This window comes from Triturus cristatus, chromosome 11 (assembly GCF_964204655.1).
Source record: "Triturus cristatus chromosome 11, aTriCri1.1, whole genome shotgun sequence".
Classification (NCBI taxonomy): Eukaryota; Metazoa; Chordata; class Amphibia; order Caudata; family Salamandridae; genus Triturus; species Triturus cristatus.
This window is the reverse complement of record NC_140594.1, coordinates 396,729,691-396,836,355: the sequence shown is the minus strand read 5'-3', so window position 1 is coordinate 396,836,355 and position 106,665 is coordinate 396,729,691. Positions and strand designations below refer to the sequence as shown.

General features: G+C 42.9%; 2 protein-coding genes across 2 annotated transcripts; both read right to left on the bottom strand.

Moving 5' to 3' along the window:
- Nucleotides 1–750: 750 nt before the first annotated feature.
- Nucleotides 751–79,873, bottom strand: LOC146784281 (pulmonary surfactant-associated protein B-like). The gene is made up of 11 exons (XM_085635304.1): nt 79,636–79,873; nt 67,374–67,519; nt 60,737–60,919; nt 59,336–59,504; nt 19,054–19,199; nt 13,745–13,996; nt 11,914–12,100; nt 7,724–7,881; nt 6,062–6,142; nt 1,570–1,621; nt 751–946 (listed from the first exon to the last, which is right to left on the bottom strand). Exons 1-11 carry the CDS (start codon nt 79,691–79,693, stop codon nt 879–881), a joined length of 1,500 nt encoding a protein of 499 aa, XP_085491430.1. The 5' UTR covers nt 79,694–79,873; the 3' UTR covers nt 751–878.
- A 3,032-nt stretch (nt 79,874–82,905) lies between these two features.
- LOC146784280 (uncharacterized) lies at nt 82,906–105,767 on the bottom strand. Its single transcript, XM_085632921.1, has 4 exons — nt 105,456–105,767; nt 102,427–102,600; nt 83,822–83,983; nt 82,906–83,145 (listed from the first exon to the last, which is right to left on the bottom strand). Exons 1-4 carry the CDS (start codon nt 105,765–105,767, stop codon nt 82,906–82,908), a joined length of 888 nt encoding a protein of 295 aa, XP_085489047.1.
- Nucleotides 105,768–106,665: the final 898 nt, after the last annotated feature.

Genomic DNA, 106,665 nt, shown 5'->3' with positions numbered 1-106,665 from the left:
TTTGTTTTCATAAAATTCCAAATCATACATTTTTGTAATTCTGTATGGAACATTAAGGGCAATTTACAATTTGCTGTGATCTTTAATTTTGAACTGTGTTCAGTACGATTTGCTTTGGGGTGAATTGAATTCTCCTACCCACATGTCAGGGATACATTTTGTCATCTTTATTTAATTAAGAACACAAGAGGATAATTTCTGTGGTTTTCAGCATGTTGTAATTAATTTACACTTCAGCACTATGTCAAATATTTTATGTGTAAATGGTAGGATAAAGGGGGATATTTAGCGCTTTCTCTAAATATCGATAGCATGTTGGTAATGATTTTAAAATGCAAAGACATGGCCATTTATATAGATATTTCAGTAAAATGTGGCTAACTAATTAGCATTTCAGGAGGATGTGGGTAACTCTATTACATTTCTAGAGATTTTTGAGTCAATGTCTAAATGTTTATGGAAAAAATAGTGTAATTTATTTACCCCTTAGATGTGACTATTTGTGTTTCATTTTTGCAGTATGGGGTGATTTCTGAGTAATTGAAGAGCATACTGGATCATTTTTTACCACTGTGAGAAATCTGTGGTCAATATCAACATTCGAGAAGTGTTCAAGGAGACCTGGCTATTGTATCATTTAAAGAGCTGTCAAAATAGAACTTCTTAGTCCCATTAACTGATGTGCATGATGTGCACCACCGGTACCCTCCTCACACGGACTACATCGAATAACAGGAACCACAATACAGGTGGTCAAGAAGAAACTTTATTCCTCTCCATTGTAAAAGCATCAGCAGCATTGCAGGTGAAAACATGTGAGGCCCCTTGCGAAGCTTGAGCGCAGCCATTCATGAAGCTCATGGCAGAGCCTGTAGACCTCAGGCATTGACCATTACTAGCTGAGTGGAAGGCGTATCTTCCAGGTCTTTACGCCGTGAGGCAGCACCTATTGACGCATGGAAAAAAGATAGTCATCAGTAAGGGTCAGGTTTGCTATATCAAGGCCTATAATGTAACATGTCATCAGGGCATTTAGTTCCATATCAAGTTTCCTATCTTTATCTCACTGTAACTGAGAACTCTGGTTCAGTTGAGGTGAAATTAGACTACAATTTTGAAAGTCAAACCCATGCAAACTAGGGCTGCCTAATCTCCTCTAGCTTTTCTATTAACACCACCAAACATCTGCATGAACTTCACATATTCACTTTTCCCCAATAATGATCATACATAACACCTATTACTTTAATCTACTATAAAGGAACTGGAGCGAGTGCATGGAATGGTTTGCTTGAGTGCAGAAGAATTATCCCAATATCCAAGAACCCCTGGATTAACTACTAAACCTTGGGTTCTGGAGCAGTATGCTGCCGACCTGGCATTAAGTGCTTAACACCTCATCAGGGGTAGAGATGTATGAATGCAGATACAATACAATACAATTAAGAATCCCACCTTTTACTTCATCATTTATATACCGCGGTAGCCTAGAAGGAGTGCTGTTTGCTAGCTTCGAATAAGCAATAAATTGAAGAGTGTATGTACATGTTTACGGCTTGTATTACTTACGTTTCACACCAAACTTTGGCATCGGGATTCCAGCCTCACATGCACGAACCTCCTGTAAAAGCAAAAATTAGGCCATCAGCTTGGCAAGTGCACTCCCTCACTAGAAGCCAATGAGGGCAATAGAGCCTTGGTGGATGGGGGAGTCAGACGAGAGGGTGCCTCAATTCAGATTTTGTTCACAGCCTTTCAAATATGAAATGGAGAACTAGTAGAATGACATATTGTGGTACTCAAGGGAAAGAACACCCCTGGCTGCAATCCATCAAAGACCATAACCTCTTTACCCCAACAATATATTTGTATTAAATGTGATTTGCCCATATAGAATGGTCACTACTATCATATATAAGGTAGCTTCTGCCCATTTTACTTTAAGTTGCTTTTTACAAAGTAATTGCTCTCATTATTTTGCAACTTTGGTGCAATGCATCTAAAGGGTTGTGCTATGGTATAATTTAATAGCTTGTAAAGCAATCCTGACGCTGCCTCCAAGTCCAAGGAGAATTGTGGCTGTCGCTTGAATGGGAGTGAGGTGGGCTGGACAGGATGGACACAGGCAAGGTAATGATCAGGAGAGCAGGAGAGCAGGAGTGAGAGCTGAACCATGTTAACAGAATGATCTTCAACAAAGCGTTCACACCTCGCCCGCCACATAATTGCCAACCCTACCACTAAAGGTGGTAGGTTACCTATCTCAATTCGAGATATCTTGTGAGAACAATTCAATGAAAGCTTTGTAGGAGAAAGACTCTGCAAAGTGAGACTAGTTGTATGTTGATAGCCTTCATCCAGGCATTGAGTTGAGGGCTGAATGTAAGTTTTAAGCCAAATATCATCTCCATGATTTTAGCTTTGAGTAGTGGAGGGAGCAGGTCCTAGATCAGTGATGGAGAACAACACCTAGGCCTCTGTGAGTCTGGGGTAGATTACCCTGTAGTTCCTATCGGATCTACACATTATGCCAGCGCTGCCCCCTACCTTGCAACCTTCTATTAAGAAATGCCTATTTAATGCGCGTGTCCCCCTGCTGTGGACAGCATCTCCATGTCTATATGGGAGGCATGCAGATGACAGGTGAGCTCTGCTGAAGGAAGATTGTGCAATTGGGTCAAACATAGAGGAGTGCTACACTCAAATGATGGAACCATTCATGAATAAGCACCTTTTTACTATGGATCTTACGCTGCATATATACATTCCTCAAATAAAGCACATTTAAAGGGGAGTTAAGTTCAGCTGATTGGTCAATAGTGGCTACTCCTCAAAAAAGTAAAAAGGGAGGTAATTTAAATATTAAGGCATGTCCTCACTCTCAGCTTTCATCATGGATGTAGCCACTAAACCTTAACTCCCACCCATATTGTCTTGTGCTTAAAACATTCAATTAGATCTTGAACATAAAATGTGCCCATTGCCAATTTGTACATTATTGCTATTAATGACAACAACAACAAATTGCATTGAGAGTATGTTTGAAAAAGTTGCATTCCAGAGGTACAATAAATTATCTATTAAATTATCTGTGATGAAATAAAAACCAATCATTCCAATACAGCAACCCCCCCCCCCAAAAAACCACAGAGAAATAACATCAAAATTCCTAATTCACTGCATCTTCAGGTAATGTTTGGGGTTACGTTTACTTCCAAATTTTAGTTGACGATCTTTATTACACCCAGCCCAAACTCAAGTGCAACAACAGAGGCTACCCGTTTTGCTACCAAGAGCCTTATCAAAACAGTGGACCCCACAGAGTTCTTAATAGCAGAGTGGGCGTATCTTTTCAATGGCGGGCGATAACAATCCTAGCCATATTCCTCTCCTAGCCACAAAGATCAAAGGATTCATTTCTCCTTTAATCCCCAACATAATCGTGATCTTGTCTAGTTATAGATTCTTCTCTATACTATTGCAGTGTTGGGATAGGCTTAGGGGAGGGGAGGGAGGCTGCCTGCGACCGCTTCCTGCAAGATTGACGCGACGCTGGACCGGAACGCCGAAGGTAAGTTGTTTATTAATTTATGTAAAATTAACCCACACCCCACGTGTGACCCCCCGCACTCCTCACCCGCGAGTCATGCCGACTGTGACTGCTTTGGAATGTTCCTATAAATTTGCCTGTCTTTGTTGGGCAAGGGTAATCATAATGCCTCTTGTTTATAGAAACGTTTATGTTTCTGTTTGTTGTTGTCATACCATTATGTCTTATAAAGCTTGCTAGACTTACATAGTGGACCAAAAAATGATCTACAATAGGGGCGTGACCAGCAGCCTCTTGGAGCCATCAACCAGTCAACCCGAAGAGCCATAGATGTCAGTTGCTGGGCAATCAGGAGCAGGGCCGGATCAAGCATGCAATCATCTCCTCTTCCCATGCCACCCTTCTACCCATCCAACTTAAACTGCACACCACCCTGTGGTGATTAGGTGGTGTTGGGAATAGGTTGTGATTAGAATGTTTCCGGATGTCCTAGAGAAATAAGCATTTAGAATGCTTTTTTTTACAAGGGGGCTTATTTACAAGCCCCTTACGCTGCCGTTGTGTCACTTTTAATATGGTAAAAAGGGGAAACAACCTTTACAACGCAATCATTGCATCCCACTACCTTTACAACACAGTCTTTACAACGCAACATCCTTTACATCGCATGCCAGTACAACGCAGCCATTACATTGCATGTCACTACAATGCATGTCATTACAACGCATGTTACTACAACACATGCCCTTACAACGCAATATAAGGAAGGTAATGGGAAATAGTAATTTTTGTCCCTACACTATCCAACACTTACCCTACTATTACACTCACTGGAGTGGGAATAATAATTTTTACCCCTATACTATCCAACACTTACCCTACTGTTGCCCTAAAAGTAATATGCGTTGTTATGGTATGCGTTGTAGTGGAATGCGTTGTAATGGAATGCGTTGTAAATGTAGTTACTAAAAATGCGTTGTGATGGCATGCAATGTGAAATCATGTGTTGTAATGGATGTTGCGATGTAAAAACTGTGTTGTAAAGGCATGCGGTGTAAATGTTTGCGTTGTAACATCATACATTTGGTAAAAAGTGACTTACTGGTGGCGCAGAGGGCTTGCAAATAAGCCCCTAAGTCTGCTCTCTCAATAAGAGGGATTTGATTCTGGTAGCTCAGGCAATTGACCAGTGGAGGAAGAACATTGGTGTGATAATGTTCGTTTAAGGAACTGTACAAGCACAAAACACAGAGCGAGAAGAATCATAGGAGGTTCTCCAAAGGTAAGCATAGTGAAATGGGTGAAGCACCAGAGAAACAAGCGGTGGATGCTATAGCTATGGCGGCTGCTGCCCCTAAAACTTGGTAGGGCAGTGCGGGGTGACAATCAAACAAATAAGAACGTACCTGCCGCTCCTGAGCACCGCCTCAGTGCTTCTGGTGCTCCTCTGCTCCCCTTTCCTCCCCACCCAATCCAGACACTGCTCTCATGCTATTACTAAGCATGAGAGACGCGCAGATATTGGTCTGAGTGGGCTGAAATGTCGCTCAGTTAGGGACAAGAAGCATGCACCTCTTCTTCCACCTGGCTATGCAAGACAGCTAGGTTGGAGAAATGTAAGTGTGCATGTCGGTTTGGTCATCCTAAGACGGCTGGCAAACCGACATGCACACATACAGTGGACCTACCACTCCTCCTCCACGGGCCAGGCTGCTGCTGACGAAGAGCATGGCCCCGCTGCTCCCCAGACTCGGCGGACTTGGCCAAGTAAGTGAAAGATAAAATGATAATAAAACAGTTTTATAATCATTTCTTTTTTTCATTTGTTGTACTGACTTTGGGAGTAGGAGCAGGAAGTCCACATTTTCACCCGAAGATGAGAGATTCTCTGACATTATTCTTAACACCCTTCCCAACATGAGCAAACGTCAATAGGATGGTTGTTACCACAGTAGGTTTCGTAAATATGAGAATGACTTTGCGGTCATCGAGTTAGAAAAGTGCAAGCTGGAACTAACACTAGATCTGGAACACTTCAGCTCTCAGTTACACATGGACCAGAATATGGTCTTTATTCCATAATGATCAGAGTACAGTTTCTGCTGGTAAACCTATTTCATAGGGTGCAGTCTCTGGTCAGTTAATTGACAGATTCGGGGCTGCATATGTTATGCCATAAGTAAGCAACCTTTTATTTCAACCTCCGGGTACAGTACATTCCAGGCCAATGATCCCCAAAGTCACTAAGGTATGATGTCTTGATCCAAACAGCCTGGGAAATGCAAACAGCACTGAAATGGTGGCTGGACCCTTAGTAACAGATGAATGATGCATTGCTTGGGAGGTGGGACCACCCTGGCAGCCTCCATAACAGGCCATGTTTCTGAGGCTGGCTTCATCAATTATGAGAAGCTCACTGTCCATTTCCTTGTGCTGTTTGTCTCTGGGGTTCCAGGAGTCTAAAGCATACCCCAGTGCCCTGCTGCCCCCTTTCTGGACCCTACCACTCACCTGGCAGGTGGTGACTTCATCCCAGGGCTTTAGAAGGACATGCTTCACCATTGGGCCATAGGTTGACAGGAAGTTGTTGCACTGTTAGGGAAATATAAAGCGGTATAATTAAACTTTAGTATCTAGACGAATGGAGGAGCCTATATACAAAAGAAGCACAAGAGATGTGTAACATACAGAGCAAAACATGGAGGGGCTCAGCGAATGTGTCTAACTGCACACTACAGACTCAGTGAATCTCAGTTGAACAGCACTTCATAAGTCTCCTGACCTGGAATCCTTGCTGTAGCATGCACCCATTCTGAGCTCCTCAGCCTGGTCAGAAATCCCAGTCTCAGAGTCACATATTCTGACCTGCACACCCATCTAAGAGCCACTTAACCTGCCCACAGACCTGCATCTCTGAACTCCTTATTCTGACCCACAGATACCCATCCATGAGCACTTCAACTTGACCACACAATCAGTATCATAAACTCTTATTCTGGCACCTATACACCCTTCTCAATGCCCGCCAACCTGTACATACACCCCAGGCTCAGAGAACCTTATTCGGACCACAGTCTAACCATTTTCAAAATCTCCTTAACCTGGCCCACTTTGCCCATCTTTGGCCTGCTTCTTCTAAGGACTCCCCAAGAGGCGCCTATTCAAACTACACTCCCTGGTCTCAGGGAGCCTAATCCTGACCAGGTCCCCAGTAAATTAGCACAAGTCTCCATAATCATTATCTTTGCTCAGTGGTTTTATTCCGCACTCTCAGGTTCTTCTAGGCAGAAAAAGATTGTGGTATCCAAAGACTACAGCGGGCACTAACTGTGGACGTGTTTTCCTCAAGTACCAAAATATCTAACTTTGGCATTTTCACAAGACTCCTATCTGATCTACATGCAAATTACTTAATTTTCTTCATTGTTCTGATGAAGGCTTTGCTAATGCTAACACAAGAGCCAAAACCCATTGACATTATTATACACGTTTTTGGATGTTGTAGTCTGACTACCAGATTAAATGGAAGTACACTGTCTATGATGTTCTAACAGTGTTCCGTAGAGTTGTCAGACCCACCACCAGAACACTTCCAGATAAATCTGTAATCTAGCTTTCATATTTCCTCCTTATTTCTTCCTGCACCTATATTGTTCAGACTTCTTTAGTCAGTTACAGATTTTCAAATTCATGTCTGTGGATATCTCTTTTTGTTTTACATTTGTGTATTATGTACATCTATATATTTATATTTTTGTAGAGCATATCACTTCTATTCATGAAATGTTTTAAAAGTAAATGTATCAGATTTGATTCAGAAATAGCTTGTTTTTGAAAGTTATTAAGAAGGAATATGTTTTGAATGTACCTATCACACACCATAATTCTTCTGTGTAACGTTTTTAGTTGGCTAATGAAATTACACCATTCTCAATGGGAAAATTGAACATTGATGTGTACTACCTGGACTGGGGTTTACAGGATTCCACTTACTCTTCGAATACTTCCCACAAGAGGTGAAATCTCAAGTCAAACAGGCAAATGGACAACATGACTGGCATTCTGTATGTATGAGGAATTACTCCCAAATTGAGTCGCCAAGCCATCACTTACCACCAACAAGCCAATTTCTCTTGAAATACTGAAAGGGAAGACATTTGCAAGAACACTTACGGTAGTTGAATTGCCAAAGTGTTCCATGCAGAAATCTGCCAGCACCTGCCCAATGTCTTTCTTGTGCAAGTTGTCTGTAAGCAGAGGTTTCACAAAGCTGATGAATGCCTGGCAAAAGATGCATGTCGTACCAACAATTGGAGCAGGAACTGGAGCACCTGGGACAGGAGACATAAGGACCATTCCAAGTGAAAATCCTGTAAAAAACAGAAACTGCCCACAAGGCAGGTCTCCTCCTTGCAAGTGGCCCCATGAGGATTTACATTGAATTGTTTTTTTCCCACATATCCATGTCTATCTATCTGTCTGTCTGTCTGTCTGTCTATCTATCCTTGTATATAGCTATATAGATGAAGTATGTGTGTGTGTGTGTGTTTATGCATGTATTTCTATAGATAGCTACCTAGCAATATATATGTAGATATCTACATAGCTATATACCAAAACATTATAGGTAACTATAGACTGATGGAAAGATAGATATGTACTTAGCTAGTAGGATAGATGGATGGATGGATGGATGGATGGATGGATGGATAGATGGATGGATGAATTTAAATTTCTAAAAGCGCGCAAATACCTGAGGGTGTCTTTGCGCTAGAATCAAAAGATCAACTTACCAAGGAGTTTTGGAGGTTAAAGAGATAAGGAAAACAGCCATGATTTCAACTGTTTACAAAAACTGAAAAGGTTTGACTGGCTTTTGAAATGTAATGGGAGTTTATTCTATAGCTGGCAAGTGGTGTGTACAAAGCTGCGGCAGCCCCATGAAGCTTTCTTAATCCTGGGGACCAAAACTGAAGCAGCAGATCTCAAACTTCTGTTTGGTTGTTACCACCTGAGTTTGCTTGCAAGATAGACAAGTCCTGTGCCATATAAGGCCGTACGAGCCACACCGAGTGCCTTAAATGAGACCCTTCTTTCCAGGAAGCCAGTGAAGTTCCAGCAAGGTGTTTGACACTGACTCGTGTTTGGGAGGTTTTGTTAGAAGGTGAGCAGCTGTGTTCTGCAACATCTGAAGCTTTTTGAGTGCCAATTGTTTGATGCCCATTTGGAGGGTATTACAATGATCAATCGTGGAGAGGACAAGAGCAATGACCACTGATTTTTTAAGCTGGAAGGGAATGAAAGGCAGCACCTTTCTCAAAGACCTCAGCATCAAGAAGCATAAAGATGTCAGTTTGTTAATTTGTTCTCTAACGGACAATTCCGCATTAAAAAATGATTCCAAGATTCCTTACCCTGGAGGCTGGGTCTGGAAGAGGGCAGAGGGCCTGAGGCCACCATGAAAGATTCAAGAAGCCAGTATCCTTCCCAAAAATGAAAATCTATATTCTGTCTAAGTTTAACTTCAGACAGTTAGTGGACATCCAGTTAACAATGGCATTGACATTTTTGTTGAATCTGTCAGCAACCTCCTCCATGTTGCTCGAAACTGATACCACCATCTGCGTATCGTCTGCATAAGCTACTATGGCGCCAATAGGAGTGAATCAACTTAGCCAGCGTTACCATGTAAATATTAAAAGCGGGCTAAGCGATCATCCCTGAGGGACCTCACAGGGGAGGGAGAAGGGCCTTGAATTAAACTCCCCAAGTCACGATCTGCTCCCTATACCTCAGGAAAGATGCCAGAAGATCAAAGTGATTCCGATCTTTGTCAGGCTGTCTAACAGAACTACATGACTGACCGTATCGAAAGTGGCAGAGGAGTCCAAGAGGACCACCGCAGCTCTCCCTACGTTGTCCTTAATGGATCTGATTTCTTCAGAAACATCTATCAAAGCTGTCTCTGTACTGTGGCCTGATATGAAGCCATACTGTGCAATGTCCAGATTGTTATTTTCCAAGTAGCTAGATAAGCCAGTGTTAATGTGTTTTTCCAGACGCTTAGCGGAATAGGGTAATCGTGAAAATGGACAGAGATTGTTTTTCTTCTTAGGATTCAGAGTTTGTTTTTTTAGCAAAGGCAAGATCGAAGCCTTTTTCCACTCTGATGAAAAAGTGTCTGCCAAAATTATTATGTTCAAAAAAGTTCTTAAAACTAGGGCAAGACTATTGGCGACGTCATGCATTAACTTAAATAGGCAGGGATGGGAAGAAGCTCCTGACTTAACATGGCCTATAAGCTCAATCACTTGGTCGGGGTCAAGAGTAGAAAGTTATGCAGATAGACAGAGAAAAACTAATCTAGAGGTCACCCAGAATCCAAAGTTTGTTGGCTAATGTAGCCAGTTCTAACTAAAGGTGACTATCTCAAGGGTAAGGTTAGCAGTTATGTGAACCTTAATAAAATAAATATGAATATCGACAATCACAGGTCTTTCTGGTGCCACTGAGTTAATCTCCACTCAGAGTGGTGGTCCCAGTAACAAAAACACTCTAATTTACAAGTAGGGCAGATGCATTGAGTACTTGAACCTCTTCCCTATAATGCCTCCCTAATCTTATAAAGAATATGCACCAAAATCTTTTGATGTCTTCAAGGCTTGGAATTTCGGCATGTCGTTGGCAAACAAGTATTTTGGACGATAGTAACAAATCTCCATTTCTTCAAAATGAGTGCTATGTTTTTTATTTGAAAAATAGGTAGGGGTATTTTAAACAGAAAGACTTCTTGAAACACTGTGTGTAAACACTAGTGAGGAGAAAGAAACTGAATAGTTTAGCCTTTTAGAGAGAACTGAAGACACTGGAGGTAAGAGTCACAGATTTGATGATCTGAGAGGGCAAAGAAACGTTCTTTGTTTCAAGGATAAGTAGGATCCTTTTAGAGCACGTAATGGTGGTGAAGCTTAAAGTGCAGAGCATACAAGGTAAAAGAGAGGCAATTAAAGGTACAAGCAAAATGTTTCTGATAGTTGTGATCTTATTGTGGAAATATATGGCAAAGTAGTCAGCCAAGATGTTAAGATGTTGGATGAGGTTATGGTGGTCTGTGGAGGAGGATTTGCGGGGCGGGAAAAGAATGTTTTGACTGTGTGGGACAAATGCTTCACTAGGATCTAAAGAGATATAATTAAGTGTTAATAGCACCTTGGCATCATAAAGGGCAGCACTGATGGTGTTAAGGGCAGATTTGTACACTTCGGGATGAACACAGGTGATTGAATTTCTCCACTTGCAAAAGCAGGTGCACATCATTGTACTTAGAAGGAAAATATAGGGGACATCAATGGTTAAGGATGAGGTGGATCAGTTGAAAACTGGTAGTGGCTTTGGACATTGAGGGGGGAGAGCAGAGTGATTTCTGAATTTTGTTTAGTGTTTTGAACCATCTACAAACAAAGACTTTTCAGCCAGCGTCTAGAAGAACATAAATGTCCAGGCTACTAGTTCAGTATACATTCATAGGTTCCAACTTGCTGAGGAGTCACTGGAGACCAGAAAATAATGAGGTCAAGCAGATGTTAGAGAACCTGCCTTGCAAGAACAAGGACCATCTGCACAAGAGGCTACTAGTTCTTTACATCAAGAAAACATCTTTTTCCCAGAGCAGGCACTGGGCTCCACCACCTATCACATCCAACTGGAGGCCCAAGAGAAGAACACACATCTAGGGGCAAAGATTACAGACCAAGGTGGTAGTCCTAGATCCTTATCAGATCATCTATTCCCAGAAGAAGGGATCCGAGGTTAAGCTACCAATCAAAGAGCTTTATTAAAGTACTCTCACGCAGAATCAGAGATGAGACATCATCTGGGAAGCCCCAGGTTCATGTGAAAAGCATCCTTCAATCTCCAAGAGAAGGTTAGGGGACTATGGGGGCAGTAGTAATGTTGATGCAAGTACCTACACCCTAAACCGCAGGGAAAACATTTTAGGCTAGCTGTCCTGGATTCATATGAGCCTCTTCCCCAGGTGAAGAGAGCAGAGGACAGGCTGACAGTCCTAAATCTAAGAGAGCGATACCCTCCAGAACAGACGTCGAAGTACAGGCTGGCAGTGAAAACCCCATAAGAGCGCCCATCCTCAGGGACAGGAAGCAGATGCCAACGTGATAGCTAAACGTCCATGAGAATGAACTCGCTCCGTAGTAAATGGCCTATCTCTGGAGACCAGGCTCCATAGGTGAAATGCACGATGATGTGAGACTGATGTGAAACCAATGGTTCTGACTTATTACTTTGAGGTCTAGGTTTGACTTAGCACCCCGAAATGCTGGAGGCAGCCCACCTCATGGCCTTACCCTCACTGTCTTCCAACTCTTGTCCCTCACACATCTGAATCTGTGTGCAGATGTCTTTGGGGCTATCCTCATTCTTCACAGCTGCTATAATGTCGTCCCTGTTGTTCTCCTTCATGGTTGTGCATATTTCAGCGATAGTGTCATCCACCTCATCGCACATGGAATCAACAGCTCCGTTGATGGTATCCTATCAAAACAAAGGATGGGGTAAGAAACCCACAAATGAAAAGAAACGTGGAGTGTATAAAAGACTTTCCACAAGTTGAAAGAGTGAACGAGGGAAAACAGACAAAGAGTAATCAGAACCCATCAATAGCACATAACCTATCATTCTGTCACTGATTCCCCCCACCGTTGGCTATTTCTTGCAGATTTACAACTCATGCATGTGTATTGAACAGCTAATTCTTTTGATTCTTCTCAAATATGACTTGACTGAAATTCACCACATTTCAAAAATGTATTGAATGAGGATCAGTTCTTTGTACTTTCAATTTTAGTAGATTTTCGTTCAGTGGTTTCTTGAGAAATCTCCTTATGGGACTTCTCATTGTGACCTTAAAAATATTTTTTTAGACCCTGCTGATAGCTTTGCAAAGTTTGATACTTATATTAGGCTGCATTACTTTGGACATTTTATAAGTACTGTGTTGTTTTCAACAGAGAAGGGAAAAGGCATAGACATAGGTAATGGGCTATCTGATATAAATACCTATCATAAACTTAGGGGCATATTTACGAAACAAATGTCGGAGTGCGGAGCTGCACCAAAATCAGCAATGCGGCGCTCTGACATTTTTAAACGCGGGGATGCGACGTATTCACAAGAATATGGTGCACCTCTGTGTTTCCCCTAGCGCTGGTGCAAAATAAGCTGCCTAGCGCCAGTGCAGGCACCCTGCCGCCATGTTGTAATGGTGCCTGTATTGCAGGGGCTATTGTTTATGTGCAGGGAGGAACACCTTCCCGCGCATAAAGAATCATTCATGACGATTTGCTCTTTCAGAGCAAAAAACAAGGAGAAATTAATGATATCTCCTTGCATCGCCATTCTAATGCCTGGTAATCTATGGCATTAGAATGGCGCTCTTTTTGGCACTGCCTCGCCCTTGTAAATCTCGGACAGTGTCAAAAAGCAATGGGTGTTGCCGTGAAACACCCACAGCAGCACCCATTGTATGCCCCTTTGCAGCAGAAGACTGAGGCGGAAAGGGGCATATATTTACAAGGTGGTGTTAAGCCACGTTAAGTAGCTTAGTGCCACCATGTAAATATGGGAAATGGTGCTACGCCACAGGAGCATCAGAAAAAGTGATGCTCTGGTGGCGATTGGGGCTTGTAAATATGCCCCTTAGGTTGGACTATGACAACATATTTACCTTACTGAATTATTGTGATTGATGGCCAAAGTTAAGGTATGATTTCTAGTGATCCAGGGCATTAGTCTTTAAAGAATAAAGGATTTCTCTTGTGTTCCAGGAATCAGCTATTCATCCATTTGACCATAAAATTCTGTAAACCAAACTTCAACTTTATACATGGCTCATAGACCATCTATGAATTCTCGAACAACTTTAATTCTGCTTTCCTCTCCACCTCACCCACCTGAAGCTCTGTGTAGTTACTCGGTCTCGAGTAGAATGGAGTAGAAATGGGGTGCCCTTGGTCTCTGGCTATAGAAAAAAGGGTAGTAAAGGCGGATTGGTGTACTTGGTGAGGGTGGCTTCCAAACACCAAGAACAGAGTGTTAGAAGTGGAACTATATGCTTTTGTCTACTTTAGTCTAGACCTCATGCCCAGATCTGTCTGACATCAAGGTAAGAGCACTCACGTCATCAAGGTTTTCACCAACGCAACTCTGCAAGTTTGTCACAATCTGGGTGCAGCCTGAGCATTTAATGTCAGTTTTGTCTTTTCTCTTCTTGTTTTTCTTCCCTTTCTTCCCTTTCTTTCCTTTCTTGTCTTTCTTCTTTTTCTTGTCCTTCTTCCTTTTCTTGTTCTTGTTCTTGTTCTTGTTCTTCTTCCTTTTCTCCTCCTCCTCCTCGGTAGCATCTTCAGGAGCGCCATGTGAAGAGGCCTCGAGCTGGGGAAGTGATGGAAAGAAGAGTTCAAATCACTGAGACATGGACCTCGATCTAGTAAGTGCTGTGGAAGGAACTTGAACTAGGCTGCGCAGCAACTTGCGCTGTGTTGCAGAATTTTGCGCGGTGCTACAGGCATTTTTAATTGTAAGTAGCCCTAATGGTTGGCATCACTTTTCATTGCTTCCTGCCACTTGTTCTACACGCAAAACATTAGGAAAAAAAACCCTTACAGAAGTCAGTGGGCGGGCTTAAAATGAGAAACTGAGGTGAAGGGCAATTATGCAGTACAGGACCCTGTCATGCATTTGTTTGAAAACTTGTACAATTTGTACTTGATGAACTGGATATGTCACATGCACACAGTCTTCAACCTTTCCAGCCCGATTGAACTTGCATTAGGGTCTTCCATACCAGGGTCCTGCCCCTTACAGTCTGGCCAAGTTGCAACGAATGACGTAGCCATGTCATATTTTTTTCTCACCGGAATGGTCTCATCCAGTCCACCCTGAGGGCCTTATTATGGGTTTTGGTGCCCCGCTCCTGCACCGCCAAACCCATGTAGGAACTGACATAGGCACTGCAATGGAAACGTCAAAGGCAGTACCTGCATGACATAGACTGCTACTGTCCATACCGTGCTAGGTCTGGTGTGCGTGATGATCCCCTCCTGTGTGCATCCACATGGCGTGAGGCACCACCTTTGTTTCCTTTGTTCCTCACCGCCACACTTTCATGACAGTCGCACCTCCATGAAAAGTGTGGCAGTGAGGAAACTCGCAATATGCTTGGAGGGGCCATAGCGGCCCCGCCAAACATATTGTAGCCTCAGGACCGCCGCGCAACCACCAGCACAACTGCCAGGTAATGGCCGTTCTGTGTCGGTTGCAACGGCTGCGGTGGTCTCAGGGTGGCCCGACCGCCCTAGTCGTAATAGGGTGGTCAGGAGACCACCACCATGAGTCAAGCGGTCTGTGGACTGCCAGACTCATAATAAGGTCCTAAGATATCTTCAGTACTCACTGGCCTTCTCTCTCTCTGATCCCCTTCATGTTTAGGCAGTGGTGGTGAGCACACTCCTCTCTGAAGAGATTCACCCAGATCAATTGTACACAATGGGCCCAATTTGCCAAGTAATTTTTGGTCATGAACATATGAGTCTGAAAATGGCTGAATGTATGCCTGCTAGGGTAACACTATGGAGGTGTAAATCTTTTTACTCTTTTGTAGGTAACAATAACCAATACCACTTGAATAGCCACTAACCTTGGGTCTGGAGCAGTGTGCTGCCCAGTGTGAAGTGCTTCAATGCCTCGTCAGGAGAGTATGAGCTATATAAATACACTATCATTTCATGCAATAACACTTTAATAGCTAGTCTGTGAGGGGTGGAAAGCGAATATCACAAGGCGCGGTTCAACTTTGTGGACGCCCAATACTCAAAGTTTGAAAGCATTCAAAAGGTCTTCTCAAGCCCTTTCTCACCCACAAAATGGTCAAAGACTACTTATGTCCCTTTTCAGGGTAGGAAGGGGGCTGAGCAGGAAACATCCATTGCAACACAGCCATTATAATGACTACCTTTACAACGCGATTGCCTTTACATCGCATGCCATTACAACACATGCCATTACAACGCATGTCACTACAACACATGCCATTACAACGTATACCATTAGAACGCATGACATTACAATGCATCATAAGGCAAGTAATTGAGATTTTTTAGTTTTAGGGTGGGTATGGGTTTTGGGGTACATGGAAATAGTAATTTTTACCCCTACACTATCCAACACTTTCCCTACTGTTGCACTCACTGGGGTGGGAATAATAATTTTTACCCCTATACTATCCAACACTTACCCTACTGTTGCACTCACTGGAGTGGGAATAGTAATTTTTACCCTTACACTATCCAACACTTACCCAGCTGTTGCCCGAAAAGTATTATGCGTTGTAATGGTATGCATTGTAATGGTATGCATTGTAATGGAATGCGTTGTAATGGTAGCTTTAAAAATATGCGTTGTAAAATCATGCGATGTAATGGTAGTTGAGCTGTAAATACTGCATTGTAAAAGCATGCGTTGTAATTGTTTGCGTTGTAACATCGTATATTCGGGCCGAGCACCCTCAAGCTTCATGGTGATGTAGAAAAGGGGTTTCTACACTAGGAATAATTGTTTCCATCTAAGATAAAAACAATACAAGAAATTAATGTACAATTTCACATAGGTGCTGGTAACCTTTGGGAATATGAAACCTAAAAATGCCATATTACTATCAAAGTACTATACTTGTGAAGCTTTAACTGGTACAGCTTTCCAGATCTGCATCTGGGAACTTGTGTAAATTCCCATAAGTTATACATCTGTACCCGTGAGCAGGAGTACATTTAGGGATGCAGATGTACAACTTCTTTTTTTTCTTTCTAAATCGGGCCCTAAGTGTTAGGGGGTGGTTGGAGCTGTTCGAGCTGTGTGAGCAGTTGTGCCTGTGTCTGCATCTTGTGTGCATGTGGACAAAGTGATATATTCCATAGCTCTCCATAGCTGCCCTTGTGTTGCTAGGAATGTGCCTTTATAGTCTCCACCTCTCTCGACAAGATGTTATGCAACAGCATCCTTTGACATTAGATCCCCCACCGGGTAAGGCAATGGGTAAGCAACGGATGCCGGCATCGCTAATCACATTTTTTGCACATGTCACTTCCTTTGTAAGGCACAAAGCCCTAAACACGCTCATCACACGTGTTTCTTTTCCTTCAGACCTGCCATTGCCTAATGTGACCCTGGGACATTTTTAAATGTAATCTCTATGAGACTTGCTGCCTGGGGAGACTCATTGTATCATCATCACGGTGAGTAATCTCTCTGGAGCTGTTACATCTTACTTTGGTTGATGACTGACTTCCAAGTTTATGGGCTTTATCAGTTTGGGGACTTGGCTCTCTCCTGACCTCAGAGCAATGCTCTGGGGCCGTAGGCGGAAACCACATGCGGTATGGCACCAGCAATGTTATTCCCCATTCTGGGTTCAGCAATTTGTGAAGGACGATAACTGGAGTTGGTTTGTCGTCTGGAATTGATAATTCTCCTAGTTTAGTTACTGGCCATCTCAGAACGAGGCACCCTATGCGCTTCCACCTAAGTGATTTTACAGAGTTATTTTTTACCCCAGATTCCAATAGATAAAACACCATAAAAACATAGGTGTTTGGATCTAAGAGGGAAATATGACAGCACCAGCCTGTATTCTAACAAGGATCTAAGTATCTAAGATATATATGCACACTGGTCCCCATGGACTGACTCTAAATGAATGAATGCTCTATCAGATATGTACTTCTTTCTTCAAGAATTGTACTACCGGGTGTATGTCGTGTTACTTGATTGAGACGACTGTTGTCTAGGGACATGTTTTTCCTATTAAATGCTGTACATATGACTTTTTTGGGTGCTGCATATCATTTAGAGAATCCATTCTAGCTGAGTTTATCAAAGATGTGCACTATATTACAAATTCTAAGAAACATATTGAAAAACAACCTTTGACAAAGGCAAAATGTCTGATTTTGGCCTTGGCTGTCAGCCTAATGGCTTAGTCAGTGCTAGTTTTGTTTTGTCATGGTCTTTACAAAACTTTATTGTTGGATACACTGCTGGGCACTTGTCAATCTAAACCAAAATAAAAACATTGGTTAACAGCAAAAATACTTTTGGTCTCAAAAAGAACTTATTGCCGTAGCAGGCACTGGCATTTATGGGAACTACTTTGTGTTGGTTTGGAAGTGCTCTTTGTAAAAAGGCAGAATTCTGTCACTCACACTATTAGACAATAGATCCAGTGGGCTGACCCACTGCCCCATGCTGTACTGGGCAGAAGGAAACTGTGAATGACACACCAGCAAACCAATCTATGAAGAAGGCTGTTTGAAAGTCCCTATAAGTAAGTATATTATACATATAATATTGGTAAAATCCAAAAGTCGCAGCTAGCACGAGACCTAAAGAATTTCCTTGGCCAGTGTATCAGCTATGCTCATTAGAAAGTTTTAATGCATCATATGACATATAAATGGCTTCATGAAAATAAACAGAAAGCAGTTCCGTTGAATATTGCCTGTGGTGTACATCAGCGTGCAGCTTGTGATGACAGTGGCTTTCAAAAGTATATGGTTGTTGCATGCCAAAATCAAACAGTGCTTGTTTTGTGCCTATGAAAAAAATTGTAGCATGCTTTGTTATTTGCTTACTGTGCCATTATTGTCAATATAAGAATTACATATTTTAAAATATTGTCTGATCATTTGATACCTTAGTAAGGCCAAACAAAAGCACTTCTACAGGACACACTGTGTACCTCTGACGTGTTTCCCTACATCTAACCACCGTTTGAAGTTTTGGTCGCCATCTTGAAATATTCCCACCTTGACAAATAATGGTGACAGGAGTACTTTTTCATGCCTCTGAGACCATTTCCTTTGTGATACTGCATTTCATTCACAAGCAGCACAGAGTAGGCAACACGTCAGAATCTTTAATTGACCCCCCATCTTTAAATCAGACCGCATGAAAAATAGACAACGTCACTATAACAAATTGTGAATGACCATATAAAATATCAGAAAACAACCCAGTTATACAGCTGTGCCAGTGGTTAATTTGTTTGAAAAAAAAACAAAGTGCTGGGGGCTTTCGTCAGGTGGCAGCTTGCACCAGCCCATTTCTCCTGTTAGCGGCGCCATAAACAGAACCAACTACTAACCATGAAAGTTGGGAGGATTTGTGGCATAATGGCCCGAGCTGCTGACTTGGTGTTGGCTCAACATCCTGTGATTCTGGGAAAATTACTTACTCCTCCCTACTTACCATAAATGTGTCCTTAACTGCTCATGAAAAGCACCAGTGCGATGATTAAGTGCTGGTGCTGAGTACCGGATACCAGTGGCTCAAATTAAGCACTGGTCTGTGCAAAACATTTAAGTCAGCCTCTGTGCCAAAGGAAAAAATAACGAAGCAGAACTTTTCAAGGTGAGAATTATTTTGTGAACACTTACCTCTGCAGGGACGTTCTGCCAGAGACCCATGCAGTAATCTTCTTTCATGCATAGTGAGGCCGTCTCTTCACTCTGGCACCAGTATTCGGAGCCTTGCAGGCACAGCTTTGGGTCCCCCTGATAGGACAGTTCCACATCAGTTTCCTCTGCACCAAACCAGAAAGGAACACGCATAAGCGATCCACAAATGAGGACGCAGAAATAAACAGCATTATTATCAGACAAATTAATTTAATATTTATTTAACAAAGCAAGACCTGGATCAGAAATGTTTGTCTAGCAGCAATAACGATATATAGATTGGTGAGGTGGGATGGTTAGCATAGTTTTAAGACTAAGGGCCTGATTTAGAGTTCGCCGGATGGGACATTCCATCAGAAGTCTGACGGATATCCCGTCCGCCGAATTACACATGAATTATATACAATGACACTGGTAATTCGGCAGATGGGATATCTGTCACGTTTGTGATGAAGAACCCATCCACCGATCCCCAAGTCAGGTCCTAAGTCTCAAGGTACGGAATGCTTACAGCATTATTATATATAATATGAATATAGTTGGCAAAGATAAACATAAGTAAGCTAATACATTTCACCAACTAATTGAACATAACTGTATTAAAATATGCTTATAGATACATAGATAGATAGATAGATAGATAGATAGATAGATAGATAGATAGATAGATAGATAGATAGATAGATAGATAGATGTACATACATACTGTTTCTCTCAATCTTTTCCAAAGAAAGACCTGCACTCCAGAAGTGGTTCAGCAAATTCATCATTTTATTCAGGTCAAGGGGTACACACATTGAAGCATTTCAGCTAAACTAGCCTTGTTCACAATGAGTGACACCATTTTCCAGTGGTGTATATCCAGCTTTATTGCAACATCAACCATAAAAAAAGGGGCTCATGGCTGAAAACATTGAACGGAAATAATATATTTCTTCTTTGCCCTATTGGGTGGGATTGAGAGCTAAAGAAGAAATTTGGAGGCGCACCATTTAAATGCATGATGTAGAAGTTCAATGTACAATGAGATATTTTGAGCTATTGTAATTTATAAAGCTTTACATTATTTTTGTTCAATGTTTTGAGACATGAGCCACTTTTTAAAAAAATGGTCAGTATGATGTGTACGGAGCATGATTTGAATTAATTGGCCCAGTGATATAGGAGTTAGTGGGAGCACTTGAATCCAAGTTACCCTTATGTGTGATTCTGGCCTGGGAGGATTACCCTGCAAATGAGTGAGTGATCATAAATTTGACAACCTCAAGACAATTATGATTGACTTTATAAATAAAATTTAGAAAGGTATATATTGGAGGATGAATTATCTTTATATTTATCAGAGCAGGAAGCATGTCTTTTATGTCTATGAAATTAAATGAAAAAGAGATTTATAAAACGCAAACCAATTACCGGAAGGTGTCAAGGCGCTAGTCTCAACAGATCAAACGAAAGTCACAAGATCTTGGCTAAAGTTGGTTAAGCAGCCAAGTCTTTAGTACCTTCCTGAAAGCCAACAGGTGATTGTCGTCTTTGAACCTTTGGGGAAGAGAATTCCAGAGTTTAGTTGTCCCAACCAACAAACGTCTACCACCCCAAGCACGTTTCTTGTACCTGGGGATCACCAGATTATGAGATTGAGCTGAACGTAGCTGATGTGTAGGGACAGACAAGGTGATGGATGTTGCACTAAAGTTGTATATACACCAAGGAAAAATGGCGTCACTTATTGTGACCAAGGCTAGTTGCGTCCGAAACACATCAATGTTTGTACTTTGGCCTGAATAAAGGAATTTGTCTCTATGGGAAATTTCAAGAGTCTCAGGATATTTGGTGGCATTGGTGCAGTCTCGCAATTCACCAAGCACCAATTGTGTTTTGGAGCCCACAGACAACTGCCATTCACCTTTGGCTATATATGTACGCACATATATATATATATATTCAATATTCTAAATTAATGTGCAAACTTAAAGAGGCTGACAATATCATCATTAATAATGCAGACAAAGGTGGAAATATAGTATTATGGCCGAGACAAATGTATATGCAGGAAGCGGAACGCCACCTTACTGATACTGCAGGTTATAAAAAGGTTACACAACAAGTCTTGAAAAACACAAAAGAACTGTTCTTTGGACACTTAGCACAATGGAAATGTGAAGGTTTGCTCAGCAAGAACAAGTACAACTTTTTGAAAAATGACCATCCAATCACTCCTGTTGTTTACCTAATCCCGAAGGTTCACAAAAATGTAACCCCGTGCCAGGCCGCCCGATTATTTCCGCCCAGAAAGGTTTGCTCGAAGCTACTTCTAAATATGTAGATTACTATTTGCAAGACTTCGTAGAGAACTTACCTTCTTTAGTTAAAGATACTGGGCATTTTCTCACTAAACTAAGGAAGGTAACCTGGAAGAATGAATATCTACTGATTGTGATGGACATTTGTTCTTTATATGCAAGCATCAGACACAGCGATGGACTGAGAGCTGTTAAATAATATCTAGACTGTAGAAACATCCAATGTCATCAACACAATGCAATGATACTGCAAATAATTGAACTGTGTTTACTAAACAACTTTTTCCTATTTAATAAGGAAGTGTATCACCAGTTGCGTGGGGTGGCCATGGGGGCATGTTTCTCTCCCAGCTACACATGCTTGCATGTCGGCTGGTGAGAGGAGCATGTCCTCAGGCATACCCATAAACAGCTGTATGATGCACACGTTATTAAATGGTGGCACTTCATTGACGACATCTGTGTAATTTGGCATGGAACTATGGAATCAGCTGAGAGCTTTGTCAATAACATCAATGATAATAATTTAAATTTACAGTTCACAGCACAAATCAGCAGTCATAGTGTTCAGTTCCTAGACGTTGAGATCTATATCAATGATGATGGAATACAGACCAACTTGCACAGGAAGGTCACAGCTGGAAATTCCACATTACACGCCCTCAGCGCCCACCCCAGACACCTCATCAGGAGTATACCCTACGGAGAATTTTTAAGGATAAAAAGAATCTGTAGTACTGAAACTGATCTTAGACAATGCCAAGCTGACGCGGTACAAAGATTTTTGAAAAGAGGTTACAACAACAAAGATTTAGATACTGCGCTACTAAAGGCTAACAGTAACGGGGTTTTATCTGCAACAATCAGTGAATCCAATTCAGTCACCACTCAACCTACAAACTCAGCCAGTACTAACACTATGAGACTTATAACCACTTATAGTGACCAAGAAACACAAGTAAGAAAGATTATACAAAACAATTGGCATATCGTAAAAACAGATTTGACTCTCTCTCTTATATTGCCAGATTTGCCCTCCATTACCTTCAGAAGGGCACCCTCTATGAGGGACACTTTAGTTAGAACTAGCCCTGAGGTTACTGCTCCACCTACCACTTGGCTGTCCAATAGAACAAGTTTTATAAATGCAATACCTGTCGAGCCTGTAAATTTGGGGTTAACAGACAGGAATACACAGATGCATTTGACCCAACACCCATAAAAATCAAGGGTATGTACACATGTCGTACCGATTTTGCGGTTTATGTATTAGAATGTACCTGTCACCTCAAATATGTGGGAAGCACGAAGTTGCAGGTATTTAACCGCATCCTGCAACACTTGCGTGCTATTGTCAACACAGACCCCAACTACCCTGTTGCTCGGCATTTCAACCTCGTGCACAACAACAATCTGAAAGATTTAAATTATTTTGTTATTGATGCAGTTCCGAGGTCATCCAGAGGAGGCAATAGGGAAAAGAGGCTTCGCCAATTGGAAACACAATACATTCTCACACTTGACACCAAGATGCCAAATGGGCTAAACACGGGGGAGGACACGCACAATTTTTTATAAATGTTAGGTTAATCTACATTTCTGTGTATGGCCCCTGAGTTCTGGTTGAATATGTATCTATTAATGTAATGGTGACAACAGCGGAGTATTTTTTACCTATGGTGTTCTTTTATCCGATTAGTGTGACCTTGTTATTAACCCCCGTTTTTATCTGGTTTTACCTGATCATTCTGGTCTTACTTGGTTTTATGGGGCTTTTTACTTGGTTTTAGTCAGTTTTATGGGAACTCCACATGTATTATCCCTGTTTTATCACACAGTGTTGGCGTTGTCATATTGTACTGTATCTGCTTATTTGCACAAACCTCAGTTAAGGCTCTGTTACTACACCACACATTGGCACTAACAGTCTTGTCTATATCTCAAAACATCCGGTTTATGAAAACACTCTTGGCACTACTATTCATGCTCCATGTTGTACATATTGTTTTCCCCACTAGATACATACCATCATACCAACTATGTATAATTACACATTTGGGACTTTTTCTGCTGTAACCTGCATTGATTCAAAATTTTAGCTATGATGATTTTAAATAGCTACATTTTAATGTGTGACGAGATGCACTTTAATTAGCACTTGCACTTTAATTTTAGTATCCACACCTTCCTACGGCAGCTTTGCAGTCTAAACAGGATTCTGGAATAGCAGGGATTTAATGAATTTTTTATGAACTGTTATTACATTTTCTTTCAAGAGTCTTTAGCCACTTGGCATTATATTATGGAGTCAAACTGCATTCATTACTTTAGTCATCCCACAGAAACAATGTATATTTTTTTGTATGTAATTTTAGAAATTACGAATTCTAATACTGATGTGGCTGCTAGAAGTATGTTGTTTAGTTTGACTGCTGCAGGGGGAGTGGTTTAGCTTATAGCACGTCACTATTTAAGAGGTAGAACTACGAAGGCACGTCATGTGATCAAGACCGGGGCAACCCGGTCGAAACGCGTCATGCAGTGGAACTTTTTTGCACAATAAAGCACAGATTTCAAAATTAAGCTACAAGTGGTCCGTACCTGATCTTCCGACTGAGTGGAGAGGAATCTTGATCAGGATCTTGCATGCATATATATATATATATATATATATATATATATATATATATATATATATATATATATATATATATATTCACTTAAAAAACCAAAGGTTTCACACATGTTATAGTTAGCTGGGCATTTCACTCGTGAAAAACCAATGAAATTCCCCCGTTATAGTTAGGTCAGATAACTATAACTCGCGCGACCGCCACTCTATCACAAGGATGATGTCATCGGTGATGTCATGAGTAATGCCACTGACCATGTCATGAGTGATGTAATATGTGACGTCATGAGCACTGGATTGCGGGCGCGCGAGTTATAGTTATCTGACCTAACTATAACGGGGGAATTTCATTGGTTTTTCACGAGTGAAATGCCCAGCTAACTATAACATGTGTGAAACCTATGGTTTTTTAAGTGAATTTGCAAGGTTTTTTAAATGCTAATTCCTAACTATAACGTGTGTGAAACCTATGTTTTTTTCAGTGAATTTGTACGGTTTTTTAAATGCTGATTTATTTATTTATTTATTTAAAGTTTTTTCACTGTGCGCGTACCGTGCGCGCGCTGTGGGCGCGTGGTGCGCTTCGCGCACCGCGCGCCCACGTTACGTAGTTCGCGGAATTTTTCCGTTTCTACCGTGCGCGTACGCTACGCGCATTCGGCGATTTTTCTTAAAAAACATTAAAATACATTTTTGCCCTTGGGGGTCCTTCTGAGACCCCTTGACCAAGGCTAGGGGGTCAGGAACTGTCCAGCCTTCCCCCTTTTCACTTTATCCACCTTTGTTTTTCACCCCCTCAGACTGCGAGAGACAAAATGGCGGCCGACACTTCCTGGTTTCGACCGATTAGAATGTTTACTAAGATCTAACAACCAATCAGAATCGCGCTCGCGCACGGCAGCGTGCGCGTACGGTAAGCTTACGGTACGCGCTCGGAGCGCGCCCATAGATATATATATTGATTTAAATGCTATTTTCTCAGAAAATACTGAACAGATTTACACCAGACCTGCAAAAGGCACATCCCTGACCTGAGGACTACCTCTCTGCCAAATTTCAAGTAATTCTGTTCAGCCGTTCGGGCTGCAGCTTGGACTAAAGGTCCTATGGAAAAATGCATGGGGAAAACGCGTTTTGGGACCCCCCTTTTACTCTGCCCCCGCTTGACGAATCCCCCCGAGACTTTCAGTGAAGGAGCGGAGCGGAGCGCCCCACCTATTTTGAAAATTTCGCGAGGATTCGGCAATCGGCGCCAAAGTTATTCAAAATAGAATGTTGCGGATTTCCTATGGAAACACGGTCCTAACTATAACTATCTATATATATATTAGAGAGAGAGAGAGTGCATAATGGATACATGTGCAATGTGGTAATATGGATCAATCTTGCCATAGAGGGGTTCTGATGGCATGATAATAACCCACAAGGTAAAAGGACTACTTGTTTGTAAATATCACCATAAACCCTACATGGGAATATAGGACCTTAGTATACATGGTACCTGTTATATATTCATTAACCGTTTTTTTAGGGGGTGGTTAGATTTAAAAAGCAATTTTTTTCAAAGTACAGCTAACAACGATCACTTATTGGGATTAGAATATTCAGGCTTTGTTTACTTTTATTGAATTAATTTCTAATCAATCAGTGGATGTAGGTGATTCTGTGGCTGCAGCTTTTTACTGTATAATTATGAATTCAGTATGTTTGCCACTTAATTAGCCACATTTGGAGAGTTCACCAAAATTGTTCATCTATCTCAAATGGGTAAAATAATACTCACAGAAAATGTACCACATAATTTTCATGTTTTGCTCCATAATTTTGCTAAACCTGCTGTAAAGTTTGGTCCTCCATACAGTATAATCCTACTATCTCTGGCAATGTTAAAGCTCTTCAGAGTGGTCTTGGATCCATATTTCACAGACAATAGATAAATATTTACCATAATTTTCAGATCCCTGTGAAATATGGGTTCAAATACCATATGCAGATGAGTAGAGTGTAAAATGCTGTTCATTACCATTGTTGAGTGTGGGGAGGAGCCAGTCTTTGTGAGAGGTGAAAACTCTACACATCTACATCCATGGTTTATTCCTTGAAATTATTTAATGTGTGCCAATTCTATCAATCTACATTTTAAAATCATTCATTATTAATTTATAAAATTTTAAACAGTAAAAAAATAAACATTTCATTTAAAAGTTGCAATAACTTATTAATTTTAGCCCTATTTCCTATGGTATTAAATTTCAAGTCCCTGGCTCAATTAGTTTCTATGGGAGTGTGTTGCAGCACCTGTGAGCAGCCATGTGTGATGCTAGACCTAACTCAATGCTAGGCTTCAGCATATTTGCACCGTGTTTTAAGGCTGTAGTAACTTTAGAAGTGTAGTTTGTGAATTGCAAAGACCTTACTCTTTTATGGCTGTGTGTTTTTCTTTACATCTCCCTCACTAAACTTTGATTCATGCTTCCCTAAAGTCCTATATTTTGAGTAATTATTTCCCATTTTTCTATCACTCCCCCTGGTCACGCACGCATTTACACGTAAATTAAAACCTTACGTGTGCGGAGATCTTCGCCGCCTTGAAGGAGATCTCTGCATATGTTACTAGCATTTTGAAGTACGTGAGTAGTACTACTTCACATACTTCAAAATGCAGTTTGTGAATATCACCTTAGTAGTATCTCTCCCTAAAGCCTATTGATGTGTCTTTTTGGGCATTCAGCATTTCACCCCTGGGTTATGCCCTTTCACAGAGCAGCACATTGATCCATTCAAACACAGCAGTTCTGGAATTATAAAATTAATTTAACCAAAAACCTATAAGAATTATAAGAGCAAAAGGTAAACATAGTAGCTGCATTGGCACAGCTTCTCATCCGATGTTCAGACCAAATATTCGACCTTGCAGACTCCCACTTCGAGAATTGGCACCAGGTAGATTGTGCATATATGTGCAAACTTAGGTGGCGATCACGATCCGGTAAAAAAATTCCCCGTACGACTCGTATCCGGTCTTTTTACCGTACGAATCGTACAAGTGCCGTACAAACTTCAATTACGATTCGCATGGGAAAAGGACCATACGAATCGCATTGGGAAGAATTCCCCACACGTCCTCGGGTCGGAAAATGTGTCCGACACGTCCCCGGACGATTTACCGTACAAATGTGAAAAGTGAAGTCCGACCGAGGAATCACGATCCATCCCGTGCGTCTGATGTTACAACCGTATGGAAAAAACACTGTCCGCACCGAACACCCATAGCAACCATGGAGACATGTGCCCGCATACGCGCCCAACACCCCCCCAGCCTCCGTACGTTCAAGTCGTACCCCCACCCGTGTATGTACACCCCTGTACGTGTCGAACCCCCGTGTATGTACACCCCTGTACGTGTCGAACCCCCCGTGTATGTACACCCCTGTACGTGTCGAACCCCCTGTGTATGTACACCCCTGTACGTGTCATACTCCCCGTGTATGTACACCCCTGTACGTGTCGAACCCCCCGTGTATGTACACCCCTGTACGTGTCGAACCCCCCGTGTATGTACACCCCTGTACGTGTCGAACCCCCCCGTGTATGTACACCCCTGTACGTGTCGTACTCCCCGTGTATGTACACCCCTGTACGTTCGAGTCGTACCCCCACCCGTGTATGTACACCCCTGTACGTGTCGAACCCCCGTGTATGTACACCCCTGTACGTGTCGAACCCCCCGTGTATGTACACCCCTGTACGTGTCGAACCCCCGTGTATGTACACCCCTGTACGTGTCGTACTCCCCGTGTATGTACACCCCTGTACGTTCGAGTCGTACCCCCACCCGTGTATATACGGTGCGTACCCCCAGCGCGTAGGGAGTGTACATACACGGGGAGTACGACACGTACAGGGGTGTACATACACGGGGGGGTTCGACATGTACAGGGGTGTACATACACGGGTGGGGGTACGACTCGAACGTACAGGGGTGTACATACACGGGGGTTCGGCGCGTACTCACGGGGGCTGGGAGGGGTACCGCGCGTACTCACGGGGGCTGGGGGGTACGACTCGAACGTACGGGGGCTGGGGGGGTACGACTCGAACGTACGGGGGCTGGGGGGGTACGACTCGAACGTACGGGGGCTGGGGGGGTACGACTCAAACGTACGGGGGCTGGGGGGTACGACTCGAACGTACGGGGGCTGGGGGGGGGTACGGCGCGTACTGCGCCACCTACTCTGGTCGTTTCGCGCCGTACTTCGCTTTTCCGGCACTTTTTGGGTGTCGTAAAAATATTGCCGTCCTGACTGCTGTCGGTCCGAATCGTACTTCCTGGGTCGTGAAACGCTGCCTGACAGCGTCCTGACGTCACGTCGCAGCATTCCCGGATCACATTCGTATGTATATTTTCGTCGGTCGGTGTTTTTTACGGTTCGTACGGAAATGGTGTTTCCGTGCGAATCGTAATTCCATGTTTGTAAAGTTTTTACAGGATCGTAATATATATATATATATATCCAAGAAAGAAGTGACTAAAACAGATAGATTCACCAAAGAACAAAAATATATTTCCACTACAACGTTTCAGCTTCCGCCTTCCTCAGGTAGTACAAGATGGTTTGCTCTGTGGCTGCACATTTAAAACTGGTGCACAACAATAACCTCAATGACCTTGTGGATCATTCAGTATCAGATTTGAAGATTTTCCCCGTGGAACATGTTTCAAAGGAAGAACTACTGGACTACAGGGAAAACTTCTGGATGTACCGTTTAAAATCACTGCATCCAGATGGACTGAACATTACTGACAACACAACCTGATTACTGCATATCTCAAGAGCTCTCAGGACTGCATTGATTCCACATTCCAAAGGGAACCTTCACTCATGATGCTTTTTGAAAATTCAGCTGTCATCTGTGCAGCCACAGAGCAAACCATCTTGTACTACCTGAGGAAGGCGGAAGCTGAAACGTTGTAGTGGAAATATATTTTTGTTCTTTGGTGAATCTATCTGTTTGAGTCACTTCTTTCTTGGATATATATATATATATATATATATATATATATTGTACAATCCAATTCAAGCGGTACTGAAGAGGCGCTGACACCGTGGGAGATTCATCAAGAAAAGTATTTATTCTTCACACCAAAGCCAAACGCGTTTCGACGGATTTGCCGCCTTGGTCACTGAACACAGGTAAAACATTTTTACAGTGCTTATATACACCTTTGGCTTGTTAACCTATGGCGGTTATTCATGAACATAGAAAGAGTCACTTATTCTCTAACGAGTAAATCAAACAAGTGTATATACAAAATAATAATGATTGCATGAACGTTCAACTTTACATTTGTCAAACATATACTATGGACATTATAAACATGCGCTTAAATGTAATTACATTAACTCGCTAACCAAGCGATAAAACCCAAGTGGGTAGTGACTTCCTGTGACTCCAAAATGAGACTACATGCCGCCTAAAGGAAAAACAAGCTACTATTCATCTTGGCTTGTGCCAAAGGTTTAAACCTGTGTTGTAGAAGAGTGAGCAAAAAACACAAAAAGAAGTCTTTAAAAATAAACAGATATACACACAGTATGGTATAGCCTCAATGCTGTATGTACTGTGTTGCATTAATTTAACTCTAATGTTGCAGATGTACACTTAGGGCTTCATCCGCGTTAAGTCCATTCGGAATCTTGCTATTCAGTAGTAGAATATATTTGGATTCGAGTTTACGCAGAGATAATAATCTGTTTCCTCCCCGAATGTTTTTAGGAACACTATCTATCACAAAATATGTGAGATCCTCACTTCTACCACTATGTGTAGTGTTTATATGGCGTGCCACTGGGTAGGATGGATCATCAGTATTTATTGCACGTAGGTGTTGCAGAATTCGTACGTGTACCTGATGGATGGTGCTACCCACGTACAATTTATTACAGGTACACTTGAGAACATACACTGCAAATTCTGTTTTGCAAGTGAAATTGCTGCGGATTTCGAAGGGAGTATGTTTAAAAGGCAAACTTAGGCTGCGGGTATTAACCCCAAACTTGCACGCCTTGCATTTCGCACATTTGTAAAATCCATTTCTTGCTTTGAGCCAATCTGTTTTGGTGTCTAGCCTAGGTGAGTTGCAAACTAGCTCCTGCCTCATTGATTTTGCTCGTCTGAATGTAATCTGTGGTGGTTTGCTACATATCTCTCCTATTATTGGATCACTTCTTACCGCTTGCCAATGTTTCATCAGTATTCTGCGTATGTTTGTGTGATAGATGTTATAGCCAGTGATAAGTCTAGGTGGTGTGCTAGCTGGAGGATCACCTGGTGGAATGGAAGCAGCTATGTCTCTCTTAAGTAGTTTCGATCTTTCCACTGTGGCACATTTGTTTTCTGCTTTGTAGAGGATCTCTGGTTTGTATCCCCTGTTGTTTAGCCTATCAAAGAGTTCTTCTTTAGCTTGATTGAAACTGTTCAAAGAACTGCAGTTTCTTTTCATCCGCAGACACTCCCCATAGGGAATACTTTCAATTAATTTGCTGGGATGGAAACTGCTGGCATGTAGGATAGAATTCCCTGAGGTGCTCTTTCTATAAGATCTTGTTTCTATATTGCCTTCTTGTATGAACAGTTCTAAATCTAAAAAATGAATTGACTCTTTGCTGGCAGTACAAGTAAATTTTAAATTTAACTGATTGTTGTTGAGATCTTCAGAAAACTTTAAGGCAGTTTGTTCTGTGCCTTCCCACAGGATAAAGATGTCATCTATATACCTAGTGTACAATTTCACATTCTCCTGCATTTGTAATGGGTACCCGACCATGAGTACCCTCTCCTCCCACCAGCCCATATGCAAATTAGCATAGCTGGGGGCGAAGCAAGTACCCATGGCCGTACCTTGAGTTTGTTGATAGTGTAGCCTGTCATACAAAAAAACGTTATTGTTTAGACACCATTTCGCCATGTCTAATATCATGGCTGTGTGTTGGTACAACTCTAATGGCCTTTTGTTAAGGAAAAATTTCATAGCATTCAGACCGTCATTGTGTCTAATACTTGTATACAGACTCTGTACATCAAGTGTCAAGAATATACAATTATCATTCCACTGCTGGTTTTCTATTTTTGTTAAAAAGTCCCCAGTATCTCCAATGTAGGAAGGTAAGTTACGAACGAAAGGTTGGAGAAAATAATCAATATATCTGCTAGTATTCTCGAAGAGACTCCCTATGGCCGAAATAATAGGTCTTCCTGGGGGACACATATATATATATATTCAAAAGAAGATGCCCGCAGTTGAGGTGCCACACACAAGCATGTTATCAACCTTTCTTTATTGGTAAGTTGCAGGGAAAACCGGCTTTGTCTCCATAGCGAAAGTTCACCAAACATGTTTCGGGCTATCTCGCCCTTGATCTCTGGCATCCGAAAGAGACTCAGCTGCAAAAGTCTTACGCCGCACTTGCAGCGATTAAATACTGTCCCGCCCAGTGGGAGTGCCTCACAGCTGCATTATGGTTACTATAGTTCGGTGCAGCAAAGTCTCACCATCATTCAAAACTATAGTAGTTTGCATGTAGAAAACAAGACTGGGTCCCTGCATATATCTCTCACCAACATGGTTCACGCTGTTCCTTGGGCGCTTTAAAATTCACTGCGTCCTGGAGCTGCTCTTCCGCAGCGGGGCACCTGATCAAAAGAAGATGCCCGCAGTTGAGGTGCCACACACAAGCATGTTATCAACCTTTCTTTATTGGTAAGTTGCAGGGCAAACCGGCTTTGTCTCCACAGCGAAAGTTCACCAAACATGTTTCGGGCTATCTCACCCTTGATCTCTGGCATCCGAAAGAGACTCAGCTGCAAAAGTCTTACGCCGCACTTGCAGCGATTAAGTACTGTCCCGCCCAGTGGGCGTGCCTCACAGCTGCATTATGGTTACTATAGTTCGTGCAGCAAAGTCTCACCATCATTCAAAACTATAGTAGTTTGCATGTAGAAAACAAGACTGGGTCCCTGCATATCTCTCTCACCAACATGGTTCACGCTGTTCCTTGGGCGCTTTAAAATTCACTGCGTCCTGGAGCTGCTCTTCCGCAGCGGGGCACCTCGCGACCCGGACGGAGCCGCTACAATATTCAAAAGAAGATGCCCGCAGTTGAGGTGCCACACACAAGCATGTTATCAACCTTTCTTTATTGGTAAGTTGCAGGGCAAACCGGCTTTGTCTCCACAGCGAAAGTTCACCAAACATGTTTCGGGCTATCTCGCCCTTGATCTCTGGCATCCGAAAGAGACTCAGCTGCAAAAGTCTTACGCCGCACTTGCAGCGATTAAATACTGTCCCGCCCAGTGGGCGTGCCTCACTGCTGCATTATGGTTACTATAGTTCGGTGCAGCAAAGTCTCACCATCATTCAAAACTATAGTAGTTTGCATGTAGAAAACAAGACTGGGTCCCTGCATATATCTCTCACCAACATGGTTCACGCTGTTCCTTGGGCGCTGTAAAATTCACTGCGTCCTGGAGCTGCTCTTCCGCAGCGAGGCACCTCGCAACCCGGACGGAGCCACTACAATATTCAAAAGAAGATGCCCGCAGTTGAGGTGCCACACACAAGCATGTTATCAACCTTTCTTTATTGGTAAGTTGCAGGGCAAACCGGCTTTGTCTCCACAGCGAAAGTTCACCAAACATGTTTCGGGCTATCTCGCCCTTGATCTCTGGCATCCGAAAGAGACTCATCTGCAAAAGTCTTACGCCGCACTTGCAGCGATTAAATACTGTCCCGCCCAGTGGGCGTGCCTCACAGCTGCATTATGGTTACTATAGTTCGGTGCAGCAAAGTCTCACCATCATTCAAAACTATAGTAGTTTGCATGTAGAAAACAAGACTGGGTCTTTTTCTACATGCAAACTACTATAGTTTTTAAACCTATGGTTTTTTCAGTGAATTTGTACGGTTTTTTAAATGCTAATTTAGTTATGGTTTTTCACCGTGCGCGCACGGTGCGCGCACCCCCGCGATTTAAATTTTTTTTTATTTTTTTTTAAATGTTCTGCCTTCAGGGACCCCCTGACAAAGGCTAGGGGGTCAGGAACTCTCTACCCTGCCCCCTTTTCACGTTCACCACCTTCCTTTTTCACTCTCGCACTGAAAACAAACAAAATGGCGGCCGACACTTCCTGATTTCGATCAATTCGAATGTTGACTGACATCTAACAACCAATCAGAATTTCGCTCGCGCACGGCACCGTGCGCGCACGGTGCGCGTGTATAGATATTTATATGCGTTTAAATGCTATTTTCTCAGGAAATACTGAACAGATTGACACCAGACCTGAAAATGGCACTTCCCTGACCTGAGGACTACCTCTCTGCCAAATTTCAAGTAATTCTGTTCAGCCGTTCGGGCTGTACCTTCAACTAAAGGTACAATGGAAAAATGCATGGGGAAAACGCGTTTTGGGACCCCCCTTTTTTCTTGGCCCCCGCTTGACGAATCACCCCGAGACTTTCAGGGTAGGAGCTGAGCGGAGCGCTTCATTAGTTTTGAAAATTTCGCGAAGATTCGTCAACCGGCGCCAAAGTTATTCAAAATAGAATTTTGAGATTTCCTATGGAAACACGGTCCTAACTATAACTATCTACTGGCGACCGCCAGTAGATAATATATTACCTACTGGCGTTCGCCAGTAGGTAGTTATAGTTAGGACCTATTTTCCATAGGAAATCCGCAACATTCTATTCCCAGTCACTTTGGCGACGGTTGACGAATCTTCGCAAAATTTTCAAAACTTTCGGCCAGCTCCGGTCTGCTCCTATCCTGAAAGTCTCGGGGTGATTCGTCAAGGAGGGGCTGAGAAAAAAGGGGGTCCCAAAACGTGTTTTCCCCATGCAATTTTCCATAGGAACCTTTAGTCGCAGCTACAGCCCGAACTGCTGAACGGAATTACACCAAATTTGGCAAAAAGGTAGCCCTTGGTTCAGAGTCGAGCCTTTTGGTTAAATCGTATAAATCCATTCAGTAGTTCCTGAGAAAATCAAAAGTAAAATCACATATATATCTGGGCGGAGCCTAACCACACATCTCATCGTGAGATCTGATTGGCTGTCAGCACTTCATCCAAGAAGCGTTGGCAGCCATCTTGGGACAAATATACATGATAGCACCTCATTAAAAAGCATTGCAGATAATAGAAGGTTTTAAGACTTTAGTTACATTATAAATCATTTGTTGATGGTACCATACTCATTTTAGGAATTGTGGTGTGCTCTAAGGTGATTTTACCATGTGAAAAAGCCTTCTGCTGGGATATCATGAATCATGTTTGAGAGAAAACTATTTTCTCATGCTTTTCCCACAGAGGTTTGGAAGGTGATCTATAAGCTAAACTGAGAGCATATTTTCTGTAAATTCACATTATCTTTCTCAGTCATGTGAGAATGAAGTCTGACATTCTCAGTAAAACATGTACATCCAACAAGGGCAGAGACTGTCAGTTGATTCCTTTGTGCTCTACTGCACCTTCCAGAGTGTTCTAAAGAACACCTACAGCGCTAACAGTCCTACTTGACACATCTGAATGCCTTCTTGATGGAATCAAAGTAAAAAACTGAAAGTATTTCCTACTGAGGAGACTGTAGTAAATGAGGAAATTAGGAAACTTCATAACAAATTAGTCTCCCAAGATGGCCACCAGAGACAAAAGAGCCCAAATGTAGCACAAATATCACCCAGATGTAGCCCAAGCATAGCCCAATGACAGAATGTCCCAGAGTGTTCTTAAGAACAACTAGAGCGCTTACTGTCTTACTTATGACAAAAGTATGGCACTCCTTGATGTAGCCCATATGTAGCCCAATGACAGAAGTGTGCAAAACACTTTTTAGTTTTTGTGTTTTTGCAGTTTTATATAGTGCAGACTTGTCAGGTATTAGAGTGCTTTACATGAGCATTGGTTACATCACACAAGAACAAATTCATTTTGGTTGTAGACATGGGGAGATTAAGTGATTTGGCCAGAATCACAGAATGTCGAGCTGAAGCAGAAACTCCAACCTGGTTCCCCAGTTGCAAAGTCTGCAGCTCTGGAAGTAACACCACATCCTCTCCCCTAAGTGCAACATTTAATCAAGTGGTCAACTGGATAAAAAAACATAAAGATAACAAATAATTTAAAAGTGCTTTGTCGCTATTTGAAAACTCAGAAAATATGTCCTCATTTTAGTTTTTTAGAGCACTAACCATAATTTTGATGCAAATAAGACCCTCTCATATATGTAATTTCTAAAGGAAATGCTCTAGGTATTACAGTTTTGATTACATCAAGATGACGTCAGGCGTTCCACACTTTTGTAATAAATATAGAAAGTTAGCAATCTAGTTGTTCATGAGGATACTGTTGAGAGGCAGAGGCCAGGGGCACGGACTCTGAAAATTGAAGGCAGGTAGGAGGGTGCAGAGGCAACAATTTGACCACACTGGGCAGGCAGGAAGGGCAGTGGCAGCACAACAGACTATGGAGGGCAGTGGAAAGGGGGGCAGGGGCAGCAAACCAACAATACAGGACTGGCAAGAGAGATTGTGGCAATATAATAGACCATTGTGGGCAGAAGGAAGAGGCAGTGGTAGTACAACCATACATGCCAACAGACCCGATGCAGCCAGGAAACGTCCAATGTTTTTAAGCTCAAATGGGCTTTATTTGATCTATCTCCTGTTTACAATCTCCTCTTTTTCAATGTAACTCAAAGCGGAAAATCAATACCCCAGTTATTTTTCAAAATCTCCCTCTTACCAAGTTCAAAATGTTAGCAAGTATGGTACATTGGATCATGGAAGGCAGGAGGAATTGGTGTAGGGACATGGACTCGGATAACAGAGGACAGGAGGGACATGGAGAGGTACACCAAACTGACCCTACAGGGCAGGAATCAGGGTTTGCAGCAGCACAATACACCACACAGGGCATGCGGGACGGGAGTGCAGCACAAAAATCCATAGAAAGCAATAGGGAGGGGACAGGACCATGCACATGGACAACAGAGAACAGAGGGGAAAGAGGCAATGGTAGCTAGCTGACCATAATGGATAGACAGGAGAGAAAGCTGCAGCATTACAGACCATAAAGTGCTGGAGGGACGGATCAGGGGCATTACAATGGAACAGACAAGACAGGAGGGAGGTAATAGGGGTCTGCACATGGAAACAGAGGGCTGGGGGCAAGGGGGCAAGGCAGGAGCAGCAAGATGACCATGGAGGTCAGGCAGGATGGGCACTAGAAGCAAGACACACCATGGAGAGCAATAGTGAGACTATGATGGCATACACACAGACTATGGAGGGAAGGTGGGAGGGGGTCAGGGGCAGCTAGCTGACCACACAGGGAAGGTGGGAGGGGCCGTGGCAGCACAGAAGACCATGCATGGCAAGAGGGAGGGTTAGTGGCAGCACAATGGCTATGATGGGCAAGAAGGAGGGTGCAGGGGCATGCACAAAGGACCATGGAGGATAGAAGGGAGGGTCAGGACCTGGGCACAGACAAGAGAGTTAAGGGGAAGGGGCCTCACAACAGACCACGCGGGGCAGGCAGGAGAAGCAGTTGCAGCACAACAGACCAGGGAGGGCAGAAGGGTGTGGCAGTAAAATGGACCATGAAGGACAGGAGGAAGTGGATAGGGGCATGGAATGTGGACAGGCAGGGTGGAGGTGGCAGGGACAGGTTACAGTCATCTGACAATGCTAGGCAGGTGGGAGGGGAGTGGCAGCTCAACAGAACACTCAGAGTAGATAGAAGTGGCAGGTCCATGGAACATGGTGGGCAAAAGGATGGAGCAGGGGCATGCACAAAGACATTGGAGGGCAAGGGGAAGGAGAATAGGGGCAGCAAGCTAAGCACAGAGGCTAAGCAGGAGGTCAATGATGGGGCATAGAATTGGGCAACGGAGGGCAGGAGAAGTGGACTGGTACATCATGCTAAATGGAGGGCAGTGGCAGCACATCAGACCATGCATGGCAGGAGGGAGGAGGCTAGTCCATTGATTCAGACAACAGAGGATAGGGAGGAGGTGGATAGGGCAGCAAGCTAACTGTTCAGAGAAGGTGGGAAGGCCAGTGGCAGAACAACGGCCACACAGGGCTGTAATAAGGGAGCAGGGACATGGACTTGAACAATGGATGGCTAGGAGGAGGGAAGGCAGGAGCAGCAAGCTTGGGTGGGGGCAGCACTATGCCAGGCCCTGCTTCCAACCCCCCACCATCCATTGTGATATGCATCTTAACGTTAAAAAAAAATAGCAATTTGCTGAAAAAAACAAAGATTACAGGGACGGTATAGTTAGACTCAGATTTCACTCATACACAACCAGTGAAATTCAGCAGTTATAGTTACCTGAGCTAACTATAACTTATACCCCCGCAATGTACTGCTAATGACCTCAGACATTACATCATTCATGACATGGTCAGTTACATCACTCATGACATCACTCATGACATCTCAAATGAGCTGTGAATGGAATGGAACTATAATCCCTAGAACTTTATTTAGGGATAGTGGGCCTTATGTAGGTGGGCTGGCATTTACCACTTCATAAATACCGAATCATACCGATTCGGTATTTATGAAGTGGTAAATGCAATGTAGGTAATGAGTCGGTAAATATTACCGATTCGGAAAAATTCGGTAATTACCGAATCGGTATTTACCGATTCGGTAATGAGGCATACCTTCCCATTGATGGGAAGGTATGCCTCATTACCGATTCGGTAAATACCGATTCGGTAATGGGGGAGCACATGCAAGGGTGGCAGGGTGTCACATTGACACCCTGTTGCTCCCCTGATTCGGCCATGTGTGCACATGTGGCGCACATACATGCCCTAAGGGCATGTATGTCTGCCACATTGCACACTTAAACGTGCACAAAAATGCTTTTTTACACATATTCGTCATTTACCACCAACCTTTAGTTGGTGGTAAATAACGAATCCCCACACCCACCACACACTCCCCCTACATCTCATTTCATGATTCGGTATTTACCGGATCGGTAATATTACCGAATCGGTAATTTTACCGATTCGGTAATTTTACCGATTCGGTAAATACCGAATCATGAAATTCTCCCCCTACATCTCAAAAGCCAAAATACCGGTCGGTAACGGTATAATTACCGAAAATCGGCCGTTACCGACCGGTATTTGGCTTCCTACATGAGGCCCAGTGTGTGTATATTAAACCCCTTTTTTTCCTTTTCTTTCGTGTAAGAACCATTATAATACGCAACGTGCCCAGATTAATATGGCTGATAGCCTTTCACTTTAAAGTAATGTGTAGTCCATTGTTTATGTTTGAAATTCTAAGTATGTTTATTATGAATAAGTCACGTTGACGAACATACAGGTATGGCGGTCACGGGGCAAGATATGCTGAAATTACATTGTGTGCATATTAACACTTGTTTTCTTTTCTTTATTGTATCAATTCCTGAATTTTCACATTGTGACCAGGCCAATATGGCCATCAGCTTTTTGGATTAAAGTAATGCACTGCTGATGACGTGACATTTTACATCACTCATGACATGGACAGTGACATCACTGATGACATCACTGATGACATCTCAAATGACATCACCGATGACATCACTGATTACATCATCTACGTGATCATCTGATGCACCTCCTCACACCCTAAAATACAGACTACCATTCTCGAAACCATAGACACACCAATGCTAGTACAGCTACAATATTCTGTGCACTATGCATGCAGACCTCTAATCAGCTACATAGCTTTGATACAGTCTTTTAAATACTCAGTTCGTACCTATGTAGTCTAGGAATCCTTCTGTCTGTCCCATGCACTTCTCTATTCAACCATCCAGCACTATCTACGTATCCTATCACTCTGCCAATACCTACGCACTAATACATTTAGCATGCACTCTTTTTGCAGCACTGAAATTACTCCAGTTATTAGTCATATACTTAGGGAATGGCCTAGCCACTAACACAAGTGCAGGTACAATATTTTGTACACTATGCATGCAGACCTCTAACCAGCTACATACTATTGATACGCTCTTCTAAATACCCAGTTAGTACCTATGCAGTCTAGGAATCCATCTGTCTGTCCCATGCACTTCTCCATTCACCCATCCAGCACTATCTACGTATCCTATCACTCCACCAATACCTAAGCACTTATAAATTCAGCACGCACTTTCTTTGCAACACTGAAATTACTCCCGTTATTAGTCGTATACTTAAGGAATTGTGTAGTCAAAAACACAAGTGCAATATTTTGTACACTATGTATGCACACCTCTAACCAGCTACAAACTATTATTTCGCTCTTCTAAATACCCAGTTAGTACCTATGTAGTGTAGGAATCCTCCTGTCTGTCCCATGCATTTCTCCAATCACCTATCCAGCACTATCTACTTATCCTATTACTCCACCAATACCTAAGCACTTATAAATTCACTATACACTCTGTTTGTAATACTGTAATTATTCTAGTTACTAGTCATGAACTTATGGAATGGCCTAGCTACTAACATAAGGACATCTATAATATTTTGTGCACTATCCAAGCAGACCTTTAACTAGCTACATACTATTGATACACTCTTCTAAATACCCAGTTAGTACTCATGCAGTGTAGAAATCGTCCAGTCTGTCCCATGCACTTCTTTAATCACTTATCTACCACTATTTACTTATCCTATCACTCCACCAATACGTAAGCACTTATAAATTAAGTGTTCACTCTGTTTGCAGCACTGTCATCATTCCAGTTACTAGTGGTATTCTTATAAAATGACCTAGGCACCAACACAAGTAAACATAAAATATTCTGTGAATAATCCCTACAAATCTCTAAGCAGATACATACTATTGGTCCACTCCATTAAATACTGAAGTAGTACCCATGCAGCGTAGGATACCTCCTGTCAGTCTCATGCAATTCTTCAATCACTCATCCAGCACTATGTTCTTATTGTATCAGTCTGCCAATACCTAAGCACTTATAGGGCAGATTTAGAAGCACCCTGTGCCACCAGTACGTCACTTTTTGTAACATAGTGATGGCACCAGGCACTTCTTCATATTTACAAGAAGAGGAAAAGCCACCCTGCGTGGTTTTTCCTCTCCTTGTAAATACGACCCCTTCATACAGAACTTTGCGTTGAAGGGGCGTCCCATAGGTGCTGCTGTGGGTGTTCCCACACAACACCCATAGAACAAGACACATCTCCAGATTTATGAGAAATCGTAAATCTGGAGATGTGTGTGAATGCTGCGCCATCCTAGAGTTGGTGTAGCAAGGAGCAACGAGGAGAATTGTTTTCATTTCTCCTCATTTTTTCCTCTATCAATGCATGCTGCACTCCACAGCATACATTGAAAGAGGAAAATGCCTTTACTGATTGTTTTTGTGCAGGAAGGTGTCCCTTCCTGCACAAAAACAATCTCATCTCCACATGACACAGACATCCTTGCACCATGGTGCAAGGGTGCCTGTTTCACTGCATGGCTGCAGTTTGTGCAGCAGTGCAGAGGGAAGCACAGAGTTGCAACATATTCATGTACATATGTCACATCCCTGTGCTTCGGAAGTGCCACAGTGCAGTGCAGCTAAAGAGCTTGCAGTGTCACGCTGCAGTACTTCCTCATAAATCTTCACCTATAAATTCACCATACACTACTAATACATTCTTTCAGTCAATCATGCTGTATACATATATTCAACCAAGCTTTCACACATTACCTTGCAATTATAGTTCTTTCTTTAACCAGATAAGGAAGTTCTGAGAAGAACTATTTTTTTCTTCTTTTTTCTTTTGTATTTTTTTGTATTTTTTTTTAACAATTTTGTATATTTTTTTTTTCAAAAAATGAACACAAAAAAATGAACGAATAAAACACGAAACATTTGGAATTACTTATCATTCCAAAAACAAAAAAACAAAAAAATTAACAACGATGGTTGCGTTGCGCAGCACAAACTGCATCCACCGACTGCTCACCGAAGCAATAAGTTGCTTACACATCACGCAGTGCTGCTCAAGAAAGGCGAATTCTAGCCTAATGTCCATTGCAGGTGTTCCTGAGGATGCTCCGGATGTACTTACCACAGCAGGTGAGGGGTTCAAAGCAGCTCGCCTCATTTCCTCACAAGCAAGATTGAGAGGATGTGTGGTCCGGAGATGCTAGTACATAGAAGCAGTGCCACAAGAGTATTTTTTTTCACTGCCTCTTGACAGGACTCGGTCACAAATTTTGCACGTCACCTTTCTCGCATTTACTTTCTTCTCTCCAGGTGGAAAAGTGAAGAATTTCCACACAACAGATTCCGGCCTCTGTGGACGTGGTGCCTCCTGCAAGAATTCTTCTTCAGAAGATACTTCCTCCTGCTACTGTCCAGATGCCATTTTGTTTGATATTTTTTGAAAAACACAAAAAAAACAAGCAAAAGGGGTTCTTGTAGGAAAAGAGATGTCTCTCTAAAGATGCTCCAACTAGAATGATTAAAATGGGTGAGGTCCTTCAATAGTTACAGTGGGAAATGTTATGAACCAAAGAAATCTTTTTTTTTGAGGTCACATGGGATCCGCGCACTATGCGCTCACGAAGCACGCACCCAACGCGACTATTATAAGTACAAATATATTATTTTTATGAATATCTTAGATAGTCTCTTGCCCTAATATGTATATTAAACACACATACATATAAATTTAGAACATAAAACTTTTTTGCGGGAGTCGCATACCCAGCGCGCCCCAGCACGTATATGACGTCACGCGGGACCCGCCACCGTGCAAGCATTGCGTACTGTAATGCACATGTGTCGCGAATGTGCGGGAGCAGGAGTCACGGACTGGTCGCATACCAATCACACACATCACGTAATATTTAATGTATATGATGTAACTGAAAAACACGCAGCCGTTGCACACCATACGCGGATCCTTCACGATGTTTCTAAAATGGCGGCTAGAATCCGCGCACCCAACGTGATGTGTACACTTTGGGTGTGCAACTCCGAAAAAAAAATTAACTTTTTTTTTAAAGAAAATAATATCAATATATCAAAATAAAAAAATAAAACAAAAAATTAAACAATATTTCAGTTTTAATTTTTTTTTGTGTGTGCAATTTTCAGAAAAATATATAATGTTATTTAATGAATACAATATTTCTAAATAAACAATTAAAAAACTGTAGAAAATCAGTACAAAAAAATATGTAGAACTACTATTACACTTAAAAAGTAGCATTTAAAAAACCTTTGAAATTCACAGAAAAAACCATAGGTTTCAGAGACGTTATAGTTAGAAATTAGCATTTAAAAAAGCTTTGAAATCCACTGAAAAAACCATAGATTTCAGAGACGTTATTGTTAGAAATTAGCATTTCAAAAACCTTAGAAATTCACAGAAAAAAACATAGGTTTCAGAGACGTTATAGTTAGAAATTAGCATTTAAAAAAGCTTTGAAATTCACTGAAAAAAACATAGATTTCAGAGACGTTATAGTTAGAAATTAGCATTTAAAAAACCTTAGAAATTCACAGAAAAAAACATAGGTTTCAGGGATGTTATAGTTAGCTGGACATTTCACTCGTACAAAACCATAGAAATTCCTCCATTATACTTAGTTCTGCTAACTATAACTCGTGCGCCCGCAATACACTGCTGATGATGTCACATATTACATCATTCATGATATGGTCAGTGACATCACTGATGACATCTCAAATGACATCACTGATGACATCATCCACGTGACAATCTGATACACCTCATCACACACTAGTATAACCTTTCATCACTTACTGTAAAATACAGAGTACCATATTTGAAACCATTGACACACCAATACCAGTTACTACGTACCCACTCACTGATTCCTAAGTCTACACACACCACTACCCATTCAACAACAGAACCACTTATACATGCAGTCACTAATTAATAAAACACTATCAAATGCACTTATACACATATATAGACATTGACACATCAGCAGTCATCTTAGTCGGTTATGCAGTCATCCTACTCACTCATGAAAAAAATTAATCACACTTACTAACTTACACAATTATACACACAACACCTCATTTATTCAAACACCTAGTAACTCATAGTTAATATGTTAACAAATCACCATTACAATTATACACTCATTCATATAGTTACTCTCACAATCACTGACTCTTATATATACTTATTCATATACACCAACTCACACATACAATGCCTTTTATTTTTTTACTTTGTTGAAGATGTACAACTAAAACATATATTCGCTCACCAGCACACAAATAAATACACTCAGTCACAAAAACAACTGTTTCCACATGCACTCTTAAACCTATACACCTAGTCAATCAACCATTCACACATCTATGCTTAGAGTTACACACATCCCATCCAACCACACACAAACTCAGTGTCCCATACAAATACTCACCCAAGTAATCAATAACTAATATACACACTCATGTAGTTAGTGACCAACTGATGCAGCATGTTATACAACAACAGAGACAGTGAAGCACACATTCACATAGTTTAGTTACTAATCCATGTATTAACCCCTTCAGTGCCCATGACGAGCTGGACTCGTCATGGGCTGCGGTGGCGCTGTGCCCATGACGAGTCCAGCTCGTCATGAACTCCGCCCGCTAATGCAAAGCGCGGCACTGGGCGGGGAAAGGGGCGGGCATGCAAGGGGTTAAGTGAGACACTTTTAATTACTTACTTAAACAGACAGTCAGACAGCTATTAAATCCTCCATCCAGACAGTTATATATCCACTCAATCGTCAATACAGATTGGTATATATATAATACATATTTAAATTTCAAACTAAACCACATTCACTGGATGATGTTATCAGTGATGTAATTTGAGATGTCATCAGTGATGTCACTGACCATGTCATGAATGATGTAATATGTGACATCATGAGCAGTGCATTGTGGGCGCGCAAGTTATAGTTAGCAGAACTAATTATAACAGAGGAATTTCTATAGTTTTGTACGAGTGTTTGCATGAGTGAGTAGGATGACTGCATAACTGACTAAGATGAGTGCTGGAGTGTCAATGTTGATATTGGTGTATGAGTGCATTTGATAGTGTTCTATTGATCAGTGACAGCATGTATGATTGATTCTATGGGTGAGTGAGTAGTTGTGTGTATAGACCTATGAATCAGTGAGTGGGTATGTAGAAAGTGGTATTGGTGTGTCAATGGTTTCAAAAATAGTACTCTGTATTTTAGAGTGAGTGATCAAAGGTTATACTAGTGTGTGATGAGGTGTATCAGATGATGTCATCATTGATGTTATCAGTGATGTCATTTGAGATGGCATCAGTGATGTCACTGACCATGTCATTAATGATGTAATATGTGACATCAGCAGTTCATTGCGGGCGCGCGAGTTATAGTTAGCAGAACTAACTATAACAGAGGAATTTCTATGGTTTTGTACGAGTGAAATGTCCAGCTACCTATAACAACCCTGAAACCTATGTTTTTCTCAGTGAATATATATATATATATATATATATATATATTCACTGAAAAAACCATAGGTTTCACACATGTTATAGTTAGCGGAAATTTTACTGATAAAAAACCAATGAAATTCCCCCGTTATAGTTAGTGCAGGCAACTATAACTCACGCGACCGCAATCCTCTGCTGATGCTAATACTGTATTTAGACACTTATTTGCCCATGTCTTCTTCCATACATTTTAAGCTATACATATATTACAAATATTTTTTTTTCATAAAGACACATATGTCATCAGCAGAAGATTGCGGTCGCGTGAGTTATAGTTGCCTGCACTAACTATAACGGGGGAATTTCATTGGTTTTTTATCAGTAAAATTTCCGCTAACTATAACATGTGTGAAACCTATGGTTTTTTCAGTGAATTTGCAAGGTTTTTTAAATGCTAATTCCTAACTATAACGTGTGTGAAACCTATGGTTTTTTCCGTGAATTTGTAAGTTTTTTTAAATGCTAAGTTACTTTACGCCATTTGTGGCGTGCGCGCCCACTTAACGCAGTTCGTTCCGTGCGCGCACGGTGCGCTTCGCGCACCGTGCGCGCACAGTAAGCACGCGGTGCGCTTCGCGCACCGCGCGCCCACTTTACGCAGTTAGTGCCGTGCACGCACGGTGGGCACGCGGTGCGCTACGCGCACCGCATGCCCACGTTGCTCTAGATGGGCCATGTACGCACGATGCGCTTCGCGCACCGTGCGCACATGGAGGACATATGATGCACTTCGTTTTGAAAGGTAATATTTTAATTTTTCGTAATTTTTATAAGCCATGCACAAATGGTGCCCTTCGGGCACCATTTGCACACGGGGTGGACAGAGTGTGGATAATTTTTTTTTAATTTATTTATTTTAAATATTATAGTTTATCTCATCTGTTATAAGCCGTGCACAATTGGTGGCCTTCGGCCAGCAATTGCACACGGGGTGGGGAGAGTGTGGATAATTTTTTTTTTTATATCATTTTTTACCGTACGCGTACGGTAAGCGTAATCGGCGAAATTAGCGAAAAAAAAAAAATTCCGTTTTTGGCCTTGGGGGATCTTTGGGGACTCCCTCAACATGGCTATGTGTGTGGGAGCTGTCTAAACAGCCCCTTTACATGTTTTTGTGCTTTGTATTTTCATCATCACTCTCAGTGCGAGAGAGAAAATGGCGGCCGCCGCTTCCTGGTTTCGGCCGATTCGAATGTTTACTAAGATCTAAGAGCCAATCAGAATCGCGCTCGCGCACGCCACCGTACGCGTACGGTAAGCGTACCGTAAGCGCACCGTAAGCTGGCTCAGATATATATATTGATTTAAAGGCTATTTTCTCAGAATCTACTGAACAGATTTACACCAAACCTACAAAAGGCACTTCCTTGACCTGAGGACTACCTCTCTGCCAAATTTCAAGTAATTCTGTTCAGCCGTTCGGGCTGTAGCCCTGTCTAAAGGTCCTATGGAAAAATGCATGGGAAAAACGCGTTTTGGGACCCCCCTTTTATCTCAGCCCCCGCTTGACGAATCCCCCCGAGACTTTCAGGGTAGGAGCGGAGCGTAGCGCCCCACCTATTTTGAAAAATTTGCGAGGATTCGTCGACCGGCGCCAAAGTTATTCAACATAGAATGTTGCGGATTTCCTATGGAAACGTGGTCCTAACTATAACTACCTACTGGCGACCGCCAGTAGGTAACATATATATATATATATATATATATATATATATATATATATTCACTGAAAACACCATAGGTTTCACACACGTTATAGTTAGGAATTAGCATTTAAAAAACCTTGCAAATTCACTTAAAAAACCATAGGTTTCCCACATGTTATAGTTAGGTGGATATTTCACTCGTAAAAAAACAATGAAATTCCCCCGTTATACTTAGTTCAGTTAACCATAACTCGCGCGCCCGCAATCCACTGCTCATGACGTCACATATTACATCACTCATGACATGGTCAGTGGCATCACTCATGACATCACTGATGACATCATCCTTGTGATAGAGTGGCGGTCGCGCGAGTTATAGTTATCTGAGCTAACTATAACGGGGGAATTTCATTGGTTTTTTACGAGTGAAATATCCACCTAACTATAACATGTGTGAAACCTATGATTTTTTAAGTGAATTTGCAAGGTTTTTTAAATGCTAATTCCTAACTATAACGTGTGTGAAACCTATGGTTTTTTCAGTGAATTTGTACGGTTTTTTAAATGCTAATTTAGTTATTGTTTTTCACCGTGCACGCACGGTGCGCGCACCCCCGCGATTTAAAAATATATATATTTTTTTTAAAATGTTCTGCCTTCAGGGTCCTTCAGGGACCCCCTGACAAAGGCTAGGGGGTCAGGAACTCTCTACCCTGCCCCCTTTTCACGTTCACCACCTTCCTTTTTCACTCTCGCACTGAAAACAAACAAAATGGCAGCCGACACTTCCTGATTTCGACCGATTCGAACGTTGACTAACATGTAACCACCAATCAGAATTACGCTCGCGCACGTTAGGGTGCTCGCACGGTGCGCGCACGGTGCGCGCTTATAGATATTTATATGCTTTTAAATGCTATTTTCTCAGGAACTACTGAACAGATTGACACCAGACCTGCAAAAGGCACTTTCCTGACCTGAGGACTACCTCTCTGCCAAATTTCAAGTAATTCTGTTCAGCCGTTCGGGATGTACCTTCGACTAAAGGTCCTATGGAAAAATGCATGGGGAAAATGCGTTTTAGGACCCCCTTTTTTCTCGGCCCCCGCTTGACGAATCACCCGAGACTTTCAGGGTAGGAGCTGAACGGAGCGCCCCATTAGTTTTGAAAATTTCGCGAGGATTCGTCAACCGGCGCCAAAGTTATTCAAAATAGAATTTTCAGATTTTCTATGGAAACTCGGTCCTAACTATAACTATCTACTGGCGACCGCCAGTAGATAATATATATATATATATATATATGAATGCTCCCTTGCCTTGTCCCAAAGATTGAGCTGCACTCCAACACAAGACCAAAGGTGGCAAGCCTTTATTTCAGAGTACAAGCGGCATACTGAAAACGATTACAATGTAGCAGCCATAGACGCGACCAGCCTGACGCGTTTCGAGGGTGTGTGTCCCTCTTCCTCAGAGGCAATCGCGCTTAGGAGGTGCTCCGGTTCCAGTCCCAGAAGGCTGTTTTACGCCCCCAGATGGGCGGGTCAACTGTCCCAAGCGTCCTGGGACTTGTAGTTCCGGTGAATAAAACCATAAATGGTGCACAAATATTCTGCCCTTTTCAAGCCCACAGATGGGCCATCGCTTTTCAGGTCCGCTTTAATCCCTGGTCCGTGCTTCCACAAAGACGGCTGGCATTATCCAGCCGAGTGGCCCCCTCTCATCCCGGGGTGGTGCTGCTCGACGGCTGGACCGCCGCCAAAAATGAATGCTCCCTTGCCTTGTCCCAAAGATTGAGCTGCACTCCAACACAAGACCAAAGGTGGCAAGCCTTTATTTCAGAGTACAAGCGGCATACTGAAAACGATTACAATGTAGCAGCCATAGACGCGAAGGGAGCATTCATATTTGGCGGCGGTCCAGCCGTCGAGCAGCACCACCCCGGGATGAGAGGGGGCCACTCGGCTGGATAATGCCAGCCGTCTTTGTGGAAGCACGGACCAGGGATTAAAGCGGACCTGAAAAGCGATGGCCCATCTGTGGGCTTGAAAAGGGCAGAATATTTGTGCACCATTTATGGTTTTATTCACCGGAACTACAAGTCCCAGGACGCTTGGGACAGTTGACCCGCCCATCTGGGGGCGTAAAGCAGCCTTCTGGGACTGGAACCAGAGCACCTCCTAAGCGCGATTGCCTCTGAGGAAGAGGGACACACACCCTCGAAACGCGTCAGGCTGGTCGCGTCTATGGCTGCTACATTGTAATCGTTTTCAGTATGCCGCTTGTACTCTGAAATAAAGGCTTGCCACCTTTGGTCTTGTGTTGGAGTGCAGCTCAATCTTTGGGACAAGGCAAGGGAGCATTCATATATATATATATATTTATATACATATCCTACTGGCGGTTGCCAGTAGGTAGTTATAGTTAGGAACTAGTAACTATAGGAAAATGGCAACATTCTATTCGCAATAACTTTGGCGCCAATTGATGAATCTTCGTAAAAGATTTATTTTCAAAACTAATTCTTTGTTGAGATCAGCTCCTATGTTGAAAGTTTGGGGGTGATTCGTCCAGGAGGGGCCGAGACAAAGGGGGGTCCCAAAACGTTGTTTTTCAATGTTAATTTCCATAGGAAACTTTAGACAAGACTACAGGTTGAACGGGTGAACAGAATTACCCCAAATTTGGCAGGGAGAAGGGTCTTGGTCTAGAAACCACGCTTTTGTTTATTTGGTGTAAATCCGTTCGTAGTTTTTGAGAAATATCGAAATTTACAGTTACGAGCACAAGTTGCTGCTGATTGGCTGCGAGCATTTGCAACTAGGAAGTGTTGGCCGCCATTTTGTGATTCCGTTGAAGCGAGTAAGGGGGAAAAAGGGAAAAAAATGTGGGAAAGAGGAGGGTAGAAGCAGTGTAATATTTGTGGGGTGTTTAGGGTGTGCTATAGAGGGGGTGCGAAGTGAACTAATCATACCTACCGGTGTGAAAGTTGTAGGCTACGAAAATTAAGTGAGGTATTGGCTAGTGTGTGATGTTTCTAAGGTGAGCTTGTGCGCGACTCGAGGATTAATACGTGAGCCCACACTGTGTGTCTTATGCTGTGAAGTCATGTGCCCTGGCCGCTGCAGTACAGTTGTGGAAGTAGTGTCAGCATGTGTTTATACCTACTAGGATGAACTACTGACCCGTAGGGGTGTGAAAGTCCTGGGGTACGGAATATATGTGAGTTATTGTCTAGAGTCTCATGGAAGGAGGAAGTATTGGCCGCCATTTTGTGATTCCGTTGAAGCGAGTAAGGGGGAAAAGGGTGCAAAAAGTGGGAAATAGGAGGGTAGGAGCACTGTAACCTCTGTGGGGTGTTTAGGGTGTGCTATAGAAGGGGTGCAAAGTGAACTAATCATACCTACCGGTGTGAAAGTGCTAGGCTACGAAAATTAAGTGAGGAATTGCCTAGAGTGTGATGCTGCTAAGGTGAGGTGGTGCAGGACTCGGGGATTACAGAGTGAGTCTAAATTGTGTGTCTTATGCTGTGAAGTCATATGCCGTGGCCGCTGCAGTACAGCTCTGGAAGCAGTGTCAGCATGTGTTTATAACTACTAGGACGAACTACTGACCCGTACTGGTCTGAAAGTTCTGGGGTATGGAAAATATGTGAGGTAGTGTGTAGAGTCTCATGCTGCTAAGCTGAGATGCTGCCGGACTCGGGGATGAAAGCATGAGCCCAAACTGTGTGTCATATGCTGTGCAGTCATGTGCTCTGGCCTCTGTGCCACATCTGTGCAAGTAGTGTCAGCATGTAGTTATAGCTACTTGGAGGAACTTTTGTTTCGAACATTGTAACTTGTGTATGGTGCTTAGGGGGTGTTATCTAGGGAGTGCAAAGGTAAATTTGTGTGTATGAAAGGAATTTGGTATTTAAAAGTGGAAAGCACTGACTCCTATGGGTCTGATAGCGCTGGGGGCGTAAGGTGAGGTGCTGCTGGAGTTGGGAATAAAGCTGATGAACTACTGACCCCTAGTGTGAACTTTTAACGTGCACGTGTCGTTAAATGTTCGATAAAATGTTGCAAAGTATATTGTTAGGTTACAAAAAAATGATGAACTTTTAACCTGCAGGTGTCGTAGAAGGTTCCAGAAAGTGTGGTGATAAAATAGGTTGAACTTGTGACCTGTATGTGGCGCAGAATAATAAGTAGCTTTTCGGAAGGAAAATTCAAAATTAACCAACGGAGGTAAGTTTTGGAATGTCGTTGAAGGAATTAAGTATTCTGATTTGTTCTTTACATGTATTTATGTGTGGAGCCACAGAGAAATTGTGCCATTCCTGGTTTCATTCTTGATGAAGTCAGAGCTTTACATGTACTATGTGAGAAAGTGAGAATTGTATGTGTGTGTCATTTGAAATCTGGATAACAACTACAAAGGTGAGTTAGAAATGAACAAGGTGTGTTCTGTGTTTTATAGTATTGATTAAGTATTTGAGGTGATGTTTTTAATTTCGAAAGTATTTTTTATTTGAAAGTAATATAGTGTTAGTAAAGTGTGGTGTTTCATATTGGTCATAAAATATGCATAAAATTTGAGCTCTTGTTATATAAGTATTTTTTTATATATGTTTAGGAATTTTTCACAGAGAAGAAGTGTAGTTTGTCATCTTTATAGGACTGTATTGTTTTGAAAATGAGGTACAGCGTTAATTTGACTTTGTAATGTATTTGGGGAGATAAAGAAAATGTCGCACTTTTTGAACTGATACTTTTTGTGGAAATAGTGGGGTGGGGGTGGTGGTAGGAGACGTATGTGTTATTCAGTTAAAAGCGATAAAACGAAATGCAGGTTGTGGTCTTATTTTTGACACTGAGAGGTAGGTTTGAATGTAACTCAGGGTAGGTTGTTGTACAGTGGGGCCGTGTACAGTGTTTGGAGATTACATGGAGAGGAGATGGAGATAGGAAAAGTGATACGTTCCTTTTATATGTATGCATAGTATGAATCATGTGATACTAAGTTGAGATATAATAAGAATATGGTTTCTGGTTTGCATTTGGGTATAGTTAATCGTTTTTTTGTTTCTGACTAGTGAATAATAAAAAGGTAGATATACTAAAATATATGGTAGTAAACATATTAATTATTGTCTGTTGGGGACTGCTTCTTTAGAAGAGATGCTTTATAAATGTGTGAGATAAAAAAAAATGTAAATGTGCGGTATATTTTCTGTATGAATTTGTTGACATTAGAGAACTACATGTGATTATAAGTGACACTATTTGTCAGGCTGTGTCGCTGTTGCGGATATATGTAGGTGTTGAAGTGTTTTACTGATGGTGAGCTTCACTATCACTTTTGAGACACTCGTCAATTTATTCATTCCATTTAATATCTTTAATATAGATAAAGTAAAGGGACTTTATATGAAAAGTTTGGGAATTAGAACTTTGTTTACGCTCCCCATACCCTGCTATACACTCTAACTTTAAACAACTTTCGTAACATATAGATGTCTAGCTAGTAAAGGTGGTGTAGTTCGACGGGGCCCATTTATAAACAGTGCTATGGGATGGTTTATGTTTTACCCGCCAACTTGCATGTTTGAATAGTTTTTGCTGATAAGTGTTCCGGCAGACACCTGTTAAAATTAATTTTGTATATCGGTATAGTGGCGCTACTAGGAATGGGGGGTTTCTGTTTGATTTCGTACTGTTAAGCAAGGGCGGGGGTGGGTGTGGGGGAGGTAGTTATGTTGCTGCTTGAAACACAGAATATAGTAACGTGGAGATGTGGAGGTACTAAAGGTGATGTAGTACCACTGGCAGCACTTATAAAGTGCCATATGGCATGGTATATGTTTTACCCGCAAATTTGCATGTTTCAATACGTTTTGCTGATGACCTTTTCGGGAGAAATTAAGCCTCTGTATGGCTGTAGTGGAGCTTCTACGTTTGTGGGGCTCTTTCTTTTATTGCGTAAACTTAAGCAAGGGCGGGTGTTGAGGTGGTGTAGTGGTACTGTGACTATTTATAAAGCGTCTTATGGTATGGTGTATGTGTGATTTGCAAAATTGCAGGTTTTAATAGCTTTTGCTGATGAGCGTTCCAGCAGACACCTGTTGACATTAAGTCTATGTATGGCTATAGTGGCGGTAACGGGAGTGCTGGAGCTCGTTGTTTGATTTCGTAAGGTTAAGCAAGGGATGGGTGTGGGTGGGGATGGGGGAGGTACTTATGTTGCTGATTATAAGACAGATATTTGTAACATGGGCATGTGTAGTTACTAAAGGAAATGTAGTTTCACTGGGCCCATTTATAAACAGTGCTATGGAATGGTTTATTTTCTACCCGCGAATTTGCATGTTTGAATAGTTTTTGCTGATAAGTGTTCCGGTAGACACATCTTAAAATTAAGCCTGTGTATGGGCATAGTGGCGCTACTAGGAATGGGGGGTTTCTGTTTGATTTCGTACTGTTAACCAAGGGCGGGGTGGGTGTGGGGGAGGTAGTTATGTTGCTGTTTGAAATACAGAATATAGTAACGTGGAGATGTGGAGTTACTAAAGGTGATGTAGTACCACTGGGAGCACTTATAAAGCGCCCTATGGCATGGTATGTGTTTTACCCGCATATTTGCATGTTTTAATATGGTTTGCTGGTGAGCTTTCCAGGAGACATCTGTTGAAGTTAAGGCTGTGTATGGCTTTAGTGGCGCTTCTACGTTTGCTTGGGCTCTTTCTTTTATTGTGTAAAGTTAAGCAAGGGCGGGTGTTGAGGTGGTGTACTGGTACTGGTGGAGAAGTGTGGCTCAATGATTAGAGCGGCAGACCCTGATGCAGAAGTCTAGCCCGGGACCAGGGTTCAATTCCCCACCTCGGCGGGTCTTGGGCTCAAAAATTCCACGGACCTGATAATTCTCGCCTCGGTGCCATTCCAATCATGGAGTCCCACTCTGCAACTCTGGGCAATAGCTTGCTTAATTCCCACAACGCTAAGGATGCCTGGCCTCCACCTTGGGGGTGCCCAGGAGTGGACGCCTCACAGGGAAAGCCAGGATGGGTTCCACAGCGGTATTCGTACAAGCGCCTTAAGACCCTTGCGGGTGAGTAGTGCGCTATACAAGTATCAATTTACAATTTCAATTTACATTTACTGTGACTATTTATAAACCGTCTTATGGTATGGTGTAGGTTTGAGTTGCAAAATCGTAAGTTTTAATAGCTTTTGCTGATGAGCGTTCCGGCAGACACCTGTTGACATTAACTCTATCTATGACTATAGTGGCGGTAACGGGAGTGCAGGGGCTCGTTTTTTGATTTCGTAAGGTTAAGCATGGTATGGGTGGGGGTGGGGGATGTGCATATGTTGCTGATTATAAGACGGACATTTGTAACTTGGGTATGTGTTGTTAGTAAAGGTAATGTAGTTTCACTGGGCCAATTTATTAACCGTGCGATGGTATTGTTTATGTTTTTCCCGCAAATTTGCATGTTTTAATACTTTTTGTTGATAAGTATTCCAGCACACACCTGTTAAAATTAAACCTGTGTATGGGCATAGTGGCGCTACTAGGAATGGTTAAGGTAGGGCGTGGTGGTTGTGGGTGTGGGGGAGGTGGGTATGTTTCTGATTAAAACACCGAATATAGTAATGTGCAGATGTTGAGCTAATAAAGGTGCTGTAGTACCACTGGGAGCACTAATAAAATGCCCTATGGTATGGTATGTCTTTACCTTGATGTAAGAATTATGTTATTGCCACGGGTGAGTGCCTGACAGGGGTAAACAAAGCAAGCCCACCCCCTGGGGAGAAGTGCAGCCTAGAGGGCATCAGCCGAGATAAGTGAGGTGGCAGGGAAGGACAGCAGAAATAGCTTGGGCTGTCCTGACGCTCAGGCCGCGCCTGATATTGAATTTCTCAAGGACATGGTCGCCCTGCATAGCTCTCAGCGGCGTAATCAGTAAGAGACCCAGCTGCTCCCAACGGGAGGGCTATTGCGGCCATAGAGGCCCAACGACCAAGAAGCAAGCTGGAAGTCCACTGGAGAGCCGAGGCACTTATCTGGGGGGAAAAGGATGGGACATTAACGTTGCACGGTGAGGGCCCCCCTTGAGGCCGTGCTACCCCGTCAGCGGGATGAGGACACTAGAGTGGTCACAAAAGACCCAGAGATCACTGCAAGCAGATTGCCAGGCCTAGCTCCACACCACAGCTTCAGAGAACGCAGGGCTTGGTCGCTTGCACCACGAAACTATAATGATTCTCGATCCCATAGATGGCGCCCCCTTCCCTGATCTGGAGGATCTGCTGAGCATGGAAATAGAAATGGGCCTGCTCCTTTCCCAGGTTTTGATGATCTGCTGAGCATTGAAACAGAAATGGGCCTGCTCCCTTCACAAACTACAGTGGCCATCTTGGAGTGGTCATTCACTTTACCTATACTCACACTCCTGGTCCCCAGTATGTTTGCCCAATATCACATACTGGGTGATGTCCCTATATTCAAAATGGCGCCGGTCAGGCGATTTCAGCTCTACGCCCTGTGTGGTCCGCAAAGGTGAGCAGAGGGGCCGACTGGACATGAAACATTGTTTTCTTCCTCATCTTGGTTTTTCTATGTTTATTGAATGCACTAGCAATGGATCTAATTGTAATGTAACTGCAATTGATTTAACGCTGTAACACACCTTAATCCTCATGTAAAGCGCTCTGATACCTCTGGGTCTAGCCTGGACTTCCTTGTCTCCTCGCTGTGTCTCCTACCCCCTCCCCCACCTCTTCCGTCCTTCATTCTTTGCTTGCCTCCCCTATTCCTTTCCTTTCTCCCCTGAATCTCTTTCCCCCTACCTGCTTTGTTTATCCTCGTGCCTATGCTCGGCTCAAACTTCCTCCCCGTCGCCCTTTTACGTTATCCCCTTACCCTTCTACACGCCTTGAACAAATGGATTTAACTCGAAATTGACGTACCTTCTGTAATAATGTTTAATTTGTAACCTATGTAACCCTGCCAGCCTGACTCCCTATTATGGCCCCCTCTAGTATGCCCTTGTCCAAAGCACTCCTACTCCCCTTGTTGGGGATGGATCCAGCATTTTTGCCCTGGAGTCACAGAGACCCTTCTGAGAGAGTCCACAGTGACTAGGGAGTCTCACTTAGTGGAGTTCTGGGATTGATCCCCTTACCACTGGAAACTGTCTCCTACCCTGCCGGAAGTCGGACACTGTGTTCACGCTGGGTTTCCTACCCCCTCCTCCTCCCTCTTTCATTCTTCTAAATGTGCCCATGATCAAAGCACTCCTCTCCCCTTGTTGGGGGGAATCCAGCATCTATGCCCTGGAGTCTCAGCGACCCCACTGAGAGAGTCCACAGCGACAAGGGAATCACTCAAAATGGAAGACTGGGAATGATCCCTTTACCGCGGGGAGCCGTCTCCCACCCAGCCGGACATCAGACACAGTTACTTCCTCGTCTCCTTGCTGTGTCTCCTACCCCCCACCCCTTCCCTCCTTCAATCTTTGCTTGCCTCGCCCATTCCTTTCCTCTCTCCCCTGAATCTCTCTCCCCCTACTTGTTCTGTTTTTCCTTGTGCCAATTCTCCGCTTAATCTCCCTCCCTGGCGCCCTTTTATATTACCCCTTACCCTCTACACGCCTTGAACCAACGAATGTAACTTGTAATTGAGGTACCTTCTGTAACAATGTGTAACTTGTAACCTATATAACGCTCCTCATGTAAAGCGCTCTGATACCTCCAGGGTCTAGCCAGCGCTATATAAAACTCAAGTAAATAAATAAATAAAGCTGTAATGTGAAGTGCAACTTAAGGGCTCTTTGTGTAGATTGAGGAAACGTGGGTGTCGATGTAGTGATTAGTGAATTAAAAAAGGTTAGGTAAGTCTCAAATAAAATTTTAATCCATGAGTATGTCTGACTTATTAAAAACGTGATGCCATCAGTGGGGGCAATGATCCCTGGTGACTTATAAGGTCAAAATGTTTCATGCCGTCAATTGGTCAAGAAATGATCTAGGGCAATTCTTTAGGACCATAAAATTTAATAACTAATCTACACAGTGTCTGGGACCAAGGATGCAACAAGTAGTGTCCAAACACTAAGTACCCTCTAAGTGTACCTGCAGAATGTAAAATCACTGACCTGTGGGAGGAAGATATGAAAAGAAATCACAAAATAGCGCCATACAGAGCAGTCTTGTATAGTACTTGTAGAGGCATGCAATACTAGCATGCGTGAATTCGTGATTAGTAACAAGTACTGATAGAAACCAAGTTAGACAAGAAACGTAACACACACATAAAATCATATAGGTGGTGGTTTCATACACTGTGGTCAAAAGAGGAAAACACTCCCTCAATGAGGGTGATGTCATCACCTCATCAAGAGAAACACTGAGATAAACGCAAAAAAATTTAACGTGCTGTTGGGATGTAAAACTTAAATTTAAATATTGTAAGCGAGCCCAGGGGGAGAAATAATAACCTCCGATCACATGGTGGACAGCAACAGATCCAGTACTCAAGTCATCCATTGGAGAACTTCACCAATGCCCTACTCCTTCTCATGTGCCTCGGCAGTGTGGACTTGGAGGTGGTCGTTTGGTACATAAACACTCCATCCGGCCCTAATTGGTGACAGGTGGTCCATATGAAGTGGTTAATTGCTGATCAAAGGTCAGCAGTGATGGCCTGGAGATCGTGGGCGCCATCATGTAATGGGTTAGGAGCATATATAACACATGGATTGTTGCTAGTAATTGATGTAACAGGGTTGAGAATCTTTGGAGCGCTCCCATTGAATGTGGGCGTGTAAGCACCTATGTGGGAATCCCATTGTGGAAAGGCAGGCGGCACGGCATGATTAATTGCTGATCAAAGGTCAGCAGTGATGAGCTGGGGATCGTGGGCACCATCTTGTAGTGGGTTAGGAGCTCATGTATCACATGGATTGTTGCTAGCAATTAACGTGCCAGGGTTAAAAATCATTGGAGAGTTCCCATTGAATGTGGGTGTGTATGCGCCTATGTGGGAATTCCATTGTGGAAAGGCAGGTAGCGAGACAGCCCGAGTCGGGATTAATCACCAGGATCGGTGGGCAGTGCCCCGGCAGCCCCGACCCAGTGGCATGCCATGCCGACTGGAGGGGAGGTGCTTGTCTGAATTTTAACGCGCCCCCGTCACTGCAACCAACAGGGGTCTGCGGTGGCAGTGAGAGGGACGGGCCCAAACCCGTGTTGCCCAAGTATCGGAGTGAAAATTCTATCCGAAGTATGCCAGCTGTATTGTGTGCCGGCCACAATGTGGTGTGCGGTCTCCTGTACTTACCCTGTAGTAAATAGGAGAGTCAATGTAAAAAATTCAATTTTCCAGGATAGCAGTCACTCACTAATATTCCTTGGAGAGCGCGCAACCTATCATAGGAATCGATGCAATGAAAGAGGCTAGTGAAACCTAAGAAATAATTTCTCACAAGTTAAGGGTCAAAGGATCCTAAGGTGGTCCTAAGAGTTTGTGTGAATTATGTTAACAGCAAATCAAATGCAGTAGAGAATTGACAGGGACAAATAGAGCTAACTCTAACTGAAGGAGGTAGTCAAATATTAACCATGTGGTGTCTTTACAGAGTCTAATAACCCACTGGGTTCTCGCCAGTAGCCAGAGGTAGAACGCTTGTGTCAGGGTTACTTCCATTGCAGAGGTGGAAAGTGTTGCTAGTAAGGAGAACACACATAATGTGTGAAATAGCATATTACCAGATAGAGATCATCAAATGTTTAGTGAAGGCTACCTGTTGATTTCTCCCCATGGTATATCTTCATTCAATACCTGAATATGTGTGAACAGACAGAAAATCCAATGTTGTTCCCTTCCCTACCAGACTGGTTAAGACCCGAGTTGCCTCCGACCAACACCGTTTCGGTGGAGGAACCACCTGACCATAATTCGCCGGTTACGCACACAGGATTACGACCGCACAAAGGGCCTCATTACGCTGCAGTTTGAACCACAACTGACAGTTTCCGCCCGCTGCACAACTCCCATTGAGAAATGGGAGTTTCCGACCGTGCATCGTAATTCAATGTGCGGAACCGCCGACCTATGGTCTGGTGCTTCCTCCACCGAAACGGCCTCTGATCGCCATCGAATGAGGCCCTAATGCGGTTAGAAACTTCCATTTCTCAATGGGAGCTTGTGCGGTGGGTGGAAACAGCTGGCATAGGGACTGACCATCACTTTCCGACGGGCTCAAGGAGCCCTTCGGACCGTTGAACGGACCATAATCCCTACAATAGTGGCAGTGCCTGCTCAGGCACTGCCATAGGGATTACTATGTCCCTTTCCCTCTTCCTTTCTATGGCAGCCCGACCGCCATAGAAAGGCAGATGGAAGAGGACTTTAGGGGCCCCTATTAGGGCCCCTGAACCTCATGGGACTCCGATATGGACCCTGGAGGGCACCAGTAGTGCCCATGAAACATCCGTGCATTGTGTGGGAGGCACCGCATGGTTTCTGCCACACAGCGCATGGATGTTTCAACCGTGTATTTTTTCTATTGTGGCTTGTGCTGTGGCCTGCATCACAAGTCGCAATAGGAAAGATACACTTGCATCATAATTTGGGAAGTGGGACCTCCGACTCCTTGTCAAGCGGTCCCGTTTCAGAAAAGATGCTGGTCGGATGCTCGTTAGACCGGCATCGTAATGAGGCCCTTAGTGCACATGTTTAAGCAATGCTCCTAATTATATAGGCCACGCCCTTTATATAGACTCCCCATTGTTTTATCCCACTTAAAGCCTTACATAATCCACATGGGCAAAGGTTGAGCGGTTTGTGAATGTCATCAGAACCCAGAGGTTTTGCAGTGTTTAAGACAAGTGAGTAGATACTTGTGCACACTGCACCTACTTCTGTCATTATTCTTAAGTGGTTGTTAACATGCCTAGAAATTGAGCGAATGAACACAGGCACCTGTTGCTTCAGAGAAATCAGCTTCTGGCTCTACCCATCTGGTCAATGTTTTGTGTAACCCACCTGTGACTCCTGAAGGAGAATCACTTCCAAGGCCCCCCGAATGATCCTCACCTGCTTTTCTGCACAGCTTCAACTTGCCACAGAATGTTGCTGAATCCTCTTCATCCTCGAAAGCCTGTATAATCGCATCCCTGTATTTCCTTGTCAACATTTTGCAGGGATTCCTAAGAAGAAATACTACCTTGTTGCACACATTGTCCAGTGCGCTTCTGATCTCTTCCTGCAGCAGGTGAAAGAGAATCGGGGGGACAGGCAGACAATGAACAAAAGATAGGTTTAATCACATGCATGTGTTTATTTGTAAAATATTAATTGTATTGCTTTCACTCTGAAAGGGAGGGGGGCTGATATTAAGTTAAGGGAGGCAAAACCTGGGTTGGATGGCTCAAGTGACAGGCGTTGGGATGCACAGCCACCTCTAGAACTGGACTGCTCCTGGGGTTGATATAGGTCAACAGAGCTTGCTTTCTTAGACTGTATGAACACAAGGTCTTGGGGTACAGAACCATGTCCTATATCCTATAGGGCTGTATGTAGTGGCGGCCGCCACATACAAAAAGTGGTAGGGTGGGTGGAGGGAACACGAGGGGAGCGCAGGAGGGAGAGCATGGGGGAGGGGGAAGTTTGATAATAATTTTCATTAAAAGACTTATCTGAAACGGACGGCCACCTCCCACGTCATGCCTCGTGTTCTTCCTGGGACAACATCACAGACTCCCTGTGCCATCCCCATGCTGCTCTCATGCTATGAGATCTGCGCTGTAATTGTATTGATCGAGTTCATTTGACACTCGGCTCAGATTAGGAAATCTGTGCTGTTTTTACAACCCGGCTGCACAATACCGCTGTCTTGGAGAAACCCAAGTGGACATATGTGTTTGGCTGGCTTGAGACGGCCGGCCAAACATATGTGCACACTTAAAAGTGCACAATCAGTCTACCTCCCACTCCCATGGCCCTGGCCCTGTCCTCCTACACACGCTGCATGACCCAACGGCTGAAAAATAAAACGATGATAGAATATCGTTTTATTTTTCAGCTGCTGGCTCTGAGCCAGTAGGGTGACGCTCCTGGCTGTAGAGCTGATAGGGTCAGAACACGGATATTGAGCCAGTCAACTCGAGAGCTGGACGCACACATGGAACTAGTATTGTTTTAACAATTTATGGAGCCCTGGGCACGATATATTTTGGGGCTCTCTGTTCGAAATTTTACTGCTAATCGAAGCCCTCATAATGTCAAACAAACTTTCAGAGAGGGGTTCACACAAAAAACTTTGAAATGTGTCTTTCCAAACCCCACAAAAATCCATGCACCATGGCCGCAGGAATACAGAACCAGTCACGCCCAGGCCTGCGTGACTCAGGGATGGGATACATTCAGCCGCTCCTAAGGCGGGGTCTTTGAGAGGGCTTGGGTACTTCACGCACAGTCTCACGCTTGAATACTCACATCGCTCTGGTCATCAGAGACCTTTTCTTTCAAAAACGTGAATACGTATTTGCAGGCAGTGCACTTGAGTTGCAAGCCACCACGCAGCTGGTTTGTTCCATCTTTCCTCCTCCATTCCTTGTTCTCCCCGAAGGGAGCCTTTAGACTTCCAGCAGACTCTCCCGCACCCGAGCCAATCAGCGTCTGGGGCAAAATAAAATAGAAATGAAAGTAAATAATAGTTCGTTCTACAGACCCAGGACTGGGGGTGGGGCGCTGCTTTCACGTTCCACTAGGCCGACCAGTTTCCAGGAAAACTGGGAGATTACCCCACAGGATGCTGCTACTGAAAGCCCTTTAGGCCTGGGGTAGAGTCAGTCACTTGACACTAGGGTGCCTCTCAAAGGCTGTGCAAGCAGGAGATTTCAGGTATATGTTGTTCCAGGGGCTCAGAAATTCTGGGTTTTTGGGACAGTCTCAGTTCTGTCAGGTTGGTGTCAATCAGAGGCCTCCAGGACTGGGAACAAATCAGCTGTATGTCATGCGAGGGGCTTTAATAGGCTGGTAGGAGAGGTAAGAGTCCGTGGCATCCTAGGACTGTTTTTTGGAGACTAAATGGGCAGCGATAGTCAGTCACAAGTCAGATTGGTAATTCTGGAAAGCTGATAAAGGATGTATGTCGTTACAACGCACACTTTTACAACGCATGCACTTACAACGCATTTTTTACAACGCATAATCCATTACAACGCATGACATTACAACGCATGACACTACAATGCATTTTTAAAAACTACCTTTACAACGCATTTCCATTACAACGCATACTACCTTTACAACGCATACCATTACAACGCATAATATTAAATTGCATTTAAGGTAAGTATTAGATAGTATAGGGGTAAAAGTTACTTTTCTAACTCCAGGGGGTGCAACAGTAGGGTAAGTGTTGGATAGTATAGGGGTAAACATTACTATTCTAACTCCAGGGGGTGCAACAGTAGGGTAAGTGTTGGATAGTATAGGGGTAAAAATTACTATTCTAACTCCAGGGGGTGTAACAGTAGGGTAAGTGTTGGATAGTATAGGGGTTAAAATTACTATTCTAACTCCAGGGGGTGCAACAGTAGGGTAAGTGTTGGATAGTATAGGGGTAAAAATTACTATTCTAACTCCAGGGGGTACAACAGTAGGGTAAGTGTTGGATAGTATAGGGGTAAAAATTACTATTCTAACTCCAGGGGGTGCAACAGTAGGGTAAGTGTTGGATAGTATAGGGGTAAAAATTACTATTCTAACTCCAGGGGGTGCAACAGTAGGGTAAGTGTTGGATAGTATAGGGGTAAAAATTACTATTCTAACTCCAGGGGGTGCAACAGTAGGGTAAGTGTTGGATAGTATAGGGGTAAAAATTACTATTCTAACTCCAGGGGGTGCAACAGTAGGGTAAGTGTTGGATAGTATAGGGGTAAAAATTACTATTCTAACTCCAGGGGGTGCAACAGTAGGGTAAGTGTTGGATAGTATAGGGGTAAAAATTACTATTCTAACTCCAGGGGGTGCAACAGTAGGGTAAGTGTTGGATAGTATAGGGGTAAAAATTACTATTCTAACTCCAGGGGGTGCAACAGTAGGGTAAGTGTTGGATAGTGTAGTGTAATATTATGCGTTGTAATGGTATGCGTTGTAATGGTAGTATGCGTTGTAATGGAATGCGTTGTAAAGGTAGTTTTTAAAAATGCGTTGTAGTGTCATGCGTTGTAATGTCATGCGTTGTAATGGATTATGCGTTGTAAAAAATGCGTTGTAAAGGTAGTGCGTTGTAAAGGTTGCGTTGTAAAGGTTGTTCCCCGCTGATAAAGCCTTGGAAAAGCCAATTGAAGCCGATGCCAGACATCGACTTCTATATGGCTAGTAGAGTTGGAGAAAAGAGGGAAATATTGTGATGGAAATATCTAAAAAAACACTTCAAAATAGTGTTTTCACTATCCCAAAATGCATCTGGAGATGTTTTCTTCCAGAGTGTATGTGGCCTAGCAGCTTCGCAGCAGGGCTGACTTGTCTGCGTAAGGTTGGTCTCTTTTATAAATGGCGTAAGTAAAATAAAAGGGAATAGAAATGCTGTCATGAGGTTGGTTGTCGCTATAAGCAGTGTTACTTCACAGGACTACCTCAAACTGATGAAACTCTGAAATGGAAAATACCACTCCAACGACTCCTGGCTAGTTACATTCCATTTGGAGTGATGTCTACGCGTGGAAAACCATGCCCACAAAATACCAATGTGCAAGAGCATGCCCCTTTTTGCGCGGTCACCCCCATGTTTTGAGGGCTGATGATCCTGTTTTTTTTAACTCGCACAATCTTAGCTCTGTGTACTAAGGCACTGCTGCTCACTTTCGAGTGTATGTGCTCTGACACCTAAAACATGGCATAATTGGCCAAATTAGAAGGTAAAAACTTTGACCGGGTCGACCCGATTGGCTCCATCACAATAAGCCTGAAACTGCACCTAGGTCCGAGTCAACAAGGGACAGTAATTTCTGATGGACACTTTACTATTTTTTGGTGTTTTTTGTTTTAAAATATTTTAAAATTCATATCTCTTGCCCCCAAAGCAGGATTTTAGTGGCTTTGGTTTATTTTTTCTCATTATTGTTTTTTTATAATCCTTAGGAAGTGTTTGTGAGCTATTTATTGTATTGTGTTTAGACTTTTTGACTCTATTTGTGTTGCAAAATGCTTGCACAATTTTCAAAATTAAGCATGTTTATTCTGTGCCATAGGTACAATGGTTGGGGACAGTTTTAAAGTGTTGAATCTGTGTGTTTGACCTGACAGGATTTGGGGGCTTTTTACTTAGGAACGACTCACATTCTCCTCAAATAATAACCAATTTTCTTATTAAATGATTTCTATAGACAAACCATTTTCATGAAAAATAAATAAGTACAGAGAAAAAATGAAACAGGACATGTGGTGAAATACTAGATTAGGTATAGCCCAAAAATATGACAAAACATATTATAATTAATAGAATAATAAGTATTGTAACAACAATGAGACAAAAATAAACAAAAGACAGGGCTCCTATGTAAGGTATTCACCATTGCTGTAGTGTGTTTTCTGTGTCAACTACTTTGGAGCCCAGACAGGGGCGATTCAGTGAAAAGGTAAGTAAATACAAACAATTAAACAGATGAAGGAGGTGCAAAGTGAAGGTGAAAGGAGCAACACCAAACTCCACGAGTAGGAATCCCCCACAATACAACAAGAAACAAGCAGCTCAGAAACCATGGGTAAAGGAAATATTGAAGATGGACAGGGAACAGTAAAAAGGGTTTTGTTTAGCTCCACTTTAATTTGTAATCAATAGCTTACTGCAATCCTAATAATGTCTAGGGCTCCCGGATTTATGGTATTTTTTTTTTTTTACATTTCCATCTGTATTTATCCATATTTTTTTTTTGCTAATCTTATCTGTATTTATCCATATTTATTTTGGGGTCTGTGAACAATTAAACTGAAATTAGTATATTTCCACATTTATTTAACCGATAAATCTCCACTCATGCTTAAATGCCTGTCAGGTTTCAATGCTATGAACACCGCAGAAGATAAATCAATGCACTTACATGAAAATATGCTAATTTCACTATCAACCTTGTGAATATCTACTGCTGGTTAAGCCTATTTTCTAAAGTTCCTTTCTTTTTCAACCCCCTTATCTATCAATCCACACAGATATTGGCCTGACAGTCAAGGCAGACAATATTAAGAATAACTAAAAACGCAACCCAAGTTCTGTATTTATCCATTTTCAAAAATAAATACAGACATGAATATGAATGTTTTCCTGTCTGTATTTATCTGTAAAAATCAATAAAATGGAAATCAGGGAGCCCTAATAATTACATGTAGAATTATAGCTGGGTAACAGTGAATAACCCAGGGTCCTGAGTGATATCAAATAGAAAACGAGAGCGATGGTAATTGTTTTTTTTGCTTGATAACTCTAATCTCTTTTTAGTTTTACAAATTTTTAATTTGAAAATATATTTTTCATTCTAGTCAAAATTAAGTATAATTTAATGATCAATTGTTATTAACATTTACTGAAAGAAGTTGTAACCAATATAGCAATGTTAATGAACTTTATCAAAGCAGCTTGTGGGTGAGGGCAGTCGGGAAGTACCCATTCCGTACCTTCACCAACAAGAAGCCTGCCACAAGGTTTAACTCCTTCACCGCGGCGCAAATTCTGCCGCGGCGCTGGGGGGGGTGTGGGGTGAGCGCGGCGCCGCCATGCTCTTGACGGAACCACGCCGTCATGAGTCACGGGCGAGCTGTGCTCATGACGGCGTGGTTCCGTCACGACTCCGCCCACTCATTATTTCGCCCGCACAGGCAGGGAATCAGTGCCGCATGGGCGGAGCGGCCACAGCATGACGGAACCACGCCGTCATGAGCACACGCCGCCCGTGGCTCATGACGGCGTGGTTCTGTTATGCGCATGGAAGGGGTTAAAGGCTTATTTCAGGCTCCTCTGAAATTTGATATATTTGTCCACCCTAAGACCAACTGGCAGTAAACAGGCCATGTCGCAAATTCCAAAGTTGTACTTAAATGTGGGAGATACCCTTCCACTTGCTAGACGAACGACAGACATAAAATCCCCAGATTCCAGGATATTGAGTAACAATAACAACTTGTTGACGTTTCCGGGTGGACAAGAAGGGCAGAGCTAGACTGAGGAAGACAAAAGTGTGCTTGCACTATAAATTAAGTATGTTGGGTCATTCTATGGACACTACAAAGGATAAATTGCCTAATAGTTTGTCTTGTTACGATATTAGGATGTTCCAATATTCTATTTCAATAAAACAATAATAATAATAAAGTGAGTTTTGACAGTGGGTACCATTTTCAGCTAAACAGTGGCTTTACAGTGTGTCACTCAGCCATTTGTTTTTGTGAGTGATTGCACAGTCCAAGAGTCAAAAGGGCAGGGGCCTAAGAGGGTTCATAGGAAGCTGTTTCTCTTTTTTTAAACAAAGTTGAGTTTAACAGAAAATGATGCTTCTCAGATTACATTAAACCTTGTATGGCCATTGGATGTTCTGCAGTTAGGCCACCTGACATTTTGGAAGTAATGCAGAGAAAACATAGGATAAACCATCAAGTTAAACAGTCATGCTCCTGAGTAGGACCATAGTGTGGGCAATGGGCAACAGAGGAAAATGCTGCTCTGCAGCACGCACTAAAATGCTATGTAATGTTACATTGATTGTAATGTGTACAGGGATTTCCTGGTAATACATACATGTTACATACAAGTCAGGCCTGATTGTATGCCAGCATGACAGCATTAACTCTTTTCCTTGTGCGTGTTTGTGTGTGTCAGGCTTAATTCCTAGAAAATTATTTTTGGGAATGGTAATGTTAACAGTGTGTGCAAGGTCACCATATTTATTTTTCGATTTATCTTCATAGCTGATGCCGAAGCACTGCTATCTGGCTGAAAACCCAACAGCTTTCTGAGGTATGCGGGGATACTTGAGTGGCTTGTTATAGTAAAAGTTATGGAATTCTAATAACCATTCAGCCAATGCAATAGCCACAAACCCTTTTAATATATATATACATATATATATATATATATATATATATATATATATATATATATTAGGTAGGGACTAGACTGATCTAATAAAGATAGCAGGAGTGTTCAATGTTCGAAGTAGTTCTCGTCTTCACCTTGCTGCGTATCATGACTGCTGAGATTATTGTGACAATTACCGCCATTCTGGTACATAAACGTTTTGTAGAAATTGTGCATAATAAATAACCTTTTTATGTGAAATCTCACCAACTGTGCGTTTCTACTGTCTCCAGGTGCCAGAATGGGGATCCATACCTATATACAATGCTTCCCTGTAGATAAGAGTTACTCTCAGGGCTGTCTCACTCCTAACATTTCATATCTATATGAGAGTAACTTGTTGTGGTGAAACACGAGGGACACCTATCCATTCTCCTATTCTCTGAAGAGCATATGCTGTGTCTCATTCCTCCACCTGGGTCTGCCCCCGAGAAGTGGGGTTCGCAACAGATTTGCTTGTATAGTTGTCCATTTTCATCCTCATACACTTGCAGCACTGTAGGAGTTCAAGAACATTCACACCAAAGTGTTGAGGATTCTGTCTCATTGAGCTGTGTGGATGTGGTTAATGTGTTGATTTTAAGCATATAGTTTTGTTATATGTGTTGTAATCGTCTATGTTTAGTATGGTTCGCTGCCACCAGTTCCCAGACTGCTACCAAGAGGAGTGTGTTGCACTTTTGATTGTCATAGTGCTGTCTAAACCGGATGAAGTTTGCTCTGCCAGTGTCAGAGTCCAGATGCTCGAAGCCTCAGCCACTGTGACCTTGGTTTCCTACAGCGCTGTGAGGTAAGCCAGCATGATGGGAGGATTACTAGTGTGTATCACTATTTTGTATTAATTAAAATAATCTGACATACAGCTAAAGCCTTCTCCAGGCCGGACCTAAAGATCAGAAAAGAAGATCCCTGTTCCATTTTTCTGCATCCTTTTCAAGTTAACCAAAGTACCAACAAAAACAATTCAAGGAGATAATCTTTTTTTGAAACACTTACCTCGGCAGCAGCATTCTGCCAGAGCTCCTCGCAGAAATCTTCTTTCATGCATAATGAGGCTGTCTCGCCACTCTGGCACCAGTATTGAGGGCCTTGTTGACATAGTTTAGGGATCTCCAGATGACGAAGCTCCACACCAGTCCCCGCTGCACCAAAGCACAGACAAGAAGGGTACTAAGTGAACCACAAATGTGGTTTGGAAATAAACAGGTAAGTATTGCAATCAAACTAAATTTTCATTGGTTCCAGAAAAGAAAGCTCAGGAAGCCCTGTCAGGGTTCTAACCAAACTGTTGCCTTAATAGATATCATTACATATTAAATTTGATCTGTGAGGCTACACCAAGAGACCTAATAGTTGGGCCTCATCTACATAGTTCTCGACAAATTTTCCATACCCATTTCCGTTATTTGGTGCATGTTCAAAAAGGGACCAATCTTTAATGAGTTCCAAAAATGGAGTTTCTTAGTTAGAACGTTTTGGCTCACAATTTGTAGAAAAAATGCCAACCTTAAGCTTACCAAATTTGCCATCTGGCCAGTTTACTCTGAACATGACTACCTTTCTAAAGAGGTGGTTTTAGTTTTTTATGACATACACACTGTAGGGATGAAAGTCTCCAATTACCTGTGCCTCTGTGCTATCCTTGCATTAAGGGCCAGATGTACGACGTGCAAAATAGCGCCTCGCAAATTGCGACTCGCAATTTGCGAGGCACTATTTGGCAAGTAAAACAGTGTGTTTAACACTGTTTGCGATTCCCAATGGGGTCGCAAATTGCCAGGCTCATGAATATTAATGAGCCTCTCGCAATTTGCAAGCCCATTGGGAAAGACAGGCCCTCCCAGGGATGGTGGCCTACTGGGCTCAGCAGACAACCATGTCTGGGACTGCTTTTAAGTAAAGCAGTTTTTTTTAAAATGCAGCCCATTTTCCTTAAAGAAAAACAGGATTCATTTAAAAAAAAAAAAAACAGTTTTGTTTCCTTTTTCAAGGGCATGTAGTGGTCCCTGGGACCACTGCCTGCCCTTTAAATGTTTTTTTTAAGAGAAAGTCACAAAGTGCAAGGGGTGCCCCTTCCAAATTGTGACTGTATTACCATCTTCTTGAAGAGGGTGGTAATTTGCAAGTGTTTTGCAACCGCAATTGTGGTTGCAAAACATTCATACATGGGGTTGCGATCGCTCTTAGGAAGGGAACGCCCCTTTCTAATAGCGACTCGCAATTCCTAAATAGCGACTCACAAATAAATTGCAACTGGCTGTTTAGGAATTTTACATAGCCCTTTCACATTATGCATGCGCAAACGGGTCGCAAACCCATTTGCGCATGCAAAATAGGGTTGTACATCTGACCCTTAGTCTTTTGTCCATGAAGGTTCCAATGTTTTTCTTGCTTTTTTTTTGTAAACAGGTTTTAGTGATTTTCGTCATCATTACAATAGAGTTCTTGCACCAGCCAGATCAGGGTTACATATTTTCAATGTACTCGTATACAGAGCTCGTTCTGCAATATTGCAATCCCAATGTCTGTTTACAACACAAAATTTGAACTGATCCCTCCCTGCCCCCTGCGAGTCAACTTTGTGGAAAATGTGTGGATTGTGTGCATATTGAGTGTCATGTGCATGGAATGGGCTGGGGCATTACTAGATCAATCAATAACTTACTAGGGGTAGTTCGAGAAGGTCCGGATGGCAGGACTGATTTGTAAAGGGGCGCATGTTCTAGAAAGCGCTCATTAAGGTCTCTATGTGTTCCTTCAGGGGTCTCTTGGTCAGGGTGGGTTGAAATCCTTCAGGAGGGCCTACCTCTATCTGGCCACCTCCATATTCCCCAACCCTATCTTAGGTTCTCTGTGCAGTATTCGTCCCTCACATCCCGCCCACTTCAGCAGTTCACTTTTTCAGGTAGCCAGCCTAGGGCCCCCTGATGATTTCCAGTTTCTGGCCATTTCAAGTTTGGCAAGGACGAACGCTAGATCTTGAAATTTGCTGGCCACTTAGGTCTTGGATATGTGGGGGAATCATCCCAATAGACAGTGGGCTGGAGTGTGCGGGAGCTCTTTGTCAATTGTCTTTTCTCCCAAAACTCGTGCAGTCCTGGGCAAGCCCAGAACATATGGAGAATATGTACCCTTTCTTCTCTGCAGCGAGGACAAGCAACCTCTTCTACTAGGAAATATCTGCTTATGCAGTCCGGAGTCAAGTAGGATCTGTGCAAGAAATAATAATGAATAAGTGTAAAGCGAGCATTTCTAGATACTCTGGTTACCCCAGCTAGTATGTTGTCCCAGTGCTTCATTAGCTAGATCTGTTTCTCACTTGATTTGTAGTTTTTCCAACGGGCGCTGCTTATCTGCGTGCAGTGCTCTGTACAGACAGGACACTGCCTTATATTGCCAGACTACAAGGCCATATAATAACTGCTCCATTGTGGTGGGGGCTCAGAAGGGTCCGCCTGACAGTGCTTGAGGATCACTGTTGTGAGGGCATTATGCAACAGAAGTGCCCATGGGGTAGACAGAACTCTGTGCGGAACTCCTCAAAGGGGAGCAGCTCCGCCTCCCTATTAAGATCTCCCATCTTTGTCGCCCCGGCTTCCACTCAAACCTCCAAATCCTGCCAGTTGCCCCCATGTGGGAGTGCCCTCAGTGTATCTAGCGGTATATCAGGGGAATATGGGACCCTGACCTTCATTTTCTGCAGACCTCGATGCCAGCATTTGGTTTGTACTTTAAGTTCATGGGAATCTCCACAGTCGGTCTGCCCACTCTGAGGAGCACCCGCAAGAGACCAGGCAGTGGTGACGCAGCTGCCCATGGAGCCCCAATCGGTTTCCATCTCTGTGCTATGTCCCAAATCAGCCTTTGCAGCTGAGCTGCTATGTAATAATTCTCAAAGTCGGCGACCACTAGCCCACCCGCATTTACCGGTCGTTGTATTGCTGTCAGAGCTACCCTGCATCATCCTGCCCGCCATACAAAAGTCCGGATCAGTGAGTCCAGCTCTTTGAAAAATGTTATAGGAATCCAGAGTGGGAGTGTATTTTAATATGTCCCATGCTGAGTCCCCTGTATAATTGCCCCGTTTAATCGCAAGTGGTTCCATGGCAAGCGAAAATAATAGGGGGGAAAGTGGGAATCCCTGTCTTGTGCCTTGCTCTACTGACCAACTCTGCGATATGATTCTTCCTGTGCGCACTCTGTTTGTAGGCCTGGTGTATAACAGTAGGGTCCATTTGATAAAGCCCTCTCCCAATCCCATGTATGTCATTACTTCATATAAATAACTCCACCCCAGGCTGTCAAATGCTTTTTCTATGTCTACAGCGAAGATTGCTGTGTTTCCTCGGTCCTCCTTGTCCATCTCCATGATATTGAACAGTTGCCTAATGTCCCCTGCTGTGCTACGGGTCGGGATAAACCCGGCTTGTTCCTCGTGTATCAGTGCAGGTATGAAAGGCAATAATCGGGTGGCCAGAATCAGACTTAGGACTTTGTAGTTGATGTAAAGCATCGATTATGGCCAGTATGTCGATCTGTCATGTGCCACATTGTTTGGTTTTAAAATGGGGACTATTACCGCTTCTCTCGGGGTGTCCGGGAGGGAGCCAGTGTCTTTAGCCGTCTCATAGAGCTTTGCGAGTTGAGGTGTCAGCTCAGCGGAGTACGCAGCATGGAACTCTACTGGGAGCCCATCCGTACCGGGAGTTTTGTTGTGCATCACATGGTCTTTTGACAACAGTCCCTGAAGCAGTGGGACTCCCTGTAATGCAATTAGAATTCCTAAAGAACACACCTTTTGTTCCCTTTGAGCCGGGAGACTCTTCATTGGTATCCTTGTCTTGTAGTCTCCAGGACGTAGCCTTACTTTGACCCAGTCTATGCAAGACCTGGCTAGAGGCTTAGAAGGTCCCTTATGTTTACTGTTCTTGTGTGTGTGAGATGATCACAAAGATTAAGAGTACATGTCTTGCAATACTAAGTGTGATCATCTCAACGTGTGTGCATGGCCCATGCTTTGCAAATGCTATCATTCCACTCATCACTCAGGTTACCTGTATCTATTCGTAAACAGGAATTTTTCCTAGAATAATGGTTGCAAGATAGAGGATCCACATAGCCCACAGAGGACAAACTCATCCCCTACATCTTTCAACTATGGTTCTTTTTTTTCCATGGCTTTGTGGAGGGAATACTAAAGCATTAGTTCAGCCTGAAGGAGTGTAGGGGGTAGGATGCCTAATGAATAAAGAATATACCTGCTTCAGATCAGCAGCCTCTGCACAGCTTTCCAGCATGCTGCATAGATTGGGTGACCAGATTTTCATCACAAACACAGGGGTTTGTATAAACATACACACCACCTGGAGAGGCTCATTCAGCCCTCATTAAATCCTTTTGTGCTGCATGACTGAGGCCAGGCAGCTCTGTTGGAAACAGAGGGCTGGTGTGAATGTGGCCCTGCACAGCACCTGGATAAATGTGAATGCTCACCTGACCCACTCTTAAAACAGGGACATGTATTTTTTTTTGCAGAAAGTGTTTGGGTGCTGGGATAGTTCTCGAAAAGGCTAATCCATGATGTCTGGTCACCCTAACGCCGCATTGAAGAGACTTGCTCTACAGAGACTCATGCGTGAAAAAAGACCCATTTCAGGCGGGAGATTTTCAATTTATTAAGTCATAATTGGCTTAATTGTATGTGTTTCCCAGCTGATGTCTCCTCTGTTTCAATTTAAGTCAATGGGGAAAATCAATTCCCCCATTTCTTTTTTGAAAGCTTCTCCTTACCAGTTTTAAAATGTTGGCATGTATGGAGAATGCCAAGACTAGCACTCACTAACCCTCCTGCCCAGCTCCACCAAGTTGGTGACATAGAGTGAACTGTGGGACTGTGGAGGGATCAATGATGCCATCATGGTGAACTACTAATCAAGAGTGTGTGAATGTGATCTGCAGTGCAATGCGGACCATGTGTGTGAGAAACCCTGGGGCTCTCCATTTACAGCCACTACACCATTTCTGCCTTGTATGATTCAAGACGGTATGTTTGAGACCACCTCTTGTACAAGAATCACAACCAAGAAAGCCGGTGTCTTGCAGTACTGAACAAGCAGCTAAAATACCCCCTCATTACTGGAACAAGCGTCAGAGATGCCATGAGGTACAGACGGTGCTCGGCAAGCCCGGCACTCAATTTCAACTCACAAGCTCAACTATGAGCCTCTACAAGGCTGAGTGAACTCAAGCCTGCAAGGGGGAGCGATGCAGACCTTGGGGTCTGCATCACTCAATGCCCTGTGGCCCATTATGACCTTAAAATGGAAAGGATGCTGGGTGGAATGACTTGGTCTGTCAATTTCTGGAAAACGCTCCCACTCTCCATGATGGGATGAACCTCTATAGCTATAATGGTGTTCTTGCCACGCTGGCTATACGTACTACAGAACGTAATGTGCCAGGCCCTACCTTCCACATTAACGCAGTCGGATAAGATGCTGGGGACACTGGTGTGGGCGAGCAGACAGAGCCGGGTAAAACTGGACACACTGAAGCTTCCTTGGAGGGAGGGTGCCTTGGGCTACTCCATCTCTTCTTATACTATGAGGCCAGGCAACTGCAGTATGTGGTGCAATGGCTTGATCAAGACCTGACTTAGGAAAAAACTCTGCTGGCGGGCACACATGACCCCCATACCCTACTAGACATACTCATGATGGGAAAATTGGTTCGGAACTCCCTCTCATACTTACTGCAACAGGCAGCTGTGTGTGGCATAGGGTGATGGCTATGATCCTGAGAAGTGAACCCTACGCAGAAGACATGCCCCTATGGGCCCTGAGGCTGTTCGCAACCTTCCTATAAGATATGTCCTTTGTGAGATGGTGGGAGAGAGGCTGCAGGAACGCAGTACATCTCTGTCTTAACAAGCGGATCTTCTCCTGTGAGCAGGGTCAAGAGGGGCTTGGGGAGGGCTCGGGACAATTCCTGCATCTATTAGGATGGCTCATACGGAGAAGGCTCTGGACCTCATTACTGAAAGAGCCAAAGGATCATGCCCTGATGACACAGCTGGTGGGTTTGGCAGGCTTTCGGCAACTAATTACACACCTCTAGGAGGGGGAGACAACGTGTGCCAAGGATAGGTGACATGCAGAGTGCCTGGACGAGCTGCCGGATGCAGCCTGGCTGAGGTTATGCGTGCAAGTCCGTCTGGTATCACCCAACGGCCATTTCAAGTTTATTCTGGAAAATAGTTGGGTACAGGTGCTTTCTGTTAGGTATAGTGAGATGTCAGTCGGGATTCATCAGGGATGTTTACATACACAGATAAAACACACACACAGACTTTCTCCCTCCCTGTTTTAAAAGTCCTCAAAATAGTGGTTATTTTACAAAATATGGTATTTTCTCTCTCAGTACTCCTATCAATCCGCATTCCTCTCCCTTTCTACTGCCCCTTAATCCCCTCTCATGCGCCCTGCTTGTCATATAATGTATTGAAACATTATATGCCAGTCTGATTGTCAGAAAAACTGAAGCTCCCCTCTCTCCCCCTAGCCCCTCCGCCCCCATTCTTAAGGACCAAGCTACGCCCCTGGTCTTTGGAAGACTTTTTGCATATGACATGCTCCTGCACCCGGGTCGTGGACATTTGGAGAGAAGTTTTCCTTATACTGTCTCATGTAGTTGAGGTTACCTGGATGAGAACGGTGAAACTTTGCATGCTGGGAGCGCTCCTGCGGAGTTGCGTACCGCAAATGCCAACCCGGATGCTGATGCTTGGGGTGTTCTGGCGCAATGGTGAATTGCCATCTGACGGAAGGTGCCAGGCGCCGCAGATCCAAGCTTGGAAGGGCAATTTACTTGAATGGGTAGCATAGCAGATGAGTAGCACATCAAACTTACCCGCAGAGATGACAAGGTTGTTGAGGATTTAGGGATCTGGGAGAGAATCTTGAAAAGTTAATGGACCCACTGAATCGCAGACCTATGTAGATGCTGCAGCAGGAATGTACACTGGCTGTAGATGAACCAATGGGCAGCTGTATGGTTGGTTGGATTGCGGGTGGTGATGTGTTTTGGGCAAACATGACTACAACGATTTGTAGAGATACATCCTGTAACATGGTTACGCTTGTGACACGGATTTGTGCTTTAAAAAAAAATGTTGATAAACATATCTTTAACAAAAAAAACAAAAAAAAAAGCCTGCAAACCTGAAATGCTACCCTTCCAATAGGAACAAGCATTGGTAATGCATCGGTTTCCCTATGTAATGAATAAAGAGCTGTTTTCATCAATCATCATCCGGGAGAAGGAAAGAGTCCTTGACAGATAACACGGGTGTGGAGAGGATGTGGCACAGTGGCCAGAGCTGCTGACTCAAGAGCTGGGGATCCTGGTTTGAGTCTCGGTGGCGCTGCGCAAAATCCTGTGATGCTATGCAAATCACTTAATCTCTCCAGGTGATAAATTGATATATAAATATGCTGCAAGAGTGAAAGGCAAAACTTTATGAAAATATAGTTCCACCAAAGCGAATATTAACAGTATTTTGGCGGCAGGAAACTGATAAGAGAAGCAGACAAGGAACAAGCATTGGTAAATGCAGGAAAAGATGTTTCAGTGAAATGGCGGAAAGGTATGTGGCAAGCACAGGAACCAATGAGAAGCCAAAAGGAGAATAGTAAGTCTCTTTTAAGTTTATATTAAAAACAATAGATTTCTCAAGCACAGCGCAAGGGATGTGCAGGCGAAACCTAAAAATACAGTTGTTTTAGGCCTTTCCTTGTTATTTGGCACCACCTATTGGTGGCACCTTGAGTCTGCTACCTTACCATGCCTCACACAAATCTCAGCACTAAAGGAAAGTCAAAGTAATGGGAACAAGCACATCTCCAATACTGCCCTTCTACAACCCCATTGACTGCCAATACTTCATATCACCAATGCTTTACCGGGGACATCACATGGAGCACAATGTTACTCTAATGTCCAATCAGGGCTGGACTGGCTGTTGCGGTCACCGGGTGTTTTCCCGGAGGGCTGCAAGGGTGGGGGCCGGTTTTGGACTGGTGGGGTCCATTTTTTGCACAGGCGCCCGATTTTGCAGCAGTGCTGCAATATCGGCCACCTGTACCAAAAGCCAGAAGCAGCCGGCACCAAAAAGCCAGAACCCGCCGGCACCTCGTCCACCCCGTTGCACCGCCCCCTTCCTGCGACCAGGCAGACTTAATTGCCAGGGCCGGTTTGCGTTCCCAGTCCGGCCCTGTGTCCAATGTCCGAGGACTGGAGTTACAATAGTAAATCTGTCCTGTTTCTGCAATGTTAAGGGGAAGTAAAGGCCAAAGACCATGTAGTGGCTATGGAGGAAATGGCAGGCAGCTGACGTAATTGTCAGCTGAGTTGATGGCTTTTATCCCAGGGCAAGAGAGTCTGAATAATCTGGAACCCTGAACAGGTAGGCGCCTCGGTCACACTACGAGCCATTTCAAGGATCAGAAATATTAGGAAATTATTAAAAAATAAAGCCAAACTTTTCTAAAATATTTACAGGTGCACAAAACTCCACAGTCCGCCTAAAACTGGTGTTCAATAATTCAAACCTCTGCCCTCTTTTCTTCCTTGGTCTTTGTAAGAGCCCTGCATCATTCTTAGATACAAGTTAGTTTCTAATGGATAGGAAATAAATTAAACAGGCTCAGTTAGTTTAGCTCCGACAGTCAGAGCTCTATCTTGTACAGTGGCCAAACAAGAAGGAAGGGGGGCTGCTAGGACAAAGTGCAAGCTGCAACGTAACAGGAGCACACGTCTGAGACAAAGGCTAAAGGTTGAAGGTGGAATCACATTTAATCAGCGGCGGCTCCTCCGCTATGGCGGAGGAGCGTCGCCCCACTGCTACTACCCAGCAGAGTCAACAGTGAAAAAGAAAATGATAATAAAATTATTTAAATATATTATTTTTTTTACCGGTGCCTCGGCTGGTTAGGAGGAGTTGTGGGCACTGCTATGTGCACATGATGGTTTGGCAGGCCATTTTAGGTCGCCCAAACCGACATGCGCACTTAGCATTTCTCCACCTGGCTGTGTTGTACAGCCAGGTGGAGAAAAGCCACAGGCTCCCTGGCACTTTGTGAGAGGAGAAGCAGACTGCTCAGACCAATCCCAGTGCTGCTGTCATGCTGGCAATAGTACTCCCGTCATGAAAGCAGTGCTGGGATTGGCAGCGTCAGGTAAATTGAAATGTATTTATTTATTTCTCGTATTTTTTTTTATGTATTTATGTCCCCCTACCCCCGAATTGCCACCCTACCTCTTTGTATCATGGTCAGCCGCCACGGCATTTAATAGACATGAAAAAGGAAGGAGGCATCGAGAGAAAATGAAGGAAAGATTTTTGTGAACCTAAGAACAACCAGGGAGTATAAAAAAGCCATCTGCTAAAGCCACAATCGGGATTGCCAATCTGTTGCCTTTGCCATGGCATTTGTAAATGAGGACATTTTAGAAGTATGGCTGAATTCCACAAACATACACCAATGGGTCAGGCGTTTTCTGAGAGTAAATAAAGTAGTTTGCGATTATTCGTATATCTATTCCAACCAGTTTTCCACCTTAGAAGCACATGTAAATGTACTCCTGTTAATGACAGGGATTAAGCATGTTTCCAGGCTAAGAATAGGCAAAGAACTGCCCTATCCTTAAAGAGAGTGTGCTTTTTCTCCTTTACGGATACAGTTGTTTCACTATGACTGATGGTGTTATAATGGGAAAAGGTTTATTCATGAGGAAAGGCATTTTCCCTGTGAAGAAACAAAAATAAAGCTGGATGTGCAAATGCACATTCGCATCATATGTTTGCAGGCAGAATTTTCCATCTGGTAGAATTATGCATGTATTCATTTAAACATGTCTACTCCTGAAAAATTACAACTAGGGCCGTTTTTCAGTACTAGCAGAATTTGCACCAAAAACAGCGGTAGTCCAAATAGTGCAAATAAATCCATGCATACGATCAATTAGCTCATGAAAAATTAGAACACATACAATCAGACTCAAATAAGCGAGTTGTAAACAAAGGCAGTTTATGCATAATAGGGTGGCCAAGTGTCCCTTTTCCTGCAGGTTACCCCTCCTTTTGCATGGTTAGTCCTGCTCTCCGCCCCAAGCTGCTACAGGGCGCCAAATGTCCCACTTTTTGCACTTTCAGGGCAAGGGAGAGAAAAGCTCGCCGGAATGATCTGAGCTGCACAACAGCACACCTCGAGTGACCTGGTTGAATGTCCCACTATCAGCATTTCAGCTGCTAAAGAGGTACCTATTGGTAGCTAGCATGTGTTCACTGCATGACTGGAGGGAGGGGGAGCTGCCCGCAGGTAGAGTCCTGCACAACTCAGCTTCAGGAACATGTTCCCCTTTAGAGATGCTGATACAGAATGGGGCATCTGCTGTTACAGGGCCCTGAGAGTGTGATTGTAAATCATTAAGACTGTTTCAAAGCCTTGAAGTCTTATCAGATTAGAGGCAGAGAGCATGAGATTTGCCCAAGATCAAATGGTTTGAAAAAGTTCAAGATCTGAGACAGCCACGCAGTACTGCTTGCTCCAAAGACTATAAATTTAGCATCATATTACATTTTGGCTCATAGACCATAAGACTGGAGGCTGCCTACTCCAAGGTAATATATAGTGACATTTCTTTTTTACTCACTGCTTTTAGAATGGATATAAAATATCTCAAGCTTAACAAAATAAAAAATCTGGCAATAAGAACAGTTAAGGTTTACTCAAAGGGCACGGTCATCACACACAATACTAACGGTGGGTGGCGAACTCCCCTCCGCTAGCAGTGTTTACAGAGTTATGCCAACTCCGCGCTCCACTGGGAACGCAGAGTTCAGCAAAAAACTCAGACTCCGCGGCATAGCGGAGTTTGCCCTGCCACCCACCCCGAGTCCGCCACAGGCTTTCCTGGTCACGGTACTTCCGTGCCCTGCCCGGGCTGTCCTCCTCCTCCTGGCTGTCTCCTCTCCTCTCCAGGCTCGTCCCAAGGCAAAACGAAACCCCTATGCTCTAAGTCACTCTTGAGACAACTGCGCATGCACACACGCGCACATGCGCAGTCCTCCCAAGACGTAGAAAATAGGAGTTTCTTTTTGCCTGGGGACGAGCCTGGAGTGGAAAGGAGACAGCCAAGAGGAGTAGGAGGACAGCCTGAGCACGGCGCGGAGAAGCACCATGACCAGGTAAGCCTGCGGCAGCCTCAGGTTGGATGGCAAGGGGAGGAGCCGAATTCCACTGAGATTTCAGCCAACTCCTTGGAATTCCGCAAAGTGGCACTCGGCCTACCCTTACTCAATACCCAAAATATCCTGCTGAATTATATCATATAAAAGAGCCCGAATTAGTTCAATAAGATTATGGAATGAAACCCAAAAAATGTGCTCCCTGATTCATAGGCCCTTTGCTCCTCAACAGATGCCTTCTCATGCCTCCATGCAGGCAAAGTGTTTCCACATGTGCAAAGAGTCCCCATACGCAATGCGCTATCCAAAGTGATAACAGAAAGTTCTCCACTCTATGGACCAGGCAATGAGTCACTAGTCAAAGCAGCCTAACAAAGGTGTGCACTCACCACTGAAGGTGCCATACTATCAACATACTCATAGAGATCTGCATGTGACTACAACCTCTGACGCAGTTCTACCCAAAGCTAGGAGTATGCAAAATTCCAAGATAATGACTTGTAATTAAGTGAATTGCAAATCCATCATTAAGTGCTACTTTTTTGCACGAAAGTTTTCTCAACATGAGGATGCATTTTGCACTAAAAATGTAGGATGCACAACAGAACTGACCCCAACTTCAGCCACTAAAGTTCTGGTGTTTGGGTTGTACCCGCGCGCCACAGTAAAACTTCTGCTGCAAAACAGAGGCATCAATATGTAACTGCCTTCTGGTGTAACTTTTGGAATTTCTTCTAATAAGCGTAACATGAAATTCTCAAAATGACATGAATTACGCTGGCGTAATTTAAGTTTCAGCCATAAACAAAGATATACATCTTCTTAAACAAGCATTCCCCTGATATGAATATCTCCCCACAGCTAAAGCCTGCCTCACAATGGTAGTAACTCATGACATGAGAACATTCAACTTACAGGAATGTGTCCCCATATTCAGGAACACGTATTTCTTTTAAGCCCCACCTTCCCCACAGTCCGTCTGAACAAGCAGTGATGCTTCCCTTCTTTTACCTGTGGCTGTGTGTAGCATCAGCGGCAAGATGAGGAGAGCTGCCATTGGTCCAGCCATTCTCTTCTCTTCTGACCCACAGGACAGGGTTCTTCTCTGGCTATCTGAGTCGATCTGACAGTGGTGGTTTTGGATACCGAGGCTCAAGCCTCTTCACTCCATATTCTCTTTGAATTATTTAGTCACAGTTCTGTTTTCTTGTTGATCTGTCACACATTGTCAGATGCAGAAGTGCAGATGCTCAGCCTCTTATAGCGCAGCTCTAAGAGGGGCAGATCTACCTTTCACCAATCGGTTCCTCTTCACACATTCTCAGGCCTTTAGTGCAGGAAACCTCAAACCACTGTTCTCGCCTTGCTAAGTTCTTCCACCACCATCTCTCTCCATTGCTCAATCTGTCAGCAGTACAGCTCAAGAGATGAATGTACTTGCAGCAGAGAGACAAGTGATATCTGCCTGATGCAGAGCACAGCCCTTGTGATAACACCTGAGCCTATAGTTTGTTTAACCATCCTATCGCAGGATAAATAACAATAAGAAATCTCAAGGAGATAATGCACCTGCTTTAGCTAGCCGTGAGTAATGTCCATGTCAAATGATCACAGGTTAAGTGGAATCACATGATGAATACACCTGTCCGAAGTGGAATGGGTATGTGTGTGTGTGTGAATGCTTGTGAGAGTGCAATGTTGGTTGAGTGCTGCTGAGGTCATTGTGCTATCTGTAGGACACCTGCTTTGATCCCATAGAACTAGGTCAGTGTTTTAATAAGGCCCAGGCGTAACATTTTGTTCCAATCGCAAAACTGGTGGAATTTGGCAACTCCACGTTACTCTTGTAAAGCAGAGTTTTGGACAAATTCTACTAATTGTTACATGGCCAAATTTTTTCTTGCGCAAGGCTCTACTGGCAAGTCAAGTGAGAATTGGCATTCCGTAGCATGATTTTCGGCCAGTAGGAGAAGTTCCCATGATTTTCTAACGTGGCTGGTTGCAAGCCGTCGTGGTCAGAGAGCTGCTTTTTCAGTAGATTTTCTACTTGGGCAGCATAAAAATCAACTCAAATGGCTGCACGTTCTTGCACACTGGGTGGTGCCCTTCGCACTGATTACAGAGTGAGCGACATGATGTGCCTATTTCGAAGGTTTAAAAGGCTGTTTTTTCAAAGGGCAGCTAGCAATGATCACTTATTGGAATTATAATAGTCAGGCTTTGTTTACCTTTCTTGAATAAAACTGTTAATAAATCAGTGGGTAACTGTAAGGGTCAGTGGACATAGGTGATTCTTAGGCTAAATGTATTGAATGTTTAATTATGAATTCTGTGCATTTGCACCATAATTTGGCAAATTTGGAGAATTCACCAACATTTTGAATCTACCTCAAATGAGTAAAATAATACTGGCTGAGAATGTAGCATTTAATTTCCCTGTTTTGCTACATCATTTTGATAACCTTGCTGTAGAATTTGATCCTCCATGCTGTATAATCCTACTAGCTCTGGCAATGTTGTTAAATAAGCACACATGCAGAGTGGTCTGGAATCCATATTTCACAAGTAATGGTGAAATATTTCCCATAATTTGCAGTTACCTGTAAAATATGGGTTGAAATACCATATGCAGATGAGTGAAGTGTAATATGCTTATTACCATTGTTGAGTGTGGGGAGGAGTCAGGATTTATGGGAGAGGAAGCCTCTACACATCTGCATTTATGTTTTATTCCATGATATTATTTCATGTGTGCTTATTTTAACAATTTACATTTTAGAACATTTCATCATAAATGTATACCATACTTGTTACATTTAAAAGTCGAAATAACTTATTTATTGCAACATTATTTCCCATGGTGTTATATTTCAAGCCCCTGAATGCATTAGTTTCTATGGGAGTGTGTTGCAGTACCTGCAAGTGGCCATCTGTGGTGCTAGACCTACCTCAATGCTAGGCTGCAGTATATTCACACCTTGTTTTAAGACTGTAGTAACTTTGGAAGTGTAGTCTGTAATAGCAATAGCCTTACTTTGTTATGGGTGTGTGTTTTTATTTACATGTCCCTCCATCAACTTTGCTCTATGCGTCCCTAAACTTCTCCTATTTTTGAGTAATTATTTCCCATTTTTCTACAACTCCCCTGGTCAAGCCTGCATTTACACGCAAATTAAAACCTTACATGTGCGGAGATCTTCGCCGCCTTGAAGGAGATCTCTGTATATGTTTCTAGCATTTTGGAGTACGTGAGTAGCACTACTTCCCATACTTCAAAATGCAATTTGTGATTAGGATCCTTAGTAGTTTGAACAAACCACTGCAGAATGCTGCCCTTAAGCCTCTACATGTGTTTTTTGGGGGCTCAGCATTTCACCCCTGGGTTATGCCCTTTAACAGAGCAGCACATTTACCCATTGAAACACAGCGATTTTGGAATTATAACATTAATTTAACCAAAAACCTATATTATTTATAAGAGCAAAAGTTAGACATAGTAGCTGCACTGGCACAGCTTCTCAACCAGTGTTTGGGCAAAATTTGGTTGAAAAATATTGGGACACAGAAATATCATAAATTAAATATCGTGACACAGTAATATCATGATGCACAAATATCGTTGACAAGAATGTCGTTTTTTGAGGTAAGTAATATAGTTGTAAATAATATTGATGCTTTTCATATAGTTTTCACTAATATAGTGGTTACAAATATCGTATTTTAATATGTTTTCATTGATATAAAAATGTTATGTGTTACTATTGTTAGGCCTTAATAATGTTTAATTCACAGTCTCACGATTACAGAATTGAAATATTTTCAATATCAATTACTTGTTTAATTTCAACAGCTACCAACCATTGACAAAGCCAATAACCCTGGCTGATTTTAGGTGTATATAGTTGTTGTGATATATATCTGGAAGCAATAACAGAAAGCTCAGAGAGGAACCAAAATACTGTTGGGGAGCACACAGAAAATTAGTTCACATGCTTAACCCATGATCAGAAATTATATAGGCCATGCCCCATATATTGACACCCTACTTTTTTCATCCCACTTAAAGCCCTTCATAAGCCACATGGCCAAAAGTCAAGCGGTTTGAGAATGTCATCAGAACCCAGAGGTTTTGCATTGCTTAACAAAACGGAGTAGATACTTGCGCACACTGCACCTACCTCTGTCATCATCCTTAAGTCGTTGTTAGCATGCCTAGAAATTGAGCGAAAGAACAGGCACCTGTTGCCTCAGAGACATCGGCTTAGGGCACTATCCACCTGGTCAATGTTTTGTATAACCCACCTGTGACTCCTGGAGGAGAATCACATCTAAGGCCCCTGAATGATCCTCACCTGCTCTGCTGCACAGCTGCATGTTGGCACAGAATGTTGCTGAATCTTGGTGGGCCTCGAAAGCCTTCATAATTGCTGTCTTGAATCTCCTGATCCCCATTTTGCAGGGCGTCCTTATTAAAGAAAATACTGTGTTGCACAAACCGTCCAGTGCCCTACTGATCTCTTCCTGCAGCAGGTGAGGGGGAGTCGGGGGTACAAGGAGACAGAAAACAAAAGGTGGGTTTAATCAAATGCATGTGTTTATTTGTGAAATATGAATTTTATTTATTGCACCCTGAAAGGGATGGGGCTAAGATTGAGAGAAGGGAGGCAGACCCTGGGCTGAATTGCTGAAGTGACTGGCGCTGGGTTACAACGCCACCTCTAGAACAAGGCTGCTTCTGGGTTGATATAGGTGAACAGAGCCTGCCTTCTTAGACTGTATGAGCCCAAGGTCCAGGGGTACTGAATCTAAGCCCTATATCCTATAGGGCTGTATGGCTGACAGGGTCGGAGCACAGCTATTGAGCTAGTCACTGCGAAAGCTGGACACACACATGGAACTAGTATTGTTTTAACAATTTTTGGGGCCCTGGGAAGGACATATTTGGGGCTCTCTGTTCGAAAGTCTACTACTAATCAAAGCCCTCATGATGTCAAAAAAACACTCTTTTTCAGAAAGGGGTTCACACAAAAAACTTTGAAATGTGTCTTTCCAAACCCCACAAAAATCCTTGTGCTGGGTCCACAAGGAATACAGGGCCAGTCACCCCGAGGCCTGCGTGACTCAGGGATGGGATACATTCAGGGGCTTTTGAGGGGACTTGGGGACTTCACGCACAGCCTCATGCTTTAAAACTCACATCACTCTGATCATTAGCCACATTTTTCTTCAAAAAGCTGAATACGTATTTGCAGGCAGTGCACTGGAATCCCCAGTCACCACCCAGCGGGTTTGTTCCGTTATTCATCCTCCATTCCTTCAGACCTCCAGCATACTCTTCAGCACCGGAGCCAATCAGCGTCTGGGGCAAAATGAAATAATAATAAAAGTGCACAAGAGTTCATTCTACAGACCCAGGACTGGGGGTGGGGCGCTGCTTTCACTACCCACTAGGCCGACCAGTCTACAGGAAAACTGAGAGCTTTCCCCGTAGGATGCTGCTACTGAAGGACCTTTAAGCCTGGGGTAGAGTCAGTTACATGACACTAGGGTGCCTCTCAAAGGCTGTGCAAGCAGGAGAATTTTGATTTTTTACAGCCTGGTGGGCAGAAAATCTGGATTTTATTAAGGATACGGAGCCTAAGATTATGCAAATCTCCTTTATTGCCACAGCTCAGCAGTAACAATGAAGAGAATATAGAACTCAAAAAACATTCCAATACAGTATATAGGGCGTGAGCACACATCCATCTTCCTTCTTTGTTGCTGCTGCTCAACAAGATAACTACCCTCATTACATTTGTGTTATACAGTTTATTTCTCTAGCTGTTTGTACTCTTTTCACATAACTGGGTCCTATTGATCCTACTGTGTGATATCTCCTTTTTAAAAATGTTTTTTCTTGCATGCCATTTTATTTAAAGCTAGACTGTGTGTGTATTTCATCTTATTCAAAACTATGTGTACTTTACCATTCTTTCAACTTCCCATGCTGGGACTTTATCTCGCTTATGCAGCGCTCATTAATCCAGCAGACGCTTAATTCCTTTCTTTCAATATTCATGAAATAGACACGATCTCTTACCATTGCCTGGCAGCGCTGTGTGCGCGAGCCAGGCCTGCAGCCTAACGTGTCTATTTCTTCAGCGCTGTGAGTGCGAGCCAGGCCTGCAACCGAACGTGTCTATTTCTTCTCCGTTTTCCCTTCTCTGCCTGTAACCTTCGCGGTCATGTTGTTCTGTTTCCTTCGGCGACCGCGGCCTAAACACACTTTCCCGCTCCTCTTATCATGTCTTTACTCCCCCACCGCAGTGCGCTTTTCTATTGCGCATCGCGGGGGAGACGGCTTAAAGGAAAGGCCATAAGGAGCAACCACGCATGCAGAGGACGTACGAGGTTGCCATATCAACAGCAGATAACCCTTGGCAGTTGCTGCTGTTGATGCAATGCAACGCGACCGGCTTCTCCTCAAGCATAAAACCAGTATATTAACCCCTTCCCACCTTCTTTTGCTACGGCCACAAACCAAATTTAATCCCTTCCCATCTACCTTATTTTTTATACCAATTAATCATAAATCAAACAAAAAAAAAGACTGTTACCTACCTAATCCTTTGAGCCCTTATTTCAAAAAAAAAAAAGGGGATTAATATAGACATAAAGTAGATTATTTCTTATTTAATTACTGATTTATATTCCCCTACAATGTCTCTTAACCCAGACTCCAACCTTGAAGGTAAGCTTGAATCAATGGTCTTTAAGGCCATGGACAATTCTATGGACTCTTTTAATGAGCAAAGAAGAGAAATCCCTAAGGAGGTCAGATCAAGACTGAGGTCTGAGCGCCCGCGCCCATCCCTTCCTGATAAAATCGCTATGACCCCTGAACTTGACCCTAAAGTTGTGGCCTTTATAGCCAAGGGTGCCAAAGACCCTAGGAAAGGGATTGACAAAAGCCTAAAATAGTGTCAGGATCGCCTCTTAGACACAATTAGCTCATTAACCAAAATCTTTGAACTAGCAGAAAATGCCTACGTTGGTAGCATACCTGTTGACCCGAAAGAGTTAGGCCATTGGGTCCAGAGGACCATCTGCCTGATTGGCAACGCTAATACTGCTATTTCTAATGAACGGAGAGAAGGAATTCTCCTAAAAATGTACCCAAAACTAATTGAACTAGCGAATAAAGATGGAGGCCCCTCTTGTCAAGGACTCATCTTTGGAGAGGATTTTATTCAGGATATGGCTAAATACGTTGGGGACTTCAGCTCTATCCAAAAGTCGCAACGCAACATAAAGTATTTTTTCAAGACAACATTTTTGGAAGGGCCGGGCGAATACGGGGTTGGTTCCCCGGCCGCGGACAATCATCCTCAAGACCCTTTCTGGGACGAGCCTCTAAATTCTAGCAGACATCCTTTTATGGGGCCAATCTTTCTTCCCACAAAGGCAGAGAAACCGTACAAGACCATTTCGGGGAGAGAGAAGAAACAGAGGTTTCTCCACAGGTAAGAACTTTGAAAGACCCTTTAGATACCCCTATAAAGGTAGGAGGGAGACTAGCCCTTTTCTCCGGGAATTGGACTATGGTAACTCAAGACCCATGGGTTCTAGATACAGTCAAGGGTTACAAAATAAAGTTTGTAGATACCCTCATCCAAACCAAAAAAACTTGAGAAATAACCTTTTCTCAACAACAGAAGAAACTAGTCTCCCAAGAAGTGAAAGAACTGTTAACCAAAGGGCAATAAAAGAGAGCTTGCAAAGAGGCTTTGTAAGCAACATATTCCTAGTAGAAAAGAAAGACAAAGGACAGAGACCTTTTAAATCTGAAAAGCTTAAACGAATGGGTAACATACCACCACTTCAAAATGGAGGGAATATACCTCCTGAGGTATGTTTTGAGAAAGGGAGACTGGTTAACCCATCTAGATTTAAAGGATGCCTACCTGACCATCCCGATTTAGCAGCCACACAGGAAATTCCTGCAATTCACATGGGAAGGAAAACTTTGGGAATTTTGCACCCTCCCCTTCGGCCTTTCTTCAGCCCCTTGGTGTTTCACCAAGGTACTTCATCCGGTAGTAGCATGGCTAAGGGAAAGGGGCATAAGGTTCATTATTAATCTGGACGATATCCTTATAATGGGTCAGTCCAAAGCAACGGTAGCTCGTCACACGGATCTTACCATCCGCCTACTTCAACATCAAGGGCTTCGTAATAAACACAAAGAAATCTTGTATAATACCAAACCAAGAAACGCAAATTCTGGGTTTCATGGTCAACACTCTGAATGCGGAATTGAAATTACCAAGGGAAAAGATACAGAAACTTCGGAGAGAGCTCAGAAAAATGCTATCAATGGAATTCTTTCCATTGAAACTTTTGGCAAGAATCCTGGGACTTCTTTCTTCAACCATCCTGGCAATTTTTCCGGGACCTCTACATTACAGGGCCCTTCAGAGACTGAAAGCAAAATCTCTCAAGACCAATCTGTCCTACTCACAATTGATTTGCCTAGATCAGGATTCCAAGAAGGAATTGACTTGGTGGCTCAAGAACGCGGAAGCCTGGAATGGCAGGGCAATCTTTGAGGAAGCCCCAGAGTTAGTAATAGAATCAGATGCGAGCCTAGAAGGTTGGGGTGCCACATGTGGCGACACATCAATAGGGGGTCGTTGGACACAACTCGAGGAGGATCTTCACATCAACTGCTTGGAACTCCTGGCGGGTTTCACTCAGAATTCCGTGAAATGCTGCATTATGCTGCGCATGGACAATGTTTCTGCAGAGAAATACGTCAACAAGATGGGGGGACAACACTCAAAGGGTCTTACGCAAATAGCGAAAGGGTTTTGGAGCTATTGTTTGAACAAGGGACTCTCAGTTACAGCAGAGCATATTCCTGGTTAGAACAATGGCGTAGCAGATTGGTTCTCAAGGAATTTCAAGGATTCCAGCAATTGGAAACTAGACAGAGGAGTATTTATAGCAATTCAAGACAGATAGGGCCTGTTCGGGACAGATCTTTTCGCGGACAGGTTGAATACTCAGTTGAAGAGCTTCTTCAGCTGGGAGCCGGATCCTCAAGCTTTGGGGGTGGATACCTTCCTCCAGGACTGGCGGGGCTTAAAGCCATATGCCTTTCCGCTGTTTGTCATGCTTTCATGCCTTCTCTTGCATGCCCGTCATTACGTGCAGAACATGGTAGTGATAACCCCTCTTTGGAGGTCGCAGGCATGGTTCCCAGTTATTCTAGAGATGTCTGTAGACTTCCCAATTCTCATACCACCTTTCAGGGAAATACTTCTGGGTTCAGAGGGCGAATCTCATCCTCTCATAGACCAAGGCCTATTGGTTTTGACGGCATGGAACATTTCAGGCGACAATGGGAAATCTCAGGACTTTCGCAAGGTGCTTTCCAGCTCATATCTGAGTCTTGGGCATCTGGAACAAGAAAGGTATATCAACTGGCGTGGAATAAATGGGTTCGCTGGTGTATTCAACACTACGATCCCGTTTCAACTGATTTAGTTCACGTAGTTAATTTTCTATCGGAACTCTTCGCTTCTGGCCTATCTTACAGAACAGTTAATGTCTATAGATCAGTGATAGCTGCGGGTCATTCCTTAGTTGATGGTGTCTCGGTGGGACAAACCTTCTGACAAAGAAAATTATGAGAAGTATGAGGGTTCTTAATCCTCCAACTCCTAAATACACGGCCTTATGGGACGTAAGAAATGTTTTACAAGTTTTATCCTCTTGGGGTGATAACATTAACATCTCTCTTAAACGTATCTCTTATAAGCTTACTGTCTTACTTTCCTTAGTTTCTTTTAGACAAACGTCAGATGTTAAGGCTTTAGGACATTACTAGCAGAGATTATCAGCCTGAAGGAGTTTGTTTTTATCTTTAAAAAAGGACAAAAACTGTCATCTTCAATCTTCTACCCTTCCTTCTCTTTGAATGAAAGTCTACGTGTTGTCAAGTGCCTATTAGAGTATGAAAAAAGGACTGCCCCTTTGAGAGGTATTGAAACTCAACTTCACAGATCCCCTCATAAAGCTGTCTCATACCCAAAACTTGCAAGATGGGTGAAAGAAGTGATGAATGAGAGTGGTGTGGATGTGTCTATCTTCGGTGCACACTCCCTCAGAGGTGCTTTGGCTTCCAAAGCCTTTATGTTAGGTGGAGGGCTCCAAGATATTCTTAGAGCAGCTGACTGGTCAAATGAAAGTATGTTTAAAAAATGTTATTTTAGACCAATCAATAATGTGATTGATAATGTGCTTAATTCACTTTAAACTTGCATAATGTTGGCCACCGGGTAATGATTTTTCACAGCCTGGTGGGCAGAAAATCTGGACTTTATTAAGGATACGGAGGCTAAGATTATCCCACCTCTTATTAACCCGCCCTGGGTTTATTCCTTTTGACCTTTTCTTTCAGAATAAGTCCCCTTTGGATTTCGATTGTTTTAAGAAAATTCTTCACGTCATTTCAAAGTTATGTTCCCTTTTCGCAGCACTGGTCTAAACAAAGAAGGAAGATGGATGTGTGCTCACGCCCTATATTCTGTATTGGAATGTTGTTTGAGTTCTATATTCTCTTCATTGTTACTGCTGAGCAGGAGACAGTGGCGAATCCCAGGGATTTCGACAGATGCTTTCAGACTCATATCCGAGTCATGGGCATCTGGCACAAGGAAAGCATATCGACTGGCATGGAACAAATGGGTTTGCTGGTGTCTTCAACGAGGTTTTGATCCCGTTTCAACTGATTTAGTGCGTGCCGTTAACTATCTTTCAGAATTGTTTACATCAGGCCTGTCATACAGAACCGTGAATGTTTATAGATCTGCTATATCTGCAGGTCACTCTTTAGTTAACTGTGTTTCTGTGGGTCAGAATTTACTAACTAAAAAAATAATGAGAAGTATGAGAGTACTAACCCCTCCAACCGGTAAAAATACCACCCTATGGGATGTTAAAGATGGAGAATTCAGGTATATGTTGTCTTGGGGGCTCAAAAATTCTTGGTTTTCGGGACAGTCAGTTCTGTCAGGTTGGTGTCAATCAGAGGCCTCCAGGACTGGGAAAAAATCAGCTGTATGTCATGCCAGTAGCTTTACTAGGTTTGGTAGGAGAAGGAAGAATCAGTGGCATTCTGGGGCTGTTTATTGGAGACTAGATGGGCAGCAATAGTAGAGTTAGTCACAAGTCAGATTGGTAATTCTGAAAAGCTGGCAAAGCCAATTGAAACCCATGCCAGACAGAACTTCTACATGGCTAGTAGAGTTGGAGAAAAGAGGGAAATATTGCGATGGAAATATCTAATAAACTCTTCAAGACTGTATTTTCACTATCAAAAACATTAATCTGGAGATGTTTTATTCCATAGAGTATGTGGCCTAGCAGCTTCGCAGCAGGGCTGACTTGTCCGCGTAGGGTTGGTCTCTTTTATAAATGGTGTAAGTTAAATAAAAGGGGATAGAAATGCTGCCATGAGGTTGGTTGTCGCTATAAGCATGTTGCTTCACAGGCCTACGTCAAACTGATAAAACTCTGAAATGGAAAATTCCACTACAACGACTGCTGGCTAGTTACATTCCATTTGGAGAAATGCCAAGGCTTGGAAAACCATGTCCACAAAATACAAATGTGCGAGAACATGCCCCTTTTTGCTCGGTCCCCCCATGTTTTGAGGGCTGATCATCCTGGTACTTTATTTCTTTATTTCGGCCAATTTGGCCATAAAAGACACATGTATATAAAAAAGACAAAGAATCATAATAGCACACATGCAGCAACACTTTAAAACAGTAAGTTTAAAAATGTAATACAAGAATAAATTTTCATCTCCTCAATTTAAAACACATTTCATTTTAGGAACAGATTTTTATAAGCATATACAGAGGTCCTACTCAGAGTATCTGACCAAGTTTCCTGCGAATAATATACACAGAGTAAAGGAACCTGCTTGTGCTAAATACAATAAACTGGGTTGTATTGCTTTTTATAATCCTGTATGCTGTAGAACAGGATCTGGTTCCTAGGAGAGTACACATGGGTTTTAGCAATTTCTTTCGAGCCTTCAGGTAGGCACTACATCCAAACAACATGTGAACCTCATTCTCCGTACAGGAATTTAAGCACATGGGACAACACCCGCTTTTGTCATTCAGGCCTCCCAGTCTTTTCTGTGACCAGCGTTCTGTATTATAGTTCAGCATAAGGATCCCATATCTAAACTTCAAGTAAAGGGACTTTGCAATAGGTGGCTCAATTTCATCCAAAAAGGATTCGAAGCGGGGTTCGTCCTTAAAGGATAAAAAACCTTGAATTAGAGACCCAACTCTACTTTCATGTACGAGCCTGTCACTCATGTAGGACCAAAAGGCTCGTTTTACTATAGATTTAGAAGAAGCCGGTAAATTGTCAGGATTCTCCCACATTGAGTATAATCCCAAAAGCATGAACCATTTTTTAATATGCACAAGCCACTGAATAGAGTTAAAAGAATCAAGAATCAACAATTCTTGAAGGCCATTCCTGTATTCGAGCAGTTCTGGGGTGGACCATAACCTAACCCAAAACATTAATGGTCTTATAATGGCAAAGTAATCTGTTCTTTTAAAATTCAAATCGAGCTGGAGGGGTATTAAAGGTGTACTATTCGGGACCCTAACAATAGCTCTCATGAATTTATTATCCAAGCCCTGAAAGCTGTCTCTGGCCCAAGGTCCCCATATCTCTGCTCCATACAACACTGCAGATTGAATTTTAAATTTAAAAAGCTCTAAGACAGGGGTTACACTCTTGCTTGTGCTAGCGTTCAGTCTACGTATAATAGGTTTAACGTTGTGGGCATATGATACCTTACTTTTCTCAACTTGGGCCTTCCAACTTAGTTTTGAATCTAGTGCAACGCCCAAATAGGAGAAGTTTTCCACAGTTCCTAATTTCTGGCCATTCAAAATCAAAAACCCTCTGTCCGGTTTGCTGGGGTTTAATGCCATACATTTCGTTTTATCAGCATTTATTTCCAGACCCTTGGTCATGCAATAACAGCTAAAGGAATTTAAGAGTGCCTGAAGTCCTTTCTTGGTCTGGGATATAAGAATGGTGTCGTCCGCAAAGAGCAACGCAGGCACCCTCTCTCCATTAAGCTGCGGGGAATCATTAGTACAACCATTCAAATAGTTGGGAGCATCATTAACAAACAAGGAAAACAAGGTAGGGGCCAAGACACACCCTTGGCGAACCCCACGTTCAATGGGGATGTTACGTGTCAGTTCGCCATTTGGACCCCACCTGATGTTTGCATAATTTCCAGCATGCAACTCAACTATTTGAGCCAAAAGACACCCTGGCAAGCCTACTTCACTTAAAGTCCTCCAGAGCAAGTTGCGAGGGACAAGGTCGAATGCGGCTCTCAGATCTACGAAAGCTACATACAAATGACCTTTCCTAATATGCACGTACTTCCAGATCAAACAACAGAATCTGAATATTTGATCTATGGTACTAGTCTTGCTCCTAAAGCCGGCTTGAAATTTAGAGATTATTTTTGAGTCCTCCAGCCAATCATTAATCCGAAACAGTAAGTGTTTGGCATAGAGTTTTTGCAGGGTGTCCATTAGACTAATTGGTCTATAGTTTGAAGGTACCGATCTGTTCCCCTTTTTAAAAATTAACACAACTTCCGCTGCACGCCAACTATCTGGAAAGCGACAGCTTGTAGACAGAACATTAAATAAACGATTTACATAAGGAGCCCATACTTCGATGTCGTGTTTATAAAGATCCCCCGGTATTTTGTCAGGGCCTGGTGCTTTACTATTTTTTAGTTCATTAATCGCCCTTATTGTTTCCTCCAATGTGAAGTCAAGGGGTTCAATGGGAGGGGGGCACCATAATATATTATTGTCATCAACATCATATTGTTTATAAAGGGATGTGAAATGGGTCACCCATGTCATTTCATCCAAAAACGTGTCTTTTACAGCTCTGCCTGCATGCCCCTCATTTGCCACCAGCCTCCAAAACCCAACATTATCATTAGTTTTTGCAGCAACTAGCATTTCTGACCAAATCGACTCTTCCCATAGTTTTTTTGATGTTTTTTGGGCACACTTATATACCTCCCTTGCAAGTTTGACTCCTTCTTTTGATTTGATTTTAATAGCAAGCAAGAGGTTTCTCTTAGCCAACCTACATGAGTGATCGTACCATAGTTTTCCGTGACTTCCCACTCTTATGTTTTGTTGCTTTTTCCTTGGCATTTTTGACAAGCAAGTTTTTAGTTCACTGAAGAAAACATTGTGCAGTTCGATAAAGTGATCAAAGTGGACAGGTAGAAAAGATTGTCCAGCTATAGGTCCAAACATTTCCCCAAAGAGAGAGTACACCGATGCTAGGGCCTTACCATCAGACAAAATATAGGGCCATTTTACTGCACGTCTATTATTATTTATATGTACATCCTCACACATTTTGCCATTGGTGGTCTCAGATGATAGAGTAGCTAGGTTGGTAGTAATATCACTAAACATTTGCATATCAATGTAAAGTTCTAAAGGGTAGTGATCACTTTCCTCCCTACTTGCCACTTTTAAATCAATCAAATAATGCCAAAGGTTAAGTGAAACAAGTATGAAATCTAGATTACTATTGGATTTCTCAAAAGTTGGTTGTTTTGTCAGGTCCGAAGGGAGGCGGCCGTTACATGCTCTAAGACCATGATCTGCCGTTAACCTAAGCAGTTGAACAGCCAAAGTGGAACACTTAACAAAGTTTGAGGTTTCAAGCTGGGGAATTTTGTACACCTGGTCCTCATCCTCAAAGACGTCATTAATACCAGAAACCGGTTCGAAATTACAGTTTAGGTCGCCTCCCAAAATTACCGGGGTATCTCCAACCACCTTTTTCAAAAAGAGATCCAGTGTTTCCAAAGTAGGTGAGACCTTGGAATGGGCAAGTGGTCTATTGTAGACGTTGACAATATAACATTCATTTCCATTTGGGGGTACAATTTTTAGGGCCAGAATATCAGGTGTTCCTGTCTCTATAACTTCAACCCTCATAACCAAGGTGATTTTAAGCCATATGATCAACCCCCCTGACGGTCTCCCCCTATCAGACTGAACTGCCTCAGTGCCATAGGTTTTGTATCCGACTCTATGTGGAACATCTATTGCCCATGTTTCTTGCAATAAACAAAGGTCACTAGTATCAACATAATCAGCCCATTCAGGATCCTTAAGATTTTTACCAACACCAGCAATGTTCCAAGACAAAAAGAGAAAACGTGGGGTCAGTCTATTACTGGAACAGGTTTGGTTATCAAAAGCCGGCATAAGTACCGACTGATGATGAACATTACCTAACTGTATGTCGGCAGTTTGATTCTCTGTCTCAATGACCACATCTCTTACTATGGTATTGGTTCCCCCATCTAGGCAACCCACATCCAGATCGTGACATACTTTATCAGCTGCTAGAGACCTTTCCTTGCTCTGGTGGTGATAAGACTTATTACCTAGTGTACAGTAGGTGTCATATAACTTGTGAATACAATCTGGCATAGTCCCAAGTCAATCGACAGCATCTAGACAACTGAACCTGTTAAAAGTGGGAAAACCAGACCACATATTTCGATCTGCCTGTCTAGCCAAGTTGGGTACATAGCCGTGACACTGTTTGACAGTGTTCCAATTGGACCCATATTGTATGGGCCTCGGTGGGGGGTAAAAAAACGATAGAGGCCTGGCTTCAATGGGTGGTGTATCTCCATATGATTTCCATTTGCAAATCTGTTCAACACTATGGGGTTCCTCAAAAGAAATGACTATACAGTCACCCATAATTGATTTAGCCATGGGTCCTACCCACGGCACCCTACGAACCATGAGGATTTTACTTTTCATATGATTCGGAGTGGGTTTATTCGAATTTAACCAATAGATCACTTTATTTTTTAGAGATTGAAAGTTCTCCTCATATTGGTTTTCTAATTCAGGTACCCCTGTAAGAACAATTACAAATGGGCTTGCGTCAGGTGGTAAATCTATATACCCTCCTTTAAAGTTGTTATAAGCATGGCCAGATTGATAGTTTGGCTTATTAGGAACATTGGCAAAAGATCTATCGGTCAAGGATTTATTGCTGACAGGTAGATTAGATGTGGGTTTCTGTGGAACAGATGTGTTGGGGACAGGAGAATGGATAGTAGCAACATTTAGTAATTGAGGCGTTTTGCTTTGAACATGACCCTTCAGCAAAGATTTATTAGAGGTATTTGCAGATGACGAGGTCGAGGGAATTATATTTGATGTGACTAATGTATTTGTTATCGATGTTTTATTTGTTCTTTTAACTATTTCCTCCTTTTGCTGCTGTATGCTAGCTGGATTTTTATTCAGAGGTATCACAGGAGCAGTAGCTGGTGCTTGCATAGACACTATGGGTACATCAGTGCAATTGAGACTTAAGCTAGATAGTGTAATAACACTTTTTTCTACCTCAAGCAACTGATTCTCAATGCCAGTTAACCTCACTTCTAATGGCCTGAGTAGTTTCTTAAGCGTGTCCCATACCAGTTTTAAAAACTCTTCCCTTCCCTCTTCCTGTCCTATCATGTTCAAAGAATTTCTCTGGCCCTCATTGACAGAGTGGTCAGTCAATATGACCGAGTTTTGCTCATCTGTACTAGCATTGACACTTTGAGCCGTTAGAGGCGCTTGGTCAGACATATTATTAGCAATACTTACATTGAGTGTTTGCGGGGCCCCCCCTATAATATTTTGACTAAAGGCTACCTTCGCCTTTTTTCTAGCATACGCAGATATATGTTTCTGTTTTCTCTTATGTTTTAATGATGTCTTAACAGGCACCTGGCTTTTAATCGGGTCTGTTTCCACCAATACCTTTTGCTTCTCACCATTTTTACTACCCACGATATTCCCTATCAGTGGATCCGAAGATGGAAAGCTTTCAGATACAACACTGACAGAGGGGCCCGAGGGAACAAAATCTTGGTTAATAGAGGGAGTTGTTTCCTCAGCAGTAGAGTGAACCTCGACCAAGGTAATAATTGGTGTGGGGCCAATAGTGCGCTCAGGGGTTTTTGAGAAGGCAATACTACCTAGAGAGGATTTTTTCCCTAGTGCTAGTTCGGTAGAGAGCCTCCTTGCAGACTCCAGCTCCAACGATACTCTGTGCTGGAGTTTGGTAATCTCATTATCAATTGAAAGGCTAGTCCTTGTGATAAAATCATCCAGGGTCCCTGTAGCCTTTTTCACGGATTTGGTAGACTTACTCCTAGCTTCACGGGCAGACATTATTTAAACTATAGGTTGTTTAGAATTAAAACACAAGCGCAACTAGACAACTCAAATAAAAAACCAAGAGGGATGGCCCGGTCCGGTCTTAATCGGTCTATAACGGCCTAAAACGGCCCTGTCTTTGCCCAGTCTTAGCCCCGGCCTTTGCCCCGCGCGCGTCCCGCGTGCGCGTTGCTATCACTGATTATCAGGGAGAAGAACAGGTGGAGGGGGCGGGAAGAGGACCAGCTGCGGCCGATCAGCGCCGCTGAGCACGCTGGTCCTCGCAGTCCCGCCTCTGTCCTTGGTGTCAGCTGTGATGTCCCTGAAGGCGCGTTGGTGCTCCAATGCACGAGAGGAAACCCAAGGGCTGGATCCCCAACAAGGTCTCTTGCCTGCGAGCGGCTCCCGCGAAGCGGGGGCCGCGAGGCGTGGCGAAGTGGCCAGAAAACGGACAGGCAAACAGAAGCAGCACTCCCAGCAAGGTCAGTGCAGTAACCCAAGTAGCTCCCACTCCGCGGTGATTTTAACGGGTGGAGGGGGCGGGAAGAGGACCAGCTGCGGCCAATCAGCGCCGCTGAGCACGCTGGTCCTCGCAGTCCCGCCTCTGTCCTTGGTGTCAGCTGTGATGTCCCTGAAGGCGCGTTGGTGCTCCAATGCACGAGAGGAAACCCAAGAGCTGGATCCCCAACAAGGTCTCTTGCCTGCGAGCGGCTCCCGCGAAGCGGGGGCCGCGAGGCATGGCGAAGGGGCCAGAAAACGGACAGGCAAACAGAAGCAGCACTCCCAGCAAGGTCAGTGCAGTAACCCCATACTAATTTCAATTTGTACAGGGCTCCTGTAGAAAACGTCGCTTCACGAAACGCCGTAGCTCCCGCAGGCAGCCTCCCGGCGCAGGGGTTTCCACGCCGTTCAACATCGCCTCTTTCAAGAAAACATGGTAACTAGAGGGCAGTCACCCTTCACAAAGTAGACCTGGTACTTGAACTCGCGCAACCATAGCTCTGTGTAGTAAGGCACTACTGCTCACTCTCGAGTGTATGTGCTCTGACACATAAAACATGGCAAAATTGGCCAAGTTAGAAAGTAAAAACTTTGACCATGCTGACCCGATTGGCTTCATCACAATCAGCCTGAAACTGCGCCTAGGTCCCAGTCAACCAGGAACTGTGATTTCTGATGAGCACTTTACTGTTTGTGGTGCTTTTTTGTCTTAAAATATTTTTAAATCATATCTCCTGCCCCAAAAACAGGATTTTAGTGGTTGTGGTTTATTTTTTCTTATTATTAATTTTCATAATCCTTAGAAATTGGCTGTGAGATTTTTTGGGTTATGTTGTGTTTAGACTTTTTAACTCTATTAGTGTTGCAAAATGCTTGCACAATTTTCAAAATTAAGCCTGTTAGTTCTGTGCCACAGCTACAATGGTTGGGGACAGTTTTAAAAAATTGAAGCTGTTTTTTTTATCTGACAGGATTTTGGGACTTATTACTTAGGAACGACTCACATCCTCCTTAAATAATAACCAATTTTCTCACTAAATGATTTCCATAGACAAACCATTTTCATGAAAAATAACGAAGTACAGGGAAAAATGAAACAGGACATAGGGTGAAATCCCAGGTTAGGTATAAAAAAAAAAAAGTCAAACCATATTGTAATCAATTAAATAATAAGTACTGTAACAACAATTAGGCAAAAAAAAATAAAAGACGGGGCTCCTCTGTAAGTGTACCATTGCTGGAGCATGTTTTCTGTGTCGACTACTTTGGAGCCCAGACAGTGGAGATTCAGTGAAAAGTTAAGTAAATTAAAACAATTAAACAGATGAAGGAGGTGCAAAGTGAAGTTGAAAGGAGCAACACCACACTCCACAAGTAGGAATCTCCCACAATACAACAAGAAGCAAGCAGCTAAGAAACCGTGGGTAGAGGAAATATTGAAGATGGACAGCGAACAGTAAAAATGGTTTTCTTTAGCTCCACTTTAGTTTGGAATCAATAGTTTACTGCAATCCCAAATAGAATGTTAATTAGTTTTTAGGGCTCCCGGGATTATGCTATTTATGTTTTTTACATTTCCATCTGTATTCATCCATATTTATATTCACTGAAAAAACCATAGGTTTCACACACGTTATAGTTAGGAATTAGCATTTAAAAAACCTTGCAAATTCACTGAAAAAACCATAGGTTTCACACATGTTATAGTTAGCTGGACATTTTACTGATAAAAAACCAATGAAATTCCCCCGTTATAGTTAGTGCAGGCAACTATAACTCAAGCGACCGCAATCCTCTGCTGATGCTAATACTGTATTTAGACACTTATTTGCCCATGTCTTCTTCCATTAAATTTTAGCTATACATATATTACAAATATTTTTTTTTCATAAAGACACATACGGGGGAATTTCATTGGTTTTTTTATCAGTAAAATTTCCAGCGCGATTCTGATTGGCTGTTAGATCTTAGTAAACATTCGAATCGGTCGAAACCAGGAAGCGGCGGCCGCCATTTTCTCTCTCGCACTCTGAGGGGGGGTGGAAAAACAAAGGCCAAAAACATGTAAAGGGGTTGTTGTGACAGGTCCTAACCACCTAGCCTTGATGATGGTGTCCCCAAAGAACCCCCAAGGCCAAAAAGTCATTTTTTTGGGGGGGGGGAAAAATCGCCGATTACGCTTACCGTACGAGTACGGTAAAAATAAGTAAAAAAAAAAACAAATCATCCATACTCTCCCCACCCCGTGTGCCAATTGCGCACGTTACGCTGGATGGGCCATGTACGCACGATGCGCTTCGCGCACCGTGCGCACATGGAGGACATATTATGCGCTTCGTTGTGAAAGGTTATCTTTTAATTTTTTTGTCTATAACATATGCCATGCACAAATGGTGCCCTTCGGGCGCAATTGGCACACGGGGTGGGGAGAGTATGGATGATTTTTTTTTTTTACTTATTTTTACCGTACTCGTACGGTAAGCGTAATCGGCGATTTTTCCCCCCCCAAAAAAATTGACTTTTTGGCCTTGGGGGTTCTTTGGGGACACCATCATCAAGGCTAGGTGGTTAGGACCTGTCACAACAACCCCTTTACATGTTTTTGGCCTTTGTTTTTCCACCCCCCCTCAGAGTGCGAGAGAGAAAATGGCGGCCGCCGCTTCCTGGTTTCGACCGATTCGAATGTTTACTAAGATCTAACAGCCAATCAGAATCGCGCTCGCGCACGTCACCGTACGCGTACGGTAAGCTTACAGTAAGCGCACGGTAAGCGCACCGTAAGCTGGCTCAGATATATATATTGATTTAAATGCTATTTTCTCAGGATCTACTGAACAGATTTACACCAGACCTACAAAAGGCACTTCCTTGACCTGAGGACTACCTCTCTGCCAAATTTCAAGTAACTCTGTTCGGCCGTTCGGGCTGTAGCTGTGTCTAAAGGTCCTATGGAAAAATGCATGGGAAAAACGCGTTTTGGGACCCCCCTTTTTTCTCAGCCCCCGCTTGACGAATCCCCCGAGACTTTCAGGGTAGGAGCGGAGCGTAGCGCCCCACCTATTTTGAAAATTTCGCGAGGATTCGTCGACCGGCGCCAAAGTTATTCCAAATAGAATGTTGCGGATTTCCTATGGAAACAGGGTCCTAACTATAACTATCTACTGGCGACCGCCAGTAGATAATTTTGCTAATCTTATCTGTATTTATCCATATTTATTTTGGGTTTTGTAAAAAATGTAACTGAAATTAGTATTAACCGATAAATCCGCACTCATGCTTAAATGCCTGTCAGGTTTCAATGCTATCAACACCAGCAGAAGATAAATCAATGCACTTAAAAGAAAATATGCTAATTTCAGTATCAGCCTTGTGCATATCTACTGCTGTTTAAGCCTTTTTTCTAAAAATCCTTTCTTTTTAACCCCCTTACCTATCAATCCACACAGCTATTGCCTGGTAGTCAAGGCAGACAGTATTTAGAATAACTCAAAAAGCAACCCTATTTCTGTATTTTTCCACATTTAAAAGGAATACAGATATGGAAATAAATGTTTTTCTGTCTCTATTTATCTGTAAAAAGCAGTAATGATGGAAAACAGGGGGCCATAATTATTACATATAGAATTATAGAGGGTAACAGTGAATAACCTGGGGTCCTGAGTTATAACAAATAGACAACAAGAGCAAAGGTAGTTTTTTTTTTTTTTGCTTGATAACATTTAATCTCTTTTTAGTTTTACACATTTTCAATTTGAAAATATATTTTTCATTTTTGTCAAAATTAAGTATAATTTAATGATCAGGAAGTACCCATTCCGTACCTTTGCCAACAAGAAGCCTGCCACAATCTTTAGGGGCTCATTTCAGGCTCCTCTGATATTTGATATATTTGTCCACCATAAGACCAACTGGCAGTAGACAGGACATGTCACAAATTTCAAAGTTGCACTAAATGTGGGAGAAAACCTTCCACTTGCTAGGAGAATGACAGACATGAAATCTAAAATCAGCAATCCCCAAATTCCAGGATATTGAGTAACAACTTGTAAGAAGTTGGTGGGTGGACAAGAGGGGCAGAGCTAGAATAAAGAAGAAAAAAGCGTGCTTGGACTGTAAATTAAATGCCTGTTGGATCATATTATGGACACTACACAGGAGAAAATCTAGGTAAGTTGCCTATTAGTTTATCTTGCTATGATAATAGGATGTTCCTATATTCTTTTTCAATAAAACAATAATAATAAAGTGAGTTTATGACCGGAGCTGCACCCCACCCCCAGCTTCTTCACACCCTCACGGGTGAGTAGCGCGCTTTAAAAAAAACCTCATTGATTGATTGATTGGGTACCATTTTTATCAAAACAAAGGCCTTCCAGTGTGTCACTCAGCCACTTCTTTTGTGAGTGACGGCACAATCCAAGAGTCAATAGGGCAGGGGCCTGAGAGGGTTAATAGGAAGTTGCATTTTTTTAAAAACAAAGTTGAATTTAACAGAACAAGATACTTCTCAGATTACATTAGAGTTCATATAGCAATTGGGTTGTCTACAGTTAGGCCCCCTGACATTTTAGAAGTAACGCAGAGAAAGCATACATTAAAACATCAATTTAAACTATCATGTGCAGCAGCTGGTCATGCCCCCGAGTAGGACCATAGTGTGGGCAATGGGCAACAGAGCAGAATGCTGCTCTGCAGCATGTGCTAAAATGCTTTGTAATGTTACATTGATTTGTCATGTGTGGCAGGGCGTTCCTGGTAATACATACATGTTACATACAAGTCAGGCCTGATTGTATGCCAGCATGAGAGAATTAACTCTTTACTGTGTGTGTCAGTGTGTGTGTTTGTGTGTGTTAGGCTTACAGCCTAGAAAATTATTTTTGGGAATAGCAATGTTAACAGTGTGTGCAAGGTCACATTTATTTTCATAGCTGATGTCGAAGCACTGCTATCTGGCTGCGGACCCAACAGCTTTTTGAGGTATGCGGGGATACTTGAGTGACTTGTTATAGTAATAGTTATAGAATTCTAATTACCATTCAGCCAATGCAATAACCACAAGCCTGATGATATATATGTTAATATTAGGTAGGGACTAGACTGCTCTAATGAAGAGAGCAGGAGCGTTCAATGTTTGAAGTATTTCTCATATTCACCTTGTTTCGTAACATGACTACTGAGATTATCGTAATAATTACCGCCATTCTGTTACATAAACTTGTTGTACGAATTCTGCATAATAAATAACCTTTTATGTGAAATTTCAACAACTGTGCATTTCTACTGTCTCCAGGTGCCAGAATGGGGATCCATACCTATATACAATGCTTCCCTGTAGATAAGAGTTACTCTCAGGGCTTTCTCACTCCTAACATTTGTTATCTATATGAGAGTAACTTGTTGTGGTGAAGTATGAGAGACACCTATCCATTCTCCTATTCTCTGAAGAGCATATGCTGTGTCTCATTCCTCCACGAGGGTCTGCCCCCGAGACGTGGGGTTCGCAACAGATTTGCTTGTATAGTTGTCCATTTTCATCCTCATACACTTGCAGCACTGTAGGAGTTCAAGAACATTCACACTCAAGTGTTGAGGATTCTGTCTCATTGAGTTGTGTGGGTGTGGTTAATGTCCTGATTTTAATCATATAGTTTTGTTATGTGTGTTGTAATCGTCCGTGTTTAGAATGGTTCGCTGCTGCCAATTCCCGTTCTGCTACCAAGAGCAGTGTGTTGTGATGGTGTTGCCTAAACCGGATGAAGTTTGCTCTGCCAGTGTCAGATTCCAGATGCTCGAAGCCGCAGCCACTGTGACCTTGGTTTCCTACAGCGCTGTGAGGTAAGCCAGCATGATGGGAGGATCACTAGCGTGTATCATTATTTTGTATTAATTAAAATAATCTAACATATAGCTAAAAACAACCCAAGTACCAACAGAAAAAAATGTCAAGGAGATAATCTTTTTTTGAAACACTTACCTCGGCAGCAGCATTCTGCCAGAGCTCCATGCAGAAATCTTCTTTCATGCATAATGAGGCTGTCTCGTCACTCTGGCACCAGTATTGAGGGCCTTGCTGACATAGCTTAGGGATCTCCAGATCAACCAGCTCCAGACCAGTCCCCGCTGCACCAAAGCACAGACAAGAAGGATGCTAAGTGAACCACAAATAGGGTTTGGAAATAAACAGGTAAATATTAAAACCATACTCAAATTTCATTGGCCCCAGAAAGAAAGCTCAATAAGCCCTGTTAGGGTTCTAAACAAAATGTTGACTTATTATATGATTACATCTTACATTTGATCTGTGAGGCTACTCCAAGAGACCTAATAGTTGGGCCTCATCTACATAGTTCTCACCAAATTTTCCACACAAAAAAATGTCCATTTCCGAATTTATTGAAGAAGTGATGTGATGGATGGTCAAAAAGGGATCAATCTGTAATGAGATCCAAAAATGTAGTTTCTTATTCAACATGTTTTGGCTCACAATTTATAGAACACATGCTTTCCTTTAGCTTACCAAATTTGCCAACTGGCCTGTTTACTCTGAATATGACTACATTTCTGTTTTAGTTTTTTATGACATGCATGCTGTAGGGATGAGAGCCTCCAATGACCTGTGCCTCAGTGCTAATTTTGCATTTTTTCTATTGCCAATGAAGGTTCCTATGTCTTTTTGCTTTTTGACAACAGTCCCTGAAGCATTGGGACTCCCTGAAAGGCAATTAGCATTCCTAAAGAACACACATTTGGTTCACTTTGAGTCAGGAGATTCTCCATTGGTCTCCCTGTCTTGTAGTCTCAAGGACTAAGGGCCAGATTACGAGTTTGGCGGTCCTACAGTGGACAGTGCAACGTGCCGTCTGCAGTAGAACCGCCAAAGCCGTGGTGTGACCGCCTGCCAGATTAGGATTTAAATCATGGTCTGGCAAGCGGTCCTGCAGTGGTCCGATGGCGGCAGTCTGCTAGGCTCATAGAAAAGCCTATCATGCAGACTGATACTGACTGCAGATTCATTCACGGCGTGGCATATATACCACACCATGCAGGAAGGGGGCGCAAATCCAAGGAGGGACTACATGTGGCTACAGCACTGCCAGCATCTTCCGGCTTGTGAAAGACAGCCGGCCCAGCGGGATCTTTGATCCCACTAATACCGGTGGTCTTGTGGTGATCCGACCGCTGCAGTTGTAATACTGCAGCCAGTCCCGCAGTGTGGTGGCCAATGGACCGCTGTACACATAATCTGACGCACAGTCTCTCTTTGGCCCTAGTCTGTGCAAGACCTGGTGGGAGGCTTAGGAAAAACAGGGTCCCTTATGTTTATTTAGACTAAGAGTATATGTTTTGCAATACTAATTTTGATTGTCCCAACGTGTGTGCATGGTCCATGCTTTGCAAATGCTATGATTCCACCCATCACTCAGGTTGCCCGTATCTATTCGCAAACAAGAATTTTTCTAGAAATAATGGTTGCAAGATAGAGTACGGCCACTGCCCACAGATGACAATCTCATCCCCTTCATCTTTCTACTATGGTTCTTTTTTTCCATGGCTTTGTGGAGATAATACTCAAGCAACTGTTGCAACCTGACGGAGAGTAGGAGACAGAATGCCTCATGTATAGAAAATATACCGGCTTCAGACTAGCAGCCTGTGCATAGCTGTCCAGCATCCGGCATAGGGTGACCAGATTTTCATCACAAAAACCGGGACAGACATTGACGTGCACTGCCCTGACCATATAGATAAATATTGTTCATCAGATGTTTATGCAGTTCAGTTCATTAAGTCTTTATTGCGATTTTTCATCATAAAAGACAAGAGTTTCCAAAGATAAAACAGATTTCATCCTTTTTAAAATACACCATCATATGCTAAATCTAAGACTTAAACTATATCACAGCAACAATAAATAATAGGTTAATATATAAATAAATACATGTTAAAAAGTATTTTAAAAAAGATTAAATATATAGCTCAGCAAAAAGTCTTAATCTTCATCGATTAATTTACAGGGGTTAATCAACTTGTAAACCACACAGAAGTTAATGTTCAAACTTTACCCGCTGCTAAGAGGTCCCAAGTTTCATCATTGACCAGCTACTTTCCCCCCCCCCCCTTTTTATGACGTAAAGCCCATACCCAGCTCAAAAACTTTGTTACACCAATTACGACAAGGTTTTTAGTGTCTGATTTCAGTATTCTCTTAGCAACCATTGCCGATCTTGTATTCAAAGCCACGCATACTGGTTTCAACCAGATGCTCCTCGGCTGGTGATTACCAGGGCAAACAAACAAAAAATGATCAATACTTTCGCTAAGATCATGACAAAATGCGCACTTATCACTACTTGTAGAATTCCATTTACTTGTAAACCTGCGTAGGGGTAGAGTACCTATCCTAAACTGGTGGTACAATTTGCGGTCATGGGGCTTCGTAATAAGAACCCAGTATCCTTCCAAGAGAGTTTCATCCTTTAATTCGAGAAAATCCCTAGACAGTGACTGGGAGATATGGGAGGAGAATCTCTTGATTTTAACCACCTCCCAGTAAGCTGCTTTAAAGGACCTTTTCGGGGGAAATTCTGCAGCATCTGGGTTTTCCCATAGATTCTTCATCCCCATATCAACCAGCAAGGACAGTATTGCAGACAACCATGGGATCTTATGTGATCGACTCATCCCCCTCACTTCCAATAAAGCCTTAGCGTACAAAAAAAGTTCCGGGGTGGTCCAGAGACGCCTCCAGAAAGCGAGTGGCCTATATCGTGCTACATCTGCGAATGCGTGACAGCCGAGGTCAAGAAACAGTGGTAAAAGGGGGGACGATTGTGGCAATCCTATTAACAATCTCATAAACTTATTTTGGGCTGTAGAAAGTGAAGATAAATTACTAAAACCCCAAATTTCAGCACCATATAGTATGGCTGGACTAATTTTGGTTGTATATATCTTAACAATAGGGGCTATAGGTTTAGTTAAAGACAGCCTATGCTCCTTTACCAGGGCACCGGCCAGCTGGGCATGCTTTAGTGCTAGCATTTCCACTTGGACCTTCCAACTTAGTTTATCATTAAATGTAACGCCCAGGTAGGTAAAGACATCTGGCTGCTCCAATAAGGCGCCGTCCATATAAACACTCGCCTTGACTGGCTTGGACCTATGGAGCACCATAAACTTTGTCTTCCCTACATTGACCACCAGCTCATGTGTGCGGCAGAACACCTCGAAGCGGGACAGAGCCAGCTGTAGACCCTGTCTTGTTTTAGAAATAAGCAAGGTATCGTCCGCGAACATGAGCAGTGGTACTTTCATACCAGCCAATGTTTTAGGCATCAGTTGGGTGATTTTCAAAGTACTGAACCACCCCGTTTATAAATAAGGAAAACAGGGTGGGAGCCAGCACGCACCCCTGACGAACCCCTTTACTAACCTTAAACCTTTCTGTGGTTTCACCTGGTTTGCCCCATCGAACCTGCGCGTATGTACGTTCATGTAGTTTGACCAAAATAGCAACCAGACAGTGAGGCATCCCCATTTTCAATAATGCCCTCCGCAGTTTCTCCCTTGGAACGAGATCAAAGGCGGATTTTAGATCCACAAACTCCGCAAAAAGCAAGCTCCCCCCCCCCCTAAAACCACCTCCTTCCAGTAGATTAACACAAATCTGAAGGCCTGGTCAAGAGTCCCTATATGAGACCGAAACCCTGCCTGTAACAATGTTAAAATATCCCCTTCAGTTATCCATCCCTGGATCCTCCCCAGAACTAATCTCGCCACTATCTTTTGGACAGCGTCGATTAGACTAATGGGTCTATAATTTATAGGTGCAGAGCGATCCCCCTTCTTATAAATTGGTATAATCTCTGCACGTGACCAGGATGCTGGGAGCGGGGCGCCACTAGCTATAGCATTTGCTAGTAGATGTATATAGGGAACCCATAAATCTTGATTTTCTTTGAACAGATCTGCAGGGATGCATTCTGGCCCTGGGGCCCTTCCACTTGGGACTATTTTCAACACAGACTCCACCTCTCTGCAGGTGAAGTTCAGTGGTTCTACAGATAAGCTGAGTGGAACAATCACATCACTACTATTAGATGCCCTAAACTGAGCTTCAAAAAACGACACCCATTGTTCAGGTTCGACATAATTGCATGGGATCTGTTGCAGTTGATTGTTCCCCCATTTAAGTAGGTGCCAAAACTGTGTC

Excerpts from the sequence above, each read along its gene's own strand:
- LOC146784281 (XM_085635304.1), bottom strand. The coding sequence starts at position 79,693 with ATGGCTGGACCAATGGCAGCTCTCCTCATCTTGCCGCTGATGCTACAC. Across the intron at positions 59,505-60,736 it reads TCTCTGATGACCAGAGCGAT|GAAGAGATCAGAAGCGCACT; the intron begins GTGAGTATTCAA and ends CACCTGCTGCAG. Across the intron at positions 6,143-7,723 it reads ACTTTGGCAATTCAACTACC|TGCAACAACTTCCTGTCAAC; the intron begins GTAAGTGTTCTT and ends TTTCCCTAACAG.
- LOC146784280 (XM_085632921.1), bottom strand. The coding sequence starts at position 105,767 with ATGAAAGTACCACTGCTCATGTTCGCGGACGATACCTTGCTTATTTCT. Across the intron at positions 102,601-105,455 it reads CCCAGCTGGCCGGTGCCCTG|CATCCTTCTTGTCTGTGCTT; the intron begins GTAAAGGAGCAT and ends TGGTTCACTTAG. Across the intron at positions 83,984-102,426 it reads GGCAGAATGCTGCTGCCGAG|ACGCTGATTGGCTCCGGTGC; the intron begins GTAAGTGTTTCA and ends ATTTTGCCCCAG.